Genomic DNA, 144,179 nt, shown 5'->3' with positions numbered 1-144,179 from the left:
AGCTAAGGTAAAGCTGTTATTTGCCCAGTAGTGTAATAGTTAAAGTAGGTACCTAACAGCAGTTGACTGAGCTGAATGTGTTTTGCAGTGGGAAAAATAATAGACTCCCTTACACAACTAGTATATTCTAGCCCCAGTTTTCAGCTTGGATTGTGGCAGGTGTATTCAATCACATCGTCTCTACTGTGGATAGATTTGTTTCCTCTCTTCAGTTTGCACACTGTCTGCGTGCATGTGATTGACAGGCAGCGGCAGGATGCCTCCATACAGACAACTGTGCTGACTGGTTAAGATTTAGGCACCCTGAGATTTTGGAGTGACCAAGCATTTGATGTATTGAGAGATGTAAAGAGAATGTCACCAAATATTACCAGTATGGCTTTAAAAAAATTGCCTAACACAGCTTTAATAATAGCCAATCCACACTGCCAGCACAAATTTGCATTGTGTAAATGAGACATGCATGTGAAGCAATGCTGAATTCTCAAATTACATAGTGTGATTCAGTGTTATCATTACTGTGTAAAACTAACACACTCACTACATGTACGTTTACATGTAAAAAACACAAACATGTAAGACACTAATCTTTGTACGAGTTGATTAAATGCTCTTTGAGACCAGCCCTGTCAGTTTTCAATCTAATGTATTGTTTAGCATCGTGCTGAGGATAGACTCGTCTCTTCCTCACAGATGTCTTCATTATCTTTGCATTGTCAGACATCTCATCTGTTTGAAAGAAGAATTTCATTCATAATTAACTTATGTGAACCACCCAGTTGTACCATTTATTGTTTCTTTTTTTGTCGGGATATAATTTTTATATTGAATATATTGAAGGCTATCAACCCTTATAATCAAATCTCTCAAGTATCACACACAGTGGATTTACCTGCAGTAAAACGGAGTGTAGTTCTGTATGTTCTGAGTTTGCTACACCACAGAAAAATGGCTTATTAAACCCCCTGCCAAATTTGAATGAATAAAAATATAGCCACATATATAAAATTCCAGGCTCAGATCTCAATGGTCTTCAACAAGGGAAGAAGTCTGGAACAACCAGGACTCTTCTAGAGCTGGACCTGGACTTAAACATTGGGGAGAAGGGTCTTGATGAGAGACGTGAACAAGAACCTGATTGTCACTCTGGCTGCGCTCCACATATCCTTTATGGAGATGGAGAAACTTCCAGAAGGAACTAGAGCTAAATTTTAAGCATCATTTCAGTGTCTGAATTCTCATCTCAATGTAATATGTGTCTTTCCTTCAAGAAATTTGCAAAAACCTCTAAAATTCTGTTTTCACTCGGTCATTGTGGGGAAATGAGTACAGCAAACATAACAAAATGGGGAAAAAATTGAAGGGTACATGTATGTATGTGTGTATGTATGTATGTATATTTTATCTAACTGGACCTCCTTGAATTTTAATTGAATACACCTGCCCCAAGGGCAATGATTTTTGGTCCTACACACTGCAAGTCAAAATATGATTGGTTAATTCACCTGCCACTTTCTAAACAAACACATGTGGCTATTGGGGGTTCAGGTCCTCTGTCCCAGTTATGAAGTTGAGCCAGCTAACCCTTTCTCTGCCTAAACAACAACTACAACATAAAAAGACATCTGATCAGATAACTCTACTTACATGATTTTGAGACAGTAACCTTTTGATTTCTGAAGCCAAGTTGATAGAAAATGAGGCTAAAACTAGAATTAGAAGAGAAAATTAGAAATTAAAATTAGAATTGGTAAGGAAAAATTCTGATAGCTTGGCCTCCTTTGAAGACCTAGAAGGACCTGACAGTTCCCCGCTGTATAACTGACATTACCGAGTCAGTCTGCTAGAAAGGTGACTACCAGTTGCTATACTTACTTGTTTGTTCTTAGCCATCAACATTACCATTGAGGGGGTTGTTATCCACCAGTAAGTCTGCATTCAGGAGAGCTGGTTTTGTCCAGAGTTAAAGGGTGTACTCTGCAGCATCATGATGAGGACAGGACTTCTTTCATATCTAACTTCGCTCAGAATAAAGTCTGGAATAAGCAAGTCTGGCTCTGTTGAAAGGTTACAAAATCTTGAGAGGCCAGTACCTCTAAAGATCTAATTAAGACAAAACATTGATGTGAAGACTTTCTCTGTGAGAATACCTGGCATTAAGTTGCTGCATCTGGTCATGAAACCCACACATGATGCCATTAATACAACCTTCTTGAAAGTATGGTACCCTAAATAAACACAAATAACTGCAAGTTAATATATTAAAATATGCACTGGGCTAATAATAAAACTTAACATTCACTCACAGGCCAAATCTAAGCCTGTCAGATTAATACTGAAAGAAGCATTCATTTTAAAAAGCTTGCAAGCTGCAATCTATTTATTTATTTTCATTTACTCCAGATGTTTTGCCTTTCTGTAGAAACATCAAGACTTCATCAAGGTGGTGATGCCCACAAGTGAGAAATCAGTGTTTGACACTCTAATGATGTTTTACTCTTGATGTAACAGTCAGGGTGAGGAAGATCTCCTCAGTGAAGGACAGAAAATGCCCTGTTTAAAGCTGACCTGACGAAAAGCAAACAGGATCAGAGAATGAATAGGAATGAGAGATGACGTTCAAGTTAAGGCATGATAGGGCATACAGTAGTTGTTCATAATACCTGCTTCATGGAGACATGTTGTGGTCTGAATTTTAAGATATGATGCTATACTGCCCTCTGCTGGATTGTATTTGCCTTCAGATGATTTATGTTCAATATTTTTCTTTTTAATTATCACTTGAATAAAGATATAAATGAAACAAGAAATTGTTGAATAATGTAAGCAATGATTAACACTCAAATTATTGTTATGTAATTTCATTCTTATTTTCATAAGATAAGACTTAATTTCTGTTTCTCAATAGACAATCTTATTTCAAAATGCCAGATCAAGTCTGTTTTTATTTCATAATGGCATTTTCCCCATTTAATACTGTTATCTATGTCCTAATTTTTCCATGACACTGGTTTTGTTCTGCCCTCTCACCTCTCAGCCAATTAAATACCTACAGACCAATTAATTTAGCAAGCTCAACATCTGCCAGATTTAGCCAGTTAGCTCCTGTTAGCAAGAGCAACATCAGTGTTCAAATCAATCAGCTAATTTAATTATAGTATTATTTACATGTTTTACACAATGGATTCATATTAATCATTATTTTGTATTATCGTATTTTTTTCCCAACATTGAACGCTTCACTGAAAAAAATACAAACACCAGTAATGTTTAACATAATTTATATTTATTTTCTTTTGAACAAAATGTTAATAAATGTATTTGTTTTACGTCCAAAAAAGATCATGACTCGTGGGACGCATTTTATAAATAATTTCATCCAAGTCTTTGTAGAAAAAAAAGAAATAAAATTAGCAAACTAAAGCATCTCTAGTATGACAATATGACAACTTTATCATAATTTTTTCTCTATATTTGAACCCTTTCTTCAATTCAAGCTTCATTTTTTTTGTATAATTTTCTTAAGACCTCTTTATCTCATCTTTTTTACATCCAACTTAGTCCTACTCATCAACTCACACCACTGCTTTAGACAACAGAAAAATGCGGCAAAAATCTCAAAAAACAGACAAAAACCAAGGAGGCAAACATAACACACTGAGATTCCAACAGTGGGGTGGGGGGTGGGTGGGGTTGAGGTAGGGGGGTTGGGGGATTGGGGAAGGGGAGGAGGCCATTTTGGGATCCCACATCCTCAGGACATATTTACAACAGAAAGGACAAGGGGTTTGTGGTGGTGGTGGTTAAGGGAAAGTGGGTGGGTTAGTTGGGTGGGGTTCTTCTGCATAGATCCACAGGACTATGGAGGGACGGAGCACAAACTCTGGGCCTGTTACATCTGCTGCTGTCTTCAAGCGAAAGTAGTTACCGTCGACACAGTTTCTCAAGGAAAACAAACAAACTAAACAACACATCACATGAGAATATCAAGCAAAACAGGGTCGGAAAGTAAACTGGGGGCTAAGTCTAAGAACTGTGTCTTGAAATCCAGAGGCAAGCGTAGACTTGACTTCCATGTGACATCCCACTCTGATGCTGTTTGTGTGTGTGTGAAGAGCAAATCAATGGTCAATACGTGATGTGAGGTGAGGTAAGGTCAAGCTGTTAATGGGGAAGGGAGGAGGCACTGATACCTCATTTTCACAGCCAAGAACGATTTGAAGCTTAAGAATAACTCCAATTTGTCTGTAACTGATCATTAGAGGCAACTAGGATGAAGGACAAAAAATATTAAGATTTGGCATCCTTTGTTTTACTTTTTGGTACATCGCTAGTTGCTCATGGTATCAGATTTTAGTATTGAATAGATCTATTTTTCTGTCCAATCTCTAGCTAAAAATGGGAATTTAATCCCTTCTCAGTCCCTGTGTGACCTGTCCTCATGTCAATGTGCACTTTATTAGCAGCAGCCATGCAAGAAAACAGAACAAAACTGGATGGATCAGCCCTTTAAAACTCCTCACACTCCTTGCACCCTGACACTAACACAGCCCTTTGCTAGTCTGTGAAAGATAGTGGTTGATCAGCTTGTCTAAGGGTGATTTAAAGTTGACATATTGATTGATTGGGTGGTTCGTGGTCACTTGCTCAATTACGATACTTAGAAGTCGAGCTGTCAGTAGCGAAGAAGCCACAAAGTAGGACACTAACACATCTGTGTTCAGTATCTGCCTCCTGGGCTTTACACAGCAGAGAGGCACTCAAAGATATGGGGCCTCATTTATCAAACCAAGTGCAGGACGAGTTCTAAATGTCCAAGATGAAGAACATTGGTATTTACCAAACATAGTTTGATTACACCTTCATGCAGTGATCAATGATAAATCTCATCTGTTGGTGCAAATAAAGGCTCATTAAGATACCAAAACGACTCAACGGTCAACCACATCCCTATGAAAATAGCAGCCTTAAAGTAGAGTTGTGTAATTTAAAATAGAGACAGAGAAAGATAAAGACACATTCTGGGGAAACAGCCTAAAGGTCATTAGTCGAATTTTACATGTGTTACTGCAGTGTTACTGGTGTTATTTATTGTTTTACTGTGTCCTACAACATTTACACAATTCATTTGTTGTGGTTGTCAACTGTGAATGCAGTTAGACTGTGGGTAATGTGGTGTGCACAATTCATGAACATCTCCCTACCATCTGAACAAGTTTGTTTGTTCTGAACAATATTGTCTGTTGTTACTGTTGTTACTGTAAATAGGCTGTCTATTGACAAACCTTCTCCCTTAAAACATTTTGTAGATAAAATCCTAGATTATCATAGAACTACATGAAATCCCCTAAAACCAAACACCTTTATTTGATGCTTCTATGTCCTGCTTTTTCTAAAGTAAATTATGATACAGATAAGATAAAAATTAACTGACTTTACACAATGATCACAGAATAAACTGCAATACATAAAATAGAGATTAGCTGTAGCATTTTAGTGTTATTCAAAGTATTGAATTTTACTTTTTATTTGTTGCATTTAAAAAAAATCAGCATAACCATGTCTTAGTTAAACTAAGTAAAATGAATGGTTCCGAAACCTAACAGGTTATAACGTTATTCCTCTGGATCTCTCATATGGAGCCACAGGTGCTCAGTAATACAGTACTACAGTAGCCAGACAAAACAGAGACATTAAAGACACACACTAATATTTTCATATCCAAATCCATCTCTTTTCTTTTCTGATAAAATGTAAAAAGCATTTGTGATGCTTATCTTGCATTTGAATTTATTCAATCAAATGTGATTAGGGGTAACTTCCACCAATCCACCCATCTTATAAATCTGCACTTATTAGTAATAGGGATATCTTAGTAAGAGGTGTGCATTGGTGTAGGGGTCAGTTGGCATTTCCAAAGAATGTGGTTTAGGTCTAATTTATCCATTTAACCCTTATCCTTCACCCTCTGATCTGACAACAGGTGAGGGAGGTGTAGGTGGAGGCAAATAGTTCTACACCTCCCAAGATCTGTATTGTGCTGTATTCAAGGGTCCAAGGATAGAGGATGGTGTATGCTATACAGGTTGTAAAGCCCCTTGAGGCAAATTTATGACTTAACTTGACTAAGCTACACCCCCTTTGTGTGTTCCAACCATATCTGTAAAATTTGATTTAGATTTTTCTTGTAACAAAGCTAAAGTTGAAGATATAGACTATCTATCTATGATTATCTATGATCTATGATTAAATGTTGAGTTGTGGTTTGTGTGTTTGCAGTTTAGGAGTCAGTGGTTACTTTGGTGGTACCTGAAGAAGAAAATGATTAATTAGATTCTGTGTGTAGAAAATAGTTTATGCATGGTCGATAAATGAGGCTCCTAGTGTTTTGACTTCATGCAATTGCCCTCTAGTGTCACTGGGTTGTCCCTGCAGTCACATACTCTCAAAATACACACTGTGGCATTAAGACAAGCCACTGGGCTGCCTGTATGCAACAACAACACTACCGTCTGAGGTAAACTGATGGCAACTAAGCTCGGCATCAACTCCTGCAACACCCTGTAATCATGAGCTGAACCGTCACTACCTTCATCCCTCCTAACTTGCTCAATGGCCCAACAAGTTAAAAGAGAGAGTGCGCCAGTCTCAGAGCACTTTAGGTCCAAAAACATGTAGGCATGTACCGTCGTAAGAGGTTGAGAAAAAATCTGGTGGAATGAAATACAAGCTGAACATCTGAATATAGAAGAATCACAAACATGTTGTTTTTCAGAGACCCAAATGAAGGATGGGTGAGCTGGTCCTGGCAGGCCCTCGAGCAACATCATATACAAGGTAGTTTAGATGCCTCAAAGGTGATGGAGAGTAGTAAGTGGAACACAGTTGATATGTCAAAACATTCTGGCACCTGAAAATAATGCAGCAAAAATCTAAGGGTAATGATGAGCGGGAGTGCACACTTCATCAATGTCCGTTTTTTTCTTTGAAATGCCATCCACACACGCACACACTGAAAATGGAGGGAGAGGGTGGACGGACAGAAGGGAGGAAGGAAGGGAAGGAGAGGAGGGACAATATGCTAGAAAACATTTGGATGGAATAGAAACAATGAGCAGGTTTCAAGTGGCAAGAGGTCAGTTCTTTAGGGGGTGGTTCTCAAACATCTCGGTTCGTTGATGTCCTATCCCAGCACCCTTAGCTCCAGTTAAAACCCTCCCACTTCCTGTGGTTGATGGTTCATCTGCGACAGATTGTAGAGGCATTTCCAGCATGTCTCGCCAGACGTGTCCCTGGCAGCCATGACATTGTAAAAGCCATAATGCTCTTGAGAGACATCACTCTTTACAAGCTCCAGCCTTGATTCAACCCAAGGTTCACTCCTCATTAGAAGCACTCTCCTCTGGTGAGAAAATGGCAGCCATACCCACCAATGTAGAATTATGGGAGGCTGAAATGATGATGACAGTGTGTAGGAGGACAAGGGCCAGCAGGCAGATCTTCAGTCGCCCGCTGCAAACTCTAGGGGTAGCGGCAGAGGTGACTGAGGCCCCTTCGGGCTGGCAGGAAGAAGCAGTCCTTTTTAGTGTCCCACCTGAAGGGTTGTCCATTTTGGAGTCCCATCGGACATCGCAGCACTCCGCCTCACTGTCTGATGGATGATCTCCCAAGAGTCCTGAGAAACAGATGACACGGGTTGAAAAATGCTGACTTTTCCCAGCTATATGTACAGTACATGCATTTATAAGGTGGTGTGGTTTTCTGATGGTTGATACCTGTGGTTGCCAGCCTTTAGATGATAGGACATTAAGATTCTCAAGGTAAAGCATTAAAGATTCATTTTTTTCAAAAAGCCTGAAACCTTTTAAAAGCAACACTATGTAACATTTGAAAGACAAAACAACAACAATCTTGTTTTTACAAATTAAAAGTTGAATAAGCAGTAAAACAAACAATTACTCACTTCAATACACTCAGGTGTTTTGCTGCTACAGCCTTACCTGGTCTGGTATGATCAGTGGCCAATGATGGCTAATGCTCACAATCTTTAAATAGATATTGCTGTAAATTAAACAGTCCTGATTCAGTTTGCTGACATTATATTTCGTACCTGCAATTTGGCAAGGATTATACAGTACTGCTTTAAAGCAATGGAAACTTGATTGAAAATTTTAAAGGTTCCATATTTTACACTTTTTATTTGATGTTTCAATATCGGTAAGAAGCTATATTGTGGTTTTAAGTACCAAAAACCATTTCAGTGTATTTTTACATCAAGTGGGGAAGTCAAAAAAGTATTGAGACATGAGCTAACATATTGTTGGTTTTGGTCTTTTCATAGGATTTGTTGACAATAAGAGCAATATAAAATTACACCAGCCTTTAACCCTACAAATGATTGGTTAAAACACTGCCACATCAAAGCACACTGGGATTGTGTCTGGCATTGAGCTAAAGAGTTTTGAGATAACAACCATTCAATCAGGGCTGGAAAAAAAATCCACAATCATACTATATTTAATTCTAGATTGTGGTATTGTTAATTTTATGATTTAATTAACTGAGTAATTGTTTAAGGATTTTGGCTATTGCAGCTAATTTAATACCTGACAAATAAAAATACTTCATTACAGCAATGCAAAAGTGACATAAAGTTTAGATAATGTCATATAGCTGTAGGTGTATGTAATATATGACTTGTTTTTTTTTTAAAGTATCAACCTGATAAATAACCAAACTAATATAGTACTTGCATAATCTAATACGGCCACTCTTCTGGTCAGCAATGTCAGCATTAAATGGACGTAAGGCATCTGAATGAAGCCTTAAAAACAGTTCTGGTTCAGTTAAAAACACCTGCATCAGCACCTGTTTTTACAACAATCCAATTTACATTAAATAGTTTAATTGCAGCACAGCGATTGTGATCGATCAATCAACACTTCAAGACACCCTGCTGGACATCTTTCAACTCTGTAGGTGGATCAAACCCAGTAGACCCAAGTGTGTAGCTCTAATCACAACATGGAGAACCAGACACAGTGACCGTCAGCTGAACTGACCACAACCACTCAAGGGGTGACACGTCACTGCATTAGCTGATGACTCTTAAGTTGGCGGCATGTAAAGCTAGCTGTCCCCACATTCATCTGCACTGGGAAAACTGGGCGAAGCTCACGTAGTTCTCACTGAACTAAGACACAAGTAGACGAATGAAAGCAGATTTGGGACAGGGACATTTAAAGAAACAATAACTAAAACTCTTTATTTAAGGACATTTAAGGTTGCAAAATGTTACAAAGGTCTTTGGCTAAACAAGGAATAAACAAGTCAGCTTGTCACTGACTTGGTTCTGCCCAAACACTGTTCACCAGGTGTTTTACCTGATCAGACCTCTTCTCAGGACTATGTGGGCATATACAGAGTCTGTTGGTTTTGATGCACTCATAAGGACGAGGGGGAGTTGCCCAATATTTTCAGTGAGCCTTCCCCTTGACTTGAATTGTATGATAAAGCGCACTTTTATGACCCACTGTGCACACTAAACCACTCATTTGCAGTTATTTCATTATTTTTTTAAAATTCATTTTACAAGAGAAAGCTGAAATAGGGGGGCAAGAAAAAGTGAGTGAACCTTGTGGAATTACCTGCATTTATGTACAAAAATTTGTACAAGTTCTGTTTCTACTCTCCCTACAAGTGGCCAACTAAAATGACTCTGAAAGCACAAAGCAGAATGATAAGTAACGTAACAAAGAAGCTCAGAGTAACAGCTGAAGGCTTAAAGGAATCATTGGAGCTGGTTAACATCTCTGTTCATCATCACAGATCATGGAGCATGGTTGCACCATAGAGGAAGCAGCTGCTCTCCAAAAACACATCACTGCCCCTGAAGTTTGTCAAAGAGCAGCTTGACTCTCCACAACACTACTGGGAAAATGTTTTGTAGACTGATGAAACTATGGTTGAATTGTTTGGGAAGAACATGCAGCACTATGTATGGTGTGAAAAGTGACTGCATGTCAACATGAAAACATCATCCCTAAGATCAGATCACATTTTATGATCAATCAATGAAAAAAACAGGCCGTTCAAAAGGATTCACACACTTTTTCTTGCCAATGCATAAATTTAGGTTGTCCAACTTCATTGTTGACATTACCCTTTTATGACAACCACTGAGTCCCTTAGGTAATTAATTCATACATAATTCCCATCGCCGGTCCACCCAGCATCAACCAGAGCTGTGCTCTTAGCCAGAAAAACTGAAAATACTTGTGTGTGCCTCTAAGCTGATGCTGTTATGTTGCTCATCTTCCAGATAACTTATGTGTTGGCATACAGCCAGCATCTGGTTCTCTGAGGCAGAGTCCTTGGTGATTACTACAATATAAACTGCAGTAAATATTGAGGGACAGGCCAAATTCAATACATCAATGCATTGTTAAAATGTCCTTGTGTGAGTTCAGCTGTGCTCAAACACACCACTAGATGTCATGAGAAAGCCTTTGGAAAAGCCTCTCTGTTTTCCTAGAGGGATACCATCGAGTCAATATGGAGACACACATTCTGGAGGAATTAATACTGTGGATCCTTTTATAAAATGCTGTTCATAAACATTAATTAAATTAGGAGGTTTTCTCTGAAGAGAATGAAAGGCCACGCAAACACCCACACATGCAAACACGCAGACCGCACTTATCTGCTACTGTTGTAAACAGGAAGTAATAGTGGGTAGCGAGTTGGTATTAACCTGTGCAGATGAAGCTGGGGCTGCCGCCATGGATCAGGTCGTCATTATCAGGCAGGATGAACGGACAGCTCTGCTGGACCTCCAGGCAGTACTGGTGGCACGGCACCTTCTTCTGACAGGAGTGCTGGGAGGTGGGGAAATACTGAGCACACAGCCAGGGCTTATAGGCCGTCTGAGAGGGAGGAACAGAAGAGAAGATGACATAAATATATTCTGGTTCATGATCCAGTTGAGCTTTTGAGAAAGTTATTTGACTACTGAGTCTTTGCTCTCTCTGTTAATAGTGGAGCACGTTCATTTTCTGTACAAGAGACAAAACATCTGCTTGGTAGGTATTTGTCATCCTAACACCCAGTCCTACAAAGTAAATACTTGTATATTTAAACCACTGAGCACTGAATACAAAGTCTTTTCTTAAACAGATACACATCAATGAAAGCTCAGGAGATATTAGCCAAGACCTGGCTGCTAGCAGAGCCACTGAGCTGTTGGATCAGTCTTACTGTAGAGAGTTAGCTCAGAGAGAGTAAAGCTTCCCAAATACAGTGTTTTCCTATTTATGGGGCATGAATCACAAGAGGCTGCTGCAGCAGGTGGACGATGCTGAATTTTTAGAATAACTTGGACAATAATAAGTAATTACTGAGTAATCCTCCAATATCTTCTTAATCAGTTTGCATGAAATGTCAGGCATTGTGAAATATGTCCATCATTGTTTACCAGAGGCCAAAGCAATGTCTTCAAATTGCTTGTTCTGTCTGACAAACGGGACACAACTAAATTTATATTTCATTTACTATCATGTAATAGAAAGAAAAGCACCAAATATTCATATTTAATAAGTTGGAACCAGAGATTTTTTGCTTTTTTGTTTGAAAAGGGATTTAAACAATTAGTTAATTATCAAAATCACTAAATTAATCTTTTCAATTACTAATTGTTTCCGCTCTACACTATAAAATTGTGGAGTGGTTTGTCAAAACTCCCAAAGACATTTTTGTAGTTGTTTGGTATGTTTGTCCAGCTGACAACAATGCCATTCAAAACCAAATAACCTCACCAAATTCAAGTCTCTGTCCTCCTCCAAGTAAGAATTGCTCTGTTTCACACAGAGACAGGGTGTAATATAAACTGCACAGACTTATGTGCATAAGGAGACAGATGGTGACATGCAATAGCCAAAGCCTAAGGCTTGGAAAGCTTAGCAAAACAAAATGAACCAAGGGCGAACCACAGTCTGGATTTATTATAATTTTTAGCTATTTCTTCATGTGTTTTTTACTGGGATTAGCACAAGAGAAGGGAAATTACAGAAAAGAGCACAGACAATCCATCATATAGAGACTGTAATTGGATTTGTTTAGAACCCCTCCTGCTGCCAAAATCTCCAACCTGGTGAGAGGATAGGTAAATAAAACTTCTGCTGAATTCATGTGATTTTTGCTACAAGGGCTTGCCTGCTTGTAAATGGGCAGCATGAGTTTAGTAGCAGTTCAACAGCATAAGAAGAACAAGGAAATAAAAACATCAACAACTTTAGGTCTCAAAAGTGAAAATAAACTCTTCATGTGCCACTGCAGAAGAATACAGAGTACTTTCAGTGTACAGTGTACCTATGCTAAAAATGACACCAAGACTAACACTCAGTTATTTAAACCAATGCTAACATCAATATTTGCAAGTTATCAGTCAGTGTTTGTATTTTGAAATAAACATATGACATTTCTGATAAGAATCCCCTCATTATTAATGAACTGTGGACCCAGCTGACACCTCACTAGTGTGGCTAAAGATATGACTCAACTATATCACAAGCAGTGCTATGAGCTAAATGCTAACATCAGCACGTCAACCTCTCACAGTGACGATGCTAACATACTGATATTTACAAGGTATAATGTTTACTGTCCTCACTGTCATATTATACCACATTAGCATGCTAACACTTTCTAATTAGCGCTAAATACAAAGTGAAGCTGAGGCTGATGATAGTTTTAAAGGTATTTTGTCACAAACCAAACTATTGAAAAAAACTGCTAGAGGCCTGTCAACATTGTGTAATTCAGCTTTAAGGATTAATTTATTCTTCATTTACAGCTAACAACAGGAACACTATTTCCAACCATTAATTATGTTAAGATTTAACTTGAAATATATATGTAGTATTTCTGCACTGAAATGTATTTTTCCCTTTTGACCAATATACATAAATGTCAATCACAATATACCTGTGAAATATGGGCCCATGTATCAGTCACATCGTGTCCTGCATGTCACATGTTCTGTCTTATGTTAGCAAGGTTATGGTAAGGAGTTTTCAGGGTTTTCACCCAAGGAGGAAGTGAACACGTCAATCTCCAACCAGTGGCAAGTCATGTGCCCGGCAGAGCAGTGCCTGTTCATGTACAACCCACACAAGGTTACTCTATTGTCAACATCAGCAACTTGTACTGTTTTCGTGACCGTAGATCCTATCAGTTGATGTGTCTCCACTGTGTCACCTACTGTCTTGCAGAAGTCAGTAAGAGGTGTAAGGAAAAGATCTGTCCATTAAGTAAAAGAAGAAATGTGCCACTACAAGTAATTAAAGGTGTTAAGAGAGTAATATGACTATGTGATCCACTCAAGAAAAAGAGGTACAACAGCCATTCCAAGTCATGAATCACAGACAAAATAAACCATTAGCAGCAATCAGGTAATTACCATATAGGCAAATAATAAAATGTTCAGCATTAACAGTTTTACACATTCAAAAGCAATAGGACCAGATTTAAAGGAGAACTCCACCAATTTTACACATCAAGTCTACATAGGTGTTGAGGAGTATGACTGCAAAGAGTGAGAGAAAAATTGCCTTCAGTTATGTCCCTTTAGTCAGGGTTGCCTGGTTGCGAAGACTTAAAGTTTGAAGATGAAAAAAATGCAAGGGTGTGGACACCAGATTGGTGGCAGTTGTGTCGCACTGTGCTGATTGGTGCAGTGAAATATGTGATATCACCCTTTATCCCAATTTGGACCTGTCCATTTCAGAGTAAGAAAAGCTTGGGCACAAAAAACACAAATACAGAAATCTCTCATGTGTTTCCTGTTTGTCCTGTTAGCATTTAGCATGTGCAATAATAGCCACCTACAGAAACATCTCTACAAACACAAAACCCAAGGATAGAGATGTCACAATAGAGAGTAGACTGCACACAGTTAATTATCCCCTGTGTTTTTTTAACTACAGGGGAACATCTATAGCTTGAAGATGGGATTGTTAACTGTCCTTGTGGGTTTTTTTTTTACATGTCATGAATGTTGGTTAAATTACAACCAGCACCTACATTAGCCTTAAAAAGGTAAATCTCCTGCCCCTCCTCCGACCTCCATTGCATTTCTAAATGCTGAGAAATCACACAGGGTTCTGATTTATTTCCTGTTTAGACCAGCATAGAAAGATAACACAGCACAGGCAATTATAATAATCTGATTATGATGGTGATGAGAATGATAATGATGACAACAACGTGTACCCGAATGCTTTGACAAATCAAATATATTCCAGACACCTATGACTTCATGTTGATACTGTCTGTATGTGGATTATTCTGTAATGTATGGGTTATCTCATCCTTTAAAAACAAAAAGCAGTCAACACTGTGGTTTGGTGTTTTGATAGCATATCTGTTTCCATTTTAATTCAGGTTGCATTGGCAAAAAAAATGCTTTTCTGTTGATGTTGTGTCACAATAAACATGTTCATTCAAACCGTAGCGACTCTTTGTATGTTGGAGGATAATTTGGATAAATCACTCTGACAGTTTAATTCCCGTCATCCTCTGCTTTCAGTAGCAGTGTTCTCCTTACAGAGAGGCTCCAAAGCTGAATGCGTAGAGGAGAAACTGGCTCAAGGCCATGATGAAATCACTCAGATCCCCCTGATTACATGTGTGTTTTAGGAGTTTAGGTGGAGGTGTGAAATCCATGCCTGAAGATTTTCTGTGTGGCACTTCCTGTCTGTGCAAATGGCTGCTGTTTAATTTGCGATGATTTTGCATAAATTCTTGCCAGCAGTGAGATAATCCGTCTAGGGATGCCGCGGCTATCAAAGACAACCAAAACAATACAACCGCAGTCAGACAGGAAATCTGGGTCCTCCTGAAGATGTATGCTGGCAGTTGCCAAGGTAACGGCTTTTTCTGCTTTTCATTAGAGCTCAATGGGTACTGCCCCACTCTCTGTTGGTTTTCTGTTAGTGTGCACACGTTAACGCGTGCATCCTGGTCTGTGTGTGTGTAAATGTGTGCGTGCTTGTGCTCAGCGTGAAAAGGGAAGCGTATGAGAGCAAATTGAGTTAGTCAGGAAGCAGGCCAGGAGTCTGATTTGATCAGTCTAATGTGTGATCAGTGTGAATGGGAACCTGGCACTCAAAAAGCCTCTGTCACCATGCAGCTTAGTCTGCTTCAAACAATCTACTGAAGCCCAGAGACACAGACAGGACAGACAACAAGCTGGCAACCTGGACTTTACGCCTGCCCAGCCTGGCCATTTGTACACACAGCGTTTCACCCCCTTTAGGTGTTACATCTGTCAACACTTGAAATATTCAGTCTCAAAGATGAAATCAAGATGAGGTGGTCCTGATGTTGTGGACACTAATATAGAGATACAAATATGCCAGTAAGACATTTTCTCCCAGTGCTTACATGCAAATCTTTTGAAGCCTAAAAATAACATTTAAAAATTAAGATTCAAACACTGACGCTGTGGCAGATAAGTGTCAGCAGCACTGGCATCTGCATTTCGCCACGATTACAATTATATAAGAAGCAGATTGTAGAACAAGTCAAGGACTGCGTCTTTCTGTAGCACGCAGTAACTCATATGGGCCTAGCTTCTACACCAGAAAATACTCATAACATTATTCAAGGAGCTAAATTAGTCTGAGCTCTAATATGGTGTTTATTTTTTCCTCTTTCTTTTACGGTTAGTTCATTAACTTAACATCATGACATCTCTTTGTCCAGTGCAGATGTATAAACATGTACAGTGAAATATAAAGTATAATGATACTGCAGCAATTGTGTACATTGTTTTTAAATCTTCCATAAAGGATAAAATGATTTTTACACATATTAGTACAATTTTTACTACAATTTATATTTTATAATCTACATATCTATTGTATATTATATATATAATCATTTCAGTTCCACTTTCATACTTGTAATTATTAGTTGAGGAGCATCTCAGAGATCAGGTCTTTTCTCTCTTAACTCAAGGTCATCCATGTTTTTATTTCACCTCAGTTAGATTATTGTAATTCATTGTATTTAGGGTTGGAAGAAAAACAAACTATGTCACACTTTCAGCAAAGCACACCTGCTCAGATTTTAATAAGTACTAGAAGACACCACCATATCACCCCTGTTTTATTCTCTCTTCACAGGTTTAGAATTGATCTGAAGATTTTACTGATTACCTTTAAAGCACTTCATGGTTCAGCCCCCAGCTGCACTGCTGAACTGCTGCTCCCCTGTGAGCCAGAGTGCACCCTCAGATCCTCAAACAGGGCTATTCTGGCTCCTGAGACCCGGCTCAAGACTAAAGGTGACTTGCAGTCAAGACCTGCCAGCTCTGGAACTACCTGCCTTTTAATTCTAGCACACTGTTTTATTGTAACCTGTTGTGAAAAGTGCAGATGCATCTTTATTGTTGCAACCAGCAGGTTGCAAACTGTACTACATGCAAGTGTAATATAAATTAGCAACTGCAGAAAATTCAAGTCAAGTTTACAATATAATGAAATGGCCTTTGGTTAATACTACGTTTTTTTTCGCTGCTTGGCTTCAGGGGATCCTTAACTTAGCTCAGCTGGATATACTCTCCCCCTGCGTTGTACACCCAGTTCAATGTTGGTCACTCCATCAGTTCACAGGAAGCAGCCATCTCAGTCTGATAGCTCCTGTAAATTGGACTTGCAAAGCAGCTCTTTCTCCATTCTGCTTCTCCTGGGTGCAGGGCTTCCCCTCACCATTCCCATTCACATGCCTGTCATCTGACAGAGGACTGTGGGAGAGCTTGTCTGCAAACAAGAGGAGCCACAATCATAATAGTTTAGCCAAATCTTCCCTTTAACATTGAAAATGATTGCTGCTGAAACTGACCCTACAACTAAAACTGCAGGAGCAGATGAAGAACCAAAGGAAGATGACAAAAGAATAATAAATAAATAAAGAAGAATAAACACTACAACATAAAATCATAGAGTGACAAGTTTGGTGGTTTTCATTTCTTCCAAAATGACTTTAATTTCCTGCTGTCATTTAAAACAAAGGATTATACAATATGAAAATCTCAGACCGGTCCAGAATTTATTTATTTTATTAGGTGTGAAATAATGGACAAAAATTATTTCCTTTGAATATTGAGAATAACTGTGTTAAAAGGAATTGCAAGACTGGAAAAGAGGCAGAAGGGAAGCTCAATTTAGGTAAATGTAAAGAACCAGTGGTGCAAATTCAAGGCAAATTCAAAACATAGAGAATATACAATTGACTGTTCTGAAGCAAGGGCTAAATGGATGTTATGCAAACGTGCGCAGTTTCATACAGGTTTGTGTGCATTAATAATATTGTTTGCACATAAGTAAGTACACATACATGCATGTTTCTTCTGTGATATGTAAAATGCATACTGGATTTCTCTACATTAAGGACACGTTTTTACTTTCTTTCACTGTTTAAATTGTAATATTCTTATGATTTTTCTTTTTCTTTCTAATAATAATAAAATATAATTGTTTTACATCTACATGATTTGAAATATCTGGGGGTTACAAAATTAGCAATCACACTGTCATTGACATAAACTAATGACAGTAAATTAATTAAAATAATTGTTTCCTTGCTAAAGTTACGTGTTTGCTCCATTGCTTTATTTTCTTTCTTTCTATATATATACTCGGGTATGTTAAAGTCAAAAGAGATTTTAAAATTCCTTGATGATTTTCATGCTTCTTCAGTGAATTTTCCATCTTGAAGTGAATAAAATGCAGCTAACAACAATGTATACTTGCATTGTTTGTCATGAATATGAATGTTGATGCTATACAATTACACTAAATCTGTGAGTGGCCCTAAAGATGCATTAATGGATTGTGTGGGGTACTTGGCTGCAGTACAACAAGGACAATACTGACACACTATCAAAAATTTTCAAAGCAAATGTTTTCGAAAAGATTGCCACAAGATGAATCTTGTAGCAAGTTCAACATTTACTCTCCTTTTCGCTCTGATTTTGGTCTCTTGTAAAAATATCTGCCTCTTTAGCTGGTTGGTGACCTCTTTAGCTCTTAACACATTCTATCTTGTTTGCTTGTCCCTACAGACCCAAAGTGCAGACCTAGCCTAGCTGCCTTACCCTATTTCCAGTTTTATTCTAAGCTAAGCTAACTAGTATATCCATATAGATATAGCATGTTCATTATTGAGCCTCACAAGGGGGGTAGACGGATTTTAATGTCAGATGTTTCTGACGAATAGGTTTACCAATCTCTTTTTGGGTGCAACTGTTCAATCCATGTAATATATATATATATATATATATATATATATATATATACACACATATACACACACACACACACACACACACACACATATATATATATATATATATATATATATACACATATATATACATATACATACACACACACACACACACACACACACACACACACACACACACACACACACATAAATTAAATTAATTAAATACAAAACCTATTAGAAATTGGAAACATTTCATACTGATATATGTGTCTAGACCATACAAATATCTAAGCTCATATATGTATGCTTATATTGTAGACATATGTTATGTAAATATATATCCATCCCAAAGCCTGTCAATATATTTTGATATTATATACAGTCAGGTTATAAAGTTCAATACCATTTTCCCAGAATAGGAAGATAGACATGTTTCATTAATTAATGAGAAATAAATAAGAAAAACATACCTTAGAATATGGATTTTTATATATGTGTATGTGTTTGTTTTAATAAACTTGCATATATAAAACAAAATATATATATATATATATATATATATATATATATTTGCTTGCAACAACTTGCCATATAAAAAATAATTATGGATATTGTAACATATGTACATATTACAAATTCTACTCTAGGTGTTTCATATATGTTATAAACTTGTGTCCTCATATTTGCCGAGAATGTACATATGTATCATATATCCTCTTACAGGTGAAATATATGGCAACATAACCCTTGATACAGAGACATGTATATCATATAATACATTACTGTATGGGAGAGTGCTGTGTGTCTCAGTTTGTGCGCTTCTTTAATTGACTGTGTAAGAATCAAAAAAAGAATGTGTGTATTTATCATTAGCCACAATGATATCTGGTGTATGTACAGTTATGTAGAAGCAAAACAAAAATCATAAAACTATGAATGGAGCTAATAGCGGTCTGTTCCTGAACTGTACTTCACAAATCAAGTACCAAGTTGACTGCACTAATGCAGGTTTAAGCTGCTGGGAAGGTAAAAACTTCAACTCAACACGCCATGAAGTATTGACACTCGTTCTTCTCAGCAGCATGGTGTTGTCGTGCACGTACACACATGGCGACTGTAAAGTGGAATGACAGCTATAAAAAGCATATGAGTCAGCTACAGAGTGAGATCCCAGTTAGAAGCTGAATGACACAGATCATTACCACTTTCACAAATCATAATAAAACAGGAAGAAGCTCGCACACTACCTGGCAATTTTCAGACTTGTTTCTTTTTTTTTTTTTTTCTTTTTTAAGCTATTTTTTTTTTACATTTTCTGCCTTTATTGACAGGACAGTAGAGAGTGACAGGAAAGGGGCAGAGAGAGGGGAATGACATACAGGAAAGAGTCGGTCCGGTCAGGAGTCGAACCGGCACTCACTTGCCAACAGCATCTGCACTAATGTGGTACACACCCTAACCACTCGGCAATGAGGTCATCCACTTCTTTTTTTGAGTGTGCAAAATACTAGATCCAGATTCTTGATACTGAATCTCTCAATATAGGATATTTTTAAGGTAGAAATTAAGACAGGGTCAATTGGTCTATATGGAAAGAGCATTTTTATATACTACAGACACAACCTGACAAAATGTTGGCAGGACTTTGACACTCTCACAACTCAAATCTCAGCAGCTGCCTTGGGTCACTGACGCAACCCTTGGATAATCTAGCAGGACAGGGATGTTAACATGTGTCTTCCTGCACTGGTGTCTACACTTATTACATCCCATTCCCTGGTGATGTAACATATCCAGGCGCTGTATGTGTGCTTCTGGAAAATGACACTCTGAGCCAGAGTGGCCCCATCAAATTAGATGGTTTGCAATTTCAGTTCAACCCTTGTTTTTACGTTCACTGTGTCATTTTCTACCAACAAGTGCTCTCTGGAAAAGAACAGGGTGAAAGAGCACTGTAGTGGAGGACTATCAATTGGACTGAGCCTAAAAATCTGTTTATGTCATCATTCACCCAAATTTCCTTTTCTGAATAAGACGTTGACCTACAGATCAGACAGAATTTGTGGATTTTTTGAAAAAACAGGCGATTCACAAATCTATTCTAAACAAGTTGTTTAATTTATTTTCTTAAATTTTAGTTCAGCAACATTATCAAAAAGTCCAAACAATATGTTTAAAGTTAATTGTCCTTTAGATTCTCATAATATAAAAAACAATGTTTGATACTATTCATGATCCACAAAAATTTGCTTATACAAAATGTGAATGGCGTTTTGTGGCAAAATAATGGTGTTCAAACATCATTATAAATAATAAATAAATAAATACAATCCAAGTTAAAGGTCCCATATTGTATAAAGTGAGATGTCCATGTCTTTCTTGATTATAAAGGAGGTTTAGGTTCTATATTAATGTTGTGAAAATATTAAAGTGCTCAGTCCACAAAGAAATGCACACAGCCTATATTCAGAAACTGTGCCTTAAAATGGACTTCTGGAACTTATCATATACATTTGTAAACCTTGTTATTATTTTTGAAACATCCTTTTCTTTCCAGACATGTGATTTAAAATACACATGGTGACAAAATTAGCCAGTCATTTAGACAAACTGCAGTAGGTCAAGAAAAAATAATTCTGTTCCTTAAGTTCCATTGAAATCAAGTTTTTATCCAACACACAAGGACTAAATCACCTCATTAGTGGCAGCACAACATTCATGCAGTATATGCAGGAATTCAATTTCCTAAACACACAGATGTTTACAGATGTGCTTCCATGTTTTTGGAAATGAATTTATTCGCTCTCTCGGAAGGAGTTAGATGAGAAGATTGACAGCACTCTCATGCTTGTCACAGTGTCAGAAAAGTGACCCAAGAGCACAACTTAGAAGACAAATGTAAAAGAAAAAAAGTATTTTCTTAAAAAAAAAACAGGATACAAAAATCCAAGCAGGAGAAAAAAGTAGAAAGGGCCAGGCCGAGGCAAAATCCAAAAAACATGGGGAAGGTCAAAAACACAATCAAGATCAAGCAGGAAAAGGACAGATCGCTGGAAAGCTATGTAGCAACCTGGCAGAGAGCAGGTCAGGAGATTCCACTGGCGGGAAAAACAAGCAGGTGGGAGTGACAGGCTCTACACAATATCAGTAGAATTCAAACATGTATGCACAAACAACTGGACTGAATGAATGAGCAGACTTAAACTCCAAAGCATGACAATGTTTGCACGCTAAATATTATGCTGATGCCTGCAGCTGGTTAGCTTAGCATAGCATGAAGAGTGGAAACGGGGAAAGAACTAGTGTTTTTATACAGATTAAACAATAAAGATAAAAATTGTTAATTAGTAAACTTTGGTGGTGCTGATAGACTTTATTAGCTTTGGACAGAGCCAGACCAGCTGTTCCTCCTGCTTTCAGCCTTTATGCCTTTATGATATATCTGTCTGAAGTTTGATCCTGAACTCGAAACATTCCTTCTAGAATGGTAATGCAGACAGCTGTTAATGGAACAACACAAACAAAGCCATACAATACTAATTTTTAACATATACATTTTTAAAATTTCTTTTCATAAAATGGATCTGTGGTTCAAACTGATATTTAGTTTTTTGAAATACAGTACATGCTTCCAGTGTCTAAAATAAACCTGCATTTTTAAAAATATCTTTTAAAAATGCAGGTTTAAAACACTAATCTGAACTTCTTTATTCCTGCAAAGTGTTGTAAACATGTGTATAATGTATAAAAACACTGACAAAATGGTAAGAGCCCTGTCAGTTTCTCAGAAGCACAGCCGTCTGAAAGAACAATGTTTAAAGGTGAAAACGGCAAACAGATGCCTTGATTAGTGATCCATCAATCATATTGACAGGCTTCCAGAGGCTTCCAGAAACCTTGCATCTTTTAACTGGAAATGTCCCACAGAGCAAACGGCATTATGGGACGTTGGAGCATGTGGTCATACTGACATGATCGAGGCGATTTTTAAGATCTCTGTCTGAGGATTGGATCCACCTAACAGGGCAGACGTAAACTGTATCCATTTCCCTGAACTATGTTTTGTAAATTAGTTCTGAGAAGACATGATCATGAATGTGTATGGCAGGATTTATTTTCAGCCACGCAGGCGCAGCAATGAATTGGATAGATTTACAAAACAGGTAGAACAATTGGCTTGTAGAAATCCTGTTGGGTGTGGGAAACAAACGCAAATGGTAAACTGAATACAAGGCGGTTTTCCCGATTTGGATTCATGAGTAGATTAAGCCATGCTTTGGTCACAGGATCCCTGTTGGCCCAGCGCCAACCCTGCAGCTCCCTTCTCCCAGGGTTTAAAGAATTCATTTTCAGCTGGATCAGAGCTCAGGGAGGCTGCTGAATAGGTCAGCATGGCTCTGCTTTCTCTATCTATGCAGAGCCTGCTGACTACAGGAGGCTTGACCTAAGCTCAGGACATATTGACTGAAACCCTCCCCCCAAGACATCGCTCCATGATAAACATAGCTGGATAAATGCTGAGCAGGGGCTTTGACGCTTTGACACACAAGAACCAAAACAAATTGGACAGAGTGCCGCTGTACTGCTCATGTTACACATGTTTCTAAGAGAGCAATACTAATATCACACATCATCCTCAACTCAACACAGCTTCCTAAAGTATCCAAGCTCTGATTCACGACTGGCATGTTTACTGTACCTCTTTTGCCTGCCATTTTAAAGGAATTGTTTGACATTTTGGGAAATATTCTTATTTAACCTATGCTGAGAATTAAATTAAAAGATTAATCCCATTTACATGTTTGTGCAGTACCCATGGAGCTAGAGCTGGGAGTTGATTAACTTGGCATAAACACCTGGCTCTGTCCAAAGTTTAAAAAATATGCCCAGAAAGAAATAGTTACAGTATATAACACCCTGTCAAACCACACACCCCATTTTTAAGGATTAAACACATGAGATATGACATGTTAATTAGTGAACTTAGGCTGTAGCAGAGGCATAAAAGTGCCACATTACTAAGTTACATTACTGTAGCATACCATATGAAGATGGAATATTAGAATAAAGCTGCACAATAACAGTGAAATGAAGGGGTCTGAATACTTTCTGAATGCACTATTTATTAGCACACTTAACAGAGAACATACAGTAGCTAACTGCCATATCGTATCAGGACCTAAGAGAGCTAAGAGGTAACTCTTTGCTATTTTGAAAAAATGTATTTACAGTCACAGCAGCTTTGCATCAGCCTGTTGAAGATCATGCCTGGAATAAATTTGTTTTCATCCAGTTGTTCTGACTGTGTGCTGACCCTCTACAACTTGGTGTCCACAGAAAATAACATATAATGAATGACATCACTTGAATGATCACTTTCCAAGCTAAATACCTTAAATGACAAACATTATCAGCCAAGTGTTGGCAGCAATGACAGAAAGGGAATGAGGAGGAACAATGGGCCTGAGGGGGGAGAGCAATCAGCATATAGATTTATCAGTGTGAAAGGGGGTGAAAATGTGAAAGGTCACTGTGTGAGTGATGGAGGGCAGATAACTGTGGTGTAATCCTTATGTAACACTGTCAGTTTCAACATTCACCTCAGTCACTGCCTATTAAATGTCTGCTGTTATTTCTTTAAAGAGACATTGCTGGTAAAAAAATGGACCAACATGGACTTTTGTTCAGGTTAAATAATGAAGTTCTACAACTGAGTGGGTGTTTTTTCTTCTAAACTTGAAAGTATAGTATAGTATATATGTCAAGATGTCAAAAAACAAGAGTCTACTCTTGTCAGCAAGAGGCTGTACTTAGGCATGGCAGGGCTTTGAGCTAAAGGCTAACACTAACATAGCAACATGCACACAGTGACAATGCTAACATGCTGGCAGGCATAATTTTTTACCATTTTAATTTAGTATGTTAGCATGGTAATTAGCATTTCAAACCAGTGGGAAGACAAAGGGAAGACTAGAAATACAGAAATCTCTAATGTGAAATGAGCAAAATTCTTCTAACTTTGGCAGAAGTATTGTGTTCATGTAGGACCCTAACACTCATATTGACATTGGCTTAGCTTTAGAAAAATGTTGCGGAGTTCAGGGACATGTTGCGCTGTTTGCATCTGCACCAACAACTAAGCTAAAATAATTTGTGGCTTTAACAAATGTGTCAAACATAACCAGGGTTTTTCCTGTCAGCAGTGGCATTTTCTATCACCTACAAAAAATGACAACATGTTTTGTGGTGTTGTGTTGTTTATTACAATTTACAATATAATGTTTCATTGGTGACAGCATTATACAGTAGGTGTGCTTTCCCCCTACTTGAGCTGTAAATGTGTTTGATAAAGGCGAAAAAATTAATACATAATGCTAAACATGCTACTGTACATTATGTGGGGCAGCCCATCCTCGGTAATGTTGGCCATTTGATATGTATGTGGGTTGTGTTCCTACATCATGTATTTCCCAATAAATTGTAAGAGAAGAGAGGACACCTGTAACATACCACTAACACCCGCAGGCACTGCTTCAATTAAAGAAAAGGGGGAAGTCATGCCCATAATTCACACAAGTTGTTGCTGTTTGTGCTACAAGAAAAATTGGGTCAAAAAGCAATAGAGCTTTGGCGTCAAACAACTATGCTTCAGAAATGTTACTGAAGTTATCCAAGAATTATATATATATATATATATATATACACACAGAAAATACAAGTTAAACAGCCATGAAGACTTCCATTCCTGATTCTACCCACACCAGGAACCTGACATTAGCTCCTGCAGTGATACACCAACTCCTAATGCCACCTCTACAGTCAACATCACAGCTTTGAAAACCAAACTCCTTGCATCTCTGGGCCATATTAAGACAGTTGCAGAGTGTGAAAGAGATTGGTTAAGAAATGACGATAAAGCATCAGCAGTGAGTGCTGCCATTTAACATCCACTGTTGTAACAGAGCTGAATACTGTTGAAGAGATGGGAGAGGGGCTCTTGGTGTGACAGTGGTTCAGCTACTCAAAGCTTAGCAGAGAAGCTCTCAACTCAGGCGCCCACTTAGTAGATCAAATGTGAGGATTTGGAGGGGAGGCCACGCAGAACATCAGCACTGTGGGTGCACCAGGTGGCTCTGCTAATTGTTTGACATCCTCTATCTCTTCTCTGTTTATGCTAAATGGAGCAGCTCTCTTAGACAGATCACTGCTGACCAAACAACAACAACGTAGATAATGGACCATTCTTCAAAACCCTGGATAACATTTAATGACAGAGTTTTTCTAGCTTTCTACAATATCTGTACATGGAAACTACAGTATTGTTAAGGTTAGGAAAATACTGTAAACTACGGTACTGTTAATTAAATCAACTACTGTCTCTCTATTATTGGCATGGAGAACATCAAACCAGGTTTAAGTATTTGGGAATACATCTGTCTGCAGAACGACTGGATTCAATTATAGATGTGACATAACATAATAGATAGGCTTCCTTTTTATCAAATGAATCAATCCACACTCACTCCAAGACGCATGCATGTGACACATCACCCCAGCACCCCTGGATCCTCTTGAGTACTTAGTAAGGCGTAATCTCCACAGACAGCCATTTAAATCACACAAACCTCCTGCTGTTTGTATTTTCTGAACATATTAAGCATGTCTGCAATGATTGATCAGTGCTGCCAGTTTCACTATGAGCTTAGCAAGTGGGTGAATCAATAAAATCAAAAAATCAATACAGAACAGCAACTCTGATTTCCTCCTGCTGAGCCTCCATGAGAACTATTTTTGTCCAGTACATTTGTGCTGACAGTCTGCGTGGTGGACACACTTTGCTCGGCTGCTGTGCTCTCAGCACCTCAGGAGCTGACTACAGCTGGTTCTGATGACAGAGAAGTCACAGATGAACCAGGACAGAGCAGTTCTCCTGACCAGTGGAAGAGCATGATCTGGGCACTGTCACATATACACACTAGAGGGGCACTCAGAGAGTGTCAAAACAATGTCAAACAACATGTACCTGACTTCAGAGAAAAACATTCTAATTAATAGTTAACAATTAAGATCTGCCCCAAAATTAAATGGGTTCTTCCTGGGCCCATGACACATTCCTCCACCAAGTTTGGTGTAAATCAGTTCAGTACTTTTTGCTGACGAACAACCAACAAACACACACGGGTGGAAACATAACCTTCTTGGCAGAGGTAGTGTGCTTGCTTGATGGTTTTGAGTGAAATTTTACTTTAATATTTTGCTATGGCATGGAAATCTCTTTCTGCATATAGTTTTGTCTGCAATGAGAAGTATTTGATATCAAGATCACCACGTCTGCCTTCTAAATTAGAACAAAAGCAGAATGTTTGATTACTTTTGCCTTCATCATTTTTTTATGTTCTTTGCAAGTGGATTTCAGTCTATGGGTGATACCACAGACAGAGAGGGATTATCTGTTAGTATCAACAATACTCAAGGACAATATCACAGTTTACATCTTATCTTAACAAGAGCATAATTATATTTTCTCCACATACCACTGATGTTTAAGACTACACAAAGACGTATTGGGTTGTAGCATTTTTACAGAAAGCCCAATTTATCATTGATTATTGAAGTGAAGTTACACAGTGCGATGGGATATTTCAAACAAATATTTTTGGTTTTGGTTTGGTTCCAAAAAATATTCTCTCTACTGCAAGTCTTGCATGAAGGACACTGCTACAGGAAAGAGTTATAATATTCATATCATCTTTTTCACTGAGTGTTATGTCAGAACATCATTGACTAGACTCAAAGTAGAATAAATATAATTTTAAATGTTGTCTTTTTTAATGTTGCCTTGTTTCAGATGAACTTAATACTTGCCTTTTGGGACACTACTCGTTATTTTTGTTTTCAGTCTTTTCAATCTTTAAACTGTTTCACTTTGAAAAGTTTAAAGTTTAAAAATATATTGGAGGAATGGTGTACCTCACTACTGTGTATCAACACTTACTACAATTACTTACTACAATTACATTTTTGGGTGAAGAGTGATGTTGCAATTAAATGTTACATCACAGACAAATCACATTGATGTATGTTACTGGTTTTCCAAAAAGGAGACATCATTTGTGGGAAATTGCATGTTTACTGTTGCTTGTTTCAGTGTCACATCTCCTTATCTCAGATGAAGTACTTATACACTGCAATTCAGGAGTCTGAATGCGTCTAAAAGATCATCAAGTGCTGTGTGTGTCTAGAGCCTGATGTATTCCTCTGAGCCATAGAGGTTCACTGTTGTTCAAGCACTATAAAAAACACATCACTGAACCACACTGTTTTAGGGCTTCAGCTATTGATTGTTTTAGTAATCAAGTACTCTATTATTCCATCAATTAATTGAGTAACTGGATAAGAACTACTTTTGTCTTAATAATGGATAAGACATAAGAAAACAATAGGATATATAAAAATAGACAGAATATAGTAAATATAAAAAAGAGAAAAGAACACATCTCTTAAAACTAATTGGTTTCCTTTTGATAAAAAAAATATTTTTATTGCTCAAATTGCATTCAATATTATCTATCAAAACTAAACCCATTCAGTGCATTTAAGCGGTATGCTAGTTGTGGTAGGCTACTTGCATTTTACTTTAGACACACTCTACAGAGTTTCCTGTTTTTTCAGCTTGAAATGATCCCAAACTTTTGATTATTCCCGTCATTTTCTCTGGCCTGTCTCTTCGCCTCGTCTCTCGCTGTTTTCCCTCTCTTTCTCCATTTTCCAAATCACTCCATCAAATCATGTCTGCTTTCAGTCACATATCAACAGCGTAAGGAAAGAAATTTGGCGTAAGCATCTGGCATAAGCATACAACAGTTATAATCATTTGTGTGAAACACAGTGACCAGAGATGAAACAGTATAATAGTTTAATATCATGATTATAGTGACCAAAATGATCACGGTTATCAGTATAATCACGGTATTGTTGAAATGTGCTGAAAATGTTTAAAAAGTAATAACACACAACCTAAAATCATTTCACCATGGGAATGTTTGCATTTAAACATAAAATAATCACATCACCAACACATCTATGTTACAGATGAGGACCAGAGACCAGTAGCAGTACTGGGTTTGTCTGCTGCATGCCCACTCTGTAAACAAGGGAATAGGAAAACCCACTTATACCCGCTTACTTTGGTGTAGAAAATGGGATTAGAGGGTTGAAAAATCTCCAGAGGAGCTCTGTCACTGCCTTCCACCATGTTTTGACAGACACTAAACAAACCCATGTTGTTTGCCACGCATGCATCTAGGAGACTGTTGCTGGTTGATGCTACAGAACCTAACGTGACTTAAATTAATCACAATAATTAACCACAGTAACCAACCACTGGCATAGTGATAATTAAAATTGAAATGGTAATACTAACCAGCTGGCATTTTAATTGTGATTTAGCATGAAACTGGTAACTATGTCATCTCTAACGGTGACCGCTGAATGGTCACATGGATTAAACAAAGCTTTGAGGCAAGGAATTTGCCTCGATTACTTACTATTAATTGTGTTTCTCAAGGACTCGTTCCAGCCCTACACTCTTTTGGGTGGCTCACTGACGCATTGGGTGACATGTTCCTTCATTACCATGAACACACACACTGTAGTTTATGTTGACTCAGTCCAACATACACTCACTAAAACATCAAATGTGGATTACTCCGCAGCTGAAAACAGTCCCCAACAAATGCATTGTTTCCCCCTGTTTGAGTGTGAAAAATGAAACTGTCTTTGTGAGGTGTTTTTAAAGAGTTGTGTCTCCAGTAGGAATTAATGGGCTTGGTGCTTGAGTGTGAAAGTCAGAGAATATTGAGACAGGGATCTGTTGACAATATGGCTCTGCTGGAACTGGCATACAAAACAGAAATCATCAGAAATTTTTATGTAGTGGCCACAGTTATGCCTGCAGGCCATATAGTGATTTTGGGCCCAAAATGTGCTGAAGACAACAGAAATTTTAGAAATCAAAAACCATTAGGTCTAATTTTTTTAAAGATATCTTTTGGGCTTTTGGGCCCTTATTTGATAGGGCAGCGGAGAGAGACAGGAAATGGGCAGAGAGAGGGGTAATGACATGCAGGAAAGAGATGAACTGGGGCATGCCTGCTAAGAGCATTTGCACTCCCATGGTACGCACCCTAACCACTTGGCTATTGGTTACCCCAGGTCTAATATTTCAAACTCCTCAAAAAGTTCAATGTGCACCAGTAGTCAGTCACACAGAGCCAGAGAAGGACAGCAACACACGTTTCCTGGCTGTAGAAATAAGAAACAAGGAGCAGGTCATCTGGAAATAATGGGCTCTCTTGCTTACACACCTGTCAGTCCAGGTAAATAAATTCTACCTCCAACAACACTTTCACACCTTTTCAAAGCCTCTGTTGAAGCAATGGATAGAAATAAAGTTGACATGGGGAGGGAAAAACGACTAGTTGCTGACAAATCTGGTTAAAGGCCCGGTGTCAGCAGTATTTCAAACTGCACAATTTCATTAAGAAATCAGTTCATTTAAATTAAATTACTGCTTGACATGAAAGTTCTCACTGCTGACCAAAAGCAAACCTTCTTCACCACATCACCAAGCTTTTTGCTGTGACACTGTTTTGCAGACTTTTCTCTTCTACCTACTGCTCTTATTTCCCTGCCTCTATGTTTTTTTCCCTGTCAGCTCATATCAAGCAGAAAACATTTCAGAGCAGAGAAGGAAGATGATGTAAATCAGCACTGTAGTGAGATAAGCTGGAAATTCCGAATGAAAAGCTGTTGATTTTTATCAATCATAATTTACTATCTTTCTGCAGATAGTGCACATTAATTTGGTTTTACAGTATCCTAGAGAGATGCTTTTTTAATAAATTAAAAACATTATATAATCCTGCACATCATACGTCGGCAGTGCAGTTATACTGTCATACTATCATCTATCAACTTATTCAATGAGACAGCAGCATGCATCATGCAATAGGCAATTTCATGGAAGAAACTATATATGTAGCATGTTTTTTTTTGAGGAAATAGTGTTGTTAGGCATAAACAGAACTCACTGCACAGTGACTGACAATTTATTTAACAGGACAAATATCCTTCTCAATCATCCTAATGGGCCACATGGAGCTTAACAGAGATTCAAACATAACCTTTTACCTACTCCACTGTATACATGCAGACCTGGTTTTAAAAGGCTTTTAAAAAAAGGAGAGGTACTTTTCTGGGGAATAAGGGGAAGGTTAGATAATCCCATTACTGCCAAGTGGTGGGGAATTTAGATGTGATCATCTAAAAACAGCACACAGGATATTTGGGCTACCTATCATCAATTTTCATGACTATATCCAGCTATGGACAGTGTAGCTCAGCAGCCCCCTGAGCAAGAGCAAAAAACTCCACTCTGCTCTAAAAAAGCATTTTGTACATTAATTAAACACTAAAATTCAATTTAGCACACAGAGAATGGGATATGCATTCAGGCTTACATCTGTCCCTGTAAAAATAATCCATTCAAATACCTATGTAGACAACAGGACTGTTAGACTAATTGATGTCATGCCCATAAATGAATAGAGGTATTAGTCTCACCCTTAGGTGTTTCACAGGGGAAAAAAACATCCTGCTTGCAATATCTTCATTTTCTGACAATTATGAATCCAGCGTAATGAATGTTTTTATAATTAAATTTTGGTTGTTCCATTATGGCCTTAACAGGAGAACAGCTTGGCAACTAAAAGGAATTCATCTCCAGGGAGGATTTTTTAAAAGAATGTGTCATTATAACACATCTGTGAGTCTTCTTTAGGACTGCATATGTTTTCTGATCTTTACACAGTAACTGCATGTGTTCAACTGTTATCATACTGTCATTAAACAGAGAGTACATTTTAATTTAAAGCCCTGAAAATATGGCCTTGTATGTTAAGTATTCCTCTATAACATGAAATATTTTAAAGTAAAAAAGTAATCAGAGTTCGACCTTTATAAAAATTCAGTTAATCTTCTTCATCAGGACTTTGTGGGTGTGGTTTGATCATATTTGATTCACAGTGATCATACAACCCTACAAACAGCTGTCATCAGTTTCTGATTGAAACGTTGCTAAATTCTGATTGGTGCACATATGTATGTGACATCACCTTGTTCAACAGAGCCCTGCCCACTTTAAATAAATCAGAAAACACTGAAAAAAAAATCTAAAATCTCTGTTGTGGAACACCTGAAAGTATTCAAATGTTGGTGGAAAATATTCGATGTACTTTCCAATCACTCACAATAAGAAGCTGATTGGAAACAGACATTTTAGGACCTTCAAGTGTGACAAGAGGATAAACACAATTCATTATTTTTTTTGAGAACATCTATTAAACCCTATGAGATATTTCAGACCTACATTAATGCATATTATGCTATATTAATTGATGCATGTAAGATTTAAGAAAATCATATGATCGAATCATATGATAAAACATATCATTGGAATAATATGTGGGAATGCCAGGCTAAATCCACTAACTCAACTTTCGTGACTCCAGAATTGAAATTTAAACAAAAGAGATGATAAAAAAAAAAAAACATGACAAAAATGGACAACAATTTGTGACATAACACATATGACACTGAAAGACCCTTTTCCTGTACAAATGTTTTATGACTCACATCATCCCGCTCATTTAACTTGAAAATATTTGGGTTCTGGGGCAGCCCGAAAGCCGAGTGGTTAGGGTGTGTACCACATGAGTGCAGATACTCTTAGCAGGGGAGTTACTGGCTCGACTCCCGACTGGCCCAACTCTTTCCTGCATGTCATTCCCCCTCTTTCTGCCCCTTCCCTGTCACTCTCTATTGTCCTATCCAATAAAGGCAAAATGCCCCAAAAAATGTATAAAAAAAGAAAATATTTGGGTTCTGAGATCCCTGTTGACAGGTAGATCTACATCTTGGTCCAATAACAGAAGAGTGGTATTAGTGGTATTGTATCGCCATCATTTCAATCTGGACCACATTAGTGGACCGAACAATACTGCTATTCCTAGAGCCATGCTGCAAAGCTTGGGTAAAAATCCAGTGGCTCATTAAACAATGGTGTTGTTGTGAATTTGGGGTCTATCCAAGTGTGTAACCAAAACACAAATAAGTCAAATTTTCTCTCTAGAGATTCTGTCTAACTCACTTCTCAACAGCTACTTTGCAAATTTTAAAAGAATGTATACAGAATTAATCTGGCAGGGCAAAGAGGTAGAATGAAAATACATAAATGTCAGCAATTTAAGGAGCAAGTTGGTCTAGCAGTCCCAGACATATAGCTATACTACTGGGCAACTGATTGATTTCCGAACATAAAAGGACTCTCCACTTGATAGCTAGACAAAAACAAAAGTAGAGGCTTGAAACAACAGTATTCTTTCAAATACACTGAATCCATGCCGCAAGATTAAAGTTTATTTCAAGTCTGAAAATCATTTTTTTACTTCTGGCTCCCATATGAAGTAACCCAGATTTCCCATCATCCATGTCAGGATATGGTGCTTAGATACTGGCATGAAAGGGATTTAGACTAGGGTGACCAGACGTCCCCATTTTCCTGGGGGCAGTCCCCGTTTTTGTTGGCCTGTCTATGAACGTTCCCGTTTTCAACTATGAATAAAACAATAGACTGGAGAGAAAGCCAGACGTGCATTGTGTTTGTTTTGGCCAGCAGAGGGGTCTGGCTGTTCACTCTAGCAGCTTCGTATCACTCTTCTACTACTAACCATTTCCTAGCTTAGTCTTAAGAAGAAACTGCTGTGTAAAACTAAATCTGAAACTGGCAAGTGTCAAGTGAATTCACAGCATCAGTACAAGCATCTTTTCAAGCCTGGAGGTACGGGACTTAGGAATCGTACTCCCAGGTGATAGGTAGCTGATTTTTGGCATACGATCTACTTAGATGTAGATTACCTTCTACAAATACGGTACATTATTTTAATTTAACATATTTAACATGCTATTTGTTTACAGTGGATGTGGGCAGCCTCTGTAACTTGCTTACAAATTGTAGATTGAGAATATGACTTGGCCTGAAAAATTTTTTGCCATAGAAAGAAGAGTGAAGGAGACAGAGGAGGAAATGTAAAGAAATTATTACAGAGCTGCCAATTTATTATTTGAAACAATAAGATACAAAAATGAGGCAAAGCAATGGGAATCTGTCAGCCAAAGTAATTCACAGTGTGGACAGGAAGGAAAAGGGAGTAAAAAGAGTGAATTGAAGAGAGAGAAGAATTAAGTGGAAAGGTAAATGGAAGAAAAGGAGAAAAGAAAAGGAAGACAAAGAGAAAAGAGAAAAAGTTAGGTCTTGTTACTTGAGCAGATCTCTAACTGTAAAGACTAGAAAGAGTGACCCGATTTTATTAGTTGGCCTTCATCATAGTTTATAACAGTACAACAGTTATCATGATCAAAATACAAGAAATCAGAACTGTCGCTGCTTTAAAAAAAAAAAAAAATCATAAAAACATTGGATATTTTAATGATATACTGATCAATATATAACCCCATTTCCAAAAAAGTTGGGACACTGTGTAAAATGTAAATAAAAACAGAATGCAATGATTTGCTAAACATGTAAACCCATATTTAACTGAAAATAGAACAAAGACAACATATCAAATGTTGAAATGTTATTGTTTTATGAAAAATATCTGCTCAGTTTGAATTTGATGCCAGCAACATGTTTCAGAAAAGTTGGGACAGGGGCAACAAAACACTGGAAAAGTTGTTTAATGCTAAAAAAAAAAAAACACCTGGTTGAATATCTCACAACCAATCATGTTAATTGGCAACAGGTCAGAAGATGACTGGATATAAAGAGAGCCTCCCAGAGAGGCAGAATCTCTGTGCAGTCAAGATGGGGAGAGGTTCACCACTCTGTGAAAGACTGTATGGGCAAATAGTGCAACAATTGAAGAATAATGTAAAATTATAATATGAAATAATTTTTAATATCATTAAAAAAATCAGAGAATCCAGTGAAATCTCTGTGAGCAAGGGACAAGGCCAAAAACCAGTACTGGATGGCTGTGATCTTCAGGTCCTCAGGCGGCACTGCATTCAAAACAGACTGATTCTATGGTGGAAATCACTGCATGGTCTCAGGAACACTTCTGAAAACCATTGTCTGTGAACACAGTTTGTCGTTGCTCCATAAATGCAGGTTGAAATTCTACCATGCTAAGAAGAAACCATATCTAAACATCATCCAAAAACGTTGCCAACTTCTCTGGGCCAGAGCTCATTTAAGATGGTCTGAGTTGAAATGGAAAACTGTCCTGTGGTCAGACGAATCAAAATTCCAAATTCTTTTTGGAAATCATGAACGCTCTCCTCTGAGCTAGAGAGGAGAGGAACCATCCAGCTTGATATAGGCGCACAGTTCAAAGCCAGCATCCGTGATGGTGTGAGGGGGCATTAGTGCCCATGGCTTGCACATCTGGGAAGGCACCATTAATGCTGAATGGTATATACAGGTTTTGGAGCAACGTATACTGCCATCCAGACAACGTCTTTTTCAGAAAAGGCCTTGCATATTTCAGCAAGGCAATGCCAAACCACATTCTGAGCATATTACAACAGCATGGCTCCGTAGTAGAATAGTCTGGACACTAAACTGGCCTGCCTGCAGTCCCAGACCTGTCACCCACTGAAAACATTTGGCACATCATGAAACTAAAAATATGACAATGGAGACCCCGAACTGTTAAGCAGTTGAAAGACTATATCAGGCAAGAATGGCACAACATTTCACTTTCAAAATTCCAGCAACTCTTCTCAGTTCCAAACGAGTGTTATTAAAAGAAAAGGTGATGCAATACAGTGGTAAACATGCCCCTGTCCCAACATTTTTGAAACATGTTGCTGGCATGAAATTCAAATTGAGCAAATATTTTTCTTAAAACAATAAAATTGTGTCCCAACTTTCAATCTGGTCACCTTAGTTAAAACAGTTTCCTGAACTCTATGAATGAGACACACTTTATCTCAAAAACTACAAGTCAAGACTAGTTTTTAGAAGAAATTCTTACACAGCCCATACCAAACAGATTCATTGCTTTTGTTTGAAATGATTATATTAAAAAACAAAGACAGGTTGATATAGAACAACATATAGAAGTCAATATATGAGGAACAGCCAAAGGGAACACACTCACTATTTGCCATTTTTCCCTTTTCTGTGTAGTAGTGTCATACCTGCTACATTTTTGTGTACGTTTTATTACAGTTGTGAGCATGAAAAATGTTTCAATGTCTTCTTGATGCAATTTGATTGTTAAATATGAGAGCCTCAATAAAAAAATCTTGTTTCCGAAATGGAAGCATTGCTACAAGCAGAGATGATGTAGCTATGATTAACTTGATTGACAACATTACTATATGTCAGAGAAATTACTCCACATGTCATCTATAATGGAAATGCCACATAGGTTAAATGAGACCTATTAACTGGGTAACCCACTTTAACCCCTTCTGCCTGGTGCAGTTTTCCCTCCCTCTTTCCAGCCCATGTGATCTGATCTGATCTCTGTGCAGTGCTAAACTATTAAAACAATATAGAAACACTGCCGTGCTCTGCAACAGCTAGCCTCCCCTCTCTCATCTTCCTGCCTCATTAGTATACTGCTCAGGGATCTGCCCATTCATAAAAAAAGAGTGGGTCAGGCATCTTGAAGGGACAAAACCCTCTCCAAGGTCAGTATACCGACGCAGGAAGACACAAAGGCGGAAATCACACATGAGAACTTCCGTTTCCACTCTCATGCCACCTTGACCACCTAGAATAACGCAATACACTGCAACAATCTTAATTCATTCATGCACAGCTACAGCGGTAGTCGGATGTAAGCCACTCCATAATCACTGCTGGTTTGATGTAGACACACAAAACACTCCAGTGCATAGAATACATCATCAAAAATACACTATGAGAATGACAGTTATACCTATGGATCTGCAGGGAAATATTGTTCATTCATTGATTAAAGGATCCCAGGTTTTGTCCCTCTGATGTGATAGATATGTTGCTGTTTGACTGATTGCATATTTAGGGCTTGTCAATTACATATGATGTCTTTAAAATAATAAACTGACTTTAGTACAACATTTTGATCATACAAGTCAGAGCCCAGCTGATACAGGATTTTTAAGGCAGATGTGGATTGTTTAAAAATTTTATAATTATATATTAGCCAATTATTTACCTGCTAGAACTGTCTCACTGACGGTTTCACAAACTATCTAAACTACTACTAAATCTATAGACTCTGTTAATGTATAGAATGACCATACAGTGTAGTCCTGTGACTAAAATACCTGATAAAAAAAAGCACATAAAGCCGTCTGGTTTATTGATTTGCAACATTGCTCACATCCAGAGATATTTTAACCTGCATTAACAGATTTTTTTGGCCACTAGAGGGCTGAAACAAATTGCAAACACAATATAGACATATTATCACCTTTTACGTTGATATGACAACGTTTTAGCAATCAGTTGCTTATTTACACATCCAGCTGACATTCACTTGGAGTCATGTTTCTGGCCAAAACAATAAAGCTGTGGGGCAGAAAACCAAAACAAGAAGCTTTAAGACACTGAAAGGTTGAGGGGAACTGCAGAGTCACATTTGATCCATTGTTAATTAAAAACAAATATATCAAACAAATATATCAAAAACAATGACTGAAGTTTGGAGCCACAGAAGGGGAGTAGGGGAAAATCTCTGATGGCAGGCACATTTATATTATGTTGATATGTTATATATACTGTAATATCACCCAACCCTAGATCTGAATATCCACTACAAGAAATTAAAATGTAAAACAGCATTTTGGTACAATATCAAACCTCTACAAATATGTCCTTAGGCTACCTCTGTATTCAACAGTAAATAAAATTGTATTTATAACTTTGCCATAATAACAGACATTAGGGGAGAGGTACGACTGCTAACAAACTCTTAATACCATTTCCCAAGCAAAAATGCCAAACTTTTGCTAACTCCAGCTTCTCAAAAAGTAATGTTTTACTGATTTTTCATTTTTGTATCATTGTAAACTGTCTTTCTTCTTACTCTTTGGATTTTGGACAAACTGTTTCATTTAAAGATGTCATCCAGGGCTCTGAGTAATTGTGATGGACATTTTTCATTATTTCAAATAATTAACCAATGAAATTGTAAGAAGACTAAGAGCCAGTCTTAGCATAGCAATGCTTTGAGCTAAATGCTAATGTAGTCACAATGACAATGCTAATGTAGAGATGTTTAGCAGGTATTATGCTAAGCTTGTTCACCATTTTAGCTTTGCATGTAAGCATGCTACTAGCATTTAGCATTGAAACACAAAGTACAGTTGAGGCTGATGGGAATTGTCATTAGTTTATCTGTTCATAAAAGCAAGAGTGAACATCTGAAATAAAGCTTAGCGAAAGTTCAGTCAGGAAGACTATCCAATTCCTGCTAAGTCATAAGCACATTTCCCGCTATCTCCAAGCTCCACCAGCTCATTCTTGTCTTCATCCAATCACAATCTTAGCCAATCACTCGTAAGCTGTCAAACTTTAAAAGTGTTCTCTCTCTCTCTGCTGTCATTCAGCTATCATTTCGGCTCCGCAAAGAATTCACCCACCTCCACCCCCCTTCACCTCATCACCTGTGGATGCCTGACCATCTCCAATCAAACTACCAGATGAGACTAAATTCCATTTTATTTCAAATTTTTTGTACTCTTTTGTTCCTCTTATTAGTCTTTCCTGATTGAACTGAATTTCAGGACATGATATGCATAGCTCAGGCTATGCCAGACTACTGAAGTGAGTAGGTACAAATGACAGATTAACTGAGAATAAATGAGACATTAAATGAGAATAATAATTAGCCACAGGCCTAAATGGTTTATATACGGTTTTTAAAAGTAATTGAACTTGTTAAGATTTTGTTAAAAAGGACAGATTAGTTCTTCCGAATGTTGAGCTCAAGCCTCTTCCAAGCCATAAAAGAAGATGCATCAGTTCACAAGGTCCATCAGTGCTCAGATTTTGTCTCGGGGCTCCCCATCTGAGAACAGATATCCTTGTTGTCACACATAATTTACTGCAGAATTACATAACTATCTGTATTATAGTTATAACATAACTTTTTCTAAAGCGCACATCTCTTCCTCTAAACACACACACACACACACACACACACACATACACACTTTTAGATCTTATGGCATAGTCAAACAGGTTCAGATAGTAACATGATGTCTTCACTGATCCGAGGCACTGCCCTATTTTGGTTGGAGGAGCTACCCACTATCAAATGAAGGACAAAGACAGAGGGTTCGGTGCAAATCAATAGGGATCAGCCTCTTGGTAATGCTGCCACCCTTTCCCTCCAGCTCAAAAAGAGCTCAGATCAATGCAGATGTGTGCGGTTGACAAGGATCTAAAGAGGGAGGATGCTGTGGACGCTGTCCTCCTTTCCACTTGCACACAACACTGGCTAAGATTAGACATTCAATTGGACCTGGAGGGTGGGGGGAGGAGACCGATTTGTGCACAGTCTTGTCAGGGATTGTGTTTTTAAATTACTTTATATCATAGTAGTAACGCAGTAGTGAAAGCAGGACAAGAAGCAGTAGCAGAAGTAGGAGTAGAAAAGGTGGGAGGTTTAAAAAGTGGAAGTAATAATATTAGTAACAGTGAAAGCAGACAGTTGTTCAGTTCACACAAAAAAGACCCCTACTCCCCAGGCTCTCCCACTGTACATCATCTATGTATGAGCAATAAATCTGGAAGTAGTCTGTGGTAACTTAATTAACTTATTAGTATATAAACCATGTAAGGACAAGATGAACTGAAAAGGACTACTCTTTATCTTGACACTCTGATACAAGCTGGAGCAAACGAACAAATCAACAATTAGTCAAATTACCACAAACTAACTGCCACACAGCCTTAGGCCCACAAATCTGGGAAACTGAGCCCAGTCACCACAAACAGCAACATGGTAGCATTTTCAAACAATTAATCAATTAATTGATTGATTGAAAAATCATTAGCAACAAATGTGAAACTAATCAAATAAGTCATTATTTTAAGCAAAAAGGCATCAAGTCCCAAGTGTTTCTCTGTACCATTAAACATTTGTGACTAAATGATTAAACCACAAAAATATCTTTAGTTATTATTTATGAAAAGTTTAATTCACAGCTGACCAACTCAGCTTTGTTAGTGTGGTTTGATCAGATTTGAATGACAGTGACCAAATAACCCACAAACTGTCAAATCTCTTATTCTGGCAGAGAATACTGGACTCTATCACTCACAGTACGAAGTTGATATATGTTTTTATTGCATTTAAATTTGAATATTTGCTGTTTTTCTTCATCTTTCATGACAGTAAACTGAATATTTTTGGCTTTTGGACTGTTGGTCTGACAAAACAACCCACTGGATATGACACACTGGGCTCTCAGAAACTGTGATAGGCATTTTCTCTATTTTCTGACATTTTAGACCAAATGATTTATAGATTGTAGAAAATATAATGGGCAGATTATTCGATAATGAAAATAATGGTTAGTTGCAGCCTTAATAACAACAGAACACCATGTTTTGAAGTGTTACAACAAACTTTTAGTATTGTTTTGATGCTACAGACTTTTGAACATTTACTAGATGACATGATATAACTTGGTTATTGATGACTGAAAGCAGCCACAAGCAAGTTTCTTTTGTTCGTCCACCTCAGTCACTTCAGCACTCTGAAGTAGGAGGAATTTATTCCAAAGTATAATGAAAGCACCAACAGTACACCACAGACTACTGATGTAAAAATCAAATCATTTAAACAATGGCTTTTGGGTTTATCTGTAGTGCGCCTACATGAAAATTACACATCTGTGTGCCCAAATATCCCTCCTGTGAATAGGCCTCAATAATAGTTGTGTTGCTATACAGCTGACTTTTGGCATCACAGGTAGGAAACCCTACATTACACAATGTGATTATAGTGCTGAGACCCCAGGCCTTCGAGGATAACAGTTGCTTTCCTGCCAACCTGCTTTTTAAGAAGCCAGGTTTGTTTTGGCTTCACTGTTTCCTGTGAAACTACTAGTGAGCCTGACATTTTGGTTCACACTCAGCACAAAGAAAAAGAAAAAAAAAAAAAGCTGGGAAATACTGCTCCTTTCAAGTCAGCGTTAGTGCGCCAGGCCTGGTTTAAATGTTTCAAGCCTGGCCCCGCTGTCAAGATGAATGGTGGGTTTTCACAGAGTCTGATGACGGAGGATCCCATTGTAAGGAACAGCACAGTGGTCATGTCCACTGTGTGATGTCTCACCTCAGGCTAGAGGAATCAAAGCACCACCTGCAGACTGCAGGGCCCACTCCCGCACAACAAACGCTAATCTCAATGTCAAATATCCTCACTTCAAATGTCAGAGATCTTCCTCTGGCTAACACTGGCTTTAGCTGCCTCCACTGTTAGCCTGCATGTTGAAATGAGACAATGAAACAGCGATCTATTTGTTTAATGTTTTCACACTTGCCAGCTCAGTGTACACTATAATCTTGCTATATTTACAGAGATCATATATACTTATGCCTGAGCGAGCACACAACTTGCACAGCTAGGCTTCTACAAGGCAGGTAGCCATTAACGTCTTTCCGTAACGCTGCAGACCACATATACAGTTTTGTGCAAACCTATAATCAAGAAGGTGATAGAGAAGGGTCATAGTTAAAGAAATCAGGTGCTTGACAAAATGACTGTTTTCCTTGAAGTGTCAACAGGTGACGATGGCCTTAGATTGGCAGAGGCTAAAACGTGAAATCGCGTGCGGGGAATGTCACATACAAGGACCAAGTGTGATGCACAGCTGATGCATCATCCACTGAAATCAATGAGAGCCTTCCTCCAATGGCTGAGAATTGATGGCAAGGCTGGGTGCTGGCTTGGCTATTTCTTAAAAAAAGCTGCATTTATCGGCAGTGTAGCATGATCGCATATTCTAAAGCTTGCAACCGACAAACCTTGAAGTAAGACTCTGAGGTAGCACAGGTCAGGCTTGTATGCAGAGTGTTCTGAGCTATTGCTGTTGGGCTATAAAGCTTCTAGCAATGAATAATGATCATCGTCATTATTGATTAATCTGCTGATTATTTTCTACATTAATCATGTAGTCTGTGGAATGTCAAAAAACTGTGAAAAAGAGTCCACGGTGACGTCTTCAAATGCTTGTTTTGTTCACCCATAATCCACAACCCTAAGATGTTTGGACTTCTGTCATTATTTTTGCTTGAAAAATGACAGATGGCTAACTGATAATCAAAACAGTTGCCAAATATATTTTCTGCAGATCACCTGATTGATTAAGAGACTAACCATTTCAGCTCTATCCAGAACAGAAGAATGATTTCAGGATGGTTATAAGTGACAAAAATGTCCTTCAGATTGACTGTCACTGTCAGGCACAGCTTTAAACTAGGATTTCAAAATCATCAGCTTTAAAACTGTGAAATTTGATTTCACGTTTAAACATGAGATCCATTAAAGTATAGCAGTCTGTTTGTGTAAACAGTGTGTACACAGAGAGTGTGTGTTGATCTTTATATAAGTAAGAATATGAGGTTTACAACTTGAACGCTGGAATTATCTTACCTAAAAAAAGCTCTGTTGTCTTTGCCAGGATTAAGACATTGGACATTAAAGAGAATATAAAAGAAAGTGGATCATTGTTTGATGAATACACACACACTTCTGTTTTCCTTTCCTAAATATAAGCTAGTTCTCTTAACTAGGCCCAGCTCATGTGCATGTGGGTCTATCCAAATGCATTGAGTTTGTATAAGCAGGCAGATGGCCTGATTAGAGTCGCGTTTTTGACGCCTCGTGTCTCTGACACTGGCTGGGTGAATGGAGGCCATCTGGGATTGGCCAGGGCTTATGTGAATGGAGCCGGGCAGCGCCATTCAGCACCGCGGACAGCTCCGCGCTGCCATGGAGCTCTCCGCGGTGCTGGATGCAGCTTTTTGTTGCACAGCGTGCTCACAGCGGCCGCACACAGCAGCGGCTGTGTCCCTGACCGGTTCTCCGCGTTTCCCGGACACCCACAACAGCCTGCTTTGACCCACCTTGGTCTGTTATGAGCTGGTTAACAGTGCATGGCAATCAAAGAGCGAGTCTGGGCCTGGCTAAAACGAGGCCTACGTGCGGGCCTAGTAATGAGCAAACACAACTCGAAGCGAAAAAAGCCTTCCGCCACATTAGGCAGGGAAACCACCTCTTGACTTTAATGAAACGCTCTCGATGTGGAGTGGGGCGGCCATGATGAACACCTGGCGGACTGCGACAACGCACACAGGACACACAAGCTCCTAGAATTGTTTGCATATAGCAGCAGTCTCCTTCCTTCTCATTAAAATGTTATAAACGCTAGGCTATAAAAACTGCTGCTGCTCTAACAACCCACCCTAGGTTATCGATGGTTGATCAGGATTAAGGTCTAAAACAGTGCCGGCGGTCTTCAATGTCAAAGAACAGAGCGTGAACTAAAGGGGCAGATAGAAAAATGATGCTGGATGCTGAAAAGACACTAGCAGGGCCTCCATCTGCACATTAGCATGGGGCCTCAACACAATGAGGAGATGAATGAACATGAGGCCCGGAGCCGGGAGTCTCCTTGAATCTGTCATCCGTCTCCATGGCGACAGGAGGAGGAGGAGGAGGAGGAGGACCGAAACTGGCATCTATTCGGGCCCAAATCAACAGATGGCCACCACATCACCCTCCCCCCCAACTCCCCCCACCCCCTTCCCTTTGCAGCCTACCTTGCACTGCTCCATGCACGTCCTCACTGAATATGCCCCCGGCTCATATTTCTGAGTCAGGAGCTCAAAGTCCTCGTATTTCTCCTGGGCGTGCTGGTCGTAGCGCTGGTACGCCTGGACACACAGGCTGCATCTGGTAGTGTCGCCATCGCCGAGCACGTCGAGGCTGCAGTTCAAATTGTCCGGACTTGTCGACCCGTAAAACAAATCCAGCAGAGAGTAGGAGTTACAAAAGGAAAGGTACAAATCGCTCATATTTACAGCCCGCGTCCCCTCTTTGTCGGAAAGGCCCCTGCACAAATGGTCGGCATCTGCGAAAGCAAAGCAGTTCTTAGATAAACTATCCTGGTGGCAAGTTTCAAGCCGCCACAAATGTTTGGTAGAGTTTCCTATAAAAATAGCATCTGGGTTTCCTCTGAGGCTGCTGTGTGCTGAGTGGGTCTGGGGTGAAAGGAGGTGGGAGGATGCGAACTTGTCCAGGGTCCGGGCCAGTTTGGCCTCGGCGCAGAACCACAGGTGATCAGAGAGGAGGATGGTTAAGAACAAGAGGGATGCCAAGGACAGTCGCCATCTCTGCGCCCTCTCTGAGTCGGTGAATGGCTTTTGGTTGTCGCGGGGGGGCTCTAGCCAGATTTGGAAGCCGTCGTCATCTTCTTGCTGCCAACACGTCCCAGCACCCCTGGTCATATTTTGGGAACCGGCCGACTCCACCGTGGGGGCTCCTCTGCCGCAACAGTCATTGACGTGGGGTCCGCTTCGCGTTTTTCTCCCCTCAAGTGTCGGGTGGTGGGTTGTCCCGGCTTGTGTTTGCGATCAGCGGTAATTCCCATCAAAATGAGCGTGGGTCGGATGGGAAATTAGACGCTGGCGACTACGGGCCGCATCCTCCATGGCTGACCGGTGAAGTCGCTGTCCTCCCGTCCGCCTTGAGCTCCGCGCCGCTCCGCTCCGCTCCTCTGCGTAGCCTTGACTCCGTTTTTAGAAACACTCACCGACGCGTTTACGTTTTCCCCGGCCTCGGTCGTGCAGGGACAAGGGCGCTATTCTCTTCCAACATGGCGAAGCTGTCTGCCTTTGTGTCGGCGGATGGGCCTACAGCCTGTAGCAGACCTCTTTTCTTTTTCAAGCCCTCACCGTCTTCATCTCTCTGCCGTTGTTAAGTTGCCGCCATGTTCGCCAAGAGACGGTGTATTTGCAGGAAACTGCGTTAAGTCAGCAACAATAACCACAAGCATTTCCGGTTCTGGCATTCAAAATAAAGAGCTAAGGCTGAGTTGTGTAGCTTTGTGTCATGCATACCTCGTGACTTTTTTTCCTGTGTCCTCTTATCTGGACAATGGTTCACTACGTTTAAGGCTTGTGACCTTACCGCCTATTCGTGACACTCATAACAGGTTATAGCTAGTGTTTCAAAATTAACAAGACAAAATCTCCTTTTGACCCCTCGAGTATATCTTTATCTCTTCTAACCCTAACCCTAACCCTTAGCCTACTGGTGTATTTATAAATGTACACTTTCAGTTCAGGAAGGAACGCAAACCCAAAATAATGGTCTGTGTAACAAAAATCTAACATAATAAGAATATTTCATTTAGATTGCGTACAAACAAAAGCATTTTATGTTGCATCCAGGAAAGCTAGTATTGTGGTTTATTTTGAAAGTCATATCGCCTAATATCCGGTATTATGCTGCTCTCTCGTGCTAACTTGGCAAAACTTCTTCAGCTCTGACGTTATGCGCGCGCACCGCGGTCGCCTCAACCCTTGCTACGATGGCATGTCAAGTCAGAGAGTCCGCTAAAATTTCACCAGTAATATTGTTATTGTGACTTCAAACTTAAAGCTCCTACGTCAGTCTTAAAAATAAATTCTATTTTAACTGTTTGTGTCTATAGAACACGAAGTGAAGAAAAACTATCCAAACGTCTGTATACTGAACAATAAAACGTGCTGACTTAGTAGAGCCTGTGGTTTAGACTGTTTTATTTTGAAAATGTATAATAGCACACTTATTTTAGTCTGTATTCTATTTGGCTTGATTTTGGACCAGTCAGACAGGTTGGTAGCACCTGGTTTAAACTGCTCTCAAAAGAAAGGAGCCTGTCTCCTCTTTGAATGACAACACCGATGCTTTTGCGTGTTATAGCCTAGAGCATTTAGACTCAGGAAAAGAGAGCACCAGCTGGGCGAGCTATGCCTGGCTGTTATGTTACTTCGACTTAGAACTGAAAGACCAACTTAAAGTTATGACTAGTGCACCAGTCTTAGTCTGAAGCCCTCTGTGTGTTGCGCCTGGGTGTAACTTTTACGTCTAGTATAGAGCAGGTGTACGTTGAAAGGTCAGACACTAGAGGAATGCTAAGGACATGGATAAGTTATTATTGCCTATGCATGGTAATAATAACGGAAAAATAATGATCACACAATCAGGAGGAAAAATGATGATGGCGGCACGTCTAGTTCATAGAATAAGCAAAGGGCATAAGGCTCATCCGTGATCCGACAAACCCATTTGTCTATTCGGACAGTGAGCTGGGGTTTCAATAAGCCCTATTTGAGCTATGAGCTCCCCTTAACTACATCATGCATCTGATGCCTTTCCAAAATACGGTGGGCGATTTGATCGATGCACATCGGACAACTGCATGTCGGGCTGTTAGAATATCCTTGACTACCCACTAAATGCATACAACTCTATAAGATGTCTTCTTTAATTATCAGTAAAATTCATTTTCCTTTTCTTGTCTTTATCCATATCTTCCAACTTTTTTGAAGGATCTTGTTTGAACGTAGAAGTATCATATTTCTATGATGTCATTGTTGCATGGTAATGCAATAGAGATGTTAAAAATCTGTGGATTCTTATAACCTCACCACGAAGGGATAACTTTGGAAAAAAATTAAAGCACCAATTATGATGGGTCACACAATTCAAGCAAGTCTCTGATTTATGAACTTTATGACCCTTTATTTATGAGGCACTGAATTGAGTTTGAGTTACTGAATTTCTTCATTGAGGGTGGGCCGTGCTAATTGCTGCAGACAAACCTTCCCTGCAGCCACAAGCCTCTGTTTGGTCTCTACAGGAGCTCATTTATTTCAGCTGAGTGCACTGGTTGTCTAGGGGCTGCTTCATTTGTCTCTGCTTGTGTCCAGTGTGCTTGCTGGCTCAAGCTCTCCAATAGCTACGGCCAGTCTAATTAGGGCATTTATCCCATTAGGACATGGTATTTCTGCAATGCTGGCTTTCAGCAGCTGTTTTTGCTGCTACCGTTATCATTTCCACATTCTTAGGACTAATAATTTGCTCGTGCGAGTCCATTGAGAGGACCAGCAGTTAGACTTTTCAAGACAAACAGTTGCTGCTGTGACACAAGGCTTCACATTCAAAAGCCACACAGGAATAAGCACTGGTTGAGTACCTCTAATTAAAGCCTGTCAATCAAATGCTCACTCTGCATCACCTGGAAATGGTCCAAAGTGGGCGATGGGTTACAGAGTGCTTACTGAGGCATATTATATTTTTTTACCCAATAATTAAGACAATTTTTCTCTCAAATACCTTCATACTTTTGTGCCATTTTTGACGAGTGGCATAACTTTTTACATAAATAAAAATTGTGCCTCAACTGCCACAAATGTAGAATTTTAATGAATTTGTTGAACAAAGATGTACAGTGCATCCAGAAAGTATTCACAGCGCTTCACTTTTTCCACATTTTATGTTACAGCCTTATTCCAAAATGGATTAAATTCATTTTTACCTCAAAATTTTACACACAATACCCCATAATGATAAGTGAAAAAAGTTTGCTTGAAATTTTTGCAAACATATAAAAAATAAAAAACAAAAAAAATTACATGTACATAAGTACTCACAGCCTTTGCCATGACACTCAAAATTGAGCTCAGGTGCATCCTGTTTCCACTGATCATCCTTCAGATGTTTCTACAACTTGATTGGAGTCCACCTGTGGTAAATTCAATTGATTGGACATGATTTGGAAAGGCACACGTCTGTCTATATAAGGTCCTATAGTTGATAGTGCATGTCAGAGCACAAACCAAGCCATGAAGTCCAAGGAATTGGCTGTAGACCTCCTCCGAGACAGGATTGTATCGAGGCACAGATCTGGAGAAGGGTACCGAAAAATCTCTGCAGCATTGAAGGTCCCAATGAGCACAGTGGCCTCCATCATCCATAAATGGAAGAAGTTTGGAACCACCAGGACTCTTCCTAGAGCTGGCCGCCCGGCCAATCTGAGTGATCGGGGCAGAAGGGCCTTAGTCAGGGAGGTAACCAAGAACCCAATGGTCACTCTGACAGTGCTCCAGCGTTGCTCTGCAGAAATGGTTGTCCTTCTGGAAGCTTCTCCTAGCTTCCAGAAGGACAACCATTTCTGCAGCACTCTACCAATCAGGCCTGTATGGTAGAGTGACCAGACGGAAGCCACTCCTCAGTAAAAGGCACCTGAAGGACTCACAGACGATGAGAAACTAAATTCTCTGGTCTGATGAAACAAAGATTGAACTCTTTGGCCTGAATGACAAGCGTCATGTCTGGAGGAAACCTGGCATCGCTCATCACCTGGCCAATACCATCCCTACAGTGAAGCATGGTGGCGGCAGCATCATGCTGTGGGGATGTTTTTCGGCAGCAGGAACTGGGAGACTAGTGAGGGTCAAGGGGAAGATGAATGCAGCAATGTAGAGAGACATCCTTCATGATAACCAGCTCCAGAGCGCTCTGGACCTCGGACTGGGGCGAAGGTTCATCTTCCAACAGAACAACCCTAAGCACACAGCCAAGATAACAAAGGAGTGGCTTCAGGACAACTCTGTGAATGTCCTTGAGTGACCCAGCCAGAGCCCAGACTTGAACCCGGTTAAATATCTCTGGAGAGATCTGAAAATGGCTGTGCACCGACGCTCCCCATCCAACCTGATGGAGCTTGAGAGGTTCTGCAAAGACAAATGGGAGAAACAGCCCAAAAATAGGTGTGCCAAGCTTGTAGCAGCATACCCAAAAAGACTTGAGGCTGTAATTGCTGCCAAAGGCGCTCCAGCCAACTATTGAGGAAAGGCTGTGAATACTTATGTACAAGTGATTTTTTTTGTTTTTTATTTTTAATATATTTGCAAAAATTTCAAGCAGTTTTTTCACTTTGTCATTATGGGGTATTGTGTGTAGAATTTTTGAGGTAAAAAAAGAATTTAATCCATTTTGGAATAAGGCTGTAACATAACAAAATGTGGAAAAAGTGTGACTACTTTCCAGATGCACTGTAAAAAATTACAAAAATTAAAAAAACCCACCAGGGAACACTACAACATGCCAATGAGAGACATTATTCACACTATATGATTAGGAATAGGTACCTCATCACTTCTACTTTGGAAATGTATTCATGCGCCATTTAGGCACAACAATGCCCAGGACACCAGAGGTAGCTACCTGCACCCAAGAGGCGATGATAATGAAGGTTATAACATATCAATGACTCCCAAGGCACATTGCTGACATTCTTGAAGACAGGAAAACATGGCGACATCTTTGTTGGAGGGCCTTGAGCTGAACCAGTTTTAGCGTACCCCTGTGGTGTCCCTTGGTCTTTGAGCACATGCTACAGAGCTGAGGCCATCACTTTACACAGACGCTTGTTTTAAAAACTAATTTGTCACTGATACACGACAGTCCTTCCATGCTGGAAATCAAAAAAAAAAAGAAAAAAAAAGAAATTGTGTTACATGTAATATGTAATTAAAGAGCTGCTGTCCAAAGTTAGAAAACACAACCCTATCAATGTCATTGTGATGTCTTCAGTGTTTTTCTGTTTGGGTTTTAGATTTAAATTTTCTTAAGAGGTCAAATCTCTTTCTAATGGAAAACTTGGATTAAAAATTGGAGGTGTCAGGTTTGGAAGAAGGGGAAATTAGGAGGCAGGGAGGGCTAACAAAGATGCTATCCAGCTGCCTTTTGGGAAATATAGGCAGTTTTTGAAGTATCACCCTTACATTGTACTAAAAATTTGAATGTCTCAGCCTCTGTTGGTTCGATTTTGACCAATCTATTTTAAATCGAACCTGAATGGAGTACAAATATTAAATCACTGGACTTTAAAATGAAAAAATAAGAATGGGCCTGTTTCCAAATTATGGTTGAGTATAGTAGTTGCACACTCATCATCCATTTTGCATTTTGTCTTTACTGATTTATTTCAGACTGCTGTGGATTGGATGAGTTCAGATGAAAACAGAATAGTTCAGACATTTATTTGTATATTCATATATTTAAGTATTTTTGAGGAATTATGCTGGAGCCATGCAAACTTGCAAACTTCACACAGAAAGGCCCCAGGCCCGGGGTTCAAACCCAGAACCAATCATTGCCTTGTTGACTCTTCCAGTGACCTATTCATTTATAACTAATAACAGGCTGCTATATTTACTAATCAAAAACAAAGATAAAACTAATCAACATTGAAGTTTTAAATAAAACCTTTTCTTAAAGTGTTTATTACTAATCCTTTTAGGAATTAATTAAAATGCTAGCTTAAATAGGGCATTTTTCTCCAGTGTCAGCTTACATTGGTGTATATCACCAGAACACTCATCAAACCAAGTAGTTATTGTCATTCATCAGATACCCTTCTTTGACTGAATCAGTCACCCATGAGTCTCTTACAATCTTAAACTTCTTCCTGAAGCACCGCCTCAGAGTCTTCAAATCCAGAAGTCTTGTTTCCTCTGTGATGATGACATGAGAGACTCCTTCCTCCAACTTCTGCACAACTGTTCCTCCATGGTAGCGAAACTCAAGCGCCCTGATGTCCAAACAGGTGGCAGGTATGGCAGTTTTGGGGTCTCCTATGTCAGCATAGCTGTCAATGTAAACTCTGAAGGGTCTGAACATGCTGGTGGGAAGGTCGTCCCAGCTGTAACGCTGCTCCACCTGCGCGACATTCACAGCCACTGACGCGTCCCTACTCCCGATTCTGCTGAACACCTCTCGCAGTTGCTGCTCATCTGTGTCCACAAAGTAGCTATCACCATAGCTGTCGTACTCCTTCGCAAAGTGTTCCCTGGTGGAGGGCGACATGTGGATCATGTGGTGTGGTTGCCATGGGACCACTTCCTTCTGGTCCAGGCACTCCAGCAGCCAGGAGGCCCAAACCACATCGTGCTGGTTAGACAAAATCAGGTTCTTCACACGCATGTTCTCCATGCCGGCAATCACACAGTAGGTGTCCCGTCCTGGGTTTTGAACCACGATTCCTCCACACCTAACATAGAGATGACATCACTAATCAGTCGTTTGTAATAGGATACCTTAAGTTACAATTAAAAGCTGCTACTGATTTTTTTCTATACATATAAACAGTAGCTCAAAAGAAATGTGCATGTGAAAGAGGTTGCTTGTAATGACAAACCCACAGAGACTGTAGTTGTTGTTGTTGTTCTCTTTTCAGCAAAAAAGCTCAACAAATGACTATACACTTCCTGTCCAGCACCAAATAGCACAGAGACAAAGTTAGTGACTGGCTAATGAACATGGCGGAGCATTTAGGAGCTAAAGAGCCAGATATCCCTCAGGAGATGGTGAAGAACAAAATGACGCTTGTCAGGTTGTCTGAAACATGGCTTCAAAGGAATGCTAATGTTGCTCTGTGTATGCTGGATGTGCAAACAAGTTATAAACTGTTGTGTTTACAGGTTTTACTTAATGTAAGTTTCAAACTTATTCCGCATTCTACTTCAACAATGACCGTTTTAACCACAATGCCAAACAAGCTCATAATTTCAACAGATTTCATTTTACCTGGCCACCCCTTTTTCCAGTTCAGCCTTGGAGTGATCATCAGTACCATTCAGGATGCAAAACTCCACATCCTCAAACATGTCTGTCTCCTTGGTAACCCCAGAGAGGTCCTGAGGTTTAAAGTGGTCGATGATCCCAACCACCTTCTTGGGTTTGGCTGCCACCTTGCGCTTCTTCTTTTGTGGTTCGTCATCATTGATGCGAAGATGCCGTGAGGCGAGTTTCCCTGATGCCTTGCTGCGGAACTGATCCAGCTCTGCCAGAGTAATGCACTGGTGCCACTCCTTGTCATCACGGATCTTCTCAATCCTGGGGAAGCGGAGGGTACAGTTGGTTTTATACATATCGCTTCCAACTATCTCAGCAGCTTTGACTTGGATGATAACAGAATTGGAGGGTTCAATATAGACTTCTGGCTTCTCTGTACCACACAAGATGGATGCTGGTGGGTCGTTTTTCCTGTAGACTTTCCAGTGCTTGGCTAGCTTTAAACCAAGGTCATACAATTCCTTCATGGTGTAGCCAGAGCCAATGCGACAGAAACTGTGAAAAACTGAAGGTTTGTCACCAGGCTTTGGAGCTTCGGCAACTGCACATAAGAAATGGGACATCATACCACCCCGTCTCCCTTTCCCCCAGTAGCCTCCAACAATCAGCAGGTCAAGTTCATCCATCAAGCCATCAACATACTCTGGCTTTATTTTCAGCCATCCCTCCCCCCGCTTGTCAGGTTTGTAGATGGATAAAGGGTCCTTCACCATAATCCCTTCTTCTCTGTTGTCTATGGCATAATTGAGGGCATTCACCACCTCCTGCATGGTTCTGGCTTCAGTCTGTGGCACCAGATGTATTCTTCCCTTGATTGGGGTGAAAACTGACTGAATGGTCTCGTAGCGCTTCTTCAGTGTTTCCTTGCCAAGCTTCTGGTCATTGACTAATAACACATCAAACACACAGAAGCACGTCTGTAACTCAGAGTCATCCATCAGCCTCTTGATGTCGAACTTACTACCTTTCTGCATGAAATTCTCTGTGGTTGGGTTGTAAGCCATCATCTCACCATCAAGGATACAGTTCACAATGTGGCTTTTGAAAACATTGTGGATGTAAGGAGTCAGTGAGCCCTCCAGTGGAGATCCTCCAAACTGCTGCGTGTATTCAAAAGCATTTCGGCTAAAGTATTTGTACACGTCTCCATCTTTGTGCAGCTGAATACGTTCCCCATCCAGCTTGGTCTGGATGTAAAAAGGGCTGTTGTCCATCTGTTTCTCCACATTGCGGATGTTAGCTATTGCTGCCAACATGGGCTTAAAGGCAGAGAAGAGACCAATGGAGACTTCGCTTAAAGAAACAGATGGGTTGTGGAGCTGCTGGCACACCTTGTTCAAATCTGTGTTGACATTGTAGAGTTCAGCAGCATCCGGGTGGAAGACCTGGAGAACAGTTTCTTTGCTGATTCCGAGCTTCATGTCCTTCAGAATCATTCTGATGAGCCATTTTTGCTCAAGAGCTGAGCTCTGGGTGATGAGGTGAAGAAGACTCTTTTTCACAAGATCCTTCTGCTTGCTAGCATTGTTTACAGCCACTGAGTCCAGAAAGTCATTGACTTCTTTGATGCTGAGGTTTCCTTGGCTGGTACACCTTTTCTTCAGCACAAAGTACGCCATGCCAGCAAAGTCTCCAGCTTCTCCTTGGGAGGTAGTTGGAGCTCGGTAGTTTAGCAGTTTGTTGGCCTCTGGGCCATTCTTTGGGAGGCCTAATACTTCGATGTAGAGTTTAGCTAACATGTTCTCTTTGATGCCATATGCCATTCGCTCTCGTTCAAAAGTGGGAACTATGAGGCGCATAGCTGGGTAGAAAGAGTCTGTTGTTTTGGGCTTGCCTTTGTGGAGGGCAGAATGAAACTTCCTCCATGACGCAATGAAGTCCCCAAGGATCTTGGATTTATCTGGACGGAGTTTAGACTTCTGGATTTTCTCTAAAGTGGTACACAGGTGAAGGAAAGGAACCTGTGCTGCAACAGACGGCTGACCAACAGCATCACTTTTGGAAGTTCCCTCCATGGTGAAATCTATAATACATGTCAAAGATAAAGTCATCCTAATAGCAATGAATCAACATTTTACTTTGCAGTTTGGCCAAAGTTCATTTCTTCCTATTAAATCAATCAATATTATAGAGCAGAAACAATTACTTATTCAATCAAAAACGCTCAGCTATTTTGATAATCAATTAATTAGTCATTTCTCAAACAAAAATGCCCAACATTTTTCTGGAACTTTTCCTCTTTGCTGCTTTTCTTTGTCTGGCATGACAGCAAGCTGAAATCTTTGGGTTGTGGACGATTGGTCAGACAAAACAAACAAATGGATATAATCATTAGATTCAGATTATATTTACCATTGTTGTTATTGGTTTCAGTTTTCAAAGGGACACTTCAGTGTCCTATCACTGTACAATCAATGCGAAAGATAAAATTATCTTTCTGAAATATTTTTTCTAAGAAAAAGATCAAATTAAAAGATCTTAATATCAGCTTCAGTGTTAAAATATTGTTATCATGAAGTTGTATTATTCCTCTCGGTATATTGTTTGTTGTATTGTTATTCAACAACAAAAAATACTTCATAAAAAGTTTATCTAAAATGAATCTTTGTTTTTGTCACACAGGTATTATTCCGTTTACTGTTCAGTTGCAGATTATTGGTCCACACGGGTCAAACTTCAACATGCTCTGACATGTCTCACGTGCACATCATTCAGAAGCGCTGTCTGAACGTTATACACACACATAGCTTTACAGCTTTACAACTTTTAAACATTTAAGCTTAAATGTAACATCTTCTACTTTTAATCGTACATTTAAATGCACTGACGTTAGCACTAACACTAAGTTCGGTAACTGAGAAAACTACAACTCCGATTCATTTTCAAAATAAAAGTATCTGTTATGATATGAAGTGTGTTTTGTCCGGGCATGCCTGTCCACACAAGTTACAGATATTTGCCAACAAGCAAAGCAATATTTAGTATTACATTGTATGTTTGTAATGGCACTTTAACATCATATTCTGTTCAAACTAAAGAAAACGTGAATGAATTTAGCATTTGACGCTCCCGGCGATTTCATTTTGAAAACAGACCGCCAAAGTAAGAGGTATTACCCTCCAACTCTATTTGAAGAACAGTAACGACATGTATTAGCAAAATGTTGAAATACGACAGAATGGACTGTTACCTTCCTACTTAGGTCCTCCAGCTTCAGACAGTGAGCTACATGGCGAACACTTCCTTGTATCCAAAGCAAGGACCTTAAGGGAAAGTCTTCCGCCGGAAACAAGAACGGAACCTTTGTTTCCACACGGTGCTATTGTGTGTTGCTGTCACATTGTCACGTCTCATTTTAAAGACGTCACATTTTGCATATTTTATCTGAAATGAGTAATGTAATTTCTATAAACATTGTGCTCTGATGTTAATATGCAATGGTTATTATGCTTAATTTTTAATGTTTTGTTTTATGTTTAATGTGTTTTACTCTATCTACTTTAATGTACCAAATTTTGAAGTCTTTATTCAATGTGAGTTAAAAACATAATCTTCCCAGCAGGCATAATGTTGTTGGTCTTCCGTTGACCAGCAGAGGGCGACAGTGAGACGCTGCAGTGCTAAAGAGGTGCAGTGATGCTGTTTACCATCCAGGACCTGTTGTAAGCTCTTAGTACAAGTTGGGAATGCATACTTGTTAGCCACAAGAAGGCGTTTCTCTTCAATACAATGATTTTTTAAAGACATATTTGGGTCAAGCGGGTTGTAGTGGGTATTATTATCACTTAGACATCATACATTAACATTGCCTTGACAATATTAATGGCAATGATGATCATGCTGATAAGACAGATGGGTATGGGATCATTTTGAAGATATTTCAGATGATTTCATGTGTTTGTAAGAGACAAACGCCATATGATTAAACTTACTCTTCTTATTTTAGTGAGTGAAAAGCTGATTTTGGTTCTCCAGCCTCTGTTTGGAGTTTGTATGGTTTCCATATCCTCTGCATTTCTTCCAAGTACTCCAGTTTCCTCTAACATGCAGCACAGGTGAGTGGGAGACCCCGGTCTGCCGAAAAACTGAACTTCAGGTGTAATTTGTATGATGCTTTGTGACACAATACACAAGCAAAGAGTGACATCTGGATACAGCAAGATGTGACTCTTGTCATGCCTTGTCAGTAAGTCAGTCAGCCAATCACCCTCCATTTTGCTATAGCTGCAAGTAAAACCAGGTGTGGACATTTTTGTTGCAAGTACAAGGAACATCTTGGCATAAACAAAACATTTTTTTGCTGATCACAAACCAGCCATTTTGAGTGGACAAAACAAACCTGCTATGTACATACGTAATGAATTTGAATGATTTTCAAATACTGACCTGTAGTTGTTTAACTGTTTAACATGTAATGGATTTGGCCATTTAAGGCTGCACAGACTTATTTGTTGCCTACAGCTTCATGACTTTTAACCTTGTGCTTTGTTTCCATTACAAACTTGTTTTGACGGACATCGTTAGGTTGTGGCTGGTGTAATTCCAAGTACATGCTTTTACTTGTATACTAATGCAAAATCATTCCAATGATGTCTTGTTTCTGATCAAAAATATCTGAAGCTTGTACTGAGGTAGATTCCACAAAACACAGGTCACATTCCTGTCTGAGGCAGGGCTGGATCCTCAAAAACAAACACGGAACCTGATGCTTGTTTCTCATAATTGTGACGATGGACTCACGCAGATCTGTCAGCAATCATGTTCATTTGATTAGTTAAGTGTTTTTGTGTAGTTTCATGTTTTATTTGGGTACGAGCTTCAGTATTTCTGAGCAAGACTCTGAATGCCTTCCAGGCCAGAGGTGCTGCTCAGTCAGTGACCCTAACCTTTGATCTGTATGTGTGTGGGAGGAGGGAATTTCATATAATACAGGGATCCATTAAGTATGTCGCTGGTAATTATTTGCATGCTGAAATAGACACAGCGCATAAAACAGGAAATATCAAGAACACAACTGCATTCCAGAAAATAAGCTGTATGCTATTGAAATATACAGTATATTAATAAATATATTGATTTCAGATATGTTTTAAATCTAGGAGTACTGGAAAAAAAAAGATTTTTAAAATTTTATTTATTTTGTTTTCCAGACCTCATGCCAATAAGAACAAGAAGTAGAAATTATATTATGATATATATTATAATATATTTTCTCATCTCTATAGTTTAAGGTGGTTCATCTACCTTTCACAATTCACTAGTAAATTTTTAAATTATTGATTAAATGACCCATTTTTAGGTTCATATAAAGTAGAATGGACCTTTTTATAGTTTCAATTCTCACGCTACACTTTAGTAGGAATGTCGACCAAGGACTAAGATGCTCTTTAATTTTCTTTTTCTGGGACCTTTTTTGAACATATATAAAGACTGATGGAGTACCTGTCAAGATTTCAAGTATAGCCATAGCATAACCCTGAAATGATATGAAGGTGTCCTTGCTGCCATACATGAGATCAGTTACCCAAATCGATGCTTTTAGAAGAGTAGCAGACCTCCAGTCTAGCAGCAGGGCTTCTATTCAATCAGAAAAGTGAAACACTCTTGCTCTTGTTTCGCTTCATCAGCAGCACGTATAGGTGATGTTTATTGCTTGGTGCTGCCAGCAGGGGACACCCTGTATCTGTGCAGGAGGCGCTGGGAAGCAGTGAGCCCTGAGTGACACGCCAGCCAGGGTTGTTTATTTCTCTGCTGCTGCTGTTACATTGGAGGACCCTGGGATATGTATAGGGAGGGAGGAGGTCCAGTTGGAATGACTATGTGCTCCAGCAGTGAACCCGCTGTGTTTTCACTTCACACAATGCAGTGCAGTGGAGAAGAAAGCTGTCTGTTTACACTGTATGTCTGCGCACAGTATGTGCACACTCTTCACACGCACTGCAGTAAACGGCCTATCATGCTGTCATGCTGCAGGCAGAGGAGTTACATAAGCCCTGCTGGATGTGCTGCTGCACTGCAACGAGCTTCGACCTACAAGACAGTAAACAACTGACGTCACTGCTTCCGTGGCATGCATCAGCTCGCACCAGGACTGGGAGGGAAGGGGAGAAGGAGGAGGAGGAAGGGGGTTGCTTGTAATGTGCTGGTGTAGGACTGAGTGAGATTTTGGCATGGAGGTACAGAAGGAAAGAGAGAATTGGGCCGACTAATAGAGCTAAAATCCCCCTCGACATGGCTGATGATTAAGCAGTGCATCAGCCTTCTCATTCAGAGAGTTGTTGGTGGTGTGTGGCTGCACAGACCTGACGTAAACACTTCCTGTCCCCTGCTGGTGGCTGACATTGATAAATGTGTTTGCCAAAAGCTCATTGATTATTTACACTGATTGTACAAGTTTTCATAAAGGACACTGATGTAGGGAATCCAGGTAAAAGCCAATATTGACTTTCCTTTAAAAAGGCACTCCACTAATTTTGCACATGAAGATCACTTTACAAGACACAAGGAGTGCTACTCACTCTTTCAAAACAGCTGTAGTTTTTTTTTTCTTGCTCTAGACAACCTCTGAGAAAACAACCCTGATGATGTCATGGAGGGGATTGATGTTGAGACTAGGGTTGAGATTTCATATTTTTAACAGAAAGTGTGAACATACCTTGGAGTTGGAGTTTGAAAGATGTAGGCATTTAGCAGGAGATGAAGAGACACTATTGAATTGCATTATATGAAATGTAAGATCAAATCTTTCTGGAGCTTAATTTATACTAGGGACTAATAATCATTATTTCAGCCTGTCTTTTTGAATCTGTCACCCCAACTTTATGGAAGTACGATACAAAATTGCTGGAATGCCCCTTTAATCATTAAGTAGTACATATTATATATATATATATGTGTGTGTGTGTGTGTGTGTGTGTGTATTATAATAGATGTAATATAATATCTCAAATGTAATAATACACTATATATAATGTCTAGTGCTGTTTTAGCTTACAGGCCATAGGCTGTCTCTGTGTTGCTGCAGCACTTGAATTTATCCACTGGATCAATAAAGACTTAGCTAATCTTATTTACTAAATTTAGCATAGAATACAATAAAATGAAGTGCAACATGTACTTTTGTGGCAGGCAGTCCAGTGCACCAGCATTACAACATACATTACTGACAAACACAGTGTTCATGTGCTTTCAGGACAGTATGTACCCATATGTATGGCGCCTAGTATGTGTTCCTAGCAGTTGTTTTACAAACAGAATGAAAAAAAAAGTCACACGCTTGCCAAAGCCGCTTTTGATGCACCATTGCCTCAAGGCACGATTGAACTCCTCACCACATAATCTTACAGAAATGTCAGGGGAGATGAGGACAGGGTGATCCTGTTCCCCTAAATTACAGAACACAAAATATTGTGCTGGACTTTTTTTTTTCAGCTGGCAGTGTGTGCCAGACAGTACCCAGTGACCTTCAACTAAAATTAGTTCAGCTTCACACATCACTGCCATTCCACACGGCGATCTGTCCTCTTTTTTTGTACCTGTTTAATAGCTGTCTATCTCTGTGTCTGTCTCCTGCCTTCACTCTCTGTCATAACATGCTGTGTCATAACAGCTTTCTCCCTCTCCCTCTCTGCTGTTATGAAATGAATTTCCGATAAAATCCTTTTCTCTGTTTTCATCAGACTGACTGGACAGCCAGCTGACCTGTGCAGCGGTCTCATTGGTTACATCATGTGGCATAACTGCAGTGGGGTTGAGAGGTCGTCATAGCAGCCCCTCAGTGATCCCAACTCAGCCTTGGTTTGGCTTTGAGCAGGAGATAACAGCCCCTGAAAATAATATAGTGAAGCAGATGGACTCACAAAGAAGGTTAAGATTATGAGCATCTAATAGAAAATAAAAGGTGCTCTTGAGGTAGGTTGAACCAATATGTTTGCTGATGATTCAAAACTAGATATTAGCTATTTTAGATTTTTGCTGATTAAAAGGAAGCTTCGTCTGTTAATGTGTGATTACATTTTATTTATTTACTTATTTATTCCTGGGACAATTGATGCTCAGAAATCACCACAGAAACTTGTTTTCCTCTGAAGCTTGTGTCTGTGATTACCTCCATAGGGATCTACTCTTCATGTTATGATATTACGACGCTGAGTTAAATTTCTCCAGTCTAGAAAGAATGACTAGGTGTCACTGGGGCTAATTAAGGAAAACCACAAACACTGATAATGGATCCATTATCAGCACAGCAGATTTGCATGTGAAGGGAGCTGCTGGCTCACACTCTCACTTCTTTCCACTGTCACCTAAGCCTTCTAGATTGGTACTGGCCCATCATGCTGGTGTTAAATTTAAATGCTGCTTTTGACACCACTGACCACACCATCATGATTTAGTTGTGTAAATAAATTGGCCTGTCACATCATGATGTGTATTCTGATGTCATTATATTTGCCCTAGACAAAAAAAAAGAACTATATTTCTCTTTGTGCTCTGGGGTGTGGGGTACTTCTGGGCTTCATTATCAGGCCTCTTATATTTTGGGCCTTGTACTATGTGTATGCAGATGACACAACTTTAAATTTTGGTAAAGCCTCATGTTATTTTGTTATCTTATTAAATAACTTTTTTTCTTAAATGTGGTACTTACATTGAAAAACTACAGCACTGTCATATCTGATTGCGGAATATTACTAAACATTGTGTAAACAGAAAGGCTTAAACAATTAGTTGACCAAAAGATTATTAGCCGACAAATATAATATTTGATTAATAGTTTATGCCATTCTCTTAGCAAAAACTTCCAGCTTCTCAAATATTATTTTTTTCTTTGGGTTTTGGATAAAACAAGATATTTAAAGACATTGTGGCTGAAGTAGGAGGGATGTTGTGGATGGTCCTGGGAAATAGACATTCTCTTTTTTGTTGAAGTAAAATTTCAATGAAATCACATGTAGCCTAATATTTTCAAACAAAATGACTAACCAACAAAGACTATGATAAACTACATTAAGAGGACGAAGATTTGCTTGTGAGGTATTCTGATAGACAGCAGCTGCATAATCAAGGACTGGTATTACCAGTTAAGAAATTATTCTTTTCCTTATCTTTACAGTGAAGCAATTGATTGTGGTACTAATAATAATCTCAGGTTGCAATTTATTTTATAAATTACAGAATGAATATTAAATATGACTCGAAAGAAGGTTGGGAATTGAGCCAGAGACCCAGGTATTTAAATTCCTTTGCTTTCTCAAGTAGTGTCCCATCTAAGAAATTAATTGACCAACTGTTTGTTGAGTTCGAAAGGTTGGATCTTGTGCTGAATAACATACAATCCAACTTTTGTTGCAGGAGAACCCTTTTTGAACAAAGAGTTTGACCTATAGAAGAAAAACAAGCATTTTTGTGTGCATAATTGAAAATATCAGTAAAACAGCTGAAAATATAATGTATGCATTTATATTATTTACAATAAAATAACACATGCAGTGACTTACATTCATGTTGACACCATGGTTGTGATATTTTAGAATAGGTCACATAGTCTTTGAGAGTATTTTCAGTGAGTTTATTTAACAGTAATTAAAATAATAAAAGTGTTCCCTGTCTCCTTATATAACAGCTTACTGAAATATACACTTGTTGTGTTGGCATTTACAGTATATTGCAAGGCGTCCCTTCCATTAGGGTTGTGTTATTGATCACACTTGTATTTTGAACATTGTAAATGTAATTGTTATCCGTCATGGTCTCATTCTCAGACAGTTTTCTTTGAACATGGTGACTGATAACTGAGCGATAGCTGTTCCCATCTCAACCTTTAGCCTAAAAACAACACCTTCACTTACTGCTAACATGTCACATCGGAGCTAAGCACATACAGTATCAGCAGAGATGGAGAACACAACAGGACAGCACCCTCTGATGCATCTTATGCAACGTTATGCTATCACCATCCCTGCATTAAGATATGGAGCTCTGCTCAAAAACAACTCCTTACATAACTGTCAGATTAATGACATCGTAGGGTTCTGAGGGAGTGGGACATCTTGTTGGACACAGGGGCCAAAGTTTGATTCAAACCAGGAAATGGTGCCAAGACAGTAAGCTGTGAAGTTTCATCTGAAATACTGTTAAATGAGACAGTGGAATCTTACCTGATGGTCCTGACACCAAACTGCAGCTGCTTCAACTCAATGGTATCAATTCAGATAATTTACACTCCTTTCAGATTTTAGTGACCAGGCAGAGTTTATTTTCTTGCACAGTGGGACTATTTTTAAATCATGTACGTGTTCTGCTTTATTGTTCTGTTATCACATGTTTTTTTTATCTTTAGGGCAGTGTGTGGTGCCAAATTGAGACACTTGCCGCTCTCCGTAATGCAATGAGTAATTCGAACAACTACTGTCTGCTCATTTTTAAACCAATAGTGCTCACAGCCTCTCTCTTGTTGGACTCCAATGAGTGGACAACCATCTCTTTCTCCTGAGCCATAAACAGGAGGTTACAATCTACATGATCTACAAAGTAATACCAAATAATTTATTAACCACTAATAAACATATTGGGAACAAGTTATTAAATCTTATAAGTTAATGACTGCCTTTTGAAGTGACTTTGCTTTCACCTTTTTGCTTTTATGGACATGCATTCAATGAATGATGGATTCAGGTTCCTGTTTCACAGAAAACATTGCAATATAAACTCCAGATGACAATGCAGTTCAGTGTTGGTATCTTGTTTTCAAAGCTGAGATCACAAAATGACCTGCGCAATAAAAGTTACAGAGATAAGAGTAGAGTCATGTATGGCTGGTTGCCCTGCCTACGAATATGATGTTAAATATCAACATGAGTGATTTGCTTGCATCAGAAAGCAGGTGCATTGTACCAAGGCTTGCAGTTGGCTGTTCAATAAGCTGTCTGAAACCCTGCTCTCCCAGCCCTGGCTCTCTCGTTTGTAGGACAAAAACAAGTGTCAAGTCCATGTTTTGGTGTAAAAAAGAGAACTTTGGAAGTTGACAGCAAAACAGCCTCCTAACAGCTCTACTCATAACACATCATGCAGGCATGTATCATTCAGTTGTGTAAGCATGAGGCATGAAATGAAAGGTCACACACTGTTTACAGCACACTTGCCATTAATTGTAAGATAATTTAGTGTTTATTTTGTTTGGTGCACACCTTAGCCTTGCCTTGGTTTTTCAAGTCGGTTGTCTATTTTATACTTGCTGCTGATGTCAAAAGTGTTTGGATGTTCTACTCTTGGCTTCATTTGTGTGTTTGGGGACAGCACAGAGTTAATGCGGGTCTCTCACACAGGGCTGTTTGCTGGATTTGTTTGTAAGGTTTTGGGTACAGCATCTTTGCGTGCCACCACTCTCCATTAAGCCTCTCTGAATGTGTGTCTCCCTCGAACTCTGTCCTGTTCTGTAAGCTTTAGCCTCATGGCTGGCATGTTTGACGGATGATTTACTTGGCTGCTATGCACGCAAACATACCCCCGGTGTGACCTCGGTTTGCTGAGTGTTGTTGTGCTGCTGACTAAGATTCCTATAGGCGCTAACCCATTCCCACTAATAGGATTGGGCCCGGTTTCAAACTCCTGCAGACAGTTGCTGGTGAAAAGTTCATCTGGGGTGTTTGGGGAGCAGTTGCACCATGGAATAACTCTCCTGCACCTACGTGGTGCAAAGAATTAAAATCATACCAGTTTACAGGAAGTAGGTGACTCAAGTCCTTGCTTGACTAAATAAACAGAACCTCTGTAGTGTTGCTGTCACATAAGAAACCTCATATATCAACAGCTTTAACTCTGGTCTGACAGCAAAATAAGAATGAAGAAAGAAAGTTCAGGTAATTATCTAACTCAAATATAAGGTTATGTAATGTACAGTACAGTATGTTGAACAGGGACTCTACATACAAAGCAAAATGGTTGCACCACATCTTTTATTGTGTTTATCACTGGTTCCATACAGCACACATGTTCTTTCTGTATGCAGACATCTATTTTTATTCAATACAATGAAATGTTTAAGGAAAAAACATTAAGAACCACAGCCCGTTGATACTCGATGTGGTGAGTGACAGATTGTCTGAGGGTGTTTATGAGCAGTTTGACTCAGTCCAAAACCAGGAGGCTGCCTGCAGAGGAGATCCATGGTTCCATGAATAGAAACCTCTGGAAAGAAATATTGACCGCTTCTGCACGTCAGTGACACACAAACATACAACAGAATCACGTCAGCGTTGCGTTTTTAGCAAACATGAGGGGAAACTTCCATAGATGAGGCAGATCTCTAATGGCAACACAGTCACACTGGTTAACAATACCTAAGGTGTGTGTGTTTCCACTTTGTGTGTGTGCTCAGTATGCGTAAGCTGAGGCCTTTATCTTTGTTGTGTGACCATATAAGCCTGGTTATTGGTTATAAAAGTGCACGCGTAAGGACACAGTGAACTCAGACCTCAACACATGCGTGTGCACCTGGCATGTGTGTGTCATAAAGCTCAACAGTGTGTACACAGGGTTATGTTTCTTTATTTGAGCACAGTTTGGATGTAGCATGTGCAACACCAAAAAGGCCATATCATTAAGATGTTTGTCTGTGTATGAGTCAGTTTGGATGTGTGTGTGTCTGTGTGTTGCCCTGTGGCCCAGGTAACAGAGGGACATGTACCTTCTGATAGATTAAGCCTTACATAACTCCACATTCCACTCAGCAGGTAAACAAGTACTGGGACTAAGGTCAAAAACATTGAGACTATGGAGCCAGACACTGGAGGCTGAAGCAGACCCGAGCCTCAGTGACCCACATGCTTACAAACTCAAGCTGTCATTAAAATCTGTATGGCTTAGAAAGCTCAGCAATCAACAAGAACTGTAAACATCCATTTGTGTGGTCAGTTAATTGCCACTGTTGTACACTGACTCCACTGGAGGTCAAAGAATGCTGGAAAATCCAATACAGGAATATACTGCAAACATAAGGCCCTATATGTTCTTATTGTAGCTGAAATTTTTGTAGTCTTCTAAGGAAGCAGTGGAGCTATGCAGGAAAACTGCTGTATTGGCCATGATGTGCAAAACAAATTTCATGTCAAAGAAAATCTTTCTCTTTAATCAAAGACAACAAATCTGAAACATTAGCATCTTGTCTTCTTTTCACTTAACAGTGACATAGTGAAGACAAAATCACAGGGAAAAGGAAGTCCATTTATGTAACTGTTGATATACAAACAGTATTCAGCACTTTTGGGGTTGGTCCATCTAAATTAAGACAAATTGAGTACTTTTGATTTTTAGAGACTTGCAATGAGTTTGGACATGAAGTTTTCAAGGATTTATTATATAATTTGTTATTATATTGTAGGTCTTTATCCTGTTCTACTTTGCTTCAGAGGGAAACATTTTTAGTTTTAATTTAGTATAAGTTTTACTTAATTACCTTTGACACTTGAAGTAAATATATGTGATAATACTTCTACATAAGTAAGATTTGGAATATAGGAGTATAGTCAGACTAGTGTTTAAAGAAACTGCTTGACATTTTGAGAAATATGCTTAATTGCTTTAATTCTGAGAGCTAGTTGAGAATAAAACCACTCTAATATCTGTGCATTAATCATCAGGAAACAGCTAGTCAGCCTTTGTCTGAAGGTAAAAAATCCACCTGTCAACACCTCAAAAGTTCAATACCATATTAATCATTTTCAATAATCATTTCTTTATCCATACAAAAACTGAAGTATAAAAAATGAAAAGTTGCGGTTTTACGGGGGGAACTGGGCTAGACTGTTTTTCAGTCCTTTGGACAGAGCGTAGCTCGCCTTATCTCCATACTTCCAGCCTTTACAGTAAGCTAAGACAAGCTTAACTAAGCTAAGCTAACCAGCAAGACCACAGTGGCTGAATCTCCACCACCCTCTCCTTGCAAGAAACCACATTTAGCAGCAGAGAAAACTTACAAATAGCCCCTTTAAGATTTTAGTAAACTCAGCCAAAAAAAAAAAGTAAAATCAATTGATATACATGTTACCGTCATAATATTAGTGTGGCTTAGTAGTGACAGTTTATGAAAGATCTATATAGTGCTGGCATCCTGCAGCTGAAACTGAGGCTTGTATAAGGTAAATGCCAAGAGTTTATAGACTCTGAATAGATGGGTTTAGAAGTTTCACCTCATTTGGCAATGCAATGAGTAGTTCATAAAAATCTGGGTTTAATGAGGAATTTGAAAGATGTATAAATCCTGCGCTCTTAACAGGAGTGGGCATGAAATGATACCTGTCATTCATTCATACACAACACACTCACGCTAATGGAAAGATAAGATAAACGTTATTGTACACTGAGGGAAAACCTGGCTCAGACTCACACCTGCTGCTAAAACAAACAACAAAACAGGCTGTTAAGACAGAGCGACAGGTTACACCACAAGACCACAAGCTGATTCATCCACATTTAAGCATTAGTGTTAAAGCTTTAATGCATACTGATGCAAATCACATTTTGTGGTTGTTTAAAATAAAGGCTGAGAATAGAGGCAGCCATGGGGCTGGTTTCACAGCTCTCCTTTACAGATGTAGGAGCCTCCCTAATATATTTACAGAGATGAGATTAGAGGAATGTAGAGGGATTTGGAATCAGGCCAAAACTTGAGCGATAGCACAATATAGCAGGCAAACAGTGAGTATCTCAAGCAAATACATTTTAATTTAATTTATTTTTTTATTATTTTGGAGCACATTCAAATACTGTGAGCACTGAATGTTGCTGGTCTGGAGCTATACCAGAAGTTGAAAGTGCTGAACAGGTGAGTATAGTATTCAGTTTCTGTTGTTAGCATGCCACCAAGGGCAAACTGAATCTAGCTCCTCTGTTAACATTACAAAACCACTACTTCGAAATGGATGATATTTTGTTGATCGATTTTTGAAAACTGATACATTGCAAAATGTTTGGATGTTGAAGCTGCACACTGCTGAAATTTTGTGCTCATATTTATTACGTCTGAAATTGGCCATTTCCATGCCCAAAAAAATCCTTATTAAAGCTAGTTTAAGTGATATTACTACAGTGACTAATTCAATGTAATAATACAGACTGAATTTAGATGGAAAATAGGTTTATGCATGATTCTATGAAAAATAATTTAAATGTTGCTGTAAGTGAAAAAATGTAACTGTGTTTTATAGCTTTTAGGTCACCAGCAGTACCATCCCAAATCCAGTGAGTGAGATTTGTTGTGTGCTGAGGACCACCCTCAATGTTAAACTGCCATGCTCTGCATTATAGGCTTAAGCTGATGCTTCATTACCATCAGTGTCTCACTAACTCTGCTCTGAAACAGCATCCTCCTCCACTACACATGACCTATAAGCATCACCGCCAACCACGCAGGGCCAGAGACTGAAGCATGTGACGCACAACAAAAAGACATGTCACATCATCCAGACATGCTGAATGCATCAATAGTACAGTATGGATCATACATAAAGAAATACACAGCAGTTCAAATACAACTGATCTGTCATAAGAGCCATATTATATATGACACTTACAGTCAGGTCCATAAATATTGGGACATTGACACAGTTCTCATATTTTTGGCTCTAAACACCACCACAATGGATTTGAAATGAAACGAACAAGATGTATTTTAACTGCAGACTTTCAGCTTTAACCAAAAGTAATGGGACAATTGGCTGCTCAGCTGTTCCATGGCCAGGTGTGTGTTATTCCCTCATTATCCCATTTACAAGGAGCAGATAAAAGGTCTAGAGTTCATTTCAAGTGTGCAATTCGCATTTGGAATCTGTTGCTGTCAACTCTCAATATGAGATCCAAAGAGCTGTCACTATCAGTGAAGCAAGCCATCATTAGGCTGAAAAATCAAAACAAACCCACCAGAGAGATAGCAAAAACATTAGGTGTGGCCAAATCAACAGTTTGGAACATTCTTAAAACGAAAGAACGCACCGGTGAGCTCAGCAACACCAAAAGACCCGGAAGACCACGTAAAACAACTGTGGTGGATGACCGAAGAATTCCCTTCACAACAGTTGGCCAGATCAAGAACACTCTCCGGGAGGTAGGTGTATGTGTGTCAAAGTCAACAATCAAGAGAAGACTTCACCAGGGTTCACCACAAGATGTAAACCACTTGTGAGCCTCAAAAACAGGAAGGCCAGATTAGAGTTTGCCAAACAACGTCTAAAAAAGCCTTTACAGTTCTGGAACAACATCCTATGGACAGATGAGACAAAGATCAACTTGTACCAGAGTGATAGTAAGAGAAGTGTATGGAGAAGGAAAGGAACTGCTCATGATCCAAAACATACCACCTCATCAGTGAAGCATGGTGGTGGTAGTGTCATGGCGTGGGCATGTATGGCTGCCAATGGAACTGGTTCCCTTGTATTTATCGATGATGTGACTGCTGACAAAAGCAGCAGAATGAATTCTGAAGTGTTTCGGGCAAAATTATCTGCTCATATTCAGCCAAATGCTTCAGAACTCATTGGACGGCACTTCACAGTGCAGATGGACAATGACCCGAAGCATACTGCGAAAGCAACCAAAGAGTTTTTTAAGGCAAAGAAGTGGAATGTTTTGCAATGGCCAAGTCAATCACCTGACCTGAATCTGACTGAGCATGCATTTCACTTGCTGAAGACAAAACTGAAGGGAAAATGCCCCAAGAACAAGCAGGAACTGAAGACAGTTGCAGTAGAGGCCTGGCAGAGCATCACCAGGGATGAAACCCAGCTTCTAGTGATGTCTATGCGTTCCAGACTTCAGGCTGTAATTGACTGCAAAGGATTTGCAACCAAGTATTAAAAAGTGAAAGTTTGATTTATGATTGTTAATTTGTCCCATTACTTTTGGTCCCTTAAAAAGTGGGAGGCACATATACAAACTGTTGTAATTCCTACACTGTTCACCTGATCTGGATGTAAATACCTTCAAATTAAAGATGAAAGTCTGCAGTTAAAGCACATCTTGTTTGTTTCATTTCAAATCCATTGTGGTGGTGTTTAGAGCGAAAAATATGAGAATTGTGTCGATGTCCCAATATTTATGGACCTGACTGTATTTGTTTCCAGTGGTGGACAGTAACGGAGTAAATTTACTTGAGTACTGTACTTAAGTACATATCCAGAGGATTTGTACTTTACTTGAGTATTACATTTCTGTGGTACTTATTACTGTTACTTGAATACATTTCCAAGACAAATATTTTTACTTTTACTCGCGTAAATTTCTAGGAAGGCTGAAAAGTACTTGTTGCTTTCAGGACTGCTCTTTTTTTAAAATTTTTTTTAATTCTAAAATACTATTGGACACAGGCTGTGTTTGTCAAAGAATGAAACCTATCACAGTGCACGCTCTCCACTGGGATCTACATAAAAGCAGATAATAATATCGGGACATGGGGAGACAAGACAGACATGGGGAGACAGAGTTTGTTGTGCTCCTATATTGTATTGGTACATGTCCTTCCTGTAAAGTCAAATGACTTCAACATTAAGTTATTGAAAGCAGAGATGTAGTTTTTTGTAAAACAGTGGTTCTCAACCAGTGGTCTGGGGACAACATTGGTCTTTGAGGGGGTTCCAGTTCCCAACTTAGCTAAATGATAGAGAGTTAGTTGGACGGTGCAGGTTCATTTGGTTACAGTTTTAATGATTGTTAATAAACTCTGCATCTGCAACATCTGCTGTCCTCTTATGATCCCATTCATTTTATTAGTTTTTATAGGTGTTTCTGCAGGCTTTATATAACATTGTGGTTCTAAAAGCAAGCACATCAGTGCAGGTGGTTTCAAAGAGTTAATTCTCAGAAACAAGAGTAAAAAGGTCCTTAAATTCATTTAGAAAAAATTATAGTAATTCATTGATGTGAAAAATAAGAAGTTTACTCTTACTCTTACTTTTACTTAAAGTACCTTTAAAAGCAAGTACTTTTTTACTCTTACTCGAGTAACATTTAGACTGAGCTACTTTTACTTGTAACGGAGTAAATTTTGACCGGTAATATTTGTACTCTTACTCAAGTACTGGGGTCGAGTACTCTGTCCATCTCTGTTTCACATCTAAAACATATATATCTATGTATGTGGTGTCAAGTATCTCACATGAAGCTCTACATATTTTCTAGATTAGAGCATCTTAAGGGTGTGTTCACATGCTTGGTGTGGTTTGTTCAAATTTCTGAATTTCCCCCATGTGAGAGCAGTGCTTGAATTATGTCACACCTGAAAACTGTATTATTTCTGGGGAGAGGTTGTATAAATTCATGCAACTTTTATTCACAAGGCCTGGATATCCAAGATACATCAACCCAAAATGCAACAAAGACAACAAACTGCGATCACACACAGTAAGGCATCATTGAGAAAATGTTCTTAGCAATCTCTTCACCGCTGTGTGGCTGTAATTTTGTTTACTCTCAAGCAGTAAAGGTCAGAGAACACTCACAGATGGAAGCATGGATAAGCCGGCAGGGTGTATGTGCATGACTGTATGTGTGTATCAAAATCACCATAACTCCTAATCTTGCATCGCGTGTTTTGGTTTTTGATTGTGACAGGAAATGTCGTGCTTAAAACTCAGATGTCATGCAGAGGTGGTTTCCTTGCTGGTGTGGATTAACTGTCAGACTGTAAACAGTGTGTGATGGATTTTTGCATTTCTAATGTTGCTTTTCCATGAGTTTTGTATAATTACAGGAAATACCTCTACAATCTATAACAAGTATTTTCTTCTAAATAATGTCAAATAACACTTTGAACTTAGGAATGACCAGAAAAACAGGAAATAAGCCACCAGTGTTTCATTTAGCCACACACTGCACTATTAATCCTGTTTTAGATTAATTAGAGTGATATGCATGCAGAAAAACATCACACGATGAAAAGTCAGACCACTAGCAAATATATCCAGAAAGAGAAAATATTTATCTGTCAGAAGCTTGCAGTTGCAAGCCATCATATCAAATATCTTTTAAACAGCCTGTGGGTGTGCAGTAAAATGTTTTAACACATCATCCTCCCAACATTTAAAGGTTGTGCAAACTCTATACAGGCAAAGCAGAGTAAAGGTGACACTGTTGTTGTCAGACTGTGGATTTGCATATTTTCTATTAGCAAGCATTTCATTGGTCTGTGCAGACAGTGTGTAGGTTCACATGTTCAGCCTGAGGCCTTCAGTGACTCATGTAGGCTAACATGCTTCAGTCAGAGAATCCCAAGCCTTTTCTAACCTATTTGTCTCATCTAAAGAAACTGCACACAAAAACATGAAATTAGACTGGGATCAAATTTAAAATAAACTCATATCTTTGTTTGATGCTCAAAAAGTGTGAAATATATGAGCATGTAAGTATAGTAGGCAGACAAACAGAAGGAGTGCATACTGAGACAGTGATATTTATACAGTATTTGAGATGTGTATTGCTGTTTTAGTTGAGGTTTTCAGTTCAATACTTTTGGTAAATGAAATATTTCACCATGCACTTTTTGACAAAATGTGTTGACACAGCAGTGCAGTGATTGTAGAACTGATGTTTCCTGTTTTTGTTACTGACATCTAGTTATTTTTGTTAAACTGTAAAAAAAAAAGCTAGGTCAGAAAGGCTAACATGCTAGTCTGTAATTCAATCAGTCAAATAGTCATACTTCTTATATTTCAGATGTATTCTTTGATGGAAAATAAAAATGTGTGGTCCTGTATGTGATACACTAAAGAGATAGTTTCACATGTTGGGAAATGTATTCACATACTTGACGAGAATTAGATGCACATATTGGTACCACTCTCATATCTGTCTATATGACACCAGAGCCAGTAGAGGTTACCGTAGCATAAAAAATAAAACAGGGAAAACAGTTCGCTTGTGTCTAGCCAAGACTACATCAGAGTGGCCATGCTAGCTTTTAACTTTCTAGACCAATTTGGTAACCTCCTTTGTTGTTTTGTTGGCTCTGCCCACATGAGGTTTAACATGGGTTAAGTGTACGCATGTTCATGCACACACTTAATGCACCATGGGCAGAATTCTTATTTCAGAGCTTAGCACATTTACCAAGCTTTCAACACCACTGCTGCCATGAGCACAGCAGAGAAGACCGACTGACTCTACAACATGACAGCTAACCAACACAGCCTATGACTCACAGGCTAGCAACAGCCTTAAGACATTAAGACGGCCTTAACATATTGATTGACTGACACACATTCAGATCAAGTAGTATTGAATTCAGACATATGGTTCATTGTTTATGTTTATATATTGAATAAGTGGGGCAGACCATGATAAACATCTATGCAAGCAATGAAAATAAGAATAATATCATTTTTATTTTAATTGTGATAAAAACCAGGACAATTTGGTAGAGAATGTTGAAAACTGGGACATGTTTTACAGATATTTATCATGACTTGGGACACCCAGCTTGAAACAGGGACAATCCTGGACAAACCAGGACATCTGGTCATAAACCCAACCAATGAGATAAATTCATTCTCCAGAGCTGGTTTGCCTCTAAGAAACTACAATTCCAGCCTGAATAGGGTTTCCAGCATGATGTAATTGAGCACAGGTCATGTTTTACAATCAACAAAAGTAGGGGAGCATGGGAAAAAACTATCTTACAGGCTTATCAGGTCATACAGACTTCATCTGACATATATTGTCAAATTACTGTGTCTAGCTATAATACCAGCTCATCAGAGATGCAAAAATGTGAGCCAGTTTATGTTTGGCTCTTTTACAGCAGTGTTTTCCCTGAGAATTTCACTAGCAAAACATGTTTATGAGCTGTGAAAGAGTGTCGGCTAATAATACAGCGTGTGGACCAGCAGGTTGGAGTCTTCCACTCCACTGCCAGCGTGGTAAACAGCAGCAGGAGTGTTTGTGAGCAGTGGGCGGGACCTAGGCTCTACAGGCTGTCCAAACACGTGTAGTCTGAATGTCATGGTCCAAGAGATACAGAGCTGCAGAGACTTGAGCTTTCCGTTGACACACACACAAACTCACATGTACAGGCTCCACAAAAATGTTCACTATTGTGGTTCTCTTTTGATTTATCTGCCAAACCTCCACATTGAAAGCTGGGTTTCTTCTACAGCTGGTAAGAATCCAGACATACAATGATTGAGAGCTTGATTTGAGAACTTTTTGTGTACCAAATAATGCTTATAGAGCATTAGTGATTATTGAATGCAGTCTTCAACAGCTAAAACTGAGCAGGCACAAGCCCAAGACAATTACCAGTGTTACCAAATGTGGTCCGTTACTCAAGACATTTTGAAATAGGCAACAACTGAATCCACAAACTTTCGCTGGCATTAGAGCAAGAATTCCACAAACAAACTGAAAAAATGTCCAATCTTCAGATACTAAGACAAGCATCCAGATTTTTGGCCTTGTGGCAGTTTCCCATGAGGAGAGGCATGAAGAAGTGATGGCTAATAAAAGCCAAAACAGGTTCAGAGAGAAAACATGAATGCAACAGAGTTGACTGACCTGTTGACCTTTGTCTAACCCTAACCCTAACCTGAAAAGACTGTAGGCTATTACTGAAGACAGATACCGAGATTTTTTGACAAACAGCCTGAGGGCAACAACAAATTATGAGAGCAGACATGAACAATGCAGCCTCACCAGCCTTGTCCAACTTAACAATCTGCAACTTGGTGTTCCCAGTAACACTTCACTGGTATACTTCACTGAAAAGGCTACTACAAGACAAACTACAGTAAAACTTCAATTAGAAGCCAAGTCCTAATTAAATGCTGAGTCCCTTTTACTGTCCTGGTGTGAGTGCATTTTGTCAAATAAATGCAGATCTCAATTAGATGCCAGGTTAGTTGGCTGTAGTGTCGTGAGAGTGAATGACGCTCATGTTCAAAAACCATGGCAGCAAAGACAGAAAGGTACGCTGAGAAATTTAAACTGTCAGTTTATCAAATTTGCTCATGCTAATTCAGGTTTAAATAACTATGGCAACCTTTGGTCTTCTTCAGGGCAGACTGGATGCTACAGTGACAAGACAATCTAGCTGGAATGGGGTTACCAAGTTAACATGATAACTTTAGTGGAAGAAAAGAAGTGCTAGAAATTGAAACAAAACAAGAGTGGACATTGGCATTGCTTTCCACCACTAGAGACAGCTCTTGGTGAGTAAAGGAACAAAGTTTGATGCTGAATTCACAACATTTCTTCTAGACAGGTAAATAAATAGCTTAGAATGCTAATGTTGACTATGTAGCATTAGCAAAACTTACAAATAGCTCCTTTAAGGTGGCCAACATGGTAACCTTCTTCCAACTCATGAAGGACTGATCTTTTGATGGGGGTCAAAACTTCTGTATTTGCATGACAAATCATTTGAATTAGTATGATATGTCTAAAATATATGTCAGTATGTTATGTTTTCATGTGGGATCAGCAGAGCAGTGTGCCTCTTTCGTATCCTCTTTGAAGAGCCAAAGCTGGCTAGTGTAAGTGGGTCACAGCTCCGCCCTACTGCTGCGTGGCAGAGTTCAATGAGCCTGACTGAAACCCTCCTTAGGCTGATTCAGGGAGAAATAATGGGGCCAGCGACTCCCAATCCCCTCAAGAACCACAGCACAGCACGGTAGCAAGCTGGCGGGGACGCCCAGTGGAGCACAGGATGGAAGAGGTTGCCAAGGGAGCAACTATTCACTCTATAAGACCCACTCACATGCTTATAATCTATGCTGCATACCGCACATGCTGTTCTAATGTACAGTACAACGAGTGCATTGAGTGCATACTTTTCATGAAGAGAATTGCCTTTTAAAGTTCAATGGAAAAAGTTATTTACGAAAAGTAGTGCATGCCACTTGAAATCGGAAATTTCCTCATTTCAAAAGACTTGTAGGCACAAGACATGTCACAAGTTCGAGTAAATCAAACCTAGAAATCGTATGATGATGGCACAGATTTCATGGCTGCAGTATCACAGCCACAATGAATTCCTTCTAGCTTGTCCGCCAGTGTGTTCAAACATGTGATTGTGAATGCGATTCTAAATTTGGGAATAATTGAGGGCATCCAGGAATAGATCAGATAGACACACACAGACACACAATTACTTCAAAGGAACATCCTGTAAACTGTATTTTAGGAACCCATAACTGTTGCTGTACAAGCCTGAGAATTTCACTTTCCTGACACACTTTATTTCACAAGCTGTCCTCTTTGTTCAGGCAATAAACCAGCAACAACAAAAGCAGAGCAGAACAGATAGATAGATAGATAGATAGATAGAAAAAAGGAAAATAATTTTTTTTTCAGACAGTCTGAGTGTAGAGTGCAGAGGGGGGTGAGGAACATTGTGTCCCTCCTGGTGGCTTGGTGGTGGGGTCTTATGTAAGGCTGGCTTCTGCCTGGCAGCAGAGCAAAGCCCTGCTGACAGTGTCATACTGCTAATTAATACACACCAGCTAGAGGTATGCCATCAGTGGCTGCCTGTGTGTGTGTATGTGTGTGTGTGTGTGTGTGTGTGTGTGGTCATTAAGTGTCTGTGCAAGAGATTTTGGGAATGAGAATATTAAAGTGCAGTTTTTTCTTAATGTGCAAAAACAAGGTAGGCCTACTGATTTACTACACATGACCAAAAATGTTCCTACAAGAGAAGAGAGAGGAGAATTACTGGTCATTGTGAAACACAGTGAGACTATTTTTAAGAGGCCCATGCTAGCAGCTATGTGCCAGTATTCTGAGCTAAATGCTAACATCAACATGCTAACATGCTCACAGTGACAATTCTAACATGCTAATTTTTAGCAGGTAGAATGTTGACCATTTCCAGCATCAGTTTGCTGTCAGCATGTTTATCAGCTGCTAATTAGCCCTAAAGTCAAAACAGCTAAGGCTGATGGGAATGCTACCAGTTTCAGATATCAAACCAGATGGACAAATTAAGATTAAGACCCCATGTTTGAGCTCGAGGAAGAGTCAAGGGAGCACTGAAGTTATTACGCGTCACCTGTTTTACAATTCATTCTGGTTACAAGTCATTCTGACACTGTTAGCATGGCTACAAAAAACAAAATATACAATTACACTATAGTGACAAAAATAAGCTGGTACAAGAGAAGACAGAGGAATGTTATTGATTATTGGGGCTGTCACTACTTCAAAAGTCTAGTTCAAACAGATTCTAACTAACACATTATTCATTCAAATTTATTCAAACACAACTGTATAATGTAATGCTTGAGTCTGAAAGTCAGTGAGCTGTATGTCACATAAGCATGAGTGCACTGTCAGAGTGTCTTACCCAGTGCAGTCTTTATATTTTCCCATGTGGTCTGTGTAGGCAGTCAAACAAGCTTGTGTAGTCGATGTTTCTGCTGCATTTGATGGCAGATTGTTGTTGTGGAGTAGGGCAGCTGTGTTTCATAAAGTCAGCAAACAGCCTATATTTGTTAGTAATTTTGCCACCTACAGTGAAGAACCCAAGATACTCACAAGTGTCCTCCAACTCCTTCCCCATTTTTATTCATTAGCTTAGTTTACTGACAGATCCTGAAGGCATCAATGGGTCAAGCTGACAGTAAATTTTAACATCTGCCGGTCTATTGCATGTATAGACCGTAAATATTAAATTCCAACTCTATTGGTCATTGTGAATGACCCTGAGACATTCCTAAACTGGCCCTCTTTTCTGCAGGGAAAATCTGTCAAAATATAATCTGCAGAGTTTTTTGTCAACAGACTAGAAATCTGTCAGGAAACGTATTTTGCAGTACTCTGGGATTTGGAACATTTAGGGAAGTTATTTGCTTTGTTGTTGATACCACTCTTATGTCTGTGTATTAAGTACTGGGTCCAGGAGGTGGTTAGCTTCGCTCAGTAGTCTTAGCAAAGACTGGAAGCAGGGGAAACAGCTGGCCTAGCTCTATCCAAAGGTCAAAACTCAGCCCGCGTCTCGAAAGCTCTAACACGAAAACTAACATTAACAGTCCATGGGTTCTGTGTGGAGTAATATGCCTTAACTTATTCTTGATAAACAACTAAACAAATTTTTGTTTTACATTTCCTGTTTTTGTACAATTAGGTGTTTCCTCCTACATCCGGATATTTTAAGCTAAGCTAATCATCTAATGTGGTGGCATCCTGTCAATGGAAATAATCCTATATTTTATTATATTTTATTATATTTTACTATCATGTGTTATAATGTAACTGTATGGTAAAGAAACACAGGATGTGACAGTTCCTGGTATCTGCATGTGAGCGTGTGGGAGACAGGTGAAATGTTTGTGTACTTCATGATTTGAACCTCCCGACCTCCCTTCACTCACTACTATGTCTACTACACAGTCTTTTCTGGAGACGCGTGGCTCGGCAGGAAGTCATTGGCTCAGTATGAGCTTCCTCTCTCTGCCTCTGTCTGCAATAAAAGCACTAACAGAGAGAGAAAGTGTTCGCCAGAGAGTTCAGCACCTCGCTCTCCACCGGATGGAGGTAGGATATCCTCCTGTCTTGCCGCACGGTCAGGAGGCCATTTGACTCTGTGCCAAAGGCATGATATTCCAGTGGGAGTGGGAGAAGATAGTTAAGTTACATAAAATTTTTATGTTATTGAATTAATTTATGTGATTTATTTAAGTGACCCTATATAACATTTGAAATACAAAATAACACAGTCTTCATCTTACAAATTAAAGGTTGTATTTATAAGCAATAAAATAAACCCTTCCTCAACACTCAGGGGTTTTTCTGCTACAGTGTGACTTGGTCTGGTATGACCAGCAGCTTATGTTGGCTAATGTTAACAAACTTGAGATAGATACTGCTGTATAACAGTGCTGATTCAATTTGCTGACTGTATGACTCTTATCTACTTGTGATAATACTATACTACATTTTACAATTTGCCAGTATTTGTGAACATATTAATAATGTAATTAATTAATATTTGTATATATATTTTTAATATTTTAAATCAGTTTTTATCTTTATAGTACTGATAGATAAAGGTAATCCCCATAATTAAAAAAATATTATATTTCAATTATTTTATTAATAATATAATAACTTTATGATTTTATTGCAATGAGAAGAAGGGGTTTTGTCACTTAGGCTGCATGAAACATTACTTGTGGAAATAGAAAGTGAAGACAAAGTTGTACCTCTTTAAATAAATTCATTTATTTCTGTAGGTTGCTATCCATAATCAGTACAGACAAAAGCAATACTTGACTACCAGATTTTATAAATCATTATCATCTCTTGTGAGCATCACAATAAACAGTATATTGATTTATGTACAATGGAAGACAATGACACATTCAAACTATGTCAGTCCAAGATCAATCTGTAAAACAAGAATCTGTCCATGGACACAGAAATGGGGAAAAGTGCTTTGAGACATGTCAAGAACAAAGTTCCCAGCGATGAAAACAAAACACTTGGCATTAAGAGAAATGTACAAGGAGCAAAACGGCTTCTGCTTGTCACAAACAGAAAAACAAAATCATCGATGCAATGTTACATTTGGTTCCACGGTTGTAAACTAGATTGTATTTATGTCACTATTGCATATGCCATTAGGTAAAGTGTGTCAACAAGGCAAAGAGATCTCTATAATAAAATAGACAGAGTTTTTTTTTCATGTAGTCACAGAGACTGTGAGGGAGAAAAGCATACAATACACTGTACAACCCAAAAGCAAAAACCCAATCCCCTTTTTAAAAATCGGTAGCCAAAGTCTTTACACAGGAATATCATTGCAACATGGGTCAAATCTAAGTACTCTATGTATTTTCAATATTTTTTTAGTTAAACTCTTTCTATGTACACAATATACACATTCAAGACTCTGAAGATAAATAGATACCAGCATAGTACAGCTCTAATATTATTCAACTCTGTCAAAACCGTTTCCCACATTATGTTTCTGTGGTGTTCCCACCAGCTCAGCAATACATTCAGACATGGTTAAAAGTTTTACAATCTAATGTATATACTAAAGGGGCTGTGAACCAGTCGGAGTCAGCACAGTGGACGATGCAAAAACCATAGAATCAGGATGTTGATAGAGAGCTTTTAGATAATGTTACTACTGGCAGCCATTTTGGAGGTTCAAAGCTCTTGGGAGGCACCAGTATTTAATATTTTTTGATCATGTCTCTATTGATTAAAATGTTTAATTTCTGCATGACTTTTGAAAAAAAGTTAGACACATTTGTGTTCCAACAAATGAAAGGTTGAATTTATCATAAATGAAACGCACCCTTGTTAAAGCCTTAGTGCGACCACTACCTTATGGTAGCTAATGTTGGCAAACATTATCAAACTTTATGATAGATAGTGTTGTGTAACTCAGTGAGTTAGCTTGCATACTTTTTACATTCTTCTTGACTTCTACTAGTATTACACTACATTTAGCATTTATCATTATCCTGAGATTACTACTTATGGCCATAGTAGATGCTGTTCAGCAAAAATTACGTAGACTTACTTTAGAGAGAGAGAATACGTGACATTTAAAGGAAGAAATAACAGATTCCTTTTACAAATTCAGAAGCAATTACACATTGCGTTTTAATTCATTGGACTCGTTCATTAGAGATTTTGCTGCTGCCGTACTTGGTCTGGTATGACCAGTAGCTTAAGTAATTTACTTGATGAATTGATGAACCTTATCTGCTTGTGCTACTATTACAATATGTGTTAGCAATTAGCATTATCTCAAAATTACTATACAGTAGTGACATAGTCTGACTTTAAATTGTAACATTACATAATTCTCTTCAGCCAGCTCTAATTTATTTATGCTATCTGCCAAACAGTTATATTTTCCAGACAGCTGATTCTCTAGTGAACCTCCATGATGGTGCCAGATGTGGCTCTTGGCCTCTCTTCTTCTACTACCCTGCTTTGCCCCTCCCCTCAGTGCTTGTCCAGTACTGCTGACACCTCTTTCTCCACTCACTCGTTGACCAGAACCCGTCTGGACTGTTTCCCAACCTTGACATTTTTCATTGGCTCCACCCCTCTATTATCTCCTCAGCTAGACAGTTGTACCATCAAATGATATCACAGCAGGGCAGCCTGTGTTGAGCTAAACAGTAGGCTGTAGATTTGAAGGTAGGAGTGTGTGAGGTTTTCAGGCTCAAGTGACTGAGGAACTGTGGGAGGTACAGTGCATTCAGATGCCTGGTGTTGTGGGGTCTGAACTGAGTTATAAAGACATGCATAACTCTTAAAGACATTTAGAAATATATTTCTTTAAGTCCAGCGTTTTGATTGGACAAAAAATAAACTAGGTTAGAATAAATAAGAAATTAGTAATTAAGAAAATACTTTAATATCAATACGATAAATCAGATCTCCCACTTTACTGTACATTTCAGAAATAATATATTTTAATGATAAACTAGGCTTTTTGATTTCCACAAGAGAATAACAATATAGAGATGTAGGTCCAGACATACCGTAATAGAATATTTATCTGTCATTTCATAGAAAACATAAGGACAATAGACATTAAGGCATTGGGTAGGTCTTATCAGACATTCATCTTCCAAAAATAAATAAAATATCTAATCTAAATATAATTATATACCCAGTGTACCTTGTATCCTTGCTCCCTGGGCCATTTCCATAGTAGGTTTCATTGTTCACTGACATACCAGTTGGTCATACTTCCCCAGAAACACACACTCGCACACATACAGGTAGTCATAAAACTACCCTCAAGTAAATAAATAATGTCTGGGTACCATGAGGGTTTTGTTATTGTCTGACTATCTTTGCTTCTGTGCTTGCGCCAAAATTTGGGTCATCTGAGAAATGGCCTCTAAAAGCGCAGGGAACATGAGACACACACACACATACACACACAAACACACTTGTCCTGCCTTTAGCAAACTCATGACATGCATAGATGGTGGCATGCTTGTTTCCTAAGCGTGTGTATGTGCTGTGTGTGTCTGTTGCTGAGGGTCCAGACAGTCTTTTAGGGCCACAGGGCCCAATGGAAGGGCAGGGTTGATGTTTTTTTTGTTGTTGTTTTTTTTCAAGCAGCAGATTGGTGAAGACGCCAAGTCGGAGGACGGAGGAGTCGCTCAGTCTGAAAGAGATGATATAAGAGAAAAAAGGAGAGTTAATGGAAATATTCAATTAAGTACACAATCTGATAATCTGTAACAGTCGCATGCTATTAGCTAATGTAGCTATTAGCTATTTTTTCACATGTAAAAACTGAAATACAAATGTGATGCACTTCCATTAGCTGAATAGGAGTGAATACATACCATTGAAGCAGCTAAAGGCCAACAATGGTGATACAAAAAAAAGGGGGGTCTTTTTTTGTAAAAAAAACAAGTTGTGTTTACACTGAGGGTGGCTCAGTGTTTCTTAAAAGTCTCATCTCAGGTAGTTTCTGCTAACAACCATTCATCAGCTAAATAGCACGATATATACACTACATCACAAAACTGGGACCTGCTCATCAAAACTTTAAGGCTCTGCCAGTGGTCGCCCCACCAGCCCAGTTGTTGTGTGGTCAGATGCTGTGTGTCATTTTCCTAGCACACCAGCCACTTGGCCTGGGAAGCTCTTGAAGGACGGTGGGGGCACTATATAGTACAGTCCATTTGGGGGCAGGCTGGGAGTGGGAGGCTGGCCGACAACGGTCGTAATTACATAATCTGGAATGTGGAGTGATGGGGGTCGGGGGTCTCCTGTCGCGCTGCCGTGTTGCTATGGACACCCGCTGAACAGAGGAAGACCAACAGTAGTGGCAGTGAGCAGTGCAGTAGCTGATGCATCTCTGATTTTATACATAGAGAGGGAAACTCTGGTCATAACAAGCATTGATAAGTATGTCAGGTTTTATGGTGCATGTGGAGGAGGGTGTGCTGCACACACAAAGAGGGAAGGATTTACTTGTAGTCAGGACGCTGGTCAAGGGGTGGAAGGAACATTTGGTCAACTGGAAGCCTCCAGGAAGAGCTGGAGTCCACCAATGAGGGGCTGGGAAGGGGGTGTAGGTATGAAGGAGACAACCCCTAGGGTCGCTGGGGTACTGGCTTTCAGGAAGACAATATTCTCGCTGCAGTCATGGGTCATGAAACCATACATGTATGACATGGTCTTTGGGCTGGGACTCTTCTATCACAGGCAGGTGAAATGCTTTAAAAAGCCATTGGACAACCTCAGAAATGCTGCAGTGATCAGGCTGAAAGGCTGAAGGCTTTTTTTCTTAATTCTTGAAAAGCTTTTTTTTTTTTAAAGAGCTGTCACCAAATTCATGAAGAAAAAGGCTTGAAAAAAATGTATATTATTATACATATTTTGACATGAATAAATGATAAACAGAGAAGGGTGAAGTGTAATTGAGGACATAAACAATGTTACGTCACTAAATTCTATAAGTCCCTGTATCTTATGTAATTCACTATCAAAGCATCCAAATTTACTTGTACATATATACTGATTCAATGTCTGAAGCAAACTGCGATATTGTTAATGATTTTAGTTTCCAATTAGATTTCTGTTAATTATAGCTCAATGACAAGGAAAAATGTGGACATGCTAAAGTGAACAAATGCCAACACCTTGCATTACGTATTCCCCAGCTGCTGTCTGTGGAGTAGCCGCTGGCTCTCGTTGATCTAACCCTGGCCGTCTAATCTCGCCTGCAGAGGCTGTAATCTCATCTGGAGCCGTGGCTGGCTAAATGTGGGGAACGCTGGCCACGCAGTTATCTCGCAGCTAGCGCTTCTGTCTGGAACATCCCGGCCTACTTTAGCCCCCCGCCTCCCTGTACCACGACACACACACACACACACATACACATACACATACACATACACACACACACACACACACACACACACACACACACACACACACTGCCTGGAAACTCTGACACAGGAGCCTCTGCTGTTACGTGTGCATGTTTGTTCTCTATATATCAAGTAACGTGGCATTTCTGGATTTCTTTCTGTGGCTTTCTGTGCTGCTTTGTTAGAACTGCAAGATTTTAGCTTCACTGCAGCTCTGCTGTGGATGTAAATAAACCATTAACAGCTTGTGTGTGTGTGTGTGTGTGTGTGTGTTTTAGTTTGAGGTGGTGTGCAGGGAAGCAGCAACAATGGACTGAACAATCAAGCTGATGGCTGAAATCAGGTGTCACCTTTACGAGTAATTCCACAAAAGCCAGAACAGAATGTTACAGAGCCACATGAGGGCTCCACTAAGTAATAATGATGGCCAGCATTTCAGCAGTAAATAAAGTGGTTCCAGTCTTAGTGTGTGTGAAGAGCAAAGTTCCACATTATCGATTCACTACTGATTAATGTGCCAATTTTTTTCTGGATAAATCGTCTATAAAATGTCAGAAAAAAGTGATGTGATCAAATTGCTTGTTTTGGCTTGTTTTGTGAGACCAACACTCAGGGACCTTAAATTTTCTGTAACATAGGATAGATAACAATATGGTATATGATAATGATAGTATCACAATATCTATACAAAATTTGAAAATAAATAAATACTAATAATGCTACCAGTCAAATCTATCTTTATCTTTGTTTATTGTGTGTTTTGTCATTTTTTTGGCCAATGAATTATACTCAGATATGAGTCTAGGGAGGTAGAGAGATGGTGTGTAACCATAACTAAACAAAAGATCCACATGGCCCAACATCTGCCATCATGATATTATCATATGTGTATTCTTAACACAATATTAATATTTCATCTTTTAAACATCACTGTCATCGTGAGTACCGGTGTATCATGATAACGTTATTCTGAACATGAAGCAGTGTCGACTTGTGACTGTCATCACGTTTCACAAGTCTAAAAATCACAAGCTAAACTTGCCACATTGTCTCAAATTTCAACACAACATAAATGATCGACTATCAAAATAGTTTAGGATTAATTTTCTGTCAAATCATAAATGTTTCGGCTGAATTTTAAAATTCTAGAAAAACACAAAAACAGGAAAAGAGGGAACCGAGGAATCATGATGTGTGTGTGTGTGTGTGTGTATGTGTATAAACAAGTCTCTTCTCTAATTCCCTCTTCACTCCCTGAGTCAAAACACACCTTGTTATGACAGCCCCATCTAATGAGCATGCTCAGTGCGAGTTAGGGATACATGGCTGCGCAGCTCGACTCCTTTGCTTGCTGTACCCTCTACATCATAAAGAACACACACATCACTGGAAATGTGTGTAACATAAGTACATATACATATACTGCGGGGGGTGGGGACAGCATGCGCTGGCAATCACTGGGTGCATCATCTCTGTGATGACATCACTTGCAATACTACCGACTGAATGACGTTAAGAGGAAGTGGGATTTGAGTAGATGGACATGAATGCCTCTAATCTGGCCAACGAATTACACACACACACACACACACACACACACACACACACACACACACACACTCACTCGGTGCTGATGGTCATGCTCTCTGCAGCCTGTGGGCGCGGCAGATGGTGGGCTGTCATTAGTGGTAGGATAGTGAGTAAGTAGAAATGTGTGTGCTGGTGTGTGTGTGTGTCTGTTTGTGTGCGAGAGAGACATGCAGTGATATGTATATCTTTGCATGCTAGCGTGGGCACAGGCAGGGAAATCAGTGTAATGAGAGTGTTTGCATGTGTGTGACGATAGGGCAGAATGGCAGGTGTTTAACCCACCCCTCCCACCCCCACCCCAACTACACATACACACTCTCACATACTTGCCCTCCAGAGAGTGGCCATCTGCCATTAACACTTAGGAGGAAATCGGAGTGTCACAGCAGGGCTCCTCCAGTCCCTCACTCATTTTTTCTACCCCCAGTTTCCACCCACTATGATGCCTAAAGATGAAATTATAAACACTCCTGTTAAAACACCATGAAACGAAAAAAAAAAAGCAAATTGTTATACAAGTCCAGCTGTAGGAGGAATCATCTGACTATGTTAATCAAGCTCCTTGAATCATCACAGTGGAAGCAGGAGCCGGTTGATGCCGTCAGACAGCGGTATTAGTCAGACGAGGGGCTGGAAACGGAGACGGCTGACTTGGCTAATCTGGGTCTGGTACAGAACATCCACCTGGCTGAGCTGTGGCTAGCCAGGGCTGCTAGAGGAGACAGGCAGCTTGGGTTAGGGCAGAGGTAAACACCACCTCAGAGTCACATGGGCTGGCCCGCTGACAGAACAGGAGTTAAACAAATACCTGACCCTTATGCCAGGCATTAAGACATCTAAGCTGACTCCAGGTGGAGCAAAGGAAAAAGAATGTATCCAGCTGTCGAGAGCTTATGACCACAGGGTTTTGTTTACTGGAAGCAGCGCAGTCACGTTTCACACTGAGGGGGCTGTCACATGAGTCTGGGGGGCAAACGCTAAATTCCATGAGGCAGTTAGGGCTGACTGCTTTAGCGGTTCTTTGATCCTGACAAACAGCCACATCTTCCTCCAGAGCAGTGGTATTCAACCAGATGTTACTCTGACCCCAAGAGTCAGCAGGTTTTCATTCCAGCCAAACTGCATTTCAGTCAGAGGGCGAACTAATCGGCAGAGTCGTGGTGTGGAAGTGTTTGGCTGTAATGGAAACCTGCAGACTTTTGGGTCAGGGTGGCTCACGGACCAGGGGCCCGGCATTACGTCCTGATAAACACATATTTAAAGTGCTCTACCAGTGGGGCCTGCCGCCAAAAAACCCCGTAGCGCACTCTGACCTCCTTCAACGCGCTTCGCCACACAGCAGTGGGACTGAGTGTTCAGTAAACAAGTGGTCAGGTCTGCCATCCCTACACTCCCAGAATGCACCTTGGTTGAAAGGGGCCCTCACCAATGAGTTTGTTTGTTGCTTTAAAAAGCCCAAGCCCCTCCCCTCCTCTTTCCACTGAGCATACAAGGTTGTGCTCCATCTCCCCCCCTCTGCTTGTCTTACTTCTGCTAAGTGAACAGCCTAATGAGGCAGAAGGGCAGTGGAGTGCACGTGCCATCCTGCCCCATTATGCACGCATTCATTCGCTCTCCCACAAACAGTCAGGCAAGCAGCACTGGAAAACAAAACAGGCATCTCTCTCTCTCTCTCTCTCTCTCTCTCTCTCTCTCTCTCTCTCTCTCTCTCTCTCTCTACATCCCAGCCAAGTGTTCACGGATGCAAGCTATGCCACTGGAAAAAAAAAAAAAAAAAAAAAAAAGACAGAGAAAAAAACAGCCCCTGACTGCTCTGCATGTGTACGTGCTAGAGTCCACATGTATGTGCGTGACTCTTTTCCCTCCCTCCCCCTGGTCAGTTACATTCAACAACAACCTTTATTAGCACCATAAAAAAATATTTGCTCTCCATCAAAACATGAGTACAGAACATGAAGATAACAACAAACAAACATACAGGCACGTGTTGATAATAGTCATTCTGCTGCATATAAAGTATCTGAAAGGATGCAGCCGACCTGACTTCACTTCATGTACATATCACTGTCAAATTAAGGCCCTTCTGGGAAAATACCTATATTGTGGGGGGTAGCTTGGTGTTGGTGCATTCCTCTTTATTTGCCACACCACTGACTGTACAAATAATCATAATCCTGTGTGTTCAAATGGAAACATAAGATAACCTCTCTGCCAATACACAGGGGCCTTGTGGTGAAATAAAAGCAACTTTCTATTGAAATAGCCTAGAGCCCGGGGACAACAACAGGCCCCTCTCACAGCAACTTTTCAAACCCACTCTGCCAGGAATGTGGACCGTGACATCTAGTTACCTGATGGCCACATAGCAACTCGCCCACTTTGTTGTTTTCCCTTGCTTTCCCTACAAGGACACACACACAAACACATATCCACTTGTGCTGGGCCTCACAAGTCAGCACACAACACTGCGCTCAAAAGGTGCTCACATGTGATTTCACTGCATCCAATAAATGGAATTGGGGACAGAGGGTCAAACTTGGCTTTAATGTCAACACTCAGCCGTCCCTGTGCTTTGTTTACACCATCTGCACCCCCCTCCCCCTCCCACCACAGGTTTATTTTGCTCATTGGGATATTCTGGGACATGGTATTGATCATGGGATGGTGGGAATAAGGGGTCTATAGAGGTCACATCGATGTGCAACACATCCTAATGCCTACCCAACTGAAAAACAACAGCCGGAAATGCCTGCAGCTCAGTGTGACATTACAACTGACAGGAAGCCTCAACTATCAGCTCAGAGGCTTTCCTGTGCCATGACTGCTAATGACAAGCCAAAGTAAACCACTTTTTCTGACTTAATATGAAATTATCTAAGCTGCTTAAATTACTGTGAACTGTCTGAAGGTCTATTATGAATCATTTTGTGTTAATTCTTCACGAAACCCTTTGATTTGTCTGCGTTGGTGGAACACTGAGGTCTACTTGTGTATTTTTGGTATCTGCATCCCACAACAGAGGCAGCAAGGCAGCGTCCTGCTCTGTCATGGAGCTTGTTTACTTCAGAGAGCTCTCAGCCTGGTCACGTTTCATAGCAGCCTCGTGCTGCATTTAAGTGTGGTGGGAAATACCGGGACTCAACAAATATGGATGATCCAAAGAGAAGTGACCGAAACAGAAAGAGCGACTGCAGGTCTCCTCTTAATTTTCACAGTTTTTTTTTGTTTGTTAAAGTAAATTATAGCCACAAATACACTGATCCTGTTACAGGATTTTAAGTGTTCAGAAGTAGGAGCTTTGGAGGAGCACCTAAAGGCAGCATCAGAGCCACAAATTGATGTTGGATTGAATTGATGATGGAATCCACAGCTAGTTTGGAAATCTAGAGGAAATGCACGTTTTCCTTCATCCTTGTTTCTTCTCTCCTACTTGACTGCTCACTGTACAGTGCAGCTCTCTGTCCACACACTAAACCAAACTGTTCTGGACATTTGTTTCCATTAAAAGATGTTTAAATTCCTGAAACATTTTATTCCCTCCTTTAGAATAACAACACATGCAGCACTTAAAGCTGAATGTTTAGATCAATTATTTAGCAGTAACACATCTGACATCCATCTCGCTCACCTTTGGCAGTGGTTGCGGCCTCCTTGAATCCCAAACAGACATATGGTGTGCTGTGTAATCCATTGATACCCCCTTTGCAGCTGCTGGTGGGTTTGAAGCCAACCAGGTCTTCACATTTCTCCACGTCCCTGTTGTCCAGCAGGTTCAAGGCGATGTAGTTCAGTCCGTTTGGGTAGCCGGCCGAGCTCTGCCGGTTGACCGGGCTGCCGTACTCCTCATCTGAGCCCTCGCTGCTCCGGGATGAGATGTTCTCCACCGAGCTGTGCCTCTTCACTGTGTCGCCACGGGCGAAGGAGGGAAACACGGGCGTCACGGTGGCAGTGGAGGAGAAGGTTTCGGAGCTGTGGCGGCGACGTCCCTGTGGATTGGCCCGGATTACCTTGGCAGAGCAGTCAGGGTCCACTGTGGAGGAAGAGGTGGCTCCAAGCAGGAAGACCCCAATGCTTTCTGGGACTCCCTGCTCCTCCAGAGACAGCCTCCTCTCCCTGCTGCTCTGGCTGCTGGATGTTCAAAATATGAGATGTTTAGTTGTCGTATAGCTTTGATTTTCATACTGAATATACAGAAAAATGTGACCATTGAGCTGTTAAAGACTTTACGTGACATTTACATGATGGTGAGTCTTGGTCCCTTTTGCATAATTTACACCCCAAATGTAATGAAGCTTAAAATCCTTATCTGCCTCTTGTTTCCAACATCTCTAACACCTCTCGGGGATAACAGCTTGTTGGATGAATCCATTGAGCAAAAATGTACGTTCGTTCATTCAGAGGAATTAAAACACCTGTGAGCTGCTCTTCTAATAACTGACTCACTATTTTCAGCCTGTGATTAATTACACCACCGGACTGTTGTAACAGTTGACAATAAATCATAAAACTGCTCCCTCCCAACACTGACATACATACCTTGCTGTGTTCTGAGGAACAAGCTGTGGAGGCGAGCTGGTCATCCCAAACGTCATCTCAGTGTAGTCATTTTTCATCTCGTTGCCAAGGCCCTGAGACCCTTTCTCACTCCCCAGATGGTAAACTCTATCATCCTCTGAGCAGGGGCACATGGATAACACTGGGAGTGTGCCCAGGCGCTCAGCAGGAGCATCAGCGTCCTTGGGGAAGTGTGACCCCAGCTCCAGGTTTATGTAGTCTGTCAGGGAGGACCTCCCCGGGCCCCCGCCACTAGAACCCAGAGATGAAGACTGGCTCTCTGTTGATACAGTGGAGGGCGGGGAGAATCTGGTGCCACTGAAGTCTATGTTAATGTACTCCCCAGGGCTCCGGGGCTCACCCGGCAGGGGGTGTTCATTCATGCTGGGCAGGGTCCTCAGGGTGTCCAGGGAGAGCCTGTTAGGCCTGCCCAGCCTCCCTCTGTAGGGAAGAGTTTCCACCCGACCATGTCTGACAGGAGAGGGGACTGAGGGGCTCAGTGGTGAGGTCTGAGCCGTGCTGGGCTGCATCACTGAGTAATAGTCGGAATCCCCCACCCTCTGCCTCAAACTCTGGGGGCTCATCAACACATACTGGTTGTCTTCATGCTTTGAGGCCTGGAGTTTAGCAGGTAGTGTGAGGGAGCCGCCCTGGTAAGCTGACCTAACTTGTGCGGGTTCACCAGCCAGCAGGCCCAAATAGCAGTCAGGGGGGGTCTGGAGTGGAGGTGGGTTTCCAGGTGACATGTTCATGTATTCACCATGCCTGTCTGGGCTCTCCATGGAGGATTTGGAGCCACACCACATTCTCATGTAGCCGTTGTCCTCCAGAGAGCTGCTGCAAGGGGAGTTGGTTTTGTAGCCACTGCTGGCAGCTGCCTGAGGATGCACCCTGGGGTTCACTATCTGCTTGGGTGCTGAGACACACATGGGGCTCATGGGCACGTAGTTGTCTACCTTTCCAGACTGGGGTGCTACACCTGGTGTCATTGGCATGTACCCATCGTCGCCAAGATTACTACTGGAGCTCCTGGATGAACCGATTTCAATGTCTCCATAATCCTCAGGGTAGCACACTTTGGGTGAGGCAGAGTGAGAGTTCTGTCCATGGGCCATCCTCATGAGTGTGTACTCATCCAGGGAGGCCGAGGACAGCGGCGCCACCACTCTCTGCTGACGTGGTGTGGTGAGGGAGTGTGTCCGCTTTCTGTAAGCCTTGTCATACGCCAGACCCTCACTGCCAGCGCCAGACCTGCCACCATTCGTCCCCTCCATTATCATGTAGCCACAAGGGTCACTGATGTCACGGGATGGAGGTGTGCTGGAGAGGGAGTCAGGGGTGTCACTGCGGGTCAGGGGGAGAAATTTAGGTTCGCCTGGGCTGGAGCTGAAATCATCACACAGCATGAAGCCGGTGTCACTGAGGGAGCCAGAGATGGAGGCGCTGCAGCTGAAAGGCCGCCTGGCCTTGTCAGGAGTGGAGATAGTAGCCCCCCCTCTGGGAGACATGCTAATAGGACTGGAGGCAACTGGAGGGGAGTTGGAGACTGGCATAGACCTGCTGTGATGCAGGTTGGAGGATGACTCTAGCATCCTGCAGGTGCGCCCACTGCTGAGGGTGTGAGACCTACTGAGGTGATTCCCACAGTTCGGACTGGTTGGACTCCCATTCACAGATATGGACATGGACACAGGCCGGGTCACGCTGCCATCTCCCTCGCTGGCTGTTCTTATCCGGCAGGATGTGAACTTTCTCCCTGGGGATGTGGCTGCCATGCTATCTGTCCTGGATCTCCTCACCAGGCCTGTCTGACTGGGAGGGAGGTTGTTGAGGTTGCGTCGTGTGGGCACAGAGATAGGGTTAGTGCTGGCAGACTGGCTTTTGCTCCTCGGTCTGAACTCAGACAGTTCCTTCATAGCCTTCATGGCCTCCAGGATGGTCTCGTGGATGTTCTGTGCCACTACTGAGTCCTCTGCCTGCATCCAGAACTCCCCAGGCCCGGTGACCGCCGACCGGCCCACCTCTATGAAGAAGAAGCTGTCTGAGTGGCCACATCTCCGGATGTTCATGAGCTGTAAACTGACAGCTGCTGTTTCAGAGTTCAGTTTGACAAAGCTGATGGTGCGGCTGGACAAACACAGCCTGTACACTCCAGTGAGGTTCTTGATCTGACCCAAGCCTTTGGATTTCAGGTTGACCTGCCATACCTCCTTATAGGCAGCTGTTGCGGGGGTTATTAGTCCGTAGCTGGCCTCCTCAAAGCCCACTAAAGAGGAGGTGGATGCGGGGCTGTCGTACACTTTTCCCTCGGCTATTAAATCAGTCAAAACCCTGTACCAGCCTTCCTGCTCCTGCTCGTTTTCAGCGGCCACAGCGAAGTATTCGTCCTTGGTGTAGAGGGCGATGAGGTACTTGTGTTTGGCGTCAGCCCGTTTGTTTACGCACAGACACGAGTCCAAAGTTATCACCCGTTTGGCGGCGGACTTATTTCTCCATTTCTTCTCGGTTTCATAATACTCCAGCCGAGCAGGGCAGCGCTCGGTCGGCTCCCGAAGCACGAAAAAGCGCCTGTGTCCGTGTTTCTGCTTCCTCAGGTATCCGCACTTCTTCACACCATTCGTCCCATTAGATAACAGGTGTCCTCCCGTCGCCGGAGGACTTGCCATTTCGCTCCACTTCTCTTTTCAAGTTCCAGATAAGCAGAGTCCTTTTTTTTTTTTTTTTTTTTTTTTTTTAAGATATCTCGCAGCAAAAACAAAACTTTAAAGGTAACCCGTTTTTATCTAATCCATAGCAGACAGCGATATATGAGTCCGCTGTCCGCCACGGTAGCAGAAACAGTACAACCGGACCAGACCAGAGACCGATCCGATTCTGGAGAAAAACAACATGTGACGCTGCTGCTCTAAAAACAGAATAAAACACAGAGTCATAGGGGGGCGGTGCGCCCTGCAGGGGCCGTGCCTGTCCATCATCCGGCTGTGACGCTGCCTATTGGCTGGTTTAATAATTCACTGCACGTAAACCCCGCCCCCGCTTTACCAGCAGCTCTCTAATAGAGAAACTGAAATTATGTGGAGCCCATTGAATAATACGAATTCCTGTAAATCTTACTGTAAATGAAAGTATAATGCAAAAACACACATCCATGGCTCGTGTTTATATATATTTTTTGCAGCATAACGATCAAATACATTTTTCTTCTTCTTCTTTTCTCTTCTTTTCTCTTTTTTTCTTTTTCTTTCTTTCTTTTTTTTTTTTAAATGTGATTGACAGGCCAACTGATCCCATTTGGATTAATGAGGATTTGAAATGTGCAGCATAATGCTGGATTGTAACCCTTCATTTCTCAGACACCAACATTGTAAACAACCCTGACGTCCTACTTGTTATATAAGGAGCGTGGTGGCCTATTTTTAAACCAGTGGGTATTCCTCTCCAACCGGAACCTTATGTTTCTTATTTCATTCCCTTACCATTTATTCTCCACTTTAACACTCCAGTGGTGTCTACAATTGGTAATAATGATAGTCGTTATTTCTTCAAAATATAGCTTTTTCTCTGTAAGAAAAGAAAAGTGTTTAAAGAGAAGCAACCTTCTTTTGTCAGTGATTTGGTGCCCTTTTATGCTTATGCTGCACCTTGCAGTATATTTACAAAATGTTCATGCTGAACGAAAAACAGCCATCTCACAGAGGGGGAATGACTAAAGCAAGTGCGTCAGAGGTTTCAGTGTAACAACAAGCTGCAGAAATGCTGCCATCATCTGGCTGACCAGGATCATTCTGCATACCTGTCCACACAACTTTCCCCACACTTCATTTAGCCCCCCCCAAAAAATACTTTCTTTCCTCTGTATACCTTGCACAGAAGCCAACAGAGGCAGTGATAAATAACAAGCATTTGGAGTGACTGCGTTAGGCTGGGAAGGGCCTGTCAGATGACAGAAGGAAGCTCACAGGCATCTGTTCATCAGATCATCTTGGTAATTAAGTTAGTAATTCTCCCTGTGATCTTCATGATCATCAGTCATGTCCATGCGGGGGCAGATCAGCCACCAAACCCCCTTGACACCCACACAAACACACACTTGGATTGATTTTTATAATCTCCCAACAACCTCTGCCATTGAGGTGTAAATGTGAATTAGAGAGTATATAAATAACAGGAGGGTATTCTGCCCCCTTAAACAAACACACAGATACTGCAGATTAAGGGTAATCCCTGCCTTCTCTAATCACTATTGTTCTCATTATTGTTATTGTCGATGGAAGTGTGTGTGTGATCTCGGTGACATTTGGCCGTTGCCTATTTTTCTGTTTTTGCAAGTGTTAATTTATCGAGGTTAAGCTCAACAGTAGCATGTGTTTTCAGCATTAGCAGCCACCTATAATCTGAGATATGACCAAAAACACAAACACCTCCACCAGGATTTAGTAACACATAGCATTTGGCTGCAGATATAAATAGCCTGGGGCAAAAACAAGGGAACAAAGAGATTATTGTTGACATTTAACAGGCAAAGATGTGCAATAATTTGGCTTCAATACAGAGGGAATATTGCTGAATGCTGAAATTTTGTTGTTTTGCTGTTCTAAGTTTTGCAGGCAGTTCATGGGATGTGGAGTACTGATACATTCCCACAGGGTTTATTTCAACACTAATCTGGGTGTTTTCTGTCCCCCTGTGAGCCTGAACTCAGGGATCTTTTATTTGTGCTAATTTTTTGTAATATGGCTACAACCCTCCAAACAAAGCATTTGACATGATTGTGGTTTTATTATTCTGTAGATATAGCTCACTAACTTTTTGTCCATATAAAATAAACTTGGTTCCTTTTATGCAAGCAGGTTCGGATACCAGCAAAGTAAAACATCAGCATATTAGGAGCTCTCCTACCTCAGCAGGATATTTTGGGATTCTTTCCACTGCTGGTTAATTTTCAACTCCAGTGTGAATAGGTCTGAGGACAGACAGAAATAGCTGTAGAAGAAATAATTGTAATAGCTGTAGTAGGCCTATTAGTACAAGTAACAAAAATAGTTCAAGTGGTAATAGTAGAATTGGTAGTGGGAGTAGGAGTATGATAAGTATGATATGTACCGCCATTAGTAATAGTGGTAGCAGTATTAGCAATAGCAGTAAGGTATAGAAATAGCAAAGATATAGGATAGAAATGGGGAAGTTGTTTATTTGAACTAATGAACTGATTATCAAATTAACCTGTCATTTAATATATTTAAATATTTGTTTGAAACATAGTTTATCTGCCTCAGATCACAGGAATTTCAACCTAGTCATTGGATAAAACGGCTACTCACCAATAAAAAGCCAAGGCTAGTTACCCATTAGTTGTTTAGTTGGTGTTACTTTTTTCTGAAAGGTCATGGCTGAATTTAGCTACTCTCTCATTTATACAGGACAACTATCTGAATTAGTAAGATGCTGTATCGTCAAAATTTAATTTCCGAAAGCTAGAGTTAAATAGGAGTAAATAAATTTAGCATTGAATTAATTAAATTTAGCTCCTTCAATAGATTCAACATGCACCCTCATATGGACCACTTTCATCAAAAACCACCCAGCACCAAGAAATGAAGAGGGAGCTGTGGAGACTTCACCCAACAAAGGCTGCTGGTCCTGGCAGCATCAACCCAAGGGTGCTCAAGGGCTGCAGCCCCCCAGCTGTGTGTCATAGTGTAGGGCCTTTTTAACTTCAGCTTACATCTGGAGAAGGTCCCTATGTTGTGAAAGACATTGTTCCTGTGGTGAAGAAGACCCATCCCAGTGCTGCCAGCAACTACAGACCATTAGGATTGACCTCACACATCACGGAGACTTTTGAAAGACTGGTCCTTGTTTCCCTCCCTCCATTGGTCAAGCCTTCATTGGACCCCTCCATTTCACCTACCAACCACATGTTGGAGTGGACTGAAACACACTTTACTTCCAGCTTCTTGTCATGTACGTATATGGCCACAAACGGGTCATGGAAAGCCCCACTGTCCCATGTTGAAAATGTTATAATATATTCCACACCTAATCCTGTATTTATGGCTAAAGGTAGCTTCTCATTAACCAAATTGGACAGAGAAAAAGAAAGTGTTCATACAGTATCCTTAGCAGAGAGGACAATGCACCACATTATTTGGAGAATCCAAGAAAATTTTAATTGAGGGCAACTGGACTTGACCAGGTCATGCTTTCTTGGATAACCATGGATTACTGAGTATCTTCTATTCATCTATTCATTCTATTTATTTGGAAAAAAATACTTACTATGTAATCACATTGGAGTTGATTAGCAGTGATGACAAAAGATACAGAAAGATCCCACTGAGACCCTCACTGGTGCTCTAACTGGAGGCACAGGCTTCCAGCTCTTCTGAGTATCTGGAGTATAAACTCGTCCAGGCTTAGTACTTATAGGTTAGATCCTCACACAACAAAGCTGCTTTTTACCATGTAAACACATACAGATCAGTGTACCACAGGGTCAGCGAGAAGGGTCAGCTCTGAACCAGAGGTTTTCCATGTTAACCAGCTTTCTGAAGCACTGAAAGCTGTTTCAAACCTCAACCCTTTCACACATGCAGTTTTAACTTTGAACACCTCCTCGATTATTGCTCACTTTAACAAGTGTGTTTATGACCCAGTGCCTTGTGGTATCTGTAAACCAAATTAGGATGAAAGGTGGTAAATACCCTCATGTATGAACACCTGATTGACTGATCAATTACTCTTTTCAGCTTTGATTAACATATGAGATTTCTGCTGTTAAGTGGATTTAACAGAGGTCTCGCTATTATATTTATTATATGACCTCACATAACCTAATGCAGTATTTTTATATTATTGTTAGGTATGGTTCTGACATATTTGTTCAATCTTTATTCTTCACTCTAATGTTACCATCATCCAGAAACAACTTTTACCTATAGGTTTGGACTGAAAATCTTTTATATGAGAGGTAACTTGTTGGGTTGATTGTAACTAATACACCACTGACCTCTAGTGGCTGATAAGAGATATTGCGAGCCCTGCAAGTGAATGGCTTGCCAATATGCAAATATTTATGGAAGCCCACCTCTACCACGAAAATGAAACCAACAACAACAGAAAAGTTGTGAAAAAAAAAAAGATATACTCAAGTTGAAATTTTGATTTACAGACACAAAATTATAATTTTGACATACTATTCTAAAATTTAGTATTGAGACAATAAATACCAACTCAGGCTGGGTATCTAATGCACACAAGGGAATTGGCCCAGTGCACCAGTGGGCACAGATATGTTATAGGCCTGCCCACGACTCAGGAGCAAGACCCCCAGATTAAAAGTGTAAAAGAGGCACAAAACAATGTCAAACAACATGGCTGAATCAGGTCGCTTTGCATCTCTATCTAGTCTTTGTTGTCGTTATGGGGCTCTTTTCAGTCACTGTGTGTCTTGTACATCTTCTTATAATGTGTCTTTTTTTTTTTTTTTTTTTAGCCATTTTGCATTTTCTCTCTGGTTATTCTGCATCTGTTTTTCGTCCTTGTGCATCCCTTTGTGTTTTCTTTTGTATCCTATTGATGTCAATGTGCATCTCTTTATGATCCTTTTGCATCTCTTGATGGTTGTTATTCCTTTTGCATCTCTTTGTAGTTTTGTCTTTTTGGAGTCGTTTTGTGACTTCGCAGCCACTGTGGTCATGGGTGTCTCTGAAGTCATGTGTCTCTTTTAAATCGTTTTCCGTCTCCTAGTGGTTGTCCGTGTTTCTTGTCCCGTTGCATCTTTTTGTAGTTGTAGTTGTGTCTTAATTTTTAGTCATTACGAGTCATTATGTGGTCATTTTGACTGTCTAACAATAAATGCGACGTTAGTTCACGCGGATGCCTTATGAAGGACGCACACGGATTGGTTTGTTCCATCACTTCCGTTTTCCCTGTTTGTATCAAGTCAGTTTCCTAATACAGTATTCATTTCAAAATAAAATACGCGCTAAGAAATTAATGTCATTTTTCACAAATGAAAAGGGCAATTTTTGGTGAAAACTAGGTATACGCTTTAAAAATAATAGCGTACACACCGCCCTTAGAAAACTTTAAGCATTAGGTGTTGCAAGTTTTTTTGTTAAACTTAGCGGCTGCATTTTATGGTTTAACTTCCGCTAACTAGAGCTGACTTGACATAGCTGTGACATGAGACCAGGGAAGTAACAGACAGCTATCCGTAGTTAGCCATACATTAGCTCTTCGAGTAAACAGGCGAAAACATGCTCCCCGACGCGGTGCTCTTTCTTTTAACGGTGGGGTCTGTCTGTGGGCAAGCTGCATCAGGAAAAACACTAGTTTATGTGACTGTGGTGAGTATTATCACTATCCGGTAAAACGTTGCGGAGGCTGTGTTTAACTCTGCAGTGACTTGTCTCGTTTCTCTTTGGATTATAAAGACGCGAACAGAACTACTTTCAAAATTTAGGAGGTTTTAGTTTTCTTTGATTATCAGTAAACATCTTTATTGCATTGAACAAGAATTAAGTCAGTCAGAAATCAGTGGGGTCTTCTAGTAAATTGGCATATTAAAAATCTACCTAGCAACCCGTATTTTTTTTAAAAGGATATTGTTGTGTTGGGTTCACGCTACTCGTTAGTAATGCATTGCCTCAGAAGAGTAACAGGTTAACCCGTGGTTAAAATGGACATTTTATTAAAAAAAACAAACAAAAAAAAACAGAGAATACAATCCAACTTTGAATGAGTATCTTTGAATTTGAACATGCATTAAAGTCAAGGCGAGTCTTGCACCACCATGGATAGTTTTTCCAAAAGATCATAAGAGGAACTCAAGTGATCGGCTGACACTTGAACTGAAATAAAATAATTTGGGGTTTTCTGAACTTCCATATTAATGTTATTCCTGGCAAACATGGAGACAACTCTGCGTAAATAGGCCTTACCTGTCTGACCTGAAACCTAGATTATTGATGTTTGAATTAAGCTACAACAACAGCCATTGTCATTTTTTAGAATGGTCATACACATATCCTGTCAGGTGACAGTCAGCTGTTTTTAACAATACAGACACCAATCTACACTTTGGTATAACTAGCCTAATTTTTATTATCTAAATGCTGATATTCCTAGAGGCATATCTAATCTCTGAGGCAGAGCCGGTCAAATTGAAAATGATTGGGCCATGTCGAAAAGTCCATTGATTTCAAGCACGGAACAAAAGCTCATATTAAGGAAGCACTTGAATTTGCAGATGCAGCTGCCTTGCCCTGCAACTGTTTGCAGCTCACCAGCAGTGCCAGCTTGCTTCAGGGAAGAGTAGTCAAGGATACAGAAGTTATCATTTTGTTACTCCAAGATGATACAGTTTATCTCCTACTATTAAAAATATTTAATGCAATTATTTTAAATGGTTTTTGCAGCTTTTGGGGGAGTGGAAAGGTTGGTTGGTCCTCTCTGGTTCACATATAGTAAAACCATAGCTTTTTTTGCCAAATTGCATTTAACTAACAGTTAAGTGAAGGCCAGTGAATTTCATTATTTCCTGTGCAAAGTATGATGGTGATGTTAGAGTTGTAGCAAAGTCCTTGCTTCATTCCGTGGAGAACAGAGTGGGAAGTTGTGAACATAAACAGCGTGATTGCTTTAGAGCAAATATCTTGCAATGACAAAGTTTAAGAACTACAGCAACATTGAATACTTTCTCCACTTTAATTATTTTGTAAAATTGAACCGATACTTATAAGAGCATCCTATAAATTTTGATTATTTATCAAATATCATGTTATTTTTCTAAATCCACCCTGGCTTTAGGATGAGCAGGTTAGGTTCCTTTTTTTAGCAGAGACATGGAATCTGCCACTGAAGTGAGAATTGAAATAGCTTTATACACACTCATCTTTTCCTGTGTTAACCATGACATCAACAATCTTGCATGTCAGAGCGTTAAATTATGCTGCTGAGGGGAAGGTCAGACCAGCAGGTCAGTTTAGATTAACCCATATGATTTTTTTTTTCGGTGACTGTTGGTGCTATTAAGGTAGCTAAGCTTAATGCTACTTCCTATTATTGCACTCATTCGTGGAAACCGTTACCTAGCTGCCTGCAAGATAGCCATTAATGGATTGTAGAGCAGATAAGATTAGGAGTTGTAAAGGGATTATCCACCCTCAAAATAGAGTTTACACACTTTTTCAGTTATTTCAGATCAGATCAGTCATGTGTGCTCTTCACACCGGAAAACCAGAAACCCATACCAACCTTTAATGACTCAAAGACTGAAACTTGAAACTGTTCTGCCTGAAAAGGCAGCTGGTGGTGGCATTGAGTAACAAGACTGAATTGACTACTTTCAACCCATGACAACAATAGTAGTAGCAGTAGGGGTGAGTATGTAGTGATGTTTGTCCTGCACAGTGTGATTTGGCTGTGTTTCTTTGGTATCCTACCTCTGTTTTAAGTTACATCTCATATTTCTAAAGGCTTTTTGACTTCTTATTTTAGTTTCTGGAGATACTTGTACTGCAGTTCTTAATCATGTTAATCCATGTTGTATCACAGAGCTCTCTGGATGGATGACATTACAGTGTCTGACAAACACTTGGCGTGATCTTTACTATCAACTGACTGGATTTTATAACAAACCAGTGACAAATAGTAAAAGTAGGATGAATGTTTTGACTTCAATGTGTTCTCAAGGTGGTGTTTACAAAAGTTTTATGTAATAAAGGCAGAACAATAAGCAACATCAGTTATAGCAGTACAGATATACACTCTTAAGCAGTGGGGAATTGGGCTTTTAAGTTTCCTTGTAAAGTCAAACAAAAGTCACATGATAAAATAGTGAAAGTTGTCAAATTGTGCAACATTCTGCAAGTCTTATTTGAAAAATGTTTTCCCTCTGTTGTGTTTGTGTGGCAGCACACAAATTCTTTTACCCAGTTTCAATTTATAGGATAATAAAAAATACTAGTGATACATTTTCTCATGCCAAAGAGAAAGTGTTCTTGTTACAGTTGTACAATGTGTGTCGTTAGTGCTGTGTTACCAGATGTCTCCCCTCTCTCCCCTTCAGCTGTTTCGGCATGGTGACAGATCACCAGTCAAAGCCTATCCTACTGACCCGCACCAAGAGAGCGCCTGGCCACAAGGCTTTGGACAGTTATCACAGGTACAACTTGGCTGACCTCACCTGTGTAAAATACATCTGTATAGATAGTGATCTTCTTTATAGAATGGAGCTATGAATTGTTACACGTTATAAATAACAATCCCATAATACTCTCATAGCATGTCAACCTTAGCCACTGTGCAGTGTACCTACAGTAAAATCTTTATTATTACACACTAATCAAGTGTCCATAGGATCATGTGATGAGTTGCAACGACTCCTGTCGTTAATATTTGGGAGTGGGTGATATTTGATAATATAGAATATAATAGAATATAATAATAGAAAAGAAAAACAGAAGAAATAATAAATAGATAAAAGAAAATATAAAATACCCCATCCTCGTGATAATATCATATATCATAATATTTGGGATGAACTGTATAGAAATATTAAATTTGTCATATTGCCCAAGCCTATTAATATTATTTATATACTTCATTATCATTTTTTAAAATCTATTTTAAATGCTTGGTTAGTGCTTTTATTTACAATAGTTATTTAAATTTGTTACTCAGGGCATGAGATGCCTGGCAAACGTTGAACTACATGTGCATGTACTTGAACGTAAGGCTATGGGACTGTGCAATTTTTGAACCTGCCTATCAGGCTACTGTGTGTTGGGCTGTAGGGGTGGTACTGGGATTGTGCATGAGGGCGGGATACGCTACTCTGTGGCAAGTTGGGACTGTGTTCATAACAATGCAGACTGTCTGTTGTGTCTGTTGTGTCCATCCTCTCTGCACTGTATTGTTGGTCTTATATGTTCAATGTTATGATGAAAAATGGCAGCGCGTTGGTTCTATTTGCCAAAGTCAAATTTACCTCTTCTGGGACAATTGAGTTCATCTCATCATTTCATCTCTCATTAAAGTCTATGGAAGCCCATTCAGTCCCATAGTATTTATAACAGAGCACCTGTATTCAGGTCAAATTTCAAAATGCTCAGTATTGTACACCAATCAACTGTAAAAGAGGTTATTATGCCGATGTGTACAGTTCTTGATTTACTAGGAGTTTATAATATGATTAAAATCTGTGGAGGTCTGTTCGGTCTCATTGTATTTATTACTAAGTGTCACTTGAAATGACACTCAACTCTCAAACTACTTAGTGTTGCACATGGATCAACTGATCTGCACAGTTCTCATGTAAGACATGTGTGAATTGCATAAGAGACCTACACATTGCTTCACACCTCAGGAAACACTAAACTGCTATTTTAATCAATCTTGCACATATTATCTGTACTGCACAACCATAGACCAGTCTTAAAGATGAACTGCAATCAGTGGTGTAATGTCAGTTGGATGTTTGTGTGTTTCTTTTCAGGAGGGGATGAGGCAGCACTTTGAGCTGGGCCAGTTTCTGAGGAGTCGATACACAGGATTCCTCAACGAATCCTATGACAGACATGAGGTGAGAGACGGACTGTCATCTTCACTCTCAGATCACATGACCCCTCACCAAAACCTTTACACACAGATGTTCATTAATATTTAGGAGAAGGGGCCAACTGCCATGTTGGTGTCATACAAAGTTCCTACCACTGCAGGGATTCCTGGAACATGATGGAAGATTGAGGTGTTTTCTAGTGGGAGGACCTCAGTAGGAGCCCTCTATGTCTTTGCAGCTAATTATCCAGTGCTTGCACTTGTATATGAAGAGACCATAGTCTGTTATTGGTGCCTCTCTTCAAACTCTTAGTATATTTAATGCTATCTATGTCAAGGCTGTGGTGAACATGCTACAGTTTGTAAATAAAGTTGACCACTCACTTGCAGTTCCTTTGCCCTCAGATCTCAGTTCGCAGCACAGACTATGATCGCACCCTGATGAGCGCTGAGGCCAACCTGGCAGGTCTGAGCATCAGTTAACTCCTCGTCCTCCTCCTGCTTCTCTTTTGTCCACTAGTACTACTTTACTTTGCAGGACTCACTATAACAGTGTCTATTATTCTGACTCCTGTCGCCCTCCAGGTCTCTATCCCCCCAGTGGTCAGCAGGTCTTCAATCCCAACCTGAGGTGGCAGCCCATACCTGTGCACACAGTGCCACAGAGTGAAGAGAGGGTATGTACATGAGTGGGTTTGATCAGTGTACTGAGCAGAAAGTGATTCAAAGCACTTAATCTGAACTTTGTCTCTTTTTTTTTTTTTTTTTAGCTTCTCTCATTTCCTCTGGGAGACTGTCCTCGCTACAAACAGTTGATGAATGACACTGAACACACACAGGAATTTATTAATGTCACCACTACATACCAGGTACATTTTTTCTTTTCTGTTCTTTCTTTTCCTTTCTCTTCTTTTCTCTTTTTTCTTTTTCTTTTCTCTTCTTTTCTATTTTCTATCTTTTCTTTTCTTTTCTTTTCTTTTCTTTTCTTTGAGGACACTGAAGTCATGTCTTCAGTCTATTATATTTCCGTAGAGGTTATATGACATAAAAAAGTGTTTATTTTACAGTTACACAGACATTACACATGATGGATTTTTTTAGCTTGATTGTGATTTTTTTCAACTATAAATACCTTCATTGACTGTTTTTGGCAGAGTTACTTTGTCTAGCACATCTACACCATAATGTAGTGAGGTGAAAGTTAGAGAAGATAAAATCAAAATGTTAAATGAACCAAGAAATTGTGGAATTTGTCATTTTATTTTTTACATAATGTGAAGTATTTTTTATTTGAAATATATTTTTTGTTTTTATTTTATTATATTTAATTTAAAAAAAAACATTTGGTAGCTTGTCAGACATATTTCCTGGTTGGTGTGAATCACACACAATAAAGAAATGAGTGAAGAGCTATATCAATAAAAATGAGTGAAATTTCAAAAGCGATACAGATTTGTGAATGTGCTTACAGAGCTTTGTGTGTTCCACTCTCCAGGACATCATAGAGCTGGTGAGGAATAAAACAGGACTGAATAAGACCAGTGTGGAATCAGTCTGGAGTGTGTATGACACACTCTACTGTGAGGTGAGGTTTATGAACTATACATAAATTATTCAAATCTATTTTCTACATTCTGTCCATAAAATTCTGTTTTTTATGTTTCTATGTTTGTCAGGGGTTTGTGTCATAGTTTGAATATGTTTCCAGTTAGATACTGTGTCAACAGTATCTTACTGTGTCAACAGTATCTTACTTCTCGGTATCTTACTGAACTCATGCTCTCAGGTTTGAGTCATAGCTTTCTGGTTTACTACTCACTTTGCCTTTGAGAGACAAGCTGTTTGAATTTTGACTCAACTTTGAAACTTTTGATGGGCTAATCTGTAACTGACCAAATCTCACGAGTGTTGGTTTTTAGTCTCATGACTCTACTGGCCTCAGCAGTGTAGAGGAACACATGGACGTTCGGGCAAATACACTGTTTGAGGGACAGGACTGTGAAACTCAAATCTGTCCTGGCTAGTTCACACAGTCACTGCTTTCAGTAAGCCACATGCGCCAAAGCATATCAGTGTTCTAATTTATTACTATCAATGAATAAAAATACCAACATTAGAATCTAGAATTACATCCCCCTTTACAAAGAGATCCCGCTCCACTGCTGTTAAGACGCGTCATTATGCTGCCATTGCTTGTTTACACTAAACAAAACAAAGCCGCCATATCCTGCCCAAGTGGCAACCCACCGTGACGTCACCCATTGGTTTGCGAATTGCCGTTTTGAAGCCTCGAGTTTGCAATTTGGCCGCCGCCATCTTGATTTTTTGAAACCAGAAGAAACCATATTTGGAGAGGAGGGTGGAGCTGAGTAGGAGCGAGGGGTGGGGCTGACTTGAGAGCTGAGGTCACTATGCCCGCCCACCTAAACTGTCAACCTGACAACAGCATCAATCTTTCGGCTACGCAGCCCTGCTGAATCCGAAGTCATTTTCCATAAGTCGAAGTAAACTTTATTACGAAGTGTTAAAGTACTTTTAATAGTTAATAGTTAAAAGGGACTACTCTAGATTGACAAGCCAAAATGTGTCAATCATACGTTAGCCCCAATGCATACCCTACTTTATCGTCTATTTTAAATTAAATGGGACTATAATTTAAAAAATGAATATCATGTTGTATTGAAGAAGACTTGAAACTAGCGATTGAGACCGTAAACTCGTTATGAAAACGTTTACTGGGGTCATAAACCAAATGAGAAGTAGGGTCATTTTCTCATAGACTTCCATACAATTGGACTTCTTTTTGCAACCAGTGGTGTCGCCCCCTGGTGGTCATTCGATAGAATGAGGGTTTATGGCACTTCCGCATTGGCTTCATTTTCTGGAGCCGGCGTCGACGTCCATTTTTATATACAGTCTATGATCCTGCCCCTGTGTGTCATTTTAGAAAACACGCCAGTGTTCAGGAATCAGATTTATGACGTGTAACACAACAGCATCCGCATCTGTCCAGACATGCTGGCTCTCCTTTTTACACAGACGTCGATCCAGCTCTGTGACCACCTCCTGCCGGCTTAATGCCAGAACAACAACCCCCTCCCCCCGGCAACATTCCCTCCTTATAACAGGCTTTGTAACAGGGACAGCAGGGTCACTGAGTACAGGCACAGAATAATTAAGCAGCAATGTGAGACATGGCTGCAGAGAGAAGGAGGTGAAGGCAGAGCTGCTGAGAAAGTGCTGACACAAACAAAAGGACAGTTTGTCAACTTAATTACAGCTTAATTAAAGCTTGCAGGCCTTTTTTTTTTTTTTTTAGAAATTCTTCTTGTAGTCTTTTTTCTGGTTTTCATAATGTTTGTATGTGTCTGTGTGTGTTCAGTCCCTTCACAATATGTCAGCTCCTGACTGGTTGACTCCTGATGTGATGGAGAAGCTCAGAGTGCTCAAAGACTTTGGGTTTCAGGTAAAAGCAGCAACAGAATCTTGGTTTTTATTTAAGTTTTTTTGTTGATTCATGATGGTCTAATGCTGTTTTGGAGATATAGGTATTGTAATGTAATTATGGTTTGATGCCTGATTTTTACAGGTCATATTTGGGGTCTACAAACAACAGGAGAAGAGCCGTTTGCAGGGAGGTATGTGCGTGGAACTCATGAAAGAAAAGTTCATTCTTTAAAGAGACATGGGATTTGTTGACAATAACTATATAATATCACCAGACTTACCCTTTAAATACAGGAGTAAATGGGGAATTGCTCCCTGTCTTCCAGGTATCTTGTTGAGTGAAATAGTGAAGAATCTTTCCAAGATGGCTGCCCCAGACCCGAAGCAGCGACTCAAAATGATGATGCTGTCAGCGGTGAGCAAGTTGAAATACTAATATTAGGATTACTGACATAAGAAAGACTGTTTGAATTACTGGTAGGTGGGTTTTGTTTGTTAGCTGTTGTTGGCCCTGTTTCCAGTGTTTGTGCTAAGCTAAGCTAAACTAACCCGCTACTTCCCGTATCTTTTCGTGTACAGGCATGAGAGTGGTATTGTTCTTCTTATCTAATGTGTGTGTGTGTGTGTGTGTGTGTGTTCATTCGTTCGGGTTCCTGTTCCACAGCATGACACCACTGTAGCAGCTCTTCAGGCTAGCTTGATGGTGTTCAATGGAAGACAGCCACCATATGCTTCCTGTCAAATATTTGAGCTGCACAGGGATGACAATGGGTAAAACACACACACACACACACACACACACACACACACACACACACACACACACACACACACACAGAGTATGCTTTAGTCACTTACTCAAGCATAATATTGGCACACACAGACTCTATGTAATATTGTAGAGCTAATACCAGAAGGAAATGGAAAAAAAGTAGACTTTTACTTTGAAATGAACACAACCGGATTCAGTTGTATCAAAAATAAAAACACTTATGCGTCAACTGATTTAAAAATGTTTTTAAAATATTGAAGGCTCAGAATCAGTCAGTTTATCTTCTTCAGTTAGGATTTCACTGATGTTGACTGTGCACGTGTAACACAGTCAATATCTGATGGTGGACATTAGCCTTTAAAACCTAACTTGTTTTTCCTCTCTCCGCCTCCAGCTCCCTTTCTGTATCCATGTTTTACCGGAATGACAGCAAAATGGATCCGTACCCGCTACAGCTACCAGGCTGCTCCCTTCACTGCCCCCTGGAGGACTTTGTGAGAATTACAAAGCTTTCTATTTCAGATGACAGGGACAAAGAGTGTCAGGTGCCTTCAGAAGGGAGACATAAAGGTGAGCTTTTCACACACACACAAAGAGTTCCCTCCATCCTTCCTTCGTCCCCTCTATTTCTCTCCCCAGCTGTCCTTTCCTTTATTTTATCTCTCTGTCTTCAGAGGTGATCATCAGTCTGGCCGTGTCCGGCTGTTTGATCTTTCTCCTCATCGTCCTGCTCCTCGGGGTTATTTGTTGGAGGAAAGAGCCAACCAGCAACCGGGGATACCACCATGTTATCAACCAGGAGGTCGGAGAGGAATCCTGACAGAAGCACAAGCTCCTCCCTTGGAGATCTCCAAACCTCGCGTCTTGGGATAGCAGTGATGATGACGAACTCTGAAACTCCTGAGTGACTTCTCTGATGGCGTTGTCAACTCTGGTTCAGGACCCAAAATGATTTTTTTAAAATGGGGAACTAAAAAACATTTCAAATTAAAATTTATAAAAAGTTTTCTATCATCTATCTAAACTAACACGATTTGTGAGTGAGACAATGCGGGAGGGACCAAGACAACATAGCAGGGAAAACTATTTTTATAACACTTTCTTGTGCAAAGTAACTGCTGTTTTTCCATGTAGTTTAACCTCCAATCAGCCACAGAGGTTTAAGATCTCAACAAATATGAGCCAGATTTCTGTTTGTAAAGACACTGTGTTCGGCGTTCAGTCTGGGCTTTTTAAACTGTTTAGAAAGTCAATGAGGAAAATTGTGATAAAGCTATAATTTTAAATGATGTGACAAGAATGTGACGGAAACAAGACGGAAAATGGTGAGTTCTTGGTTCATTGCAAAGTTTTGGAAAAACAGATTTGTATTTTTTAGTGTTTTTCATCAGCAGGTCTGTTTTTAAAATAATCCTTTACTTGATTACAAAAGACCTAAGTTGTTGACTTAATTAAATGTTGATTAATTAAAGATGTTGAAGAATTAAGAACGATTTGTCTACGTCCAGAATGTTTCCAGAAGTGGTCTGTTTCTACTGGTTTTTAATGGGCAAGATTACATTTGTTTTGTATGTGTGTAACTGCAAATTCACGTGTAATGCCTATGTATTAATTCATGTCTGCATAGATTTATTCGTGAATGTGTACAGCATGTGGGTGCATGTTGCTTCATTTTGTTCTTTACGTGTGTGTGTGTGTGTGTGTGTGTGTGTTAACTCTGAGGCCTAACAACCAAGATGCCTTCAATATTTTTACAATTTTTTTTTCTGATGTAACAAACTTTTTTGGGACTTTTTGTCAGGTGGTGCTGATCATTAGGAGAGAACCTTGCCTAAAGCCTCCTCTGTCCATTACCAAGACACTAAAACACCAGCTCAGTGTGGCTTAGTTGAGTGACCTTTAACCTCCTGGAAGAGGGAAACCAACTGGCTTCCACAAGAGTAAAATTGAACTGGCGATCATATAACTCACCTTCTTATAGATAGGTATAATTCCAGTTTTATCCAGCCTCCATTTTAAACAAAATGCAGTTATATTTTCATTTTTTTAATTGTGAATATCTGGGAACTTTGGAAACACTGGAGATCATTAAATGTGTGTGTTTTTGAATCTCTGCCTTTTTTAAAAAAAAGTCAGCTGTCAATGATTTGAAAAGTAAAAAACTGGTGTGACTTTTGAACTTGGCATCTCATACTAAATGCTTCAAGTGCGCTTTCTTTCTACAACCTTTTAGCTTATGCAGCTTTGCGTTTTATACAACAGGAGATGAAGCTTTCTTTGTTTGCTTTGGGACTGTGATTACAAAACAGAAAAAAATGTAACCTATTACAAATAAGTATGAATCCTAATGCAGCCATACGGGGATCAGGTTTTTCTTGTAAGTCAGGATCCAGATTCGAGGCTGTAAATGAATTTGCGTGTCGTTGAAATGTTGTTTTCAATTACAGACATTGAGAACACATTCTTATATGCTAAAAAACCCTACTTGTCTCATTTGTAATATTTAACGCAATTGAGGTTACTTGTCAGTATTGTTTGGCCCCACTTTTAATTTTCATTTTTTTTAATTTTCCTTCATGCTGTACGAAATGATTGACCAGACTTTGAGAATGTGTGGCTTGTAAATGTTATTTTGGAAAAAAAAAAAAGATCAGTCTTTGCAATGCCTGTTAGTAGACACTGTTTGTGAGCACAGAATCTCTTTGCTTGTGGATTCCTTTCCATGACAAGATTAAAAGGTTGTACACTTTCTGTTATGCTTGTCAACCTGTCATCGATGCTGGGAGAGGAGATCTGGGCCCAACTCAGAAATGCGGTTGTTATTGTGGCAAATGTGGGAAATATTCACATCTGAGAAGCTGATGCCAGTGAATGTTATAAAATAACTCAAACGATTAATCAGCTATTATATCAATCAACTGATCATCTCTGCTCAACAATACTGGTCAGTTTTTTGCTGCCCGGAGAAATAATGAAGCTGCCATGTATAGATGGATAATTAGATGGAGAGACAGACAGACAGATACTAGTATTTCTGCCTGCAATTTTACACTTAAAGCATTTTACTGAGGTAAAAGTTAAACTACTAAATATTTAATGTGTCTGAAAAACATATAAAATGTCTTCTGTATTTTTCTGGCACAGTGATTTCACTAATAGTTTCCTGAAATATGTGTATGTATAGGAAAACAGCAACAAAACCTGGTCATGTTTTGCAGTGAGCTGGCCAGCTGCTGTCTTGACTTCATTCAGATGTTCCTCATAAACTTGTTAACTGGTAAATTCAACCACATGACCATTGCTGGTGGGAAAAGTCAGAACAAGTCAGATCCACAGTAGCAAATACAGTCAGGACATTTATGTCTGCGTGTGGTGAGCATTTGGTGGTGGTTTGATTTTTCGTATGTACACATCACACTTTATCATACTGTACATCAGTCTAGGTGTTGTCTGGTGCAAAACTGCTGAGGGCATAAACTATCATTTGTATAATGTTTGAAGTGCCATTTTTATAGGTGAATATTTATGAATATTCTGCTTCACTTTATCTTAAAAACAGTGCAGTAGGCCTTTATTTAAACATGGTAGTGCTTTTCTTGCATACATCATTAGTGATCTGTCACACAATAGGTTACATTCAGTATGGCCACAGATAAAACAACATAAAACAATTCATAAAACAATTATCGCTGCCTTTTTTTTATAGCAGATAGAGCAAATAACATTTTCACACAAATAATATCACATTGGAAAGAAAATATGACACTGAGTTCTTGCACTCTGATTCAGAAGCATGCACTGTAGATGTTAGTTATTTCAGAAATGCTTTGAACAGCTGGACCCTCAGTGAGAAGTTCACTTTCTACACTGTATTTACAAATGTTCTGTGAAACTTGTTGATGCTTTACTTTAAAGCATGAACAGCGGTCTACTTCAACGAAATGACTTTACTGGTAATTTGTTCTGAGAAACAGAACCAGTGTTCTTGCAGCTAAAGTCAAATGTGGCTGCAATGTTGCTTCTTTGTTTTCTTGTATGAAGTCAAAAGTGTACATGGTCATTTACAGATCGAGTTTCATGAGAGCTGAAATGTGCTGAAGTACCACGGTGTTCAAAAACACATGGGTAGAATGTTCCCCCCTCAGTCATGACAAACTTAGTTAGCACAGATGCACTGATTTTGGTCTGAGAACTGGGTCATACACAAAAATGTTCAATTAAAGTAAATATTGCTTACAGACTGCAGTCAGTCATGAGATTCAGAAAGTGTGTGAGATTATGAATAACAACAGGAGGAGAGTGAAAGTGAAAAAAAATAACTATAAAATCTGTTAGACAGTGAAAATCAACAAGAAATAAAAAAATAATGTAAAAAAAAGCATACTAAACTTAAAAAAACCTAAAATCACACACACATACTGACTCAAAATGTCACTTGACACACTTGGATTAGAAATCGATTAGCTTAGAGACACACCAACAATTCAAAACATACATCATCCCACCACTTCTTGTGCAAAAATATTTTCCTTAACGAACTAAACTCTCAGATATGACAAAATGTGATGGCACATTGATATTTCCTTTCTAAAAGGATAAATAGTAACATACAGAATACAGACGACTTTTGAAGAAAATACATAAAACAAGGAGATGAAATCCTACATTCAGGCCCCAAAGCCTTTTTTCTCTGAAGGTGAATTTCTTCTAAGTGCAAATTGTTTCACAGCTCACAAACTGATCAGATGACATGATGAGATTTTGGTCAAAAATACTGAATCAGGAATCTTCTACTCTGTTAACAAACAACAAATAATCTTGGGGCTGATTTTCCACCAATGGTGAATGTAAGTTACATACTGCAACTTTAATCTATAATATATTGCTAATGTTGCTGCCATGTCAAATCTATAATGTGTTTTGACAGTGTGTGTACTTGTACTGTGACAGTACAGTCTTGGGTTGCAAGTATTTTCTATTGCAAAATTGTGGGTGAGGGCGCCCGGATTTGGCTGCTGCTACATAATTTCATCCAACAGCAATGGTATGTTTAACCAAGCTGAGTCTCAATAACATCCATATGGCAGCTACATATTAATTAGACATATATTTTGGGGTTCCAAGAAGTTTACATGGATAATATTTGCGAACACTGAAATAAACTGACCAGTATTTTGATTCCTGCCAGTTATGAAAATTGCAAAAGAAAAGAAGCTTATTTTTCTCGTCAAACTATACAAGAACCCACAGTAAAGTAGGACTGAGAAGGCAAGCTAAAGTTAAGCTTGCTAACAGCATTTGTACAACTTTGTATTTATGTGGCACCAAAATTAAAGGGGCTAAGTTTTCTCACCCATCAAACATAGTTTCTTGCCAGGAGCGGGTGGTTGTGATTGTCACTTGACAAGAGCTTGTTGCGTTTACAAGACAAGAGGTTATAATACGCCCTCTGAGCAGCGCTACGTCTTCAGGGCAGATTGGAGGTTGCAGTGAATTGCTGTTTGGGCTGGGGCTAGTTGGTTAGCATGCTAACTTCAGTAGAAGAAAAGACGTGGTAGAGTCAAGAGACAACATTGCCGTTTGATGCTGAACTTGCATCTTTTCTCCTAGACTGGTAAGTAAACAGCTGATGCTAACGCTGGCTATGTAGCAATAGCAAAACTTAAAAATAGCTCCTTAACAATCACTGTTTGAAAACACGTTTGCTACCAACGAGATAGTATTACCCAGTCTGTGATGGATGGAACTTTCATTTGCTTTTTGTATTTCAGTTTTGTTGGTCAAACAGATTGTGTGCAACTGTTAAGCTTGGCTAGAAGCTAGCCCTCACTGCGGCAACAGCCAGGCAAATTAGCAAGAGCTAATTCCTGTCATAATGTATTCAGACCTAAAAGTGAGAAACACCATAAATCTGTAGATGCATATTATTCATTGTTCATGGTCAGAAAAGTCTTATGATAAAAATCAAGCTAAGGCCCAGAATCCTTTGCTGTTCTTTTCCAACCTAAATGACCCTTTTTTATGCTCATTAAAATGACCGTAGCATATGCGTACCAATTAAAAACAGTAACACAACCTATTTTTGACAACCCAAAGTTTGACAAATGCTGAGTGAATATAACTTCTTGACTGATAGATTGCAGCGTTAGCCACCACAACTTGATAAGCCCGCTACATGCGGCCTGTCTGTTTGCTGTCCCTTCCATAGACGCTTAACTGAATAAAATGTACAAAGAATGTGAAAAAGAGAAGATGAGAACAATGATTATCTGGTCCCTGATGATTCCACTTTTAAAAATGATAATCTGACCAAAACATTTAACAGAAAAAGTTTGGTCTTTGCAGTTTATGGTGTATTAGCCATATTTATACTAAAACTCTAGTCCATGGACTGCCCTTGCTTTTATTCTGGTCCATTCACACTATTCAAAGACAGTGCAAGTCCTCAAAAAGCAGTTTGTCATGGCACAACAACTTCCCAGTTGCTGATTCCACCATATGTCTTCAGAATAAATTGGCAAACCAATTTTTATGCCCAACTTGGTCCTCAGCAATCTTTCAGATTATCTCTCAAAAGTACCTGCTTTGATGTAGTTGGGGAAGCAAAATGGTGATGCAAATGCAGACAAATGTTAAGGCATTAGTCCTTTGTATGCTTAATTCTGTGGGGTGCAGAAATATGTTTGCGACCCGCAGTAATAATTCTGTGGTGTGGAATAGTAGTTACTGTGATGATGGTGGTGGTAGTTGTTGTTCTGTGGGGTGGAGTAGTAGTTGTGGTGGTGGTGGTGACTCTGGATGTTCCCATAGGCAAAGAGGACGGGGGCAGTGGAAGATGGTGGTTGCTGGGCTGATGCAACGCCCGCTGTCAGAGTCCCGTTACATTGGATGGAGCCATACCAACTGGATGCACCCAGCTGGGGAGTGGTGGAGAGAAGGCTAAGAGACGAGAAGGGTTGAGAAGAGGTGTTAAAGAGGAGGAAAAAGGGAGATGATAGAGGAAAATCAATCAGTGAGTGTACTGATTCAACTGATTTGGTATTGATACCGATCTTGAATTGAACAACAAATACTCAAAGACTGCATTTGTGCTGTATTTGTGTGTGCCCACCTGGCCCGATCAGCCCTACTGTTAATGCTTCTGGACAAGTCGTCGTCACTATCATACCGTCGAGGGTTGTCAAAGAAATAAGCTCTGGAGCTGAAACTGTGGCTGTTGATCATCCCTCCTGGAGCCTGAGAGATATACAAGTATTAAAGCGTCATCAAGGTTTACAGCATTTGAGAAAGTCCACAGCCCATTTGTACTTTAAACATGTTGTTTTACCAGGTTTTGGTTGGGTCTCTGGACTCTGAAGAAAACCACCATTAAGCTGGTAGGTAGCAGCTCCCAGAAGAACAAAATAATCCCAAACACAATGTAGGCTTCACCGCTGATCTCCTGCACATCAGCCTGTAACACACACACAAACACAATATACATGTATAATGAACTTGTGAAGACATTCCATTGATTTATAGGCTATTAATTACCTGAGACTTGAAGACAGTAACAACTGCCTTGCAAAAATTGTTCAAAAATATGTCGACCAACACCTCTAAAGCTCACTAATTTACCAATTTAATACAAAATCAAAAAAGTGACAAGCTGAGGTTTTATGGTAAATAAAACCTCAGCTTGTCACTTTTTTGATTTTGTTTCGTATATGTCTTTACCTAACAAGATGCAACATGTTAATGCTCCCATTCCCCCCACTATAGTAAGAATTATCGCACAAAGAGAACAGTGTCAAATCTTCAAGATCTAACTCATGAAATTATCATGTAGAGTAACTGTATCTCCCAAAATATCTGACCATGCAAGCTCTTTTTTCCCTGCTTACAGACTTTATGCCAAGCTATTCTCCTAGCTTTAGCTGAGTAGTTACCACACACACACGCAAGAGCAGCATCAATCTTCTAATCTTGGCAAGAAAGTGAATAAGCGCATTTCCCAAAATGTCAAACTATCCCTGTAACTTTGCTAACAGTGACCTAACTGTCCCCCCTTGAGTTAATCGTTATCCAACATGGGTGATTAGCTCTAGCACTCCTTCAGTGCACAAGCCAAAACTGTAGTTTTATTTACACCTTCAAGTATACTTTTATGTTGTATGATGCTCAGAGTGATGTATTGGTAAAACTGAAGGTAGGATAACAACCACAAACAGGAAATTGCCAGTCAGCTATTTACTAATGCAAATATATAAAAAGTGAATCTTCATCAACATTACAGATCTTTTGCTTGCTATATGTGACAAAAATATGTTCGTTACACACAAATGCACAGAGAAGGAGAATGAGACACTGGACTCTGACAGCTGTTGTGTACAGACAGATTAGAGGAATAATTTGTAATGTCAGATGATGTCCACACATACACATTGTAGATGTATGCACATACACACAGAAACACACGATGGGACCCTTTCCATTCCAAGGCCTGAGCCCTGATGTAGGTCAGGACACACACAAACACACTGGCACACAAACACACACGCGGTTATTTATAGCCAAACAAAGCCCTTTACCCCACTAAGCATTGCTTTCCCAAATCTCCTAAAATGGATTGTCCACATGCGCGCACACACACACACACACACACACACACACATACACATACACACACGGTACACACAGGACTGGGTTTCTGGCTAAATAAAGTCTTATTTTCCATCTATGACTAAGCACATTTGGTACATTACCTGATCAGAGACACTGTACCAGCCATAATTAAAGGGACTAGGTCTGTCCTGTGGTGACAGAGCCACCACCACCAGGTTGTAACAGGCTCTGGATGTGTAGAGGAGAATCACCGCAGCTCCTATGGCTGTCGCCTGGCACACAGATGTACCCTGGAGGAAGAGTTACTGTACTTATTACAGGCTTACACTCATGTATCAGACAGCTCTGTAATTGAATGTCAGATATGAGCCACAGATGTGATTAACCAATATGGCCCAGGCCTCTCATGACCAAAATGACAGACTATAGGCCAGAAATTGAGTTTTAGGCAACATAAATTTAAGCATCTGTGGGTGTCTCTAAATTATTAATTACCATTTACTGTTTATATCTTTCAAAATAGATGACAATCAGTTTTATCTTTTGCAGTGTTTTTTGGCACATATCTAGTCTGGTATATTTTAATGGTAAACAACAGTTAATGCTAATGTTACCAATATTGACAGGAGGCTTTTGGTGCTTTTAGCTTGTGCAAACACCAGAAATTTCATACATGCTTACAGTACTCTTCCACACAAAGATTCAATACCAGAGTCTTGGGACTGCTACCAAAATGTTTTCCATTACCTTGTTTTGTGTAATTTTAACATGTTTTTCCACAACAAAGTATTATCCATGTTCAATTTTTCAACACAAAGCAGCAGTGCAATAATTTTGCCAGAGTCTAAAATTCGTAAAGTTATGTTTTTACCTTAGATTCAAGGTAAACATTGGCAGAGGACATCTTGGCAATTTTGAAGATGCAGACCGCCAGAGAGATGGCACACAGGACAAACAGACTGTCGTTGATCAGGACACGGGCCAAGACTGCATGTCTGATACCCCCATCACTGGAGACATAAAGGGTATTAACTTGTGAAAGTAATAACACAACGTCTTTATGTTCACACACTAATATGTAGGAGGAGAGGTTCTATTGTCTTTTTTTGTTTACCTTGGTGATTCTGAGCGCTCCAGAGCTCCTTGTACTAACAATGCACAAGTCAGATTCACCACCAGGAAAAATATACTGAGAGACAGGAAGAACAAACGTAGAGGAACCCTGGAGGGATAAACACAAAAGAAAATACAGACAGTAAGAGGAGGGCCAAAACATGAATACATTCGAATAATTTCCAACAACTAATTAAAATTCATTGTTCTGTTGAAGCTGCAAACAAACTCTGTCTGTGTGTGCGTGTGTGTGTGTCTGTGTATAAGGGAAGACAAACAAAGTCTGGAGATAGCTTATTAAAATCATGCAACCATATTCTGAATTTATGTCTTTAACAATCAAATGTTATTAAATGTAGATATCAACAGTTCCATTTAGATTATTTTCCAACTAAAAATCAAGTGATGAATACAGATAAAAAAAAGGAGAAACTGCAATTCACATAAAAACCAGAAAGGTCAATACAGTAACAGAACAGTCTTACTTGTATTTGGTAAGCTCTGGGGAATACTTGGCTTTAGCTTTAAACATCACCTAAACAAAGAAAAGAAAACATATTATTATGTATATATAATATTTTATTTTAACAAGCCATATTATCGGTTTATACAGGGGATATTTAATTAATTCACCAAAAAGAAAAAACAAATCAAGCATGTGAAGATAAGGTAGAAAGATTGAGAACAAAGGGGCAGCAGAATTCTTGTCTTCTTCATGTTCCTTTAGCCTTCAGGCCTGTTGCAATGGGCCAGTGTGTTTTACTGGCAGATGAACCAGTAATGTGGGTGGAGACAATGTAAACAAACTCGATTTTACCACACCACAGTGACAGTCAGTAATTTGCAAACAGTGATGTAGAAAAAAGAACCACACCACATGAAATGTAATTTGACCGATCTTGACATTTTTAGGTACGTCTTTAAAATGTTCAGTGTTTCAGCTAATTAGCAATCTGTTCTCCGGTGGATGTTGGTTTGGTAGCTTGTTAAGCAAACCAAGCTGCAAGACAAGACACTGTATGTGCTGATGCAATATGGTTAAAATACTCAGTCACAGTATGTGTAGCAATACACACTCTGAAGGATACCCTGATGAAAATGTGTGTGATTGCTGTGTGCATTAAGGTTGCTTGGCATAAGTTTTCATTGATTTTATAATCGAATGAAAAGTAACTGAGGTTAATGTGTTGGCTGTTAGAGTAATAGATCAATAAGAAAAGTCATAGCAATATTTACGAAGAATTATACACAATTTGACACATTGACATTAAAACTGTAGGAGGCAATGTGTCCATTAAATATTAAATATTCTATTCTATTATATTATAAAAATGCACGAACTTGCCTAAAATACAAAAAACTGAAATGTATGTGATTATAGGTGGGCCAAAAAAGAATAACAATAGGAAGAACCAGGTATGCAGGACACAAACTGCTGCAAAACAATCACACTAATCATGATAAAGTACATTTTTGGAAATTCAATTCAGTAATTGTTAATTGAGAAAGTAATCACATAAAAATGTCTGTCTTTGGCTAATCTGGTGATTAGAATACCTCACAAGCTAAGGTCAGTAGTTTTGGTAGTAAGTGACAATGACAACAGTCATGTTCCATTAACTTGTGTCCTTTTTTGTATTTATTGTCATTTTTTAAATTATAGCTAAGCCAAATTACCCATCTGGGACAATAAACAACCAAAGCCATTAAAGGGACAGCCATATTGGCAGGTGCAATGTAGCAAACATTTAGACAAATATCATCTTTATTATCTACTGTTATGTAATAGTATATATCGCCCAATCCTAATTGTGGATAAGCCATTAGCTAAAGTGTAGTGCAGTCAGTTACATTTTGTATATGGCCAAACAAAAAAGCAATGGCATGCTAACAGCTGTATGTACAGACAGAGAGTGCCCTCATAAGACCAGTACAAATTTCTCCCCTTTGCACACTGTTTTTTCACAAAAGAGAGCAAAGTTTATGTAATTGAAAGAGCAGATCTACGCTGTAGCAGGAAAAACAGACATGCAGTAAATTAAGTTGAACTTTAAAACAATCTGTCAGTGTCAACTGATTGATGTGTCTCAGTATGCACACATCCGTGACATTCACTTTTTTTATGGATGTCTGTTTGCTTCTTTCTATCCTTGACTTATGCAACTCGACATCCTGTTCATTTGCTGATCTAAGAAAAAATGTTTGATGTGAAGAAAGCAATGTGCTTCACATTTTTTTTTCTTTGTTTGGTTATTTTTAAATTTATTTCATTATCATTCAATGATTATTCAGTCAATTACTTTTTTCCTAATTATTTTTTTTGTCTATAAAATGCCAGATAGTAGTGAAAAATGGCTTTTGTAATGTTCTGTGGCCCAGGCTGACATTTTCATACCGTTTCAACCAACACTACAAACTCTAAAGGTTATTAATTTGATTGTATTGTCTGGCATGAAAATTATCTTCTAAATAGTCCAGACTAGCCAACAAAAACTGCACATCAACTCCCAGCTGATTTGTTGCCAACATGTTATCAGCAGTGACCTTAAAAAACATCAAACTGTTCACAAGTTCAAGTCCAGAAGCTGGGACACTGGCCTCCACTAATCTAGTTCACACACTTCCTGGAATGACTTTTTGCTTTTGAACAATGTTTACCAAAATGCAGCTTATTCAGTTATGAAATGGCACAAACAGACATGCAACATACACAACATTATCTTTGCTTTGTCTGATCAAAGTCTCTCGTATGTCAGACACTTCAAATGATCTGATTCATGGAGATAATGATTCATTTTTGATATTATATTACAGATGCGATGGCCACAATGGCAAAGAGCATTGCCCAACATTGTCAACACTCAGCTTAAACACACACACATACACACCTACGTTCACACACGTAAACACTCAGCCTTTTGTGTGAGAATGTAGGGCAGGGGGAGGCAATTTGCAACCTAGAAATGAAGCAACCAGCCAACACAGAACTACAAGATTACACACTGTATGTACACTGTGTGTGTGTGTGTGTGGGTGCACCTCAGCCATCTATGGAAAATAGAGCTAAATTAACGGGGTTTTTTTTCAGCAGCAATGGTGTCGGGGTCTTAAACTGATTTTTACACTTATCTCTTTCTGTAGTAAGCAGGGGCTGAAATGCACTAAGGGGAAGTAAATCACAGGTCAGGACTCATGCCTGACTCATCAGAAAACAAGTATTTCCACACATGCATGTGTGTGTCAGATGGTGTCACATGTGGCCTGATGTTATAGCAATTTTCAGCTCACAGCGTTTATTAAAGTCAGTGAGTTCAACATTAAACAGTGCTGTTCACCAGTGATACAGGAACTGTGTTGTGACATTGGTTAAACAAATTATTAATCATGCTGGGCCGAGAGTCAGAGTTTCTGTTTGTGTGTGCAGGCAGTCTACAGCTCTGCACTCTTGTTTAACTTCTTGAGACAAATTGTGAGTGATGATGCTTTATACACTTTGATCAGACAGTGAGGGCACTTCATGTCCCCCCTAAATTAATTAAAATAATGTGCCGTCTCATTCTGTCTCATTAATTAATTATAGTTTAAGACTGTGGTTCCCAACCTTTTTGGCTTGTGTCCCCTTTAAACAAAGCAAACACAGATTTCAAATGAGTAGTTACCAGGTCAACCAAAGTAATTTTACCTTCTCAAATGTTTTATTTGAATCACTTTTTGAATCCTAAACGAGTAAAGTAATTCAGGAATGTATTTGATTCTCTTTAATGCCATTTACCTTCTAGTAACTCTTGAGATTTATCTTGTGGACCACAGCTGCAACAATTGTTATTAGATTACCTCGGGCTGTGGGAAATTTTAATGAGCATGTTTGCTTTTTCCTGACATTTGACAGAACTGATTGATTAAGAAAATAACCTGCAGATTATTATATATTCAATAATGAAATTAATTATTAGTTGCAGCACTTGAACATTGTGCAGAGCCTGAGTCCCCAGGATAGGAACCACTGATTTTAGATGTAGGTAAATGCATGGTGGGGCACAGGAGAGTAGATTTGTAAAGTTACACAAAGTGCAAATGGTAGACTATTTGTGTATTTCTCAGCTTACAGTTGTCACATAAACACACAAAAAATAACAGCAATTTGTCGACCAATTAAATGTCTATCATTCATGTGCATGTTGTCCAACCAACTGACCTCTAAACAAAATGGAATAAAGGTAGTCATCATCTCATCATGAATTTTGTAGAGTCGCAAAATTTGGTCATAATAGGACCAATCGAATCTGAGATTTTGTACTTGTGTTGATAGAAACTGTTATCAAATGGAAAATTAGCAATAATATAGACCCAGCAGGCACTAAGCTGGCCGCCAATGTTATTAGATGTTGGTATTTGGGTGAATCAAGGTTGTGACGTCGGGTCACCAAAATTCAATGTCCGGACAATGTCTAATGTCTAATGCCAACGTAAATATGATGTAGAATACTGGTAACAGCTGAGATTAATATTTTCTTAGTTTTAAATTGTGTTGTGAAGTAACCAAAATCCAACGTCATCCAAATGTCTCATGTTAAGGTAATCTTGACATAAAAATATTGACATTCTAGTCGTGAGCAAAACCCAACCTTTACTAAACATTAGCTAAACATCACAATGTCAATTAGTGAATGTTGGGTTTTGACGTCAACCCAATTTTCATTTCCAACCAAAATTTAACGTTGGTCCGATGTTGGAGTGGTTAGAGTCAAACATCTTTCTGATGTTATATTGCCATCCAGTGCCAAGAGGGGAATAGTGTTTGATCTGATCCTCTTATAGCTCTGGTTTAACTCTCCAGCAACTCCTGAGGGGAACGTGATGCTCTTTAATTGTTAAATGCTCCACTGTGTTCACCAGAAAGTTGTTAACTTTGTCTGTTCGCATTTAGTGTTGGACAGGTATTGCACAGTGGGGTTTTTTTGAGCCTTTTCACTGAAACTGCTGCATCTGGAATCAACAGTGATGAGAGCTGTGAAAAAAACAGTAACCTTGCAAGCTCAAAAACCAAAACAGTGAGCCAAAGGAGGCTAAAACGCTTTGTAGAGCTGAGGAGAGCTCCAAGGTTAAGCACAACCTCTCATATAAAGCAGTCTTGTGGTACAATGTTAACATAAAAATATTGATTATAGCACCTTTAATTTTATACTTTCATATTCACAGATGTAGGTCATAATCAACAACAACAACAACGGCACTGCAGCGCGACGGTCAAAAAGCTTCCAGATTTCATAGTTCCTACTGTGGAGGAAAATATGATATTACTCAGGTCTGACCGGGCCAGACATGAAACCACAAGCAGGAAAACTTTGTTCACAGAGCTGGCCGGTCACATGGCATTCCCACCATAGATATAGATACATATTTTTAAACCTATAATGGTAGGTTTAGCAGATATGGAAGAACTCCATTTTGTTGGTAATGGTGGAAAGGGAAAAGGCCACTGTTGCCACATACATGTGAAGTATGTCTGTTTTTGCTGCTTTGATGCACAGCACCACAAAGAGCAAAACAGAAAGACACAATATCTTTCATTCAAATGAGTACAGTTTGTACGCTTTAACTGATCAAAGATCAGCTAATGTGCTACGATGTTTATTCAGCAGTCATATGACACCATTGGTTTCATTACCTAATCACCACCCCTATATGTAATTGAGATACATGCTGTGTTTTACTTTGACTCCGTGACTGAACTGTGGTGGTGTTACCAAATGGGAGTCCCTACATTTGTAGGTGTTTGAGAGAAACAAACAGGTCTTTGACATTTGGAGTGGGCAGGTGTTAAACAACAGTGACTGACCAGCTGTGTCCTCACATACACACACTCACACGCATGCGTTTGGGATAACATGCCGCTGACAGGGACATTTGCTTCAGTCTTGTCCACGTATTGAACAAAAAACATCAATTGAGGCTGGGACTAATTGCAACACTAAGCTTTTTACCAGGAGAACTGAAAATGTCTCATCCCGCTACATGAACAGTCAATTTGCAGAGCTTTCAAATCAAAAGCATCCACACCTTCCCCAAAAAAGTCAAGTCAGCAAACGCCCTCTACTATGTAGGCCAATGGTGATCACAGTGACCATATTTCCCCATCTGAGGAAGAGGAAACCTTTGTATCTACGTTTTGCAGGGTATTACTGCTATTGCAGAAACGAGACAAGCAAAAACGTCACTTTAAATCTGGGACACAAACATGTCTTAACAGTCACACATTGACTATGCACATTACTGCATTCTGAGAGGTACAAAGGAATAGTTTGTTATTCTGGAAAATGACCTTATTTGTTTTTTTTCACCAAGAGTTACATGAAAATATCAATACCACTCTCGTGTCCATGCATTACGGTTTGTGTTTTGTTCAACCACAGCGAAAGAAAAGGTATTCAGTTTGCTTTAACGGATGAAAATAAAAAGAAATTGCTTAAAAAATTACTTAAAGGTTTAATCAAATATTAAGATATTTGCAGATTAGTTTTATGCTGATCTGCTACTCACCTAACCGACTAATCATTTCAGCTGAAATTAGTTTAGGGGTGTCCCATTTTAACAGGAAAGTTGTAATTTCCTAGTCAGAAATTTCAGCTGGAACACTCCTTATAGTTGGATTTCCAATTCAGGTAGTCAGAAGAAGGTTCACCAATCCCAACCTCAAAATCCAAGATGGCTGCTCTGCACCTCAACAGAAGTTAAAATTTAAATGTACTTCGGGTAGTGTTCTGTACTGTCTTATTTATATCTCATTAAAACAGTTGTACACACAGTACAACTGTCCAACGTCTGTCTGTGAATAAACTGTGTAATGCGCTGTTATCATCCAGTATTGCAAACAGTAACAACAAAAAGCAAGCAACAATGAGAAGCTCCTAACTCGTTGTACTGGAACATCCATTGGGTCCTCTATTTTCAAAACAACAACTTGTATTTGTTTACTGCAAATTCAAGGTGTTAAAATGAATATGACAAAAATTCAATGTTGTTCAATTACTAACACAGTGTACCTTTAACTTGAGTTACTTCAGTATCCTGTGAGAGCTTTTGCCCACAGTGTGCTGGATGATGTTGGTACTAAGAACTGAGGACTCAATAGAATACTGTAGAATAGACTAGAATAACAGTAGCATTTGCTTGCATGGGGGTAATACAGTGTGTTAAATGTGAAATCAAACGAATACAAAGAGCAAATTGCATTGTCAGCTATTTTGTGAAATCAGGTCACACACTCACAAACACTGCACACCCACTCAGACACCTCTCTCTCTTTCTCTCCACACACACACACACACACACACACACACACACACAGTGTCCAGTCCTACCTGTGTAAAGTAGAGGTTGAGCAGGCAGAGTGTAAAGAACTGCAGGCAGACGGGGCAGCAGTAGAGCAGCCAGTAGGCCAGAGGCTGCAGCTGGTTGGCCTGCACCACATTTTTAAAGTAGAATGAGAAGAGGGTCGTCCTCAGCGCTGCCCACAGCAAACACAGAAACAAAAATACACTCTGGTAGCTGAAGCGTTTGTGTCCGTAGTGCAAAATAAGCCAGAGCTGCAGGTAAACGAAAACAAACAGGAAAGAGTAGAGGACAGTGTAGATGGTTGTTAGACTGAGCTCCAGTGTTGGGGAGATTGCAGCTCCAGGGGACTCCTTCAGTGAGGTAAACAAATGGGAATTAACCTCCTCTCCTGCCGAAAACATCTCCACTGTCGGCTCGCACTAACACATTGGATGCTGTGAGGGCTAAAGCACTAAAATTGGGTCAGACCTGGGCTAAATTCACCGTGGATGACAAAAAGACGAGGGTATTCGAGTGAAAATTGCGATAATAGCAGTTTATTCTGAAAACAAGTGGCATAATGAAACTGCGCTGGGCTTTAAATCCGATACTGTGTTGGAGAAAAATTGGAGTCTAGTTTTAAGAGACGCTGGGTTAAAAACAACAAGAAGGCGAGAGAGGAAACAAGAGAGAGGTCCCCCTGTGATTCTCTGCAAAGCTGCTCTCTGCAAAAAACAACTTGAGGGGGGAAAAACCTCCAGATCAGCTGTGATGCAGTTTAAGACCCGCCCCTTGCTCTAAATTTAAACGGAAACTAGCGCCTCGCAAACCGCCATCTTGGCTCAACACCAGTATCATTTTCATGTGAAACAGCTGACTGCGGAGGCACAGGTCCTAGCCAGTTTCCGAGCTAAATCTCCCCAGTGAACCAACTGTCCACGCCTACTTTCCCAGTGCATCCTCCCATTGGTTAATCTTGCCGCCCAACCTCCACAACTCTCTCACTTAATTGGCTTATGATGATGTCAGCTGTGGAGGTGTCCGTCCTCTGCACGCTTGTGATCGGTCATTTGTTCAAGTCAAAACTGCTCCCTTATCTGATTGGTTTAGAGAAGCACGTGGGCGTTTCTCGCAGGAAGAGAGGCATAAAAACAATTTGCAGAAAGTTACGTCAAGTGAGTGAGAGATAACCAGCCTTTACTGAAAAATGGTGTAGCCTTCAAAATAAAAGCGTAAAATGTTGGTATGGAGCGAGCAATCTTTTAGAATAAAAAAATATAACTATGAAAAAAATGAATTACTTACTGCATTTTCTTACAGAAAAAATATTTTTCTGTTAATCCAACTAGCTAGCATGGAAAACTTCTCAACAAATTTGTCAACAAAGGATTTTATTTTAAAACGTAAAACGGAGATACCGTGTCAGCTACATTAGCTTGACACTGTTTCACGAAAGCTGGAGCATCATTCTTCTAAGACACATTTTTCATCTTTAACTGTTCAGTATGGTGAAAAATAACCTTGCAAACTAGCGTTGTCTGTGGCCTACATGCCCCACGGACCTATGTCGACATGAATATTCTCAATTTACCGTTGTTAAGGTTAGCAAGCTTTAAAAACCCATGGGCGAATATAAATCAATAGGCAGCCTAGCTAGTGAATTAGCATCACCTACATTCCTAACTAAAGCAGAAAGCGCCATTTTTGGACTTTCCTCGGGATTTTACACTCCTGGGAAAAGCTCCTGCGTTGGCGTCATAATGTCTGTATGTCCATTTACCACGGCTGTAACTGTGGAATCTAATGTTTTTGCTTCTTGGAAAAACTAAAGTTGAACCTTAACCCTACCTCGACTTTCACAGGTAACTGTCAGCTAGCATCTTTATTGTCACTGCTTTTCTCACAGCTTTGTGTTTCTATTTGGTTCAATTTAAAGGACCAGCAGTTACAAATCAATCACATGTAACGCGTGTTTATTAGCTTTCCTTGGTTTGTTAAGAACACTTAAATGGAAATTCTTAAGTAACTTTTCGGGCGTTATCTTTGGAAATCAAAGCTGACATTATTACAGCCTGTGCATTCTGATTAAATAACGGGACAGAATTGCTACATGCATATAAATTTAACTGTTTGACTAGGCAGCTTTCAAACATAGGAAAGAAAAACAAATGATTCCAGCACCATCAGAGCTCTGTTTCTGTCATCCTGACAGTAGCATTTTCATCATGTCTGTCTTGTAAACATTTATACACACACAACATAGTTCCTTTCTCTCATTGTTTGTGCTTTTGTGTTGCTGATGACACTTTTGCATCTCTTAGATTCACAGAGAGAACAAGACAGTATGCTCTGCACGATGTGGATGTGTATTGCTGCTTTCCTGCTGTGGACGAGGTCAGGAGGATGTACAGAGAAGGCCAATACATCAGACCTAATTGAATACACCGCTGCAGACTTCTATGAGAAATTGCATTCTGGGAAGATGATGTTTATCTATTTTGAACATAAAGGTAGGATGTTAACTCTGTAGTGCAAGTAAACAACTCAGTCCTCTCCACATTTGTATTTGTGTTCTTAATCAGTCCACTCTGTTCAGATATTCCTTTCATGTGCATTTAGCTACTTCTCAGACATATTATTTCACACATGTGCAGCACAAGCTAGCCACCATGCTGACATAACATCTCATAACTGCATTTTGGAAAAGTCTGATAAGAATATATAATTATATGAAATTGGAAGAGTCCATTAGGGGAGTAGAGCAGATTTTCAGGTATGCAAGGACGATGCACTCAAATGACTTCAGGACCAAATTTTAGGGAAATCTGGTCTAAAGTCATTGAGGCAGGAGATCTTGGTACACTTGGGCAGAGGATGATAATCTTCTTCCTTGAGGCTTTCCTTTTGAGCAGTCGTCAAAAATCAGCCCAAATCTTGTGTTTGTGTATTTTTAGATTGTGCTGCAGAAATCGGGTGTTGTTTTAAACTGAAAATGTCCACAGGATTGTCTCTTTGACTTGACAGTACATGTTAACATACACAGGGTTTGACTTATCTTGGTTTTTGTTATTATCCACATATGAGAGCTTGCTTTTGTTCTGTTTCCTCTTATCATTGCATGTAATGTAAGTGGTGTCATGTAAGCTCAGGTTGGCTATGAACCTTTGGGTGACACTTGAATAAAAACATTTCTCTGTTCATTTACATTAAAATGCCATGTCAAGTTCCATTTATGCATTTAAAGCATCTCATCTCACCTATCTAGGATAACAGTGTTTGTCTCTGCCCCTCCGTCTCCAGTCTCTCCAACCATCTCTCTTTTCCTGGTGGAGCTGGAGAAGTCTGCTGAAGTTCTGCAGGATTATGGAGTACTGGTTGGCAAGGTAACTATAGTTATACGGTGCCATGTGCTCCATATGTCAAAGAAGTTGACATTAAAGCTCCAATTTTCCTTTTTTTAGTACTTCAAGATTTGGACACAGACAATCACAGCTCGTGAATGTGTTGAAGCTTTTTATTCTTTGTGTGTAGGTCAACTGCGATAAAGAGCTGGTTCACACATACTGCACGGACGAAAGGCTACTGCACACAGCTTTTCTGTTCAGGTAGGTTGTCAAGACATAAGTACTCAGTGGAAGTCACAAAATGAATAAATAACCAGAGACAATATAACTAGTAAAAGAGTATATAACAGGAGAGTTTATACTCCAAAGATGCAGTGAGTTACGCTTTGGGCTAAAATTGGAGCCATGTTTTTTTAGCCTGTATTTCTTAACATTTTGGCAAATTGGCATCATTAAATTATGCTGAATTAGCCATTAGCAATTTCTGTTTGCAATGTACCAATGAATGTACTTATCACTGTTTTGAAACTGAGGAAAAACATAAAGATTTTTCAGGCAAGTTCTGGAGTTAGAACAAGTTTTTTTTGTTGCTATGTGGATTTATGGATTTTTATCTGTGATAGACATAATTGATAATGCTTTCCTCAGAAAGTATATAAATCTAAAAAATATGTGTATCGCGCCTGTTTGTTGAGATTTGACAGAGTTGAGTCAGAGATAACCTGTGGTTGTCAGGTTTATGCAGAGTTTTCGTTTAGAGACAGTTTGGAAAAACTTCTATTAATAATAATTATGAGTCACTGTAGAATCTGAAGTACAAGTCACAATAGATGTAGAATTCATAATTTACCCTCACTGATAGAAGTATAGTGGACTAGATAATAGAAACAATCGTCGGTATAAAGATGAGGCAGCACATTGTCAACAGTTTCAACACCAGCTGATCATTATAACCTTCATGAATGTAGGATTTACTGCAGGACTGTTGTATTATACTGACAAACTAACGATATAAATCAGAAGCTGAGAGTATTTGGTGTATTGTATTGGCTTTTTAAAATCACTCTCTAATTCTTCCCACGTCTTTCTGTCAGGGCTGGCAGGGAGTTCTTGGGTTTGGATTTGGACACTGTGTTTGACGTCAACTCCATAGTCTCTGAAGTCCTGTTGTAAGTAAGCAACACTCCCTCAGTTATGATGCCACATTGCTGTGGGAGGTTTTACCTTTCAGCTGTTACTTGTATCTAAAACAAGCAAGATACAACTTTACAACCTTCCTGTGTGTAGTGTTGATGTGGTTTAACACTGTATGTAAATAAAATTTTTCTTCTGCTACATGAAAATATTGCATTTACTCATGCTGTTTGTGTTTATAAAGACTCCAACATGTGAATAATAACCCCAGTCTTTATGTTTACTTAACTGTTAAAGATTTCTCTTCCAGTGCCATTCTGCGTGAAGAGGTCAAGTACGTCCACACTGATGCTGACCTCTTGGCCATGGAGAAGACAGCCAGGGGGCAGAAGGATATTGTGCTGGGTTACGTCCGCAGTCTGGGAACACAAGGTATGAACAAAGGGGAGCTAAAGTGAGGCAGCAACAAGTATTGAGGTTAGTGAGAGTGAAAGGGGTCTGATGGCGATTACCACACTGATGTATTTAACCACTGATTAATTGGATCATGTTCTGTGTAAGGCAGAGGCTCCTGATGGAGCTAGGTTATCTGATTGATTTGAATGACTCATCAAATGAATTGTATTCTTTCTGCTGATTGTCATTTCAGAGCACAGGTCGATGATGGAGACGGCTTATGTGTATGGGACCAAATACCAGTTCATCCTCATAACAGGAGGACCAGTCCTGAAACATCTGGGGTAGGGTTTTATTTTATTTTATGTTATTCACAGTGCCCGCATTAGGTTTCATAAAGGTGGCTCATTGTCAATAGTAACCAACTGAGAGATAAAGACATGAGACTAAATCTAAGACTTGTTCTAGTTGAAGAACTTCTTGTTCATGACTTTGAAACACAGACCTAAGACATCAAGAACAATATATCACGATGAGTCAGAGTCAGATATTACAGGAAAAAAAAAATCTTTTTTATTAACAAAGCAAATTAGAAGTTTAGCAGCATGTTTTGGACCAGCAGTAAGGTCAGACTTTAATAAAAATAGAGATTAATTGTTCGCTCTGCTGTAATCTTGTTATTTTGGGTTCAAGTTCTGTGTGAGTAATGTCAAATTTCTTTGTGCCATAATCGATGAAAGTTCATGTACACAGTGTTTAAGATACAACATGACATTAAACAACTCTGAAATGTTAGCATTCATATGGTGTTTTTATATAATACCCATCACGAGTCAACACCACCAGTCAAGCCATGGCTGAGTATTTCCACTTTTGACCTGCAGTGAACCAATGACAGTCTCATTAAAACAGATTCAGACAACCAAGGATTCATATGTCATATAAGCTAAGGAACCAATCCCATCAATTTGAGGGGACAGGGCGTGGGGCTAAATAAACATGAAACCTTGTCAGCACAGAGAGCCAGAATTGGCATCAGCACGACCACTAACACTGTGTCAGTCACTGCCAGTTACAAGCTACATAAACAACATAAACAATATAATGTTGAGTTTACTGTCTTTTCTCGTTTCAAGTAAACTCGGGTGTTTGTTTGATGAAGTTAATGCAGGAGACGAATTCAGAATTCTTTTCACTAATTTATTAAACAAGCTTTCACAAAATTAAAAGAGGATCGTTACAGAGCTCCGGGTCCAAACTATCTTTCCCTGACAACAACATGCAGCTGTGCCAGTTCACGAAGTTTGACACACTAACTTCCCCCTAGCCCGGTCTTTTTATTACTGTTACACAAAGGAAGCAAGGAGTGTAGGTTGAACTCTTCTTCATTGGCTGTTGCCCGACCGGCCTTCGCCCAGGCGCCTCCTTCGTGGTTATCTGACTCCATTTGACCATTTGACCTTCACTCGTGCCTGGGAACAGCTGATTTTTCTGTGTGTGAAACAGAGAAGAGAAGACAGGGACAGACACAACCCTCCCATCTCCTCAGGGCTGTCTCCCCTCTATCAGTTAACCGGGCCCTTGCCTTCTTCTATCCTCATCTTCTACCTATGCAGTCTATTCGTGGCATGTCCACGCCGCATCTGAAGAACAACCCCTCCACACATCCTTGGCTTCACTATCTGTAACACCCTGCTCCCTGTTGAGACTTCAGCAACTCCCCAACCTATAGTTATCAAAAGCAAGCATCATAACCTTGCAATACTCACACACACACAATGCTATTGCACAATGCTAAAAATATTCTTCAATAAGGAATTAAAAGATACTAATTATGCTAACTGCTCTGATACATCTGCTAGTCTCTGATTCTGGTCTCAACAGACTCCTCATCTGAGTCTGGGTCTGACTGAGTCTCTCTAATGTTTCCTCCTCTAACCATCTTGATAGTCTCTGCTCTTTCACCCGTCAACCTGGAGCAACCAGGTGGTGGGTGGGGCATAAGGCCTGATCCAGAATTTAGTAAGTAAGAGTAGATGAGCTTAAACCACAGTTTTCTATTTTTACTATTTATGTTGAAAAATCATATTAAACAAAATATATCATAGTATGTTTACATATTAAAGGTAATATAAAAGGAAGATGATAACACAGACAGGCAATTTATTAATAATAAACCCCAACTGAGAAAACACCCAACACCTAGGAGAAAGTTTGGAATGATGCGTTAGACACTGTTGTCCACCTTTTCCTCAAAACACCAGATGAGGGAATATACAGTACAATATGGTAGTTTGGACACATCTACCCATTCATATGTTTTTCTTTATTTTGACTGTCGTCTGCATCAGAACTATGAAATAACAATTATGCAATTATGTTGTAAACAAAAAAGTGTTAACAAAAACAGAAGATGTATCACACACATATATATATATATATATATATATATATATATATATAATATAATATAATATAGCCACTATTTACCTTGATGACAGCTTTGCACAATATTGGCATTATCTTAACAGACTCCTTCAAGACCATTACAGGTGACAGCCTCATTAAGCTGGTTAAAATAGTGCCAATATTATGCAAAGCTGTCATCATGGTAAATAGTGGCCATATAATTCCATATGTGTTATTTCATAGTTCTAATGCTTGCAGCTGTTCTACAATACAGAAAACAGTCAAAATAAATAAAAACCTATGAATGGGGAGATGCGGTAATAATATAATATATAGTTTTGTCACACACACAAACAAACAAAGGCAAATACTGCATTGTAACCATCACATGAGATTTCTAGGAAAAAATGATCTTGCCGTTGGATATTTGTAGTCATAAAGATATTACCAGAAAGTTTATATTCATTCTCTCTCTCTCTCTCTCTCTATCTCCCCCCTCTCTGCCCCTCTGCCCCTCTGCCCCTCTCCCTCCTTCAGTGTCAATGAATCCTCTCACTCGTCTCAAGTGTGGTTCCTCCACTGTCGGGTTCACAGTCGGTTCATGACCCCGATGACCTCTGAGCGCTGCCCTTTGACCCGCATGAGGAAACCCCTCTCCATCCTCAGCCTCCACTCCTTCCTGCAGCTCATGGAGGCTCCACTGGTGGTAAAGAGGATGGAAAAAGACTCAGGCTCTATGGAGAACTGACTACTTCAGCAAACATTTCGTTGTTTTAAGTTTTGTCTGTGACTCCTCAAAACAAGGCTTCAAAATAATTATTTATATTTTATTGCAATGATCCTCACAAAGTAAAGATTAGATGAAATTCTGCAAAAGTAAACACAATAAGGTGCAGCAGAAACACATTTTTCTGCTTTTATATCATGTTACTTGTCTTGTGAACCCTTAGATTTATCTTGCAGTCATTGGAAACCATTGGTTTAGTGGAAAAAATGGCATTTTATCTTGAGTAAGTCGTAAGTCACTTTAAGAAAAAACATGTTTATCTTTCTCTAGTTGTAGCTTCTAATTGTCTAATTTTCTTTTTATCAACTGGCAGTAAAGTGGATGTCTTTGAGATTATTTTGGGCTTTAGTGACTGTTGGTAGTGACTGAAAAAATGAGGATACAAGCAACTGAAATGGGTTTCCTTCGTAGGGTGACTGGGCCCAGCCTTAAAGAGGGCTCAGAGTAGAGTCGCTTCTCTTACATGTTGAAAGGAGTCAGTTTGACATCTGATTAGGAGGCCTCCTGGGCGCCTTTCCTTTGGAGGTTTTCCAGGCATGTCCAACTGAGAGAAGACCCCAGGTTAGATCTAGAACTTGCTGGAGGGATTACATATCCCATCTGGCTTGGGAATGCCTCAGAATCCCCCAGCAGGAGCTGGAAAGATAGGATGTCTGGAATACCCTGCTTAACCTACTACCACCGCAACCTGACCCCAGATAAGCAAAAGAAAACAGATGGAAAGATGACTAGTTAAATGCAGCCTTAGTTTTGTCTTTGCAAAGGAGAAGCACTTTATTTTATATTCAGAATTGATTCATATACTGACTATTTACTTGATTAATTGTTTGGTTTATAAAATGTTGGAAAAATTGAAACATTACAATTTACCAGAGTCCAAACATGTAGAGGTTGAGAGGGTACTATAAAATCAAACACACACTGTGTCTTATCAAAAGGAACTGGTTTCAACTTTTCAACCTGTATGTTTCACAATTGATGGATATTTAATTTTATTTTAATGAGCACAAACCACAACAACATTTGTTCATTAATGATCATTGCTTCATTATAGCACCATAGGCAAAATGTCCAAAAGGCCACAAGTGAACATAAACTTTTAATATGTATGTAATTGCATGTGTGCCAGTCTGAAGTATACGAAGACCCCTCCGTGGTCCCACCCCCCCAGTTCCCCTACCAGCAGACCCCCCAGGTCTTCCTGTTCTCTCGTTCTGAAACCGAGCACCTGGACCTGGACACAGCCACCACTCTGGCATGGAGGCTCCGTGGCATTGCCCTGCTGCTGCTCGTACACAGGTGTGTAAGAGTTGCAGGTGCATGTGTGAGCCTGGTTCTGATCACTGATGTTTTTTTCTGTGACATTTGAGGATTGTTTTTATTTTGAGCAACATTAATTTGTTTTAGAATTAATGATATGCCAGAAACTGTGTGTGTGTGTTCAGGCAGAGTCCTGCAGTGAAAACCCCTGATGAATTTAATGCTGCTTACCGGCTGCCTGAGAAGGTACGATGGTGACTAACTATTTAAACAATCTGAATTTCTTGTTATTTTTTACCCATGTGTGCTTTACTTTTGTGTGTATGTATGTGTATGTGTATGTGTGTGTGCTTCAAGAGTTTAGAGGTGAAGTACATGACCTTGCACAACCTTGATGAGGTGTTGGAGCTCTTTACAAATGAAGAGAAAGAGGGGGAGGAGGAGGAGGAGGAGGAGGAGGATGAAGAGGAGGATGAAGACGAAGATTCAGAGTTTGGTAAGTGTCTGATGGTGAAATGGAGAGAATAAAAAAGAGGAATCAGACATTGACAGAAAGATACAGTGGGTACGGAAAGTATTTCAGTTATTCTTTTTTAATAAATTTGCAAAAATTTCTACATTTCTGTTTTTTTCTGTCAAGATGGGGGGCTGAGTGTACATTAATGAGAAATAAAATGAACTTTTTTGATTTTAGCAAATGGCTGCAATGAAACAAAGAGTGAAAAATTTAAAGGGGTCTGAATACTTTCCGTACCCACTGTATATCCTTGTATATTTACTTGTTTCTGTTCTGCCTGCAGGAAAGCTGGACGATGAAATCGCAGCATCTGTCTACGAAAACCGAGGCAACTTGCTGGACATGGACTCAATTACCCAACTAACCTCTGAAAACTTCCACACTACACTAGCACAAAGCAGCCTGACGGTGGCTCTCTTCTACCTCAAATGTAAGAAACAGTCTCTCTGCTGGGTGACATTAGTACAGTGTCTCTAATGGAAATGTGCTGTTTCTTTATTTTTCAGTTCATCAGACTTTCTGTAAAAAAAAAAAAAACTAATGATAATGAATTAAAATGATTAAATGTGGATTGAATTAATTGTAGTTTCTGTTGTCACCACCAGGGGATGCTGTTTCAATGGCTTTTCTCAGCTCCTTCATTGAAGTTGCAGAGAGACTTGCAGGTAAACCGGCAACAACAGTAACTGACGAGCAACAGAATCCTGATGGCAGGTTTTCAGGGTCTGATACTGTGCCCCAGTGTCCAGGAATATAAGACCATGTTGATGGGATGTTCTGAGACTTAGTAATGTCAAGACGAAGAGGAATGCTTCATAAAAAGTAAATGCTCTTTGTCTTACTTTGATTTAGGGAATAATCTTGCTTATAATTTTTGGAACTACAGAGTTTTGGGGGGTGTAAACAGGAAGTATAATGTTGCCGTAGAGTCCATGAGTTACCTGTGGTCTTCAGCTTGGTCCCAGCCCTGTTTTTGTAGCTCGTATTTGTATAGGTTTTGACAAACTGGCAAAAGTAGGAGCAGTTCCTGGCTGCAGTGTACACATGGATCTGGATGAGTCTGATACTGAAGGAAACTTTAAGACCTTATGATTCTCAGGCATCCTGGTTCTTCTATCTTATGATCTTTGTTTCTCCCTGAAAGGTTCACAGTTTGAAAGCTGCCTTATGATGTGTTCATGAAAACAATTTTCCCACATCTGATCTTGGACAAGTTTAGGCCTCACTATGGGATTTATTTCAGTTCTATATTTATGTCAGTATTTGCTTATGTCAGACAGTAGGACATTGTTGTTGGCGGATTGTATGTCATTTTTTAATTATTGAAGATCAGATTTTGTGACTTTTGAAATTACCTGATGTTGAAGTTTTACTGATTTTTACACTTTCCTCAGACTCCAAGGTCGATGATGTCCACATGAGTGCAGTCGATTGTGGAGAGTGGACCGACCTCTGTGCTGCTCAGCCAGGCAGCTCCCTCCCACTTCTGTTTCAGCCAATCACAGCCTTCCCCAGTGTTTTGTTGCTCCGCCCCCAGGAGTCAGCCCAGCACTACAGAGGCATGCTGGGTAGTGAGGCACTGCATCGCTTCATCATGCTGTGAGACGTTTTTCATGAGTGTCTGATCAGGGGTTCAATTATATCATATTTAATTATAGCCATTACATTCTCTCATTGTGCAGAGTATTACTGTATGGAAACAGATGTGTAATGTCATCTGTGACTGGAGGGAGATAACAGATATCTGATGATGTCATAATGATGTCAGCGCAGTTATTTCCGCGTGGCTCTGGACTCTACAAACAGAAAGTTACAGAAATTACAAAGGGCAGGCGTGGAGACTGAAAGACAAGAAAGGTCTAATTAAAGAGAGTATCATGTTGCATTATGGGAAATGTAGAAGACAGGAAATCTTTACCTCTGCAGCCCGGATTTTGGTAATTCTTTTGTATGAATCTTTTGAGTCTTTTGAGTGGCCCAACATTATGCAAGTACTAAAGCAATGCTAATTTGCTGGAGTATCCCTTTAATTACGTATCTTACATTGAAGGGACTGAAATGCTCATTCAACCAGTTGCAGTTACTGTTTATCTTCAATTCCACAAACAACACAGGGAACACACTCATAACAGATTGCATGCACGTCTAAACAAATGACCATTTGAATTTGGAGGAAGTAGTGCTGCTGCTCTGCTCGTGTTCATACAGGCTTCATTCAACCCACCTGGAACAGGACAGAAAACATCCATCATCCATCTTATGAATATTTCTTAAGTCTGAAGAGCTCTTGGAGTCGTTGCTTATATTCATGTGCAGTCATGTTTTCTATTACTCAGGAGATTTTCTAAAGCCTCTTTGTCCTGTAATCACCTAGGGACGTCAATCCGTGCTTTTTTTTCCCCATCATGTCTTCATTGAGGAGTCTCTCCTCAGACCAGAATTAGACCAATCACTGGAGGACTAGACTCAGGTCCAAACACTAAGACAGATGAGGCTCTGGAAAAAAGTCCATTCCAAAAGAGTCAATTTTCATTTACATGAAATTAAAGCTTAAGTTTTAAAAGTTTTCATTTATTGCTCACTTATGTGTTCAGAAATAGCAGTGTAAAAGACACCTGTATGGGGTTGTCATGTTTTAATGTATTTTATGTCTATTTTTGACACGTCTATGTGTTTGTGTGCACTTTGTTCTTTAAACAGGAGCTGCCCTGCTTCTCCTGCACCGCTGTCCACCCAAGAGGAAGTGATGTTGTTTCTTCAGGAAGTGCCTCACCCTAAGCTAGCAGGCTACAGGCCTGACAGAGTACTAGGACTGTTTAAGACACAAACACATGCAGGTAGGATGCTGCAGTTGTGTTGGTGTGATGAATGCATCACTGCACATTATCAGCTCACGATGATCTTAGAATTTTTCTTGTTTATGTTGAGGACTCAATAAGTATGAGGTTGGTGTTATTGTGTATGTTTCTTACTGTCAAGTCGAATCCTACTGATGATGGAAATCTTAAAAAACAGGTCACAAATATGTACTTTGGTTTTTAAAAAGGCAAGTGGTGCATTTGTTAGAAACTGTTCTCAGCTACAGATAAATCCTTATTTGCAGTATTATTGGTAGTTTAGACTAGAGAACACCAGGGCCTGAATTTGTGTGGAAAATACCCTGAGATGGAATTTTAGAACTCTGGGAAGTTGATCATCACGATTGCACGGTAAAGAGTAGAAATGGTTCTCATAAAACATATTATAATGTAATCCACCAGGAATGTGTGCTGGCCGCCGCAGCACCTTGCTGGACAGCAGATGAGCCAGGTTCAGATTAGCACAGTATTAAAGTCAGTCTGATCTGGGCCTTAGTGAGTATTTCTGGCAGCAGGTGTGTCCGGGATTGAAGAATAACAAACTACTGTATGTGTGTGTGTGTGTGTGTGTGTGTGTGTGTGTGTGTGTGTGTGTGTGTGTGTGTGTGTGTGTGTTAGATTTTGAACAAAAATGAGGCCCTGTAGCTCAGAGTAATATGAAATTACACACACACAACACTTGTTAGCAGAATGAATGAATTTTTGGTTTTAGTCTTTTCATATTGACAGCAAGAAATAATATGGAATTATCAACTTTTACCTTGGAACTGAATGAAAGTCCTGCTCTTTGTACAGACCAGTGACATGTCCACTGTCACTGACATCATGTGAAGATGTAATGGTGATGCTTCTCTGTCTCGCCAGGAGTACCAGTGTTTACTGAAGCGGCAAAGTCACTGAGAGGGGAGGTGCTAACTGGACTGTTGACAGATGGGTTGGCAGAGAAATGGTAAGAGCTCTAAAGTCAGTCATGTTACTTCCTGGTCCTCTTCAGATCCTGTCAGAGTTAAAAGTTGTCATTCACTTGAATTTCTTCCAATAATGTTTAAAATAAGTATTTCCAACACCCCTTTGAGGCAGTAAGAGATGGTAACAGTGTAACTGGTTTGTTTTTGATCAATAGAATTCACTCGGCAGCAAGATCATTAAAATCAAGTTATTGAAAGAACATTTAGTCATGTGTGGTCACATTTTGCAAAGGTTAAAATGTTCCTGTGTCTTAAATTAACAGAATATACTACCTACAATTTTTTATATTTCTATTTTAGATCATTGTGTTCTGTCTGTCTGTGTGTGTATTTATGGTGTGTCATGTTTGTGTTTATGTGTACGTGCATGTTTGCCACTCAGGGCTGCAGACCACACTGTGGACCTTCCTGCGGTGTTGGTGTTTCCTTCTTGGAGGACAAACACTCATCCTTCCACGCTGCCAGTGTCATCTGCTGAAGAACTGCTCACACACATCAACACTGCACTGCTCCATCCTGTGGTAAATCCAGCTGTGTTCATTTGTCTTTCTGTGTTGTACAATCATTTCATTGACAAATACTGAAAAAAAAGAAAAAATTGTTTTACTACAGTTATCTGATTAGGAGTAATACAGCAAAAATTCAAAATCCCAAGGTCTCAGATTGTGACCATGTCTTCATTTAAATCCCATGAAATGAAAGCCTGATGTCAAACTTGGTGTGGGTGTTTCTTGGAAGTTGAGATGAAAACGTTCACAGATAACAAGCACCATATGTTTTCAGTGTGGGTGCGTGTGTGGTTTCCGCAGTACATCCAAGGCATGCATCATGTCTGAGTTTCCATTCGTTCATGTAAAAATATGGAATGAACTGAAGTGGAAACGGTTTAATCTACATGTTGCTCAACTACATGACTTCTAACCAATGACAAATTCTCCCATTTGGTGGCACTGTTGTCCTCATTTAATCAATCCCAGAATGCAGCAGGGCCAAATAAACCAGTTAAAAGAGGAATTTATTTTAGGCTTTTTTAGACTGAGGGACCGTATAAAAATTATTAGGAGGCAATGGGTGGTCAGAGAAGGGGGAGGCAACTGTAATTTTCATTTTTGGTCATGGGAGGTGGTCCCTGTTTTTTGGGAAAGCAGGGAATTCATATTTAAAGTCAGCTCTCCACTGTGAGATTTATTATATAAATTAAACAAAAGACAAATCAGTTATGTAAAAAAAAAAATAAATTTCATGTGTCACAAAGGTTTATTTTTCCATATGTGAAGGACAATAATCATGTTTCTGTATCAGGGCTTTATTTTCCCATAATAATAGAAGATGTAGATTTTTCTTACTAGCCTTTACACTCATTCCCTTCAAAACAGTCACATGTTACCAGTTGTTCTTTAATCCTATGGCTTGAAATATGTGAAGATGCAGCAAAAACATTTAATCCCTAAAAAAGTCAGAGCAGCTACATTATTCACAAGACCGACCCTAACTCCCTGTGGTGTCTCCAGGTTTGGAAGCTTTTGGGAGCACCACAATGTACAAAATAACAAATCTTCACTACACTTAACTACAAGCATACAACCCTGTGTATTTTACTGAATTCCTATATATTGCTGAATTAAAAGTGCTCACTTGTGTAGCAGTTGTATTAGTTTTGCAATTGCGGGGTCTCTTGTTAGCAAACATGTAGTGAACAAACAAAAAAAGATTCATCCGTATTTCATGTAACAAAGTCACAAACCAGATGGTGAGAATTAAGTGAAATGAAGGTTCTGAGCAGCAGCTTATTCATCCCTAAACACCACTCACCCAGACTTTGTGGTTTTGAGTGTTTCACAGTAAAAAGAGGTCCTCATAGTGACAGTGTCCTGACTGTGTGGCTTCATTGGGGGGAAAAAACAGTGAACAGCACTGCACTGATCACTGAAGTTTACAGCTTGTACCACAACTAGTATGACCTATTTTAGTCCATGGGAGATTTGAACTCTTGAACACTTAATCATCTGTTCTTCCACAGTTAACAATACTGCACCTAAGACACTGAAAACCGGATTTATAGATATTATTTTGCTTGTAAACCCATATCCCTTCATGCATAAAACAGGAGCCCCCCCCCACCCCCACCCCAATAATTTTATACAGTCCCTTAATGATTCCCACTTTTAATTCTTCTGCTAACAGTTTGCTACCTTTTAGTGAAATAATTGCTTTGTGCAGATATTTACAACATAACAAGCGTAGCAGCTGCAGTAAACAGCAGAAACCACTGATGTGTAAATCTCAGATATTTAGCAGAAACTCTTTTTTTTGCTAAATCTCTAGAAGCCATCACCAGACCTTCCTTAACCCTCTCAAAGATACTTGTCAATTGAAACCACTGGAATAACATTGCCAGCATTGTCTGCTTCTTACTTTTTGACTCTGTTGTATCTCTAGCCTGAACTGACAGTGGAAAACCTGCCATCCTTCCTTTCTCTGGGTAAAGCCCTGCTTCTCCTCTTTGTGGGAGAGGAGGAGGACGAGATCGGACACAGGCAGAACCAGGCGCTGGTGGGGGAGATGAGACGAGTGGTTGAGGTGGGAGAGGGGAGGATGGAGCAATATCTAGCCTGCTGGATCCACCTGTAAGTATAATGTCACTATTGTCAATTAATCCTTCAATCATTCATCAAATTCCTACTAGATGGTAATGGATGTGTTGTTCCATTCATCTCATGCACAGAGACAAAAAGACCTGACCTTGATTAACTCTTCATATTTTTTAAAATCTCCTTATTATTTGAGTATTTTCTTATTGATTGATACCTGAATACTGTAATCTTTGTTGGTCTGTGTCCCAGTGGCCGTACTCCAACTGGTATGTCTGTCCTTGGGTCATACCTGGGCTCTATGCCTCCACTCCCTGCTCTGGTCCTCACCCATTTGCCGTCTGGAGGTGAAATCTATCAGTACCCCCCAAAAACACCCATAGTGGCCCGCTCTGTCCTGCAGTGGCTGCAGAGGATCGAGGATGGGACTGAATCACCTGCAGGTATGGAGAAGGTTAGGAGGTGTGCTTAGGAAAATAAAAGGAAGAATATAATATAATAAACAGGAAATATTCACTAGTTCACTTTGTGACAAGTAGAAATGTGAAAGGTGTCCTTTAACCCACAGGTTAAATCTTTTGTTGTCCTCACTGATGGTCTTTTATATCTCTGATGTCTTTGATTTGACACACTTTACCTTTTACTAGTGGCCACAAGTCATCAAAGTGGTTGCATCAAAAATCCTGAAATTTCAGTTAAGTGTTCAAGCAAAAATAACAGAAGTAAGTAAGTAAGTAAGTAAATCCATACATAGTTGGATTAAAATAAAGCTAAAAACCTGAAACCAAAAGCCAGAGGGACAGTGAGGTTCGTAAGGTCTTACTGTGCCTATTCCACCTATTATCCAAATAGCGACTCACCAGAGTCTGTGGTGCTGGAGATCCCAATATTGACAAAATAGATGCCTTACTGCAGTGATTCAGTTGCCCTATTATCTCAGTTAGAAGCAGAGAAAAACATTATCAACCTCCTCACTTCAGCTCTTCTTTCTGAGTCATTTCCTCTTTGTTCATTGTAATTATTCTACAAAGTCAGTCATTTTCCTTTCCTTTGCTTGTTTGTTGTTTGTACACCTGCTGTTGTAATGCAGGCTCTAAATGTGTTCCAGCTGGGAATATGTCCAAAACTAGAATGGCAGTAGAGCACATACTTCTGCCCAGGCCAAACAATCCTACATATGTCTGTCAGATCCGGATCCATCAAGTTGTACAAACTCATAGATTTCAACACCGTTATTTCCTGAGAAACTGACAAAAGAAAAATTTCCTTCCAAAATGTACTGGGTTCTTCCCCAGCCGCAACACTCCAACAGGTTTAGTGCAAATCAGTTCAGTTCTTTTTGTGCAATCCTGTTGACAAACAAACGAATCAACAAACTGACACGAGTGAAACGGCAAGCGCCTCAGCTGAGATAACGATGGTATTTTGAACAATTTACAAAGCCAGCAAATAGGTGAGCATGCAACAACAAAAGCAGCCATGGCAGATGACTGTGTAGCTTGGAGGAGGTCCTCATCTCTTGAGCAGTAGGAGTCTCAACAATGGTGTTTTCACTGCAGCAGTGATCCTCCTATCTGCAGTGATTGCCTCCTTCATGCGGTGATTAGGTAGCCAACTGCAGTGATCACTTTCAACTCGCCATATGTTCTTTTAGCTCTCCACCTCACTGACTCCAGTCAGCACATGTAAATCCACACACAGTATCTGCTGTGTGCATTTACGCCAGTCTATGTCCAATTTTGAATATACCCATACAGATATTAGTTCAACACCAGAGTTGCCACCATGACAAAGATTTAATTGCATATGAACCTTACCTATGCACGCTGTCATTTTGTTTGTTTATGGCTTTCTCTGATCATCACTTTTTTTTTTCATACACTATAAATAAAGACTTAAAGACAAGTCTTTTTCGAATCCCCAAAAGGAGCAAAATAAACAAATTGGGTACCGTCCATTGCTTGAGATTAATGGGATTTCATTAACTTGTACCAGACAAAATAAAAGGGGGTGAGACAAGTTGTGTGTCCCATGAGTTAAATAAAAAAAGGAATGCAATGAATTGTGGAGCAGGGTGTTTGTTACAGCTATTTCTCAGTTAAAGGACAATAGAGGTTAAAGGAATATCACACCAATTTAACATCATCATTCAGCTGTGTTTGCCATCAGACAGGCGTGTTGGTAAAACAGACTTGAGGTTGCGGCACTCCTGCCTGAGGAATGTGAAGAGGCCTTAAGCTAATCAGCTGATGTGTAATGAAGTAAAACAATCTTTAAATGAAGGTGATGATTGTTAAGGTGACTTCACAACTATCTGGAGCCCTTAACCTTTCACCTTAGATCCCTGTAGCTTGTCTCAGTGGGAGCCAAGATAAGACCCCAGTCTTTGCTGTGACTTGTGTCAGACTCCATGTTAATGTCATCCAGCACATTCCATCCATTTTCCACAGAGAGACTGGAGATCTGCAAACCTAAAGCTGCTTAAGGGCTTAAAGCCGCCAGTTTTTACATCCTGGGATGTTTCCATGCCAGGCAGTTTCAGTAATAATGGTAATAATGCTAACTTGAAATGAATTAAAAATAGAATTAAATGAAAGGCCATTATCATCCTTAACACTGTAGTAAATGTGACATTGCAGTGAGAGGTCTCTTGTCTGCCTCTGCAGGGATGTTGGCTGAGGACAGCTGGCCTCCTGCTGTCAAGTTCTACGACTTTCTGAAATTTATGGACATGCAGGAGCCTGGCTCCACACAGCAGCAAACCCCCAAAGAGGAGGAAGAAGAAGAGGAGGAGGAGGATGAGGAAGAGGTGAATGTGGGAGATGACTTGGTGATGGAAGAGGCAGCAGATTCCTCCTCCAGCTCTCCTGCTCCTGATGTGAACCCTAACCCTCACTCTGAACTGTAAGAGAGTAAGATTGGAGGGACATAAGACGAAGCCATTGATTACATTTGTTTTACTATTGATATGAGCTTCAGTTTTGTTTTATTTTATTTGATTTCTTTTTTTTTTTTTAATCACAAGATTATTGAATGAGTAATCACTCTGTCTCAGACTAGTAAAAAACACAATGTTGTGTATTAATGCATAGTTACAGCTGGAAATGACAACAGACTGTGAATTTTAGAGTTTTAAATTTTTTTTATATTGATATATATTTTTGTTTTCTATTTTTATTATAATATCACTGAACAGATGTTTTAAAGGTGTTTTCTCAGGGTTGTTTACAGAAATGGTTTGTTTCAGTCTGCTGTTTTGTGACTGATTCACAGTGAATGTGGTTTCAGATGATTAACAAGAGTTTTTTTAAAAGCTAGAACTTGCAGAAATATGTGTCACTCTGTCGTTCACTCCTGTACGTTCCTATCTTTTTGCTTTCAGTTGAGCTTGGTTGGTGAAAGTTGTGACTCTGAATGAGGCAGTTTAGCTACTGAATTCTTCAGTTGAAAATGCTTCATCTGCCAAATTCAGTTTTAGTTTTTGTATAAACCGCATCCATATAATAAGCACAGGAGAAAGGTGACCAAATCCACTTAACACTGCAGTGGCAGAAAGAATCTATACAAGAGCTGAACTTTAGTACAGTTCTGAGGTACTTTTCTTTTGTATTTTAATGATTCTTTATACTCCACTACATTTCAGAAAGACATATCACACTTTTAACTCAAATCTATTAACAGCTTATAATAACAGAAATTAATATTTTACAAAGTAAATATATAGATTTATAGAAGTATTTCAAAACAGCTCCACCTTAGCCCGCTTCAACATCAAAATACCATTTACACACGCATCAGTAAAAATAATCCAATAACATAATATTTATCATAATGCAACAGGGCCATTTCCTGCATCATGGGTACTTTTCTTTTTAATACTTAAACTATATTTTTCTGATAATACTCATGTACTTTTACTCATGTAGGATTTTGTTCTACTTTATTTAAATAAAGGATCTGAATAGTTATTCTCATTGCTTAGTAATGGTTGCACACATAATAATAAGGGCCTGATATACAATAAAAACTAAAACTAGACATAAAAGATGATTTGAGTAAGCTACCTATACCTCAACACTGCCTGTAGGTTTAGACCTGTGAGAAACTCCATTTCAGAATTAATGATCTCACAGTAAAATCTTTATAAATGTGATGATGAGTGCTTGTAAATGCTCAACTTTCAGTGTGCCAGTTGCTAATATTTCTGGGGTTTAAAATCACATATTGGCCCTATACTGCCTCCAGTTTTTTTTCTGATGTTTGTAATGTCAGCTGTTTGTCTTGTGTTAAGTGAAGTAAGTCTGCATTATATAAACAGGGATTGTGAATATTTGAACCTCTGTTTGAAATTTGATTTTTTTTTATATCATCAAAGGCATGTTTTCAATGCCAGTAAGCCCAGGCTGCTTTCCAATGACTGATTTTAATGTGAATTGCTGAAGATCTTGTGCAGATTTTCCAGGTTGATAACTATAAATGGTGCCATTCTTAAATTTAAATTGTTGCCACATCTGCCTTCTCTAATAAAATCAAATGATGCGTGGAAATTGCAGTGACTGTAGATGATGTCTATATCCTGGAAATTTCCTGGATTTTTTTATTCTGATGTTATTTTTCCATCATTTCACCTCCTGTCCCGTAATGACAGCAGCATCAAGTAATGGCTGTGTAATTTTTCCCAGCAGTTTAGATGCAAATAAAAGGAGGGGGAATAGATTTGTTACATTTGTCTGATTTAATAAATATGGTGGTTTTAGATGTGGTTGTTTTGATCGACTAGTGTCTCAGTTAAAAGGGAAGATTAACCTCAACCGTGCATTAAAGGGACTGAAGAGCTCTTGGATTGTAGTTGAGGGTGGATTTTCTTATCAAGCCCTTATGTGAATTCTTACACAAATTTTTGTTCAATTACCAGCTTGGTCTTTGTTGCAACTTAGCCAGCAGAGACAGGTGTAGGTGTTTTGATGCTATGATGACTTGGTTCATCCCAGATGTAAAAATGTATAGACATAGAGAGAGTAGCCTAAACTACAACTGTATTATTATGTGAACATACTGAACATAATCCACAGCACCTTTTTAATATGAATTAAATTAACATATTTAGTGAACGGATAAGGATCCCATTTTTACACTGTAAGCCAATGTAACGAGTCTTGGCCTCCTAGTGGCCTCACTGCCAGTCAAGTCACCAAGGAGTCCCTCAGCTTTCCAAAACAGCCTCAGTGTCATTTTAATGGTGAATAAAAGATTGAATAATTATTTTTGTAATTTTTATTAAGTTATCATAAACATGTCTTAATCATTTTTTATGCAATTTCCTCAAATGAGTCAAATGAGGTCTGGGCTATAACATCAGGTAAATCTTAGTTTCTCTGTTTGTGGTCTTACCTAAGAGAAGGCAGGTGAAGTATTTTTAAGTATTAGTTCATTAAACACTGCACAGTTACTGTCATGCTATTGTCAATGGACATGACTAGCTGAGCGAGTTAGCTAGCAACCATGGACAGAAGAGAAAAGGAGCTGGGACTGTAAACATGGATATTTAAGTTCAATGAAAGAAAGGAGAAGGCACTTGAACAATTCAAATAATGTAAGTCAGAGACAACTTCTGTCTGTCTGTCAGTTTGTCAGTGTCTGCCTTTGAAAGTTAAGTAGTGAAGCTATTGCAATAGTGTTGTACAGTGCATCCGGAAAGTATTCACAGCGCTTCACTTTTTCCACATGTAATGTGTAAAATGTAATTTTCTTTAGTTTTTTATTTTTAATATATTTGCAAAAATTTCAAGCAAACTTTTTTCACTTTGTCATTATGGAGTATTTTGTGTAGAATTTTGAGGTAAAAAGTGAATTGCCGTGAATACTTTCCGGATGCACTGTATGCGTACATGGACACAGAAGCAGGGACAGAGCCCACCCAGGCTTTGAAGTTCTGTGTTGACTGCTTGTGTACCCACCTTCTGATTCTCTCTGTGTGTGTATGTGTGTGTCTTTTGGAAATTGAATGATACACATGGTCTGGGTACGCTAATGTCATGACTCACATGTAACACGGATGTGTG

At 39.6% G+C, this 144,179-nt stretch overlaps 6 protein-coding genes across 9 annotated transcripts; 2 read left to right on the top strand and 4 right to left on the bottom strand.

Annotated features, from left to right (window-relative positions):
- Positions 1-3,264: 3,264 nt before the first annotated feature.
- Positions 3,265-45,096, bottom strand: nalf1a (NALCN channel auxiliary factor 1a). Its single transcript, XM_071464326.1, has 3 exons — positions 43,184-45,096; positions 10,754-10,925; positions 3,265-7,675 (listed from the first exon to the last, which is right to left on the bottom strand). The coding sequence occupies exons 1-3, from the start codon at positions 43,868-43,870 to the stop codon at positions 7,377-7,379; spliced, it is 1,158 nt and encodes a 385-aa protein (XP_071320427.1). The 5' UTR covers positions 43,871-45,096; the 3' UTR covers positions 3,265-7,376.
- A 1,034-nt stretch (positions 45,097-46,130) lies between these two features.
- On the bottom strand, positions 46,131-54,345 carry lig4 (ligase IV, DNA, ATP-dependent). The gene is made up of 3 exons (XM_071464325.1): positions 54,241-54,345; positions 51,003-53,073; positions 46,131-50,466 (listed from the first exon to the last, which is right to left on the bottom strand). Exons 2-3 carry the CDS (start codon positions 53,063-53,065, stop codon positions 49,797-49,799), a joined length of 2,733 nt encoding a protein of 910 aa, XP_071320426.1. The 5' UTR covers positions 53,066-53,073; positions 54,241-54,345; the 3' UTR covers positions 46,131-49,796.
- Positions 54,346-77,224: 22,879 nt separating this feature from the next.
- On the bottom strand, positions 77,225-90,955 carry LOC139609451 (insulin receptor substrate 2-like). Of its 2 annotated transcripts, none has more exons than XM_071464052.1 (3): positions 88,022-90,955; positions 87,114-87,610; positions 77,225-80,175 (listed from the first exon to the last, which is right to left on the bottom strand). In XM_071464052.1, exons 1-3 carry the CDS (start codon positions 90,703-90,705, stop codon positions 80,171-80,173), a joined length of 3,186 nt encoding a protein of 1,061 aa, XP_071320153.1. In that variant the 5' UTR covers positions 90,706-90,955; the 3' UTR covers positions 77,225-80,170. The 2 variants fall into 2 exon arrangements, with proteins under 2 accessions (XP_071320153.1, XP_071320152.1); XM_071464051.1 differs by having other exon boundaries at positions 87,114-87,613; positions 88,022-90,954.
- A 5,251-nt stretch (positions 90,956-96,206) lies between these two features.
- On the top strand, positions 96,207-107,578 carry acp2 (acid phosphatase 2, lysosomal). 2 transcript variants are annotated; one of them, XM_071464981.1, is made up of 13 exons: positions 96,207-96,390; positions 99,114-99,209; positions 100,542-100,628; positions 101,009-101,069; positions 101,189-101,280; positions 101,374-101,472; positions 102,099-102,188; positions 103,986-104,069; positions 104,193-104,241; positions 104,377-104,465; positions 104,715-104,821; positions 105,217-105,392; positions 105,497-107,578. In XM_071464981.1, exons 1-13 carry the CDS (start codon positions 96,301-96,303, stop codon positions 105,640-105,642), a joined length of 1,266 nt encoding a protein of 421 aa, XP_071321082.1. In that variant the 5' UTR covers positions 96,207-96,300; the 3' UTR covers positions 105,643-107,578. The 2 variants fall into 2 exon arrangements, with proteins under 2 accessions (XP_071321082.1, XP_071321083.1); XM_071464982.1 differs by having other exon boundaries at positions 105,462-105,589.
- A 787-nt stretch (positions 107,579-108,365) lies between these two features.
- Positions 108,366-122,741, bottom strand: gpr137c (G protein-coupled receptor 137c). Its single transcript, XM_071464980.1, has 8 exons — positions 121,901-122,741; positions 115,025-115,074; positions 114,541-114,648; positions 114,298-114,436; positions 113,567-113,716; positions 112,150-112,275; positions 111,934-112,058; positions 108,366-111,761 (listed from the first exon to the last, which is right to left on the bottom strand). The coding sequence occupies exons 1-8, from the start codon at positions 122,273-122,275 to the stop codon at positions 111,479-111,481; spliced, it is 1,356 nt and encodes a 451-aa protein (XP_071321081.1). The 5' UTR covers positions 122,276-122,741; the 3' UTR covers positions 108,366-111,478.
- A 325-nt stretch (positions 122,742-123,066) lies between these two features.
- Positions 123,067-142,875, top strand: txndc16 (thioredoxin domain containing 16). 2 transcript variants are annotated; one of them, XM_071464979.1, is made up of 20 exons: positions 123,067-123,454; positions 124,175-124,363; positions 125,154-125,236; positions 125,385-125,458; positions 126,292-126,366; positions 126,642-126,763; positions 126,981-127,071; positions 129,674-129,842; positions 131,053-131,222; positions 131,369-131,429; positions 131,541-131,679; positions 131,984-132,130; positions 132,306-132,365; positions 133,095-133,299; positions 134,401-134,537; positions 135,423-135,507; positions 135,909-136,047; positions 137,966-138,153; positions 138,370-138,560; positions 140,784-142,875. In XM_071464979.1, the coding sequence occupies exons 2-20, from the start codon at positions 124,198-124,200 to the stop codon at positions 141,023-141,025; spliced, it is 2,544 nt and encodes an 847-aa protein (XP_071321080.1). In that variant the 5' UTR covers positions 123,067-123,454; positions 124,175-124,197; the 3' UTR covers positions 141,026-142,875. The 2 variants fall into 2 exon arrangements, with proteins under 2 accessions (XP_071321080.1, XP_071321079.1); XM_071464978.1 differs by having other exon boundaries at positions 123,068-123,715.
- Positions 142,876-144,179: the final 1,304 nt, after the last annotated feature.

This window comes from Trachinotus anak, unplaced genomic scaffold (genome assembly GCF_046630095.1).
Source record: "Trachinotus anak isolate AG129_WGS33_773 ecotype Australia unplaced genomic scaffold, CSIRO_AGI_Tana_v1 ptg000026l, whole genome shotgun sequence".
Taxonomy (NCBI): domain Eukaryota; kingdom Metazoa; phylum Chordata; class Actinopteri; order Carangiformes; family Carangidae; genus Trachinotus; species Trachinotus anak.
This window is presented reverse-complemented; position numbering and strand designations above follow the sequence as displayed.

Excerpts from the sequence above, each read along its gene's own strand:
- nalf1a (XM_071464326.1), bottom strand. The coding sequence starts at position 43,870 with ATGACCAGGGGTGCTGGGACGTGTTGGCAGCAAGAAGATGACGACGGC. Across the intron at positions 10,926-43,183 it reads CGTGCATGGAGCAGTGCAAG|ACGGCCTATAAGCCCTGGCT; the intron begins GTAGGCTGCAAA and ends CCTCCCTCTCAG. Across the intron at positions 7,676-10,753 it reads CCCCAGCTTCATCTGCACAG|GACTCTTGGGAGATCATCCA; the intron begins GTTAATACCAAC and ends TCTGTTTCTCAG.
- acp2 (XM_071464981.1), top strand. The coding sequence starts at position 96,301 with ATGCTCCCCGACGCGGTGCTCTTTCTTTTAACGGTGGGGTCTGTCTGT. Across the intron at positions 101,473-102,098 it reads ATGTCACCACTACATACCAG|GACATCATAGAGCTGGTGAG; the intron begins GTACATTTTTTC and ends TCCACTCTCCAG. Across the intron at positions 104,242-104,376 it reads GAAGAGCCGTTTGCAGGGAG|GTATCTTGTTGAGTGAAATA; the intron begins GTATGTGCGTGG and ends CCTGTCTTCCAG.
- LOC139609451 (XM_071464051.1), bottom strand. The coding sequence starts at position 90,705 with ATGGCAAGTCCTCCGGCGACGGGAGGACACCTGTTATCTAATGGGACG. Across the intron at positions 87,614-88,021 it reads GTTCCTCAGAACACAGCAAG|CAGCCAGAGCAGCAGGGAGA; the intron begins GTATGTATGTCA and ends TTGAACATCCAG.
- gpr137c (XM_071464980.1), bottom strand. The coding sequence starts at position 122,275 with ATGTTTTCGGCAGGAGAGGAGGTTAATTCCCATTTGTTTACCTCACTG. Across the intron at positions 113,717-114,297 it reads ATGTTTACCTTGAATCTAAG|GGTACATCTGTGTGCCAGGC; the intron begins GTAAAAACATAA and ends CTCTTCCTCCAG. Across the intron at positions 112,276-113,566 it reads GGTACAGTGTCTCTGATCAG|GCTGATGTGCAGGAGATCAG; the intron begins GTAATGTACCAA and ends TGTGTGTTACAG.
- txndc16 (XM_071464979.1), top strand. The coding sequence starts at position 124,198 with ATGCTCTGCACGATGTGGATGTGTATTGCTGCTTTCCTGCTGTGGACG. Across the intron at positions 134,538-135,422 it reads TAAGACACAAACACATGCAG|GAGTACCAGTGTTTACTGAA; the intron begins GTAGGATGCTGC and ends CTGTCTCGCCAG. Across the intron at positions 138,154-138,369 it reads CTAGCCTGCTGGATCCACCT|TGGCCGTACTCCAACTGGTA; the intron begins GTAAGTATAATG and ends TCTGTGTCCCAG.
- lig4 (XM_071464325.1), bottom strand. The coding sequence starts at position 53,065 with ATGGAGGGAACTTCCAAAAGTGATGCTGTTGGTCAGCCGTCTGTTGCA. Across the intron at positions 50,467-51,002 it reads CTGGAAAAAGGGGTGGCCAG|GTGTGGAGGAATCGTGGTTC; the intron begins GTAAAATGAAAT and ends TCTCTATGTTAG.